Consider the following 144179-nt stretch of genomic DNA (forward strand, 5'->3'; position numbering starts at 1 on the left):
TTTTTAGTGGTTCAAATGGACAGATTCTAATGTGACAAGAAAATTAAAGGTCTTTTTTCATATAAAAACTGATTTTTTTTCAAAAAGTATCTAAAGCAGACAGTTTTTATTATAATATTTATACCAATAAACTATTTTTCTTGCATCATAGCTATCTGTTTTAAAGAAAAAGTCCTTTTCCTGTCATTTTGAGGTCCATTTGTATCTGCCTTGGGTTCCAAAATGGCATAATATCTGTATTTTCTGCATATGGAAAGCTATATTTTTTTAAAACTATGATATTGGTATAATTTTTTTTTTGGATTTATTATAATTGAAATGACCATATCTATAGTTTAAAACAGTTGGTTGTGCCGGTCATTATACTTTACTTTAAACAAGAGGCTCCCTTGAGTTAAAGACAAAAAAGGAGGTTTGGATATTAATATTTCCATATATGGAACTCACAAGGGGGGATTAAATAATGATTTGGAACTCATAGTACAGCTCATGTATCTACCATGTCAGAATAAACCACAAATTTGCTTAGTTTGACTAATGCAGCAGCTTTTTATCAAAAGTAATATTTTCTGGCTAACATTGAGATATTAGTCTCATGCCTGGAATAGGGTACCTATATAAAAATTTTAATAGAAAACTCATGTTTATAGCAGGGCAATGATATTCTGAATTTTCAGTATGAAAATGAATACTCTAGCAGAAAAACAACAACTTTTATGATTATATTGAAATGTTTATTAGTAGTAAGCCAGTTTTTCAAGTAAAGTTGGATATTCAGCAAGTGGTCTTTACCAGCTGAAAAAGTAGTACCCCAATGCAGGTAACACTTTTAAGATGAATTAGCCAACTTTTGAACCTGATTTTTGATGGTAGCTCTGGATTTTTGCATTTATGGTTAATCTTTACCAAATTTGGAAATGCATTTTGTTTTCATGAATTTGTATAATATCAGTTCAATAAAATTATTATCTTGACTGTTTATGACGAGCATATCTATATTCATGTAACCTAAAGCAAGTAATACTCCTGCATAAAGGATAGTTTTCAAGTTACAACACATTTTAAGTATGTGGTTAGGACTTGAAAATAGTCATTTTCCATACATTGCCTCTTATATATGAAAAAATAAATATTTTTTTAATTTTTTGTTTTTCTTTCAAATAAATAGCTCAAATGAGTTGCCATATAACTGTGTGGTTGATTTAAACACAGAAATATCACAAAAGTCAACAACAATTTTTTAGTGGACTTTTTTTAGTGGTTCAAATGGACAGATTCTAATGCGGCAAGAAAATTAAAGGTCTTTTTTCATATAAAAACTGATTTTTTTCAAAAAGTATCTAAAGCAGACAGTTTTTATTATAATATTTATACCAATAAACTATTTTTCTTGCATCATAGCTATCTGTTTTAAAGAAAAAGTCCTTTTCCTGTCATTTTGAGGTCCATTTGTATCTGCCTGGGGTACCAAAATGGCTTAAAATCTGTATTTTCTGCATATGAAAAGCTATATTTTTTTAAAACTATGATATTGGTATAATTTTTTTTTGGATTTATTATAATTGAAATGACTATATCTATAGTTTAAAACAGTTGGTTGTACCGGTCATTATACTTTACTTTAAACAAGAGGCTCCCTTGAGTTAAAGACAAAAAAGGAGGTTTGGATATTAATATTTCCATATATGGAACTCACATGGGGAATTAAATAATGATTTGGAACTCAAAGTACAGCTCATGTATCTACCATGTCAGAATAAACCACAAATTTGCTTAGTTTGACTAATGCAGCAGCTTTTTATCAAAAGTAATATTTTCTGGCTAACATTGAGATATTAGTCTCATGCCTGGAATAGGGTACCTATATAAAAATTTTAATAGAAAACTCATGTTTATAGCAGGGCAATGATATTCTGAATTTTCAGTATGAAAATGAATACTCTAGCAGAAAAACAACAACTTTTATGATTATATTGAAATGTTTATTAGTAGTAAGCCAGTTTTTCAAGTAAAGTTGGATATTCAGCAAGTGGTCTTTACCAGCTGAAAAAGTAGTACCCCAATGCAGGTAACACTTTTAAGATGAATTAGCCAACTTTTGAACCTGATTTTTGATGGTAGCTCTGGTTTTTTGCATTTATGGTTATCTTTACCAAATTTGGAAATGCATTTTGTTTTCATGAATTTGTATAATATCAGTTCAATAAAATTATTATCTTGACTGTTTATGATGAGCATATCTATATTCATGTAACCTAAAGCAAGTAATACTCCTGCATAAAGGATAGTTTTCAAGTTACAACACATTTTAAGTATGTGGTTAGGACTTGAAAATAGTCATTTTCCATACATTGCCTCTTATATATGAAAAAATAAATATTTTTTTTATTTTTTGTTTTTCTTTCAAATAAATAGCTCAAATGAGTTGCCATATAACTGTGTGGTTGATTTAAACATAGAAATATCACAAAAGTCAACAGCCAATTTTTTAGTGGACTTTTTTTAGTGGTTCAAATGGACAGATTCTAATGCGGCAAGAAAAATAAAGGCGTTTTTTTCATATAAAAACTGATTTTTTTCAAAAAGTATCTAAAGCAGACAGTTTTTATTATAATATTAATACCAATAAACTATTTTTCTTGCATCATAGCTATCTGTTTTAAAGAAAAAGTCCTTTTCCTGTCATTTTGAGGTCCATTTGTATCTGCCTGGGGTACCAAAATGGCTTAAAATCTGTATTTTCTGCATATGAAAAGCTATATTTTTTTAAAACTATGATATTGGTATAATTTTTTTTGGATTTATTATAATTGAAATGACCATATCTATAGTTTAAAACAGTTGGTTGTGCCGGTCATTATACTTTACTTTAAACAAGAGGCTCCCTTGAGTTAAAGACAAAAAAGGAGGTTTGGATATTAATATTTCCATATATGGAACTCACAAGGGGGAATTAAATAATGATTTGGAACTCAAAGTACAGCTCATGTATCTACCATGTCAGAATAAACCACAAATTTGCTTAGTTTGACTAATGCAGCAGCTTTTTATCAAAAGTAATATTTTCTGGCTAACATTGAGATATTAGTCTCATGCCTGGAATAGGGTACCTATATAAAAATTTTAATAGAAAACTCATGTTTATAGCAGGGCAATGATATTCTGAATTTTCAGTATGAAAATGAATACTCTAGCAGAAAAACAACAACTTTTATGATTATATTGAAATGTTTATTAGTAGTAAGCCAGTTTTTCAAGTAAAGTTGGATATTCAGCAAGTGGTCTTTACCAGCTGAAAAAGTAGTACCCCAATGCAGGTAACACTTTTAAGATGAATTAGCCAACTTTTGAACCTGATTTTTGATGGTAGCTCTGGTTTTTTGCATTTATGGTTATCTTTACCAAATTTGGAAATGCATTTTGTTTTCATGAATTTGTATAATATCAGTTCAATAAAATTATTATCTTGACTGTTTATGATGAGCATATCTATATTCATGTAACCTAAAGCAAGTAATACTCCTGCATAAAGGATAGTTTTCAAGTTACAACACATTTTAAGTATGTGGTTAGGACTTGAAAATAGTCATTTTCCATACATTGCCTCTTATATATGAAAAAATAAATATTTTTTTTATTTTTTGTTTTTCTTTCAAATAAATAGCTCAAATGAGTTGCCATATAACTGTGTGGTTGATTTAAACATAGAAATATCACAAAAGTCAACAGCCAATTTTTTAGTGGACTTTTTTTAGTGGTTCAAATGGACAGATTCTAATGCGGCAAGAAAAATAAAGGCGTTTTTTTCATATAAAAACTGATTTTTTTCAAAAAGTATCTAAAGCAGACAGTTTTTATTATAATATTAATACCAATAAACTATTTTTCTTGCATCATAGCTATCTGTTTTAAAGAAAAAGTCCTTTTCCTGTCATTTTGAGGTCCATTTGTATCTGCCTGGGGTACCAAAATGGCTTAAAATCTGTATTTTCTGCATATGAAAAGCTATATTTTTTTAAAACTATGATATTGGTATAATTTTTTTTGGATTTATTATAATTGAAATGACCATATCTATAGTTTAAAACAGTTGGTTGTGCCGGTCATTATACTTTACTTTAAACAAGAGGCTCCCTTGAGTTAAAGACAAAAAAGGAGGTTTGGATATTAATATTTCCATATATGGAACTCACAAGGGGGAATTAAATAATGATTTGGAACTCAAAGTACAGCTCATGTATCTACCATGTCAGAATAAACCACAAATTTGCTTAGTTTGACTAATGCAGCAGCTTTTTATCAAAAGTAATATTTTCTGGCTAACATTGAGATATTAGTCTCATGCCTGGAATAGGGTACCTATATAAAAATTTTAATAGAAAACTCATGTTTATAGCAGGGCAATGATATTCTGAATTTTCAGTATGAAAATGAATACTCTAGCAGAAAAACAACAACTTTTATGATTATATTGAAATGTTTATTAGTAGTAAGCCAGTTTTTCAAGTAAAGTTGGATATTCAGCAAGTGGTCTTTACCAGCTGAAAAAGTAGTACCCCAATGCAGGTAACACTTTTAAGATGAATTAGCCAACTTTTGAACCTGATTTTTGATGGTAGCTCTGGTTTTTTGCATTTATGGTTAATCTTTACCAAATTTGGAAATGCATTTTGTTTTCATGAATTTGTATAATATCAGTTCAATAAAATTATTATCTTGACTGTTTATGATGAGCATATCTATATTCATGTAACCTAAAGCAAGTAATACTCCTGCATAAAGGATAGTTTTCAAGTTACAACACATTTTAAGTATGTGGTTAGGACTTGAAAATAGTCATTTTCCATACATTGCCTCTTATATATGAAAAAATAAATATTTTTTTTATTTTTTGTTTTTCTTTCAAATAAATAGCTCAAATGAGTTGCCATATAACTGTGTGGTTGATTTAAACATAGAAATATCACAAAAGTCAACAGCCAATTTTTTAGTGGACTTTTTTTAGTGGTTCAAATGGACAGATTCTAATGCGGCAAGAAAATTAAAGGTCTTTTTTTCATATAAAAACTGATTTTTTTCAAAAAGTATCTAAAGCAGACAGTTTTTATTATAATATTTATACCAATAAACTATTTTTCTTGCATCATAGCTATCTGTTTTAAAGAAAAAGTCCTTTTCCTGTCATTTTGAGGTCCATTTGTATCTGCCTGGGGTACCAAAATGGCTTAAAATCTGTATTTTCTGCATATGAAAAGCTATATTTTTTTAAAACTATGATATTGGTATAATTTTTTTTTGGATTTATTATAATTGAAATGACCATATCTATAGTTTAAAACAGTTGGTTGTGCCGGTCATTATACTTTACTTTAAACAAGAGGCTCCCTTGAGTTAAAGACAAAAAAGGAGGTTTGGATATTAATATTTCCATATATGGAACTCACAAGGGGGGATTAAATAATGATTTGGAACTCATAGTACAGCTCATGTATCTACCATGTCAGAATAAACCACAAATTTGCTTAGTTTGACTAATGCAGCAGCTTTTTATCAAAAGTAATATTTTCTGGCTAACATTGAGATATTAGTCTCATGCCTGGAATAGGGTACCTATATAAAAATTTTAATAGAAAACTCATGTTTATAGCAGGGCAATGATATTCTGAATTTTCAGTATGAAAATGAATACTCTAGCAGAAAAACAACAACTTTTATGATTATATTGAAATGTTTATTAGTAGTAAGCCAGTTTTTCAAGTAAAGTTGGATATTCAGCAAGTGGTCTTTACCAGCTGAAAAAGTAGTACCCCAATGCAGGTAACACTTTTAAGATGAATTAGCCAACTTTTGAACCTGATTTTTGATGGTAGCTCTGGTTTTTTGCATTTATGGTTAATCTTTACCAAATTTGGAAATGCATTTTGTTTTCATGAATTTGTATAATATCAGTTCAATAAAATTATTATCTTGACTGTTTATGACGAGCATATCTATATTCATGTAACCTAAAGCAAGTAATACTCCTGCATAAAGGATAGTTTTCAAGTTACAACACATTTTAAGTATGTGGTTAGGACTTGAAAATAGTCATTTTCCATACATTGCCTCTTATATATGAAAAAATAAATATTTTTTTAATTTTTTGTTTTTCTTTCAAATAAATAGCTCAAATGAGTTGCCATATAACTGTGTGGTTGATTTAAACACAGAAATATCACAAAAGTCAACAACAATTTTTTAGTGGACTTTTTTTAGTGGTTCAAATGGACAGATTCTAATGCGGCAAGAAAATTAAAGGTCTTTTTTCATATAAAAACTGATTTTTTTCAAAAAGTATCTAAAGCAGACAGTTTTTATTATAATATTTATACCAATAAACTATTTTTCTTGCATCATAGCTATCTGTTTTAAAGAAAAAGTCCTTTTCCTGTCATTTTGAGGTCCATTTGTATCTGCCTGGGGTACCAAAATGGCTTAAAATCTGTATTTTCTGCATATGAAAAGCTATATTTTTTTAAAACTATGATATTGGTATAATTTTTTTTTGGATTTATTATAATTGAAATGACTATATCTATAGTTTAAAACAGTTGGTTGTACCGGTCATTATACTTTACTTTAAACAAGAGGCTCCCTTGAGTTAAAGACAAAAAAGGAGGTTTGGATATTAATATTTCCATATATGGAACTCACATGGGGAATTAAATAATGATTTGGAACTCAAAGTACAGCTCATGTATCTACCATGTCAGAATAAACCACAAATTTGCTTAGTTTGACTAATGCAGCAGCTTTTTATCAAAAGTAATATTTTCTGGCTAACATTGAGATATTAGTCTCATGCCTGGAATAGGGTACCTATATAAAAATTTTAATAGAAAACTCATGTTTATAGCAGGGCAATGATATTCTGAATTTTCAGTATGAAAATGAATACTCTAGCAGAAAAACAACAACTTTTATGATTATATTGAAATGTTTATTAGTAGTAAGCCAGTTTTTCAAGTAAAGTTGGATATTCAGCAAGTGGTCTTTACCAGCTGAAAAAGTAGTACCCCAATGCAGGTAACACTTTTAAGATGAATTAGCCAACTTTTGAACCTGATTTTTGATGGTAGCTCTGGTTTTTTGCATTTATGGTTATCTTTACCAAATTTGGAAATGCATTTTGTTTTCATGAATTTGTATAATATCAGTTCAATAAAATTATTATCTTGACTGTTTATGATGAGCATATCTATATTCATGTAACCTAAAGCAAGTAATACTCCTGCATAAAGGATAGTTTTCAAGTTACAACACATTTTAAGTATGTGGTTAGGACTTGAAAATAGTCATTTTCCATACATTGCCTCTTATATATGAAAAAATAAATATTTTTTTTATTTTTTGTTTTTCTTTCAAATAAATAGCTCAAATGAGTTGCCATATAACTGTGTGGTTGATTTAAACATAGAAATATCACAAAAGTCAACAGCCAATTTTTTAGTGGACTTTTTTTAGTGGTTCAAATGGACAGATTCTAATGCGGCAAGAAAAATAAAGGCGTTTTTTTCATATAAAAACTGATTTTTTTCAAAAAGTATCTAAAGCAGACAGTTTTTATTATAATATTAATACCAATAAACTATTTTTCTTGCATCATAGCTATCTGTTTTAAAGAAAAAGTCCTTTTCCTGTCATTTTGAGGTCCATTTGTATCTGCCTGGGGTACCAAAATGGCTTAAAATCTGTATTTTCTGCATATGAAAAGCTATATTTTTTTAAAACTATGATATTGGTATAATTTTTTTTGGATTTATTATAATTGAAATGACCATATCTATAGTTTAAAACAGTTGGTTGTGCCGGTCATTATACTTTACTTTAAACAAGAGGCTCCCTTGAGTTAAAGACAAAAAAGGAGGTTTGGATATTAATATTTCCATATATGGAACTCACAAGGGGGAATTAAATAATGATTTGGAACTCAAAGTACAGCTCATGTATCTACCATGTCAGAATAAACCACAAATTTGCTTAGTTTGACTAATGCAGCAGCTTTTTATCAAAAGTAATATTTTCTGGCTAACATTGAGATATTAGTCTCATGCCTGGAATAGGGTACCTATATAAAAATTTTAATAGAAAACTCATGTTTATAGCAGGGCAATGATATTCTGAATTTTCAGTATGAAAATGAATACTCTAGCAGAAAAACAACAACTTTTATGATTATATTGAAATGTTTATTAGTAGTAAGCCAGTTTTTCAAGTAAAGTTGGATATTCAGCAAGTGGTCTTTACCAGCTGAAAAAGTAGTACCCCAATGCAGGTAACACTTTTAAGATGAATTAGCCAACTTTTGAACCTGATTTTTGATGGTAGCTCTGGTTTTTTGCATTTATGGTTATCTTTACCAAATTTGGAAATGCATTTTGTTTTCATGAATTTGTATAATATCAGTTCAATAAAATTATTATCTTGACTGTTTATGATGAGCATATCTATATTCATGTAACCTAAAGCAAGTAATACTCCTGCATAAAGGATAGTTTTCAAGTTACAACACATTTTAAGTATGTGGTTAGGACTTGAAAATAGTCATTTTCCATACATTGCCTCTTATATATGAAAAAATAAATATTTTTTTTATTTTTTGTTTTTCTTTCAAATAAATAGCTCAAATGAGTTGCCATATAACTGTGTGGTTGATTTAAACATAGAAATATCACAAAAGTCAACAGCCAATTTTTTAGTGGACTTTTTTTAGTGGTTCAAATGGACAGATTCTAATGCGGCAAGAAAAATAAAGGCGTTTTTTTCATATAAAAACTGATTTTTTTCAAAAAGTATCTAAAGCAGACAGTTTTTATTATAATATTAATACCAATAAACTATTTTTCTTGCATCATAGCTATCTGTTTTAAAGAAAAAGTCCTTTTCCTGTCATTTTGAGGTCCATTTGTATCTGCCTGGGGTACCAAAATGGCTTAAAATCTGTATTTTCTGCATATGAAAAGCTATATTTTTTTAAAACTATGATATTGGTATAATTTTTTTTGGATTTATTATAATTGAAATGACCATATCTATAGTTTAAAACAGTTGGTTGTGCCGGTCATTATACTTTACTTTAAACAAGAGGCTCCCTTGAGTTAAAGACAAAAAAGGAGGTTTGGATATTAATATTTCCATATATGGAACTCACAAGGGGGAATTAAATAATGATTTGGAACTCAAAGTACAGCTCATGTATCTACCATGTCAGAATAAACCACAAATTTGCTTAGTTTGACTAATGCAGCAGCTTTTTATCAAAAGTAATATTTTCTGGCTAACATTGAGATATTAGTCTCATGCCTGGAATAGGGTACCTATATAAAAATTTTAATAGAAAACTCATGTTTATAGCAGGGCAATGATATTCTGAATTTTCAGTATGAAAATGAATACTCTAGCAGAAAAACAACAACTTTTATGATTATATTGAAATGTTTATTAGTAGTAAGCCAGTTTTTCAAGTAAAGTTGGATATTCAGCAAGTGGTCTTTACCAGCTGAAAAAGTAGTACCCCAATGCAGGTAACACTTTTAAGATGAATTAGCCAACTTTTGAACCTGATTTTTGATGGTAGCTCTGGTTTTTTGCATTTATGGTTAATCTTTACCAAATTTGGAAATGCATTTTGTTTTCATGAATTTGTATAATATCAGTTCAATAAAATTATTATCTTGACTGTTTATGATGAGCATATCTATATTCATGTAACCTAAAGCAAGTAATACTCCTGCATAAAGGATAGTTTTCAAGTTACAACACATTTTAAGTATGTGGTTAGGACTTGAAAATAGTCATTTTCCATACATTGCCTCTTATATATGAAAAAATAAATATTTTTTTTATTTTTTGTTTTTCTTTCAAATAAATAGCTCAAATGAGTTGCCATATAACTGTGTGGTTGATTTAAACATAGAAATATCACAAAAGTCAACAGCCAATTTTTTAGTGGACTTTTTTTAGTGGTTCAAATGGACAGATTCTAATGCGGCAAGAAAATTAAAGGTCTTTTTTTCATATAAAAACTGATTTTTTTCAAAAAGTATCTAAAGCAGACAGTTTTTATTATAATATTTATACCAATAAACTATTTTTCTTGCATCATAGCTATCTGTTTTAAAGAAAAAGTCCTTTTCCTGTCATTTTGAGGTCCATTTGTATCTGCCTGGGGTACCAAAATGGCTTAAAATCTGTATTTTCTGCATATGAAAAGCTATATTTTTTTAAAACTATGATATTGGTATAATTTTTTTTTGGATTTATTATAATTGAAATGACCATATCTATAGTTTAAAACAGTTGGTTGTGCCGGTCATTATACTTTACTTTAAACAAGAGGCTCCCTTGAGTTAAAGACAAAAAAGGAGGTTTGGATATTAATATTTCCATATATGGAACTCACAAGGGGGGATTAAATAATGATTTGGAACTCATAGTACAGCTCATGTATCTACCATGTCAGAATAAACCACAAATTTGCTTAGTTTGACTAATGCAGCAGCTTTTTATCAAAAGTAATATTTTCTGGCTAACATTGAGATATTAGTCTCATGCCTGGAATAGGGTACCTATATAAAAATTTTAATAGAAAACTCATGTTTATAGCAGGGCAATGATATTCTGAATTTTCAGTATGAAAATGAATACTCTAGCAGAAAAACAACAACTTTTATGATTATATTGAAATGTTTATTAGTAATAGGTATCAGTATCGTATTGCATATCCCTGAGCAGGTGTACGTGAAAACATGGATGCTATAAAAATATAGTGCATTTTCTTTTTGCCTCTCTACAAACTAATATTTTGTCAAAAGATATGAACAATGACTTATAAAATAGAGCAAACATCACACTGTAAGATGAAGAACTTTTTTAAAAGAAAATCTAACATGATATCATAAAAATGTTCCACTGAAAAGGTTGGTTTGGTGAGTGCAAAACGAAAGTGAAAGTAGGGAAAATGGGTATTTATAGTTCGAGACTACTTTTCTGTCCAATCTTCGTGGACTCACCGTATTTTCTTTGCGGGAAATTATTTTTTCATATGTCTTTAGAAATGCTACATAAGTGAAAGTTTTATTGAATCAATTTACATATTTTTTAAAAATTCCTAAAAATATGCACTTCACTATAGAAGTCTATGGGAAAATTAATATGATACTGAGACCTAGTAATCCAGTTTTTAAAGTAAAGTTGGATATTCAGCAAGTGGTCTTTACCAGCTGAAAAAGTAGTACCCCAATGCAGGTAACACTTTTAAGATGAATTAGCCAACTTTTGAACCTGATTTTTGATGGTAGCTCTGGTTTTTTGCATTTATGGTTAATCTTTACCAAATTTGGAAATGCATTTTGTTTTCATGAATTTGTATAATATCAGTTCAATAAAATTATTATCTTGACTGTTTATGACGAGCATATCTATATTCATGTAACCTAAAGCAAGTAATACTCCTGCATAAAGGATAGTTTTCAAGTTACAACACATTTTAAGTATGTGGTTAGGACTTGAAAATAGTCATTTTCCATACATTGCCTCTTATATATGAAAAAATAAATATTTTTTTTTATTTTTTGTTTTTCTTTCAAATAAATAGCTCAAATGAGTTGCCATATAACTGTGTGGTTGATTTAAACACAGAAATATCACAAAAGTCAACAGCCAATTTTTTAGTGGACTTTTTTAGTGGTTCAAATGGACAGATTCTAATGCGGGAAGAAAATTAAAGGTGTTTTTTCATATAAAAACTGATTTTTTTCAAAAAGTATCTAAAGCAGACAGTTTTTATTATAATATTTATACCAATAAACTATTTTTCTTGCATCATAACTATCTGTTTTAAAGAAAAAGTCCTTTTCCTGTCATTTTGAGGTCCATTTGTATCTGCCTGGGGTACCAAAATGGCTTAAAATCTGTATTTTCTGCATATGAAAAGCTATATTTTTTTAAAACTATGATATTGGTATAATTTTTTTTTGGATTTATTATAATTGAAATGACCATATCTATAGTTTAAAACAGTTGGTTGTACCGGTCATTATACTTTACTTTAAACAAGAGGCTCCCTTGAGTTAAAGACAAAAAAGGAGGTTTGGATATTAATATTTCCATATATGGAACTCACATGGGGAATTAAATAATGATTTGGAACTCAAAGTACAGCTCATGTATCTACCATGTCAGAATAAACCACAAATTTGCTTAGTTTGACTAATGCAGCAGCTTTTTATCAAAAGTAATATTTTCTGGCTAACATTGAGATATTAGTCTCATGCCTGGAATAGGGTACCTATATAAAAATTTTAATAGAAAACTCATGTTTATAGCAGGGCAATGATATTCTGAATTTTCAGTATGAAAATGAATACTCTAGCAGAAAAACAACAACTTTTATGATTATATTGAAATGTTTATTAGTAGTAAGCCAGTTTTTCAAATAAAGTTGGATATTCAGCAAGTGGTCTTTACCAGCTGAAAAAGTAGTACCCCAATGCAGGTAACACTTTTAAGATGAATTAGCCAACTTTTGAACCTGATTTTTGATGGTAGCTCTGGTTTTTTGCATTTATGGTTAATCTTTACCAAATTTGGAAATGCATTTTGTTTTCATGAATTTGTATAATATCAGTTCAATAAAATTATTATCTTGACTGTTTATGATGAGCATATCTATATTCATGTAACCTAAAGCAAGTAATACTCCTGCATAAAGGATAGTTTTCAAGTTACAACACATTTTAAGTATGTGGTTAGGACTTGAAAATAGTCATTTTCCATACATTGCCTCTTATATATGAAAAAATAAATATTTTTTTTATTTTTTGTTTTTCTTTCAAATAAATAGCTCAAATGAGTTGCCATATAACTGTGTGGTTGATTTAAACATAGAAATATCACAAAAGTCAACAGCCAATTTTTTAGTGGACTTTTTTTAGTGGTTCAAATGGACAGATTCTAATGCGGCAAGAAAAATAAAGGCGTTTTTTTCATATAAAAACTGATTTTTTTCAAAAAGTATCTAAAGCAGACAGTTTTTATTATAATATTAATACCAATAAACTATTTTTCTTGCATCATAGCTATCTGTTTTAAAGAAAAAGTCCTTTTCCTGTCATTTTGAGGTCCATTTGTATCTGCCTGGGGTACCAAAATGGCTTAAAATCTGTATTTTCTGCATATGAAAAGCTATATTTTTTTAAAACTATGATATTGGTATAATTTTTTTTGGATTTATTATAATTGAAATGACCATATCTATAGTTTAAAACAGTTGGTTGTGCCGGTCATTATACTTTACTTTAAACAAGAGGCTCCCTTGAGTTAAAGACAAAAAAGGAGGTTTGGATATTAATATTTCCATATATGGAACTCACAAGGGGGGATTAAATAATGATTTGGAACTCATAGTACAGCTCATGTATCTACCATGTCAGAATAAACCACAAATTTGCTTAGTTTGACTAATGCAGCAGCTTTTTATCAAAAGTAATATTTTCTGGCTAACATTGAGATATTAGTCTCATGCCTGGAATAGGGTACCTATATAAAAATTTTAATAGAAAACTCATGTTTATAGCAGGGCAATGATATTCTGAATTTTCAGTATGAAAATGAATACTCTAGCAGAAAAACAACAACTTTTATGATTATATTGAAATGTTTATTAGTAGTAAGCCAGTTTTTCAAGTAAAGTTGGATATTCAGCAAGTGGTCTTTACCAGCTGAAAAAGTAGTACCCCAATGCAGGTAACACTTTTAAGATGAATTAGCCAACTTTTGAACCTGATTTTTGATGGTAGCTCTGGTTTTTTGCATTTATGGTTAATCTTTACCAAATTTGGAAATGCATTTTGTTTTCATGAATTTGTATAATATCAGTTCAATAAAATTATTATCTTGACTGTTTATGATGAGCATATCTATATTCATGTAACCTAAAGCAAGTAATACTCCTGCATAAAGGATAGTTTTCAAGTTACAACACATTTTAAGTATGTGGTTAGGACTTGAAAATAGTCATTTTCCATACATTGCCTCTTATATATGAAAAAATAAATATTTTTTTTATTTTTTGTTTTTCTTTCAAATAAATAGCTCAAATGAGTTGCCATATAACTGTGTGGTTGATTTAAACACAGAAATATCACAAAAGTCAACAGCCAATTTTTTAGTGGACTTTTTTTAGTGGTTCAAATGGACAGATTCTAATGCGGCAAGAAAATTAAAGGTGTTTTTTTCATATAAAAACTGATTTTTTTCAAAAAGTATCTAAAGCAGACAGTTTTTATTATAATATTTATACCAATAAACTATTTTTCTTGCATCATAGCTATCTGTTTTAAAGAAAAAGTCCTTTTCCTGTCATTTTGAGGTCCATTTGTATCTGCCTGGGGTACCAAAATGGCTTAAAATCTGTATTTTCTGCATATGAAAAGCTATATTTTTTTAAAACTATGATATTGGTATAATTTTTTTTGGATTTATTATAATTGAAATGACCATATCTATAGTTTAAAACAGTTGGTTGTGCCGGTCATTATACTTTACTTTAAACAAGAGGCTCCCTTGAGTTAAAGACAAAAAAGGAGGTTTGGATATTAATATTTCCATATATGGAACTCACAAGGGGGGATTAAATAATGATTTGGAACTCATAGTACAGCTCATGTATCTACCATGTCAGAATAAACCACAAATTTGCTTAGTTTGACTAATGCAGCAGCTTTTTATCAAAAGTAATATTTTCTGGCTAACATTGAGATATTAGTCTCATGCCTGGAATAGGGTACCTATATAAAAATTTTAATAGAAAACTCATGTTTATAGCAGGGCAATGATATTCTGAATTTTCAGTATGAAAATGAATACTCTAGCAGAAAAACAACAACTTTTATGATTATATTGAAATGTTTATTAGTAATAGGTATCAGTATCGTATTGCATATCCCTGAGCAGGTGTACGTGAAAACATGGATGCTATAAAAATATAGTGCATTTTCTTTTTGCCTCTCTACAAACTAATATTTTGTCAAAAGATATGAACAATGACTTATAAAATAGAGCAAACATCACACTGTAAGATGAAGAACTTTTTTAAAAGAAAATCTAACATGATATCATAAAAATGTTCCACTGAAAAGGTTGGTTTGGTGAGTGCAAAACGAAAGTGAAAGTAGGGAAAATGGGTATTTATAGTTCGAGACTACTTTTCTGTCCAGTCTTCGTGGACTCACCGTATTTTCTTTGCGGGAAATTATTTTTTCATATGTCTTTAGAAATGCTACATAAGTGAAAGTTTTATTGAATCAATTTACATATTTTTTAAAAATTCCTAAAAATATGCACTTCACTATAGAAGTCTATGGGAAAATTAATATGATACTGAGACCTAGTAATCCAGTTTTTAAAGTAAAGTTGGATATTCAGCAAGTGGTCTTTACCAGCTGAAAAAGTAGTACCCCAATGCAGGTAACACTTTTAAGATGAATTAGCCAACTTTTGAACCTGATTTTTGATGGTAGCTCTGGTTTTTTGCATTTATGGTTAATCTTTACCAAATTTGGAAATGCATTTTGTTTTCATGAATTTGTATAATATCAGTTCAATAAAATTATTATCTTGACCGTTTATGATGAGCATATCTATATTCATGTAACCTAAAGCAAGTAATACTCCTGCATAAAGGATAGTTTTCAAGTTACAACACATTTTAAGTATGTGGTTAGGACTTGAAAATAGTCATTTTCCATACATTGCCTCTTATATATGAAAAAATAAATATTTTTTTTATTTTTTGTTTTTCTTTCAAATAAATAGCTCAAATGAGTTGCCATATAACTGTGTGGTTGATTTAAACACAGAAATATCACAAAAGTCAACAGCCAATTTTTTAGTGGACATTTTTTAGTGGTTCAAATGGACAGATTCTAATGCGGGAAGAAAATTAAAGGTGTTTTTTCATATAAAAACTGATTTTTTTCAAAAAGTATCTAAAGCAGACAGTTTTTATTATAATATTTATACCAATAAACTATTTTTCTTGCATCATAACTATCTGTTTTAAAGAAAAAGTCCTTTTCCTGTCATTTTGAGGTCCATTTGTATCTGCCTGGGGTACCAAAATGGCTTAAAATCTGTATTTTCTGCATATGAAAAGCTATATTTTTTTAAAACTATGATATTGGTATAATTTTTTTTTGGATTTATTATAATTGAAATGACTATATCTATAGTTTAAAACAGTTGGTTGTACCGGTCATTATACTTTACTTTAAACAAGAGGCTCCCTTGAGTTAAAGACAAAAAAGGAGGTTTGGATATTAATATTTCCATATATGGAACTCACATGGGGAATTAAATAATGATTTGGAACTCAAAGTACAGCTCATGTATCTACCATGTCAGAATAAACCACAAATTTGCTTAGTTTGACTAATGCAGCAGCTTTTTATCAAAAGTAATATTTTCTGGCTAACATTGAGATATTAGTCTCATGCCTGGAATAGGGTACCTATATAAAAATTTTAATAGAAAACTCATGTTTATAGCAGGGCAATGATATTCTGAATTTTCAGTATGAAAATGAATACTCTAGCAGAAAAACAACAACTTTTATGATTATATTGAAATGTTTATTAGTAATAGGTATCAGTATCGTATTGCATATCCCTGAGCAGGTGTACGTGAAAACATGGATGCTATAAAAATATAGTGCATTTTCTTTTTGCCTCTCTACAAACTAATATTTTGTCAAAAGATATGAACAATGACTTATAAAATAGAGCAAACATCACACTGTAAGATGAAGAACTTTTTTAAAAGAAAATCTAACATGATATCATAAAAATGTTCCACTGAAAAGGTTGGTTTGGTGAGTACAAAACGAAAGTGAAAGTAGGGAAAATGGGTATTTATAGTTCGAGACTACTTTTCTGTCCAATCTTCGTGGACTCACCGTATTTTCTTTGCGGGAAATTATTTTTTCACATGTCTTTAGAAATGCTACATAAGTGAAAGTTTTATTGAATCAATTTACATATTTTTTAAAAATTCCTAAAAATATGCACTTCACTATAGAAGTCTATGGGAAAATTAATATGATACTGAGACCTAGTAATCCAATTTTTAAAGTAAAGTTGGATATTCAGCAAGTGGTCTTTACCAGCTGAAAAAGTAGTACCCCAATGCAGGTAACACTTTTAAGATGAATTAGCCAACTTTTGAACCTGATTTTTGATGGTAGCTCTGGTTTTTTGCATTTATGGTTAATCTTTACCAAATTTGGAAATGCATTTTGTTTTCATGAATTTGTATAATATCAGTTCAATAAAATTATTATCTTGACTGTTTATGATGAGCATATCTATATTCATGTAACCTAAAGCAAGTAATACTCCTGCATAAAGGATAGTTTTCAAGTTACAACACATTTTAAGTATGTGGTTAGGACTTGAAAATAGTCATTTTCCATACATTGCCTCTTATATATGAAAAAATAAATATTTTTTTTATTTTTTGTTTTTCTTTCAAATAAATAGCTCAAATGAGTTGCCATATAACTGTGTGGTTGATTTAAACACAGAAATATCACAAAAGTCAACAGCCAATTTTTTAGTGGACATTTTTTAGTGGTTCAAATGGACAGATTCTAATGCGGGAAGAAAATTAAAGGTGTTTTTTCATATAAAAACTGATTTTTTTCAAAAAGTATCTAAAGCAGACAGTTTTTATTATAATATTTATACCAATAAACTATTTTTCTTGCATCATAGCTATCTGTTTTAAAGAAAAAGTCCTTTTCCTGTCATTTTGAGGTCCATTTGTATCTGCCTGGGGTACCAAAATGGCTTAAAATCTGTATTTTCTGCATATGAAAAGCTATATTTTTTTGAAACTATGATATTGGTATGATTTTTTTTGGATTTATTATAATTGAAATGACCATATCTATAGTTTAAAACAGTTGGTTGTACCGGTCATTATACTTTACTTTAAACAAGAGGCTCCCTTGAGTTAAAGACAAAAAAGGAGGTTTGGATATTAATATTTCCATATATGGAACTCACAAGGGGGATTAAATAATGATTTGGAACTCATAGTACAGCTCATGTATCTACCATGTCAGAATAAACCACAAATTTGCTTAGTTTGACTAATGCAGCAGCTTTTTATCAAAAGTAATATTTTCTGGCTAACATTGAGATATTAGTCTCATGCCTGGAATAGGGTACCTATATAAAAATTTTAATAGAAAACTCATGTTTATAGCAGGGCAATGATATTCTGAATTTTCAGTATGAAAATGAATACTCTAGCAGAAAAACAACAACTTTTATGATTATATTGAAATGTTTATTAGTAGTAAGCCAGTTTTTCAAATAAAGTTGGATATTCAGCAAGTGGTCTTTACCAGCTGAAAAAGTAGTACCCCAATGCAGGTAACACTTTTAAGATGAAGTAGCCAATTTTTGAACCTGATTTTTGATGGTAGCTCTGGTTTTTTGCATTTATGGTTAATCTTTACCAAATTTGGAAATGCATTTTGTTTTCATGAATTTGTATAATATCAGTTCAATAAAATTATTATCTTGACTGTTTATGATGAGCATATCTATATTCATGTAACCTAAAGCAAGTAATACTCCTGCATAAAGGATAGTTTTCAAGTTACAACACATTTTAAGTATGTGGTTAGGACTTGAAAATAGTCATTTTCCATACATTGCCTCTTATATATGAAAAAATAAATATTTTTTTTATTTTTTGTTTTTCTTTCAAATAAATAGCTCAAATGAGTTGCCATATAACTGTGTGGTTGATTTAAACACAGAAATATCACAAAAGTCAACAGCCAATTTTTTAGTGGACTTTTTTTTTAGTGGTTCAAATGGACAGATTCTAATGCGGCAAGAAAAATAAAGGTGTTTTTTCATATAAAAACTGATTTTTTTCAAAAAGTATCTAAAGCAGACAGTTTTTATTATAATATTTATACCAATAAACTATTTTTCTTGCATCATAGCTATCTGTTTTAAAGAAAAAGTCCTTTTCCTGTCATTTTGAGGTCCATTTGTATCTGCCTGGGGTACCAAAATGGCTTAAAATCTGTATTTTCTGCATATGAAAAGCTATATTTTTTTGAAACTATGATATTGGTATAATTTTTTTTGGATTTATTATAATTGAAATGACCATATCTATAGTTTAAAACAGTTGGTTGTACCGGTCATTATACTTTACTTTAAACAAGAGGCTCCCTTGAGTTAAAGACAAAAAAGGAGGTTTGGATATTAATATTTCCATATATGGAACTCACATGGGGAATTAAATAATGATTTGGAACTCAAAGTACAGCTCATGTATCTACCATGTCAGAATAAACCACAAATTTGCTTAGTTTGACTAATGCAGCAGCTTTTTATCAAAAGTAATATTTTCTGGCTAACATTGAGATATTAGTCTCATGCCTGGAATAGGGTACCTATATAAAAATTTTAATAGAAAACTCATGTTCATAGCAGGGCAATGATATTCTGAATTTTCAATATGAAAATGAATACTCTAGCAGAAAAACAATAACTTTTATGATTATATTGAAATGTTTATTAGTAATAGGTACCAGTATCGTATTGCATATCCCTGAGCAGGTGTACGTGAAAACATGGATGCTATAAAAATATAGTGCAATTTCTTTTTGCCTCTCTACAAACTAATATTTTGTCAAAAGATATGAACAATGACTTATAAAATAGAGCAAACATCACACTGTAAGATGAAGAACTTTTTTAAAAGAAAATCTAACATGATATCATAAAAATGTTCCACTGAAAAGGTTGGTTTGGTGAGTGCAAAACGAAAGTGAAAGTAGGGAAAATGGGTATTTATAGTTCGAGACTACTTTTCTGTCCAATCTTCGTGGACTCACCGTATTTTCTTTGCGGGAAATTATTTTATCACATGTCTTTAAAAATGCTACATAAGTGAAAGTTTTATTGAATCAATTTACATATTTTTTAAAAAATTCCTAAAAATATGCACTTCACTATAGAAGTCTATGGAAAAATTAATATGATACTGAGACCTGTATATGGATTCTGAGGTCTGACTTATGGTACGAGAACACAATTAATTCCCCTTGGTTTCCCCGAATATAGTTCCAACTTTGGTAGTAGGTACCTTCCACATTTTTTCATATTTTTACTGGAAACCTATTTGCTGAATTACAAGGGATTTTTTTTTTCATTAATCAATTCTGACTAAAAGTTGTGATTTGGTTCAGTGGAAGAAGGTTAAAATTTAGGACTTCTAACTCAGTTCATTTGTCATGTTTACCCCATCTCCGAATTATATGTATTGATTTCAGAAAATGATGGTAAAATTTTCTACAATTTATATATAAAATCCTGTTTGTACATATCTTTAGGCCAGAGAAGTTTTATTCAGTTTGCACCGGTGGAATTTTTTTAATCTACTCCAATGTGTATATTGAAATGCACTTGAAAATTAATTGCGGTCTCGTGCCTAATAAGGGGGTTGCCTGGGTATCAGAAGTTGGCCTTTTATTCTCTATTTTCTGAAATCAAAATAAAAAATATGGTTTCTATGGGATTTTCCATTGAAATTGCACTTTTGCTAAGGTGCTAGGTATGAAATATAGACCAGTGGGGAAAATATTGTACAGCTTTAAGTTTTTCTCCTCTAACTATACACTAGGAACATCAAATTAACAAAAAACATACTTTATGAACAAGGTTTAGGCAGAAATCTGACAATTTAGTGTAATTTTTATGAACCCAGTCAATGAAATATGGCAAAATCAGGCGTTTTCACAGCCTTGTCTTAGGATCTATAAAATCACAGATATGTGTTTTATTGTTCCGAATCTTTTGTATTTGCCAGTAAATAATATAAATAATGTGAAAAAAAACCTAATATATTCATTCTATTGATATTCATGCATCTAATGTAAGTCACTACATGCATATACCTTGTGATGTCTCAAAAACACCTACGGGTAATTTTAGAGTTCCGCATACACTATAAGGTTTCAAAAATGAAATTTTTTGTAGAAAAACTGGAAAAATACAGCTGACTGTCTGCTTATGTACCTGATAAGCTTAGAACCTTACATTATTTTACATTTGTTTCAGATCTTTCATCATTCAAAACCCAAATAAAGGCTAACTTTTAATATTGGACACAATCGCACTTGAACAAGCTCTGTACAGGTCTGGTTTAAATTGATCTGGAGTGACAGTTTTAGCTTTGAAACCACTTCTTATTGTTTTCAATGTACATTTGATATGTGTAGACCACTTTATGTTTGAAGTTGATCAATTTAAGTCATTGTCAGCATCATAAAATGAGTTTTCATATGTGTACCCCTATACATGGTCTAAAAGTGCATTGACCATGGCCGCATGTATAAAAACCCAATTTTTGGCCTTAAAGCAGCTGGAACTTGAGTAAACTGAACTTCATTGCATCAAATACACATAATATGATGCAACCAATGTAAAAATTCACAAAAATATTGCATTTAAAAAAAAAAAATGTACATTTTAGAGGGGCCTTATTTCCTTTGACCATTGGACATGCGAGTCATGCAATGTACCACTGATACTAAATTTGCTACAACTTACATATTTTTCAACTAATCATGATGAAACTTTGTACTTGAAGTCAAAAAAGGTTCATCTTGACATGAGTGCAGTTTTTATTCAAATTGGGCACATTTATTGATCTAATAGGTACGAGAACACAATTAATGCCCCTTGGTTTTCCTTGTATACGAATATAGTTCCAACTTTGGTAGTAGGTACCTTCCACATTTTTTCATATTTTTACTGGAAACTTATTTGCTGAAGTTTTGCCTCTAATTGGTAGAAAATAGGTTAAAATTACATGGGATTTTTTTTCATTAATCAATTCTGACTAAAAGTTGTGATTTGGTTCAGTGGAAGAAGGTTAAAATTTAGGACTTCTAACTCAGTTCATTTGTCATGTTTACCCCATCTCCGAATTATATGTATTGATTTCAGAAAATGATGGTAAAATTTTCTACAATTTATATATAAAATCCTGTTTGTACATATCTTTAGGCCAGAGAAGTTTTATTCAGTTTGCACCGGTGGAATTTTTTTAATCTACTCCAATGTGTATATTGAAATGCACTTGAAAATTAATTGCGGTTTCGTGCCTAATAAGGGGGTTGCTTGGGTATCAGAAATTGTATTTGCTAGTATTTGCTGGGGGTAATTTGGTGTTTATTTTCAAGAATTCAGTAAATCTACATGAAATAATAAGATTTTGGCCCTTTATTCTCTATTTTCTGAAATTAAAATAAAAAATATGGTTTCTATGGGATTTTCCATTGAAATTGCACTTTTGCTAAGGTGCTAGGTATGAAATATAGACCAGTGGGGAAAATATTGTACAGCTTTAAGTTTTTCTCCTCTAACTATACACTAGGAACATCAAATTAACAAAAAACATACTTTATGAACAAGGTGTAGGCAGAAATCTGACAATTTAGTGTAATTTTTATGAACCAAGTCAATGAAATATGGCAAAATCAGGCGTTTTCACAGCCTTGTCTTAGGATCTATAAAATCACAGATATGTGTTTTATTGGTCCGAATCTTTTGTATTTGCTAGTAAATAATATAAATAATGTGAAAAAAACCTAATATATTCATTCCATTGATATTCATGCATCTAATGTAAGTCACTACATGTATATACCTTGTGATGTCTCAAAAACACCTACCGGTAATTTTAGAGTTCCGCATACACTATAAGGTTTCAAAAATGAAATTTTTTGTAGAAAAACTGGAAAAATACAGCTGACTGTCTGCTGATGTACCTGATAAGCTTAGAACCTTACATTATTTTACATTTGTTTCAGATCTTTCATCATTCAAAACCCAAATAAAGGCTAACTTTTAATACATGTATCGGACACAATCGCACTTGAACAAGCTCTGTACAGGTCTGGTTTAAATTGATCTGGAGTGAGTTTTAGCTTTGAAACCACTTTTTATTGTTTTCAATGTACATTTGATATGTGTAGACCACTTTATGTTTGAAGTTGATCAATTTAAGTCATTGTCAGCATCATAAAATGAGTTTTCATATGTGTACCCCTATACATGGTCTAAAAGTGCATTGACCATGGCCGCATGTATAAAAACCCAATGTTTGTCCTTAAAGCAGCTGGAACTTGAGTAAACTGAACTTCATTGCATTAAATACACATAATATGATGCAACCAATGTAAAAAATCACAAAAATATTGCATTTAAAAAAAAAATGTACATTTTAGAGGGGCCTTATTTCCTTCGACCATTGGACATGCGAGTCATGCAATGTACCACTGATACTAAATTTGCTACAACTTACATATTTTTCAACTAATCATGATGAAACTTTGTACTTGAAGTCAAAAAAGGTTCATCTTGACATGAGTGCAGTTTTTATTCAAATTGAGCACATTTATTGATCTAATAAGGGGGTTGCTTGGGTATCAGAAATTGTATTTGCTAGTATTTGCTGGGGGTAATTTGGTGTTTATTTTCAAGAATTCAGTAAATCTACATGAAATAATAAGATTTTGGCCCTTTATTCTCTATTTTCTGAAATTAAAATAAAAAATATGGTTTCTATGGGATTTTTCATTGAAATTGCACTTTTGCTAAGGTGCTAGGTATGAAATATAGACCAGTGGGGAAAATATTGTACAGCTTTGAGTTTTTCTCCTCTAACTATACACTAGGAACATCAAATAAACAAAAAACATACTTTATGAACAAAGTTTAGGCAGAAATCTGACAATTTAGTGTAATTTTTATGAACCCAGTCAATGAAATATGGCAAAATCAGGCGTTTTCACAGCCTTGTCTTAGGATCTATAAAATCACAGATATGTGTTTTATTGGTCCGAATCTTTTGTATTTGCTAGTAAATAATATAAATAATGTGAAAAAAACCTAATATATTCATTCCATTGATATTCATGCATCTAATGTAAGTCACTACATGTATATACCTTGTGATGTCTCAAAAACACCTACCGGTAATTTTAGAGTTCCGCATACACTATAAGGTTTCAAAAATGAAATTTTTTGTAGAAAAACTGGAAAAATACAGCTGACTGTCTGCTTATGTACCTGATAAGCTTAGAACCTTACATTATTTTACATTTGTTTCAGATCTTTCATCATTCAAAACCCAAATAAAGGCTAACTTTTAATATCGGACACAATCGCACTTGAACTAGCTCTGTACAGGTCTGGTTTAAATAGATCTGGAGTGACAGTTTTAGCTTTGAAACCACTTTTTATTGTTTTCAATGTACATTTGATATGTGTAGACCACTTTATGTTTGAAGTTGATCAATTTAAGTCATTGTCAGCATCATAAAATGAGTTTTCATATGTGTACCCCTATACATGGTCTAAAAGTGCATTGACCATGGCCGCATGTATAAAAACCCAATTTTTGGCCTTAAAGCAGCTGGAACTTGAGTAAACTCAACTTCATTGCATCAAATACACATAATATGATGCAACCAATGTTAAAAATCACAAAAATATTTCATTTAAAAAAAAAAATGTACATTTTAGAGGGGCCTTATTTCCTTCGACCATTGGACATGCGAGTCATGCAATGTACCACTGATACTAAATTTGCTACAACTTACATATTTTTCAACTAATCATGATGAAACTTTGTACGTGAAGTCAAAAAAGGTTCATCTTGACATGAGTGCAGTTTTTATTCAAATTGAGCACATTTATTGATCTAATAAGGGGGTTGCCTGGGTATCAGAAATTGTATTTGCTAGTGTTTGCTGGGGGTAATTTGGTGTTTATTTTCAAGAATTCAGTAAATCTACATGAAATAATAAGATTTTGGCCCTTTATTCTCTATTTTCTGAAATTAAAATAAAAAATATGGTTTCTATGGGATTTTCCATTGAAATTGCACTTTTGCTAAGGTGCTAGGTATGAAATATAGACCAGTGGGGAAAATATTGTACAGCTTTGAGTTTTTCTCCTCTAACTATACACTAGGAACATCAAATTAACAAAAAGCATACTTTATGAACAAGGTTTAGGCAGAAATCTGACAATTTAGTGTAATTTTTATGAACCCAGTCAATGAAATATGGCAAAATCAGGCGTTTTCACAGCCTTGTCTTAGGATCTATAAAATCACAGATATGTGTTTTATTGGTCCGAATCTTTTGTATTTGCTAGTAAATAATATAAATAATGTGAAAAAAAACCTAATATATTCATTCCATTGATATTCATGCATCTAATGTAAGTCACTACATGTATATACCTTGTGATGTCTCAAAAACACCTACCGGTAATTTTAGAGTTCCGCATACACTATAAGGTTTCAAAAATGAAATTTTTTGTAGAAAAACTGGAAAAATACAGCTGACTGTCTGCTGATGTACCTGATAAGCTTAGAACCTTACATTATTTTACATTTGTTTCAGATCTTTCATCATTCAAAACCCAAATAAAGGCTAACTTTTAATACATGTATCGGACACAATCGCACTTGAACTAGCTCTGTACAGGTCTGGTTTAAATAGATCTAGAGTGACAGTTTTAGCTTTGAAACCACTTCTTATTGTTTTCAATGTACATTTGATATGTGTAGACCACTTTATGTTTGAAGTTGATCAATTTAAGTCATTGTCAGCATCATAAAATGAGTTTTCATATGTGTACCCCTATACATGGTCTAAAAGTGCATTGACCATGGCCGCATGTATAAAAACCCAATTTTTGGCCTTAAAGCAGCTGGAACTTGAGTAAACTGAACTTCATTGCATCAAATACACATAATATGATGCAACCAATGTAAAAATTCACAAAAATATTGCATTTAAAAAAAAAAATGTACATTTTAGAGGGGCCTTATTTCCTTCGACCATTGGACATGCGAGTCATGCAATGTACCACTGATACTAAATTTGCTACAACTTACATATTTTTCAACTAATCATGATGAAACTTTGTACTTGAAGTCAAAAAAGGTTCATCTTGACATGAGTGCAGTTTTTATTCAAATTGAGCACATTTATTGATCTAATAAGGGGGTTGCTTGGGTATCAGAAATTGTATTTGCTAGTATTTGCTGGGGGTAATTTGGTGTTTATTTTCAAGAATTCAGTAAATCTACATGAAATAATAAGATTTTGGCCCTTTATTCTCTATTTTCTGAAATTAAAATAAAAAATATGGTTTCTATGGGATTTTCCATTGAAATTGCACTTTTGCTAAGGTGCTAGGTATGAAATATAGACCAGTGGGGAAAATATTGTACAGCTTTGAGTTTTTCTCCTCTAACTATACACTAGGAACATCAAATAAACAAAAAACATACTTTATGAACAAAGTTTAGGCAGAAATCTGACAATTTAGTGTAATTTTTATGAACCCAGTCAATGAAATATGGCAAAATCAGGCGTTTTCACAGCCTTGTCTTAGGATCTATAAAATCACAGATATGTGTTTTATTGGTCCGAATCTTTTGTATTTGCTAGTAAATAATATAAATAATGTGAAAAAAAAACCTAATATATTCATTCCATTGATATTCATGCATCTAATGTAAGTCACTACATGTATATACCTTGTGATGTCTCAAAAACACCTACCGGTAATTTTAGAGTTCCGCATACACTATAAGGTTTCAAAAATGAAATTTTTTGTAGAAAAACTGGAAAAATACAGCTGACTGTCTGCTGATGTACCTGATAAGCTTAGAACCTTACATTATTTTACATTTGTTTCAGATCTTTCATCATTCAAAACCCAAATAAAGGCTAACTTTTAATACATGTATCGGACACAATCGCACTTGAACTAGCTCTGTACAGGTCTGGTTTAAATAGATCTAGAGTGACAGTTTTAGCTTTGAAACCACTTCTTATTGTTTTCAATGTACATTTGATATGTGTAGACCACTTTATGTTTGAAGTTGATCAATTTAAGTCATTGTCAGCATCATAAAATGAGTTTTCATATGTGTACCCCTATACATGGTCTAAAAGTGCATTGACCATGGCCGCATGTATAAAAACCCAATTTTTGGCCTTAAAGCAGCTGGAACTTGAGTAAACTCAACTTCATTGCATCAAATACACATAATATGATGCAACCAATGTAAAAATTCACAAAAATATTGCATTTAAAAAAAAAAAATGTACATTTTAGAGGGGCCTTATTTCCTTCGACCATTGGACATGCGAGTCATGCAATGTACCACTGATACTAAATTTGCTACAACTTACATATTTTTCAACTAATCATGATGAAACTTTGTACTTGAAGTCAAAAAAGGTTCATCTTGACATGAGTGCAGTTTTTATTCAAATTGGGCACATTTATTGATCTAATAGGTACGAGAACACAATTAATGCCCCTTGGTTTTCCTTGTATACGAATATAGTTCCAACTTTGGTAGTAGGTACCTTCCACATTTTTTCATATTTTTACTGGAAACTTATTTGCTGAAGTTTTGCCTCTAATTGGTAGAAAATAGGTTAAAATTACATGGGATTTTTTTTCATTAATCAATTCTGACTAAAAGTTGTGATTTGGTTCAGTGGAAGAAGGTTAAAATTTAGGACTTCTAACTCAGTTCATTTGTCATGTTTACCCCATCTCCGAATTATATGTATTGATTTCAGAAAATGATGGTAAAATTTTCTACAATTTATATATAAAATCCTGTTTGTACATATCTTTAGGCCAGAGAAGTTTTATTCAGTTTGCACCGGTGGAATTTTTTTAATCTACTCCAATGTGTATATTGAAATGCACTTGAAAATTAATTGCGGTCTCGTGCCTAATAAGGGGGTTGCCTGGGTATCAGAAATTGTATTTGCTAGTATTTGCTGGGGGTAATTTGGTGTTTATTTTCAAGAATTCAGTAAATCTACATGAAATAATAAGATTTTGGCCCTTTATTCTCTATTTTCTGAAATTAAAATAAAAATATGGTTTCTATGGGATTTTCCATTGAAATTGCACTTTTGCTAAGGTGCTAGGTATGAAATATAGACCAGTGGGGAAAATATTGTACAGCTTTGAGTTTTTCTCCTCTAACTATACACTAGGAACATCAAATTAACAAAAAACATACTTTATGAACAAGGTTTAGGCAGAAATCTGACAATTTAGTGTAATTTTTATGAACCCAGTCAATGAAATATGGCAAAATCAGGCGTTTTCACAGCCTTGTCTTAGGATCTATAAAATCACAGATATGTGTTTTATTGGTCCAAATCTTTTGTATTTGCTAGTAAATAATATAAATAATGTGAAAAAAACCTAATATATTCATTCCATTGATATTCATGCATCTAATGTAAGTCACTACATGTATATACCTTGTGATGTCTCAAAAACACCTACCGGTAATTTTAGAGTTCCGCATACACTATAAGGTTTCAAAAATGAAATTTTTTGTAGAAAAACTGGAAAAATACAGCTGACTGTCTGCTGATGTACCTGATAAGCTTAGAACCTTACATTATTTTACATTTGTTTCAGATCTTTCATCATTCAAAACCCAAATAAAGGCTAACTTTTAATACATGTATCGGACACAATCGCACTTGAACTAGCTCTGTACAGGTCTGGTTTAAATAGATCTAGAGTGACAGTTTTAGCTTTGAAACCACTTCTTATTGTTTTCAATGTACATTTGATATGTGTAGACCACTTTATGTTTGAAGTTGATCAATTTAAGTCATTGTCAGCATCATAAAATGAGTTTTCATATGTGTACCCCTATACATGGTCTAAAAGTGCATTGACCATGGCCGCATGTATAAAAACCCAATTTTTGGCCTTAAAGCAGCTGGAACTTGAGTAAACTGAACTTCATTGCATCAAATACACATAATATGATGCAACCAATGTTAAAAATCACAAAAATATTTCATTTAAAAAAAAAAATGTACATTTTAGAGGGGCCTTATTTCCTTCGACCATTGGACATGCTAGTCATGCAATGTACCACTGATACTAAATTTGCTACAACTTACATATTTTTCAACTAATCATAATGAAACTTTGTACTTGAAGTCAAAAAAGGTTCATCTTGACATGAGTGCAGTTTTTATTCAAATTGAGCACATTTATTGATCTAATAAGGGGGTTGCTTGGGTATCAGAAATTGTATTTGCTAGTATTTGCTGGGGGTAATTTGGTGTTTATTTTCAAGAATTCAGTAAATCTACATGAAATAATAAGATTTTGGCCCTTTATTCTCTATTTTCTGAAATTAAAATAAAAAATATGGTTTCTATGGGATTTTCCATTGAAATTGCACTTTTGCTAAGGTGCTAGGTATGAAATATAGACCAGTGGGGAAAATATTGTACAGCTTTGAGTTTTTCTCCTCTAACTATACACTAGGAACATCAAATTAACAAAAAACATACTTTATGAACAAAGTTTAGGCAGAAATCTGACAATTTAGTGTAATTTTTATGAACCCAGTCAATGAAATATGGCAAAATCAGGCGTTTTCACAGCCTTGTCTTAGGATCTATAAAATCACAGATATGTGTTTTATTGGTCCGAATCTTTTGTATTTGCTAGTAAATAATATAAATAATGTGAAAAAAACCTAATATATTCATTCCATTGATATTCATGCATCTAATGTAAGTCACTACATGTATATACCTTGTGATGTCTCAAAAACACCTACCGGTAATTTTAGAGTTCCGCATACACTATAAGGTTTCAAAAATGAAATTTTTTGTAGAAAAACTGGAAAAATACAGCTGACTGTCTGCTGATGTACCTGATAAGCTTAGAACCTTACATTATTTTACATTTGTTTCAGATCTTTCATCATTCAAAACCCAAATAAAGGCTAACTTTTAATATTGGACACAATCGCACTTGAACAAGCTCTGTACAGGTCTGGTTTAAATTGATCTGGAGTGACAGTTTTAGCTTTGAAACCACTTCTTATTGTTTTCAATGTACATTTGATATGTGTAGACCACTTTATGTTTGAAGTTGATCAATTTAAGTCATTGTCAGCATCATAAAATGAGTTTTCATATGTGTACCCCTATACATGGTCTAAAAGTGCATTGACCATGGCCGCATGTATAAAAACCCAATTTTTGGCCTTAAAGCAGCTGGAACTTGAGTAAACTCAACTTCATTGCATCAAATACACATAATATGATGCAACCAATGTAAAAATTCACAAAAATATTGCATTTAAAAAAGAAAATGTACATTTTAGAGGGGCCTTATTTCCTTCGACCATTGGACATGCGAGTCATGCAATGTACCACTGATACTAAATTTGCTACAACTTACATATTTTTCAACTAATCATGATGAAACTTTGTACTTGAAGTCAAAAAAGGTTCATCTTGACATGAGTGCAGTTTTTATTCAAATTGGGCACATTTATTGATCTAATAGGTACGAGAACACAATTAATGCCCCTTGGTTTTCCTTGTATACGAATATAGTTCCAACTTTGGTAGTAGGTACCTTCCACATTTTTTCATATTTTTACTGGAAACTTATTTGCTGTAGTTTTGCCTCTAATTGGTAGAAAATAGGTTAAAATTACATGGGATTTTTTTTCATTAATCAATTCTGACTAAAAGTTGTGATTTGGTTCAGTGGAAGAAGGTTAAAATTTAGGACTTCTAACTCAGTTCATTTGTCATGTTTACCCCATCTCCGAATTATATGTATTGATTTCAGAAAATGATGGTAAAATTTTCTACAATTTATATATAAAATCCTGTTTGTACATATCTTTAGGCCAGAGAAGTTTTATTCAGTTTGCACCGGTGGAATTTTTTTAATCTACTCCAATGTGTATATTGAAATGCACTTGAAAATTAATTGCGGTCTCGTGCCTAATAAGGGGGTTGCCTGGGTATCAGAAATTGTATTTGCTAGTATTTGCTGGGGGTAATTTGGTGTTTATTTTCAAGAATTCAGTAAATCTACATGAAATAATAAGATTTTGGCCCTTTATTCTCTATTTTCTGAAATTAAAATAAAAATATGGTTTCTATGGGATTTTCCATTGAAATTGCACTTTTGCTAAGGTGCTAGGTATGAAATATAGACCAGTGGGGAAAATATTGTACAGCTTTGAGTTTTTCTCCTCTAACTATACACTAGGAACATCAAATTAACAAAAAACATACTTTATGAACAAGGTTTAGGCAGAAATCTGACAATTTAGTGTAATTTTTATGAACCCAGTCAATGAAATATGGCAAAATCAGGCGTTTTCACAGCCTTGTCTTAGGATCTATAAAATCACAGATATGTGTTTTATTGGTCCGAATCTTTTGTATTTGCTAGTAAATAATATAAATAATGTGAAAAAAACCTAATATATTCATTCCATTGATATTCATGCATCTAATGTAAGTCACTACATGTATATACCTTGTGATGTCTCAAAAACACCTACCAGTAATTTTAGAGTTCCGCATACACTATAAGGTTTCAAAAATGAAATTTTTTGTAGAAAAACTGGAAAAATACAGCTGACTGTCTGCTGATGTACCTGATAAGCTTAGAACCTTACATTATTTTACATTTGTTTCAGATCTTTCATCATTCAAAACCCAAATAAAGGCTAACTTTTAATACATGTATCGGACACAATCGCACTTGAACTAGCTCTGTACAGGTCTGGTTTAAATAGATCTAGAGTGACAGTTTTAGCTTTGAAACCACTTCTTATTGTTTTCAATGTACATTTGATATGTGTAGACCACTTTATGTTTGAAGTTGATCAATTTAAGTCATTGTCAGCATCATAAAATGAGTTTTCATATGTGTACCCCTATACATGGTCTAAAAGTGCATTGACCATGGCCGCATGTATAAAAACCCAATTTTTGGCCTTAAAGCAGCTGGAACTTGAGTAAACTGAACTTCATTGCATCAAATACACATAATATGATGCAACCAATGTTAAAAATCACAAAAATATTTCATTTAAAAAAAAAAAATGTACATTTTAGAGGGGCCTTATTTCCTTCGACCATTGGACATGCGAGTCATGCAATGTACCACTGATACTAAATTTGCTACAACTTACATATTTTTCAACTAATCATAATGAAACTTTGTACTTGAAGTCAAAAAAGGTTCATCTTGACATGAGTGCAGTTTTTATTCAAATTGAGCACATTTATTGATCTAATAAGGGGGTTGCTTGGGTATCAGAAATTGTATTTGCTAGTATTTGCTGGGGGTAATTTGGTGTTTATTTTCAAGAATTCAGTAAATCTACATGAAATAATAAGATTTTGGCCCTTTATTCTCTATTTTCTGAAATTAAAATAAAAATATGGTTTCTATGGGATTTTCCATTGAAATTGCACTTTTGCTAAGGTGCTAGGTATGAAATATAGACCAGTGGGGAAAATATTGTACAGCTTTGAGTTTTTCTCCTCTAACTATACACTAGGAACATCAAATTAACAAAAAACATACTTTATGAACAAGGTTTAGGCAGAAATCTGACAATTTAGTGTAATTTTTATGAACCCAGTCAATGAAATATGGCAAAATCAGGCGTTTTCACAGCCTTGTCTTAGGATCTATAAAATCACAGATATGTGTTTTATTGGTCCGAATCTTTTGTATTTGCTAGTAAATAATATAAATAATGTGAAAAAAACCTAATATATTCATTCCATTGATATTCATGCATCTAATGTAAGTCACTACATGTATATACCTTGTGATGTCTCAAAAACACCTACCGGTAATTTTAGAGTTCCGCATACACTATAAGGTTTCAAAAATGAAATTTTTTGTAGAAAAACTGGAAAAATACAGCTGACTGTCTGCTTATGTACCTGATAAGCTTAGAACCTTACATTATTTTACATTTGTTTCAGATCTTTCATCATTCAAAACCCAAATAAAGGCTAACTTTTAATATCGGACACAATCGCACTTGAACTAGCTCTGTACAGGTCTGGTTTAAATAGATCTGGAGTGACAGTTTTAGCTTTGAAACCACTTCTTATTGTTTTCAATGTACATTTGATATGTGTAGACCACTTTATGTTTGAAGTTGATCAATTTAAGTCATTGTCAGCATCATAAAATGAGTTTTCATATGTGTACCCCTATACATGGTCTAAAAGTGCATTGACCATGGCCGCATGTATAAAAACCCAATTTTTGGCCTTAAAGCAGCTGGAACTTGAGTAAACTCAACTTCATTGCATCAAATACACATAATATGATGCAAGCAATGTAAAAAATCACAAAAATATTGCATTTAAAAAAAAAATGGACATTTTAGAGGGGCCTTATTTCCTTCGACCATTGGACATGCGAGTCATGCAATGTACCACTGATACTAAATTTGCTACAACTTACATATTTTTCAACTAATCATAATGAAACTTTGTACTTGAAGTCAAAAAAGGTTCATCTTGACATGAGTGCAGTTTTTATTCAAATTGAGCACATTTATTGATCTAATAGGTACAAGAACACAATTAATTCCCCTTGGTTTTCCTTGTATACGAATATAGTTCCAACTTTGGTAGTAGGTACCTTCCACATTTTTTCATATTTTTACTGGAAACTTATTTGCTGAAGTTTTGCCTCTAATTGGTAGAAAATAGGTTAAAATTACATGGGACTTTTTTTCATTAATCAATTCTGACTAAAAGTTGTGATTTGGTTCAGTGGAAGAAGGTTAAAATTTAGGACTTCTAACTCAGTTCATTTGTCATGTTTACCCCATCTCCAAATTATATGTATTGATTTCAGAAAATGATGGTAAAATTTTCTACAATTTATATATAAAATCCTGTTTGTACATATCTTTAGGCCAGAGAAGTTTTATTCAGTTTGCACCGGTGGAATTTTTTTAATCTACTCCAATGTGTATATTGAAATGCACTTGAAAATTAATTGCAGTCTCGTGCCTAATAAGGGGGTTGCTTGGGTATCAGAAATTGTATTTGCTAGTATTTGCTGGGGGTAATTTGGTGTTTATTTTCAAGAATTCAGTAAATCTACATGAAATAATAAGATTTTGGCCTTTTATTCTCTATTTTCTGAAATTAAAATAAAAAATATGGTTTCTATGGGATTTTCCATTGAAATTGCACTTTTGCTAAGGTGCTAGGTATGAAATATAGACCAGTGGGAAAAATATTGTACAGCTTTGAGTTTTTCTCCTCTAACTATACACTAGGAACATCAAATTAACAAAAAACATACTTTATGAACAAGGTTTAGGCAGAAATCTGACAATTTAGTGTAATTTTTATGAACCCAGTCAATGAAATATGGCAAAATCAGGGGTTTTCACAGCCTTGTCTTAGGATCTATAAAATCACAGATATGTGTTTTATTGGTCCGAATCTTTTGCTTAAAGAATAAAAAAGTGATAGGTGTGTAAAAAAAGTGGATTTTGGTATCCATGAAATTTTCACATTTTTCGTTGCCATGGTGGTAACTTACAACATATCGATTCATTTTTAGGAACATTGAGTTCTACCACCATACCAAATTGCAAGTTTCTAGCCACCCAGGTTTCCGAGATATTGCAATGTCCTAGATTATGAACTTTTCACGTGTCCACTGAAACTAGCAATCATTTTCGCCAAAAGTTCTGGTGCACCCCTTCTCAATATCATCTACCCCCATACCAAGTTTCATTTCATTTCTTTCAGTGATGCTCTCTAAAAACTTTGGACAAAAATCATTAGAATAATAATAATAATAATAATAATAATAATAATAAGAAGAAGAAGAAGAAGAAGAAGAAACAGTACAATAACAACATGTCGCCCAGACGTTCGTCTGGGGCGACATGATAATAATAAGAATAATGCAATAGCGAATGTCGCCCCGGCAACTTCTTAAGTTCCCAATTTTAATATTGTTTTGTTATGCCCATTCAACTCCTTTCAGAGACCTATTTACAAATTTGTAGCTATTCATGTTATTGAGATAATGCTAAGTCATTTTGAAAATGGCGACTTTTTGTCAGAATTTTTGCTTGGATACCGAGGTCTGACTGATACGCATTATATTACTAAGTTTCATTAAATTTGTTCAATGAATAAAAAAAACTTGCGGCCGTGTGAAAAAAAGTAGATTTTTGGATCCATCAAATTTTCAGTTTTTCGTTGCCATGGCAACAGACAGCATATCGATTCACTTTTTTTTGCTGAATTTTATTAGACTTATTCAATGTACCACCATACCATATTTCAAGTTTCAAGCCACCTAGATTTCCGAGATATTGCAATGTCCTAGATTATAAACTTTGGTAGCCATTTTGACAATGGCGGCATATCGGCGAAAATTTTTTATGCGAATTCCGGCATATTAATGAAACGCAGCATACAAGAAAGTTTCATTAAAATTGCCTACTAAATAAAAAAGTTATAGGTGTGAGAAAAAAGTGAATTTTGGTATCCCTGAAAATTCCAGTTTTTTCGTTGCCATGGTAACTGACAACATATTGATTCACTTCTTTTTGCTGAATTTTATTAGATTTATTCAATGTACCACCATACCATATTCCAAGTTTCTAGCCACCTAGGTTTCCGAGATATTGCAATGTCCTAGATTATGAACTTTATTCATTTTGAAAATGGCGGCATATCGGCTGAAATTTTTATGCAAATTCCGAGACGCAGCATACAAGAAAAAACCCATTAAAATTGCCTAATGAATAAAAAATTTACCTCCATACCAAGTTCCAATTCATTCCCTTCAGTGATGCTCTCTAAAAACTCCGGACAAAAATTATTAGAATAATAATAATAATAATAATGATAAGAAACAGAACAATAACAACATGTCGCCCAGACATTCGTCTGGGACGAAATAATAATAATAATAATAATAAGAAACAGTACAATAGCAACATGTCGCCGTGACATTCGTCTGGGGCGGGATAATTAAAATTTACGTTTCTACGAAAATTGTAGAAGTCAGTCCCGTTTCCTGATCAGCCTTTTTTAGCAACATATCGTCAATGGAACTGTTTATGATTAATCGAGGCAAGTTAAGGAACCTGAATATCAAATTTCGTCGAAATCGAATGACTGTCAAATTTTCATCGCAGTGATGGCCATTCTGAAAATGGCGGTCGATTGAGCTGCAGATTCTTAATCGGGGCGTCTTAAAGAACCTACATATCAACTTTTTATCAAAATCTGACAACTTTGAATTTTCGAGCGTAGAGGCAGCCATTTTGAAAATGGCGGCCGACCCCTTGCTTAAATTGCAAATTGAGCCTCAGATTAAGAATCGGGACGACTCAAAGGACCTAGATATCAATTTTCATCGAGATCGGACAAATTTTAATTTTCGACCGTGTTGGCGGCGATTTTGAAAATGGCGGCCCAGACACACGCGATTTTTTTTTCGTGATTTTGTTTGGACTATTTAGCTTAATTTATACACCAAGTTTTGTCAAATTTGGATCAGCGGTTTTCGAGATATATGATGTTCCAATTTCCGGTGTAAAAAATGGGTTCCTTTAGTCTGGCGGCCATTTTGAAAAAAATGGCGGCAGCTGGATATTTTTTTAGGTTCTGCATCCTTCGAAGAGTAGTTCTAACATCTACAAAAGTTTCATCTCAAGAAAATTTTGAGAAAAATGGCGGACACTCTCAACAATTTTTATGACAGGAGAATTGAAATAATAGTAATAATAATAAACACAGTAAAAACAATAGGTCACCGCCACTTCGTACACTCAGTACAATAACATTATGTCGCCCCGACATTCGTCTGGGGCGACATAATAATAAGAAGAAATAGAGCAAAATCAATAAGTCGCAAAACTTCGTTTTGGCGACTTAATAACAGTTATTGTCTACGTATAAAAAATACTGTCTTTACTATATGACTAATATATTTGTTCAACCAATTTTATTAAGTTTATTTTGTTATGTTAAACTCATTATGGCATCTGAAAGAAAAATATAAAAACATAATCTGATTTTGAATTTATTCTCGAATAAACTAAATTATGAACATACAAAAGAGTTATTCCCCATTATCTGAAAGTTTGTAATGCTTTACATATTACCATTTCAGTAATTTACAATACCATTACTCCTTTTTTGTTGTTGTCATTTCCAACTTATGACCATTGTTTGGAAACAAAACTTTGCATATGCTATCCTCTGGTTTGTCTATGCACGGTCTCCTTGAGGTTACAATGTAAATTTGTGAAAAAAAAAAATGAAGTAAGTCCCTACATATTTTGTCATTATCATTATTTAGCAATTCACATCAAAACGCAGAGGTAATAATTGTCATGATAATGATGTATTGTATAAGGATTAAAAAAAAATGCTTCTTTCATCTCATAGATTAATGAACTAGCAGACACTGGATGGAGGCATGTGTGGTGTGGGTTGATATTCAAGACCAGGTCATTGAAATGGGCACACCAAAGATGTGCAATTTCTTAAAGACAAATCAAGATGTAATACAGAAAGTCTATTTGCACTTTACAAATGGTATATGTATGACATGTATATTAATACAATATCATAAAGGAATAAAAATAACATGTTTCCCAGAGTGCACTTAGGGCAAGTACATGTATGGCTCAAGTCATAATCCCAAAGAACAATCCCAGTCTTCCTTTGGTGGTAGGGCACCTTTTATTAAAAACAATTTGAGATCCATTCACATTTTCTCAAATTATCATTCAAGTATAAGGAAAATGCTTGTCTCATCCCCCTTTTTGGCCCCAATTCTTGACTTATTAGCAACTCAACAGGTATTTCTAGAAAAGCAGAGGACTCTTACACAACCCTGCTGGTGCACCTGGTTCATGTTACCAGTTTTTAGTGTAGTCCAAGTTGCTCATATTACTTTTGTTACATTTTATTTATTATTTTGGTTATTTTATTTTTGTTGTTTTTGTGTTTTTTCCATGTCTGGTCTTTATCCCAGGATTACATTCTTATTATTTCTGCTAGAACCTTGGTTCCCTTAAATACTATTAAAACACTCAAGTTTTAACCAACATAATTAATGCAAGACTTCCATTAGTATGGTATGAACTTGGAATACAATTTGGAAGAGATCCATTCACTAACAGTCAAGTTATTGTTAGAACATGAGGGATATGCATGTTTCTGACCACCCACTTTGGTCCAAATTTTTTGTGGTTATATATATAAATAAGAAAAATACCAATAGTGTTTCTGAGTCATTTCAAAATGCATTAAAAAAGAATAAAAAACAATTAAGAGTATTAATAGTCATCTGTAATTTGTCTCACAAACTAGGAATACTGTGATCAAGCTCACAACAGAAAATACCTCCTGCTTCAAATAGACTTGTTGGATTATCTCCCTTTAGGACTCATTGAGCCGCAAATATATTATTTTGTGCAATTAGATCTACAAATTACGCACCATCCTTCCTATTAAGTTTTACCAAAATCGCTTAAGCAGTTTGGGGAGGAAATGCACTTGCAAGGTTTTAATATGTAAAATTCTTAATGCAAATTATCTCCCACGGAAATCCTCCTACAATAATTAAGTTCCTTTATGCACATCTACATATAATACTAAACCTTCCTATAAAGTTTCATCAAAATCAATTGACCGGTTTAGGAGGAATTTTAACATGTGAAAAACCTTAATTTGGATTATCTCCCTTTGGGTTCCTCCTACATTAGATCTACGTATGATGCCCAACCTTCCTAAATATTTTTCCAAAACTCCCATCAGCTGTTTAGGAGGAGTAGCTTTTGTAAGGTTTTTACATGTAAAACCCTGAATTAGGATTATCCCCATTGTAGTCCTCCTGCAGTAATAATATTCCTTCATGCACATCTTCATATGATAACCTTCCTTAAAAATTTCATTTAAATCCCTTGAGTGGCTTACGAGGAGTTGTGCTTACAAGAAATGTGGACATACAAACTGACAGACGAAAGGACAAACATAATGATTCCTATATACCACCCCAAACTTTGTTGGGGGGAATAATAAGATGAAAATGCTTTAGTCAAAATTCATTACATTTTTAAAATCATAACTTATTATTTTATTATTGTTAGTTACATACTTGCATAGCATAGGGTCTGTAAGTCTCATTCTAGTTTAATTTTCCTTACAACACGAGACAAGTTAAATTTGCAAAACAATGAATTGCAAATCTTGCGCTGCTTTTTCTTCAACCCACCATGTCATGTGAGTAATCATTGGATGCAGATTCGCGTGGGATTTAATGCATTTTATTTTACAATTTTTGATAAAATAAACTTATAGTTTCAATTTAAAAATCATGAGATTTTTTTGTGTCCCATGGGATTTTTTTTCTCCCATGGGATTTTTTTCTCCCATGGGATTTTTTTGTCCTATGGGATTATTTTTGTCCCATAGGATTTTTTGTTTGTAAATCAATACAGTTATAAACATATAAAAATGGGTACATGTGTATGAAGAGGTATTATGATAAGATACCAGAAACTACAAATGTATGTGTAGATTGAATGAAGCTATAGAATTTAAATAATTTTACATTCTATTATTTATAAGCAAGTAATAACCAATGCGTTCTCACATTTAGTAAGTATATTTATTACTTCATTAAATTTTATAAGGAATATGCATGTTTTTATGTATTAAATTATTCAACTTAAAAAAGAATTGAAGCTAAATTATCTTGATAAGTGTTATTTCCTGAACATGCTTTATAACAAAATATAGTTCATTTTTTTTGCATTGCAAAAGTACTGATATTGTTGACAAACTACAAAAAGGTTAGTCTTTCATAACATTTCATAACCATATCCACATTCAACACAAAAGTGTCTGTATTTTTTGGCATTTTATGTCCATTCTTAAACAAAAAGTGTTAAAATGTAAAATCAACTTTATTTAATACATCCCCCTTTTGTGTAAAAATTGGGTTGATTTTGTGCAAAATTTTGGCAAAAATGAGCAAATTAAAGCCTAAACCTTCTTTCATAATTTCTAAGGATATGAAATACATGCCCATGCAATTTGACAGGAATTAAATGTCTGAATCAAAGTCTAACTTATCATTTTGAACGTTATATCATGGGCAAGAACCACAGTTCATATAAACTATTCCAATCTGGCTAACATAGACATAATAAAAACACCTAATGTCTTCTGATGAATAAACGTGTAACTACATTCCTATTTCAAAATTTACATGTTTGTTGCTTATGTCTAAACCCTATAGTTTCCTCCAGTTTTACCCTTCTGTGAATGAGGCTGATACATCTAAACTATTCCTTGAATGTCAACACTTTTGCTTCATTGGGAATAATATTAGCAGTCACAAGTACATGTATGTACATATATATCATATTTAGGTAGCAATGATGATTTCTTTACAACTGTACTCCAGTATCACCAAAAGAAGATTCTCAATTTCTCATTTGATGGTAATAATAGTAAAAGCTCTTTTTATATACTGCACACTTTGTAGTGATGATCTGATCATGATACATGTAGTGTTGCTCTTAAATATAATGTGAAAATCCTGCTAAAATTTTGCAGGAATTTCTTGCTGTATACCAGTAGCTATTCTGATCATACAATCCCAACCAATAATGATACCTAAAAAATAGTTAAGAACTAAAAATGTCATAGTATTGGGTCGATTTTTAATAAAAAAAAAATGCAAACAAATCACAAAAATGTGATGTGAAGGTCAATGGTAATTAACCCTAGAGCATGTAGAACGCTATGCATCTTAAAAATGCTTAAGAACATGCCAATTATCAAAAACCTACCTTGAAAGATAATAAAGTAACAACCTAGTGCAAACATGATTTGTGTTACTGGCTGTCTAATTAATATGAAGGTGATTGGTCAGTTTCAGCAGGCAACAACCACCCCCTCACTTTTCAAAGCCATGCAAAGCATAATCTGTAGGTCTTCCACTCTTAAAGGTTTCTTACAAATATTTATAACTTATTAATGTATTCTGATTTATATGGAACTCATTCATGTATAAAGACAGAACCTAATGTGCTAAGTTGAAAAACTAACTACAAGTAATATGCTTCTTGTGCTCAATTAACTAACAGATTGCACAACATTAATAACAATTTGAAGTAAACTGATTACCTAAAAAAACACCAAAATCATGTACAAGTAATGCTTTACGATGCATATATAGGAATACCTGTAATTACAATTTATCACATGTTGCTCTCACTACAGGATCCAAAACCCAATCAGGTTGTTCAATGTATTAATAGTCATCTGGTATTATCAGGTTGTCCCTCCAATATACAAAGCTAAAAGTACTGCATTGAATCTCTACTGATGCATTTCTTCACATAATTTTTTTTAAAACACCTTGAGTGGTTTTGGAGGAGCTGTGCTAACAAGGTTTTCACATTAAAAACCAATCAGTTAAATTATCTCCCTTTATGGGTCTAGCGCGTATATTATATCTTTACATAAAGCCTAACTTTCCAATTTTAATAATATAAAAAATCAGATGACTTTTCAATCATTCAAACAGTATGCGTGAAAGTTTCTGATAGTCTGTGAAACGAAAAACAAAATCAAACATCTCCACTACTATTTTGCGAGTTTAAGTGTGCTTTCTATTAAAATGTTCGTCATGAAAGCTTCCTGTGTATTCAAAGCAAAACTGTTTCAGCCTATTGACAATGTCATCAAGATTATTTAAAAAAATGCATACCTGTGGATGAAAAAAAAAATGTTTAATTATTTAATAATCACTGAGTATTGCATGTATAAGTACTTACTGCTACAGTAAATGTGTAAAACGGAATATCGAGCTGTTAAGGTTACAGACCACCAATTCAACCAATGAGCATTTGGAATGTACGCAAAAATAGTCCTACGCAGAAATTACCCCTGTTCCTCATAGTGCTGTGAAAAAAGTTCTCATCTTATTTAAAAAATTTAAACAGTTTCTGAAAGGAAAAACATTTCTGTACATTTTATAGGTGCATTTTGCTTCTTGTGATGTGAAGCCTAATCTCCATAATGATTTTTAAATATACCCCTATCTTGTGAAAACACTGGGATTTCCCATGCTATTTATAGACCCGTCACTTCCGGTGACCAGTACTGCACTGCAAGTCTGCTAACCCCACATGCCATTCTGAGGATTGTGAGCTGACATATGTAGAATCATGCTGATATATAGTCCTCTGCAGGTTAAAGTTAAGGTAAAGTCCAGAGAAGCCATTGAATATTGTGAAATTAGCATAGAAGCCTATGGGAAGTGGAATTAGTGGTTTTTAGCCTTAAGCTGAAGCCATGGCTAAATGAAAAATTTCTTGAAATAGCTTTAAACTACTTGAAGATCTTGTTAACTTTGCCATGAGAGGAATACACTACAAAAATCCTTCAAAATATGCATTTTTTTAAGTTATAGGTCCAAATTATGGAAAATTGGTCTTTGTGGCTGATTTTTATGTCCTATCTTGTAAAAAGTGTAGAAAATTTAGTAAAAATATCAAATATTAAACTTTGAGGGCTATATTTACCTAAATATGGTGGTAATAAGTACTTGAAATCAAGTTTTGTGTAGATTTGAGCAAAAATTAGGTTAGAAATGAGGAAAAACTCACTTTCATTACTGCGGTTAAGGCCATATAAGCATTCCCCTATGGCAACATGGAAAATCCATTATTGAGTACTTTTTTTGCTTTAGGTGCCCTTTACTGGTCATGTTTTAATGTGAAAACACTGTATTTACAAATTTAAAGCCAAATATATCACCTTTTGTGAAAATTTAAAGATTTAGGATTTTTGACATGTGATCAAGAAAAAGGGGGAGGCATGTCAGAAATAAATTTTTAAAAATAGACCAATTTCTCAGAAAATGATTACTTTTAAAACTATTTCTTCATTAATATTGTTAAAAAACAAGTTGTGATTGATATTTTTTATTTGAAAAGTCAGAAAAGGTTCTTTGCAAATATTTAATGCATTTAAGTATGGTAGAATATTGTCACTTTTTTGCTCGCACAACTTGGTTACCCTATATTTAAAAATCAAATATTTAAAAAAAGTGCTTGTCACATTTCACTGAAACTTTGCAAATGCATTCAGTATGTGTGTAGGAAGATACCTGTATAGTTATTTATTTTTTCTAAGACAAAAAGTGACTCTTCAGGTTACAGACCACCAATTCAACCAATGAGCATTTGGAACGTACGCAAAAATAGTCCTACGCAGAAATTACCCCTGTTCCTCATAGTGCTGTGAAAAAAGTTCTCATCTTATTTAAAAAATTTAAACAGTTTCTGAAAGGAAAAACATTTCTGTACATTTTATAGGTGCATTTTGCTTCTTGTGATGTGAAGCCTAATCTCCATAATGATTTTTAAATATACCCCTATCTTGTGAAAACACTGGGATTTCCCATGCTATTTATAGACCCGTCACTTCCGGTGACCAGTACTGCACTGCAAGTCTGCTAACCCCACATGCCATTCTGAGGATTGTGAGCTGACATATGTAGAATCATGCTGATATATAGTCCTCTGCAGGTTAAAGTTAAGGTAAAGTCCAGAGAAGCCATTGAATATTGTGAAATTAGCATAGAAGCCTATGGGAAGTGGAATTAGTGGTTTTTAGCCTTAATACCTGTAGTCATTTTCTCGTAATAAACGAAAATTTGAGTTTTACATATACATGTTGACTGCAGATTTTGATTTTTTTAAATTCATTGTAAAGATCAATTCAAATCAATTTCTGTATAAGTTAAGTAAGGCAATCATGCTCACCAGTACAATGTTACAACAAACAACAGTACATATCCCAGTATTCTAACAACTGAACATAAGATAATACACGTTACAATTGCAAATACACAATCATAATTAAAGTAATTAAGTTAAGACTGTAAATGCATGGAAAAGGAACCTATATAAATTCCGCATCACCTTGAAATTTCCAGTGATTTTGAAATATATGCATGTACTATATTTTGAAAGAGGAGGGGCTTCTAAAATAATAAGGCTAGACATACTGGCGTCACAACTCGATACAAAATGAAATTCATCCTCGACACTTTTCATTGTGCTCAAAGCACACTATATATTTGACATCTCTATACCATAGTAACGCCCAGTTTCAACAAACAAGGAATGTGATGATTATCTTAGTTTACATCTACTAAAAGGCATTTTTTTGTAATAAGTCCGTTTTGTTAAATATTTTTGCAGACTTGGTACAAATTCAACAACAAATTTGTACAAATAATACTTAGGAGAGCCCTGAAAGGTTCCGTTTAGGTCAAATGTTAAGTACCAGTCAACATAAAATTCAGACACTGCTAATGGAGAAGTGATTCATGTTGGATAAAAAAGTAATTCACGGTGAAGAAAAACCTACCAAACAAACGATGCTTCTGTGCAAATTTCATTTACAATCTACATTTTTGTACATATTTTTTTCTCTATTTAGCGCAACAAACAAATAAAAAACTAAGACTGGTTATGTCATCAGTAACTGTTTCTAAACAAGAAATAAAATTAAATTGGGTTGGTTTTTGACGTGCTGTCTGATTTTTAGAAAGCCTGATAAAAAATGTACTTACAATTAAAATACTAGGAGTGTGAAATGTGGTGCACGATAGAACGTCTCCATGTGTTTTTACCTTTTGGTCCGTGGTCAAATCAAAACTTGTCACATTACACCATAATTCGTTTCTTTCCCCTGTATTTCCAAACTCACTGAGAAACCCTTCGCATGAGAATAAGCACGCGAGAACTTTCACTGCTTTCAAAATCTTGGATGCAATTAATATTTTAAACTCGTTCTTTCTAAAATAGAAACAGGTTAGTATAATTCATTCCCGAGTATTCGATATTGTCGTTTACTAAACGGAAATAAACGCTAGTTGAAGGATCACTCAGTCATAACCATTTTACTACTACAAGTACAAGTGGGGCTGCATGTACTGGACAACAAGAGCAGGTCTCACTTCCAGATAATGTTTACTAAAACCGTGTAAACATGATGGCTTTTCAAAGGGTATGGTCTGGATTAGACCCCCTTTTTTGTTGGAATTTTTTTTTCAATATTTTGCCATTTTTTGGGCAAATGTGGCAGAGTCAAACTTTATAGTTTGCATATTTTAAGCAAAGATTTTTATTTATGTACTGCAATGGTAATTCTTCTAAAAGTGATGGAATAAATATCGAGTGAAAAATGTGACTAAAAGTAAAACAGTATAAGCAATGACCATTTTTGAATGCTGGAATAATACATTTTGTATATGTTCCATAAGTTTATCTGTGCACGCAGTAAGACAAACTAGATGGAGGTAGGTACTTTCTCACATAAGATACAGTACAAATGTTGTTTTTTTTGTTAAAATGTAGATATTGATAGTTATGAGTACAAATGTAACTTGTCTATGTTGTTAATCTTCTGTATTAACAATGCAGAAATTTGAAATAAACAATATAGATATGATCATTTGAAACCATAATAGATTCAGTGCTTCTATACCCAAATGTAGTACAGAATTTTGATTTTAGCATTTTAAATATAAAAATACCAGTTTAGTTTTTCAACCTATCCATCACACACTGAAGATTAGATGCAAGTTTTCATTAGTGGGAATTGGGGTGTAAGATTTCTTGTGTTTGAAGAGAAATTGTGTTACGATTTGGAAATTGTATATAATATATGGCATATAAGTTGTACTGATTTCATTTTTTCTTCTCAATTTTGGTAGCCAGTACAGCCCCTGTTTCAGTTACATGTTTATGACTCCATTTTACTGCCTATATACAGAATCTGAAAGTTATCTAATTTTGAAATAATGCATAATAAGTATAATTTTGTTTTGAAGGTGCCCTATGTTGCTCAAGAGAAATTAGAGGATGCATGAAAGGATTCTTAGTAATGACTCGTAAAAGGTGAGTGACGTATAAAGAACTTGCAAAATTAAATATTAAACCAACTATGTCTGAGGAAAGATGAACAAGCTCTAGCTAGATGTTAAGTTCTGGTAAAAATCACTATTACTTACTATCAGGGGATATCTCTTTTTATATACTTTAGACTTCCATTAGAATTTTTATAATTTATTTAAATACTAAGATAAAAGTACTGCTCATACAGCATTCTAAGTTTATATTCTTAAAAAACATATTTATAGTCAGAGTGTCTTTGAATATTTTTTTCTATTTCGTTGTTTTACATTTGTGGTTGATAAGTGAATTTTCAAAGTGATTTCATTTCAAAGCTATAAAAAATTAAAAACTTCAAAAACATATGAATAGGTTGTATTGTAAGTTATTTTTAATTTAGTCTTAATGTAACCATTCTTATATGCATATTATTATACATGTTCATAACAGTTCTGTTGGATGGACAACCAAAATGTGCAATATTTTACCTTGTTAAGTATAACATCAGTTAAAACTTGAAGTTGCATGCATTATTGTGCTTGATATACCAATTCCCTTACTGGAAATTGATATTTAACATTAACCACCTTCCATGTATGACATATCTATACAAAGCCACAAACCAAATTTGAAATCTTTCCATCTAGTTGGAGTTAAGGTTTTGTGATAAAATTGTCATTCCATAAAAATGAAAAATGGGTCAATGACAGAAATGGCATCATTTTGTATAAAAAGAAGTAGACTAACTCTTTCTAATTTAAATTTGCAATTCTAGTTATTGCAAATCCCCAAATCAGCATTTTTAGGGTTAACATATTATATTATACACCAAACTGTGCGGAATAGATTTGGAAAAACAAATATAACAATTTCATTGTCAAGATAGTAAACATATTCTTTATATTTTGAAAAAAAGAAAAAAAATGGGAAAATTTATTCCAATAGGAAAACTTGATTTCCAATTGGAATATTGACTTTCCAATTGGAAAACCAGTTTTTCCATTGGAAATTCACTTTTTCCAATTGGAGAACAAAATTTCCAGTTGGAAACTTTCTTCCCATTGAAGAAAATAATTCCAGTTGGAAAATTAATTTTCCCTCTGGAAAAAATATTTCAATTGGAATGTTGATTTCCAATGGGAATTATTTATCAATTATATGCTCCAATGCGAAGAAAATTCTCCAATAGGAATTTTCTTTTCCAATTGGAAGTTTTAAAGGTAAATTGTACAAGGCAAATCAAATCAAATTAAAAATCAAAAACTTTAATTTTCGAAATCAGAGATCAAATGTGATACCAACAATTCACAGAAGTGGCTTAAAAGCATTTTTAAGTTATTTGTCCTTTATCAACTAAAATCCCCTTTGTAATGAATACATGTATAAGTCTAGAAGTCCTGAATTTCAAGTGATTAAATATAAAAGTGGAAAGGCAGCTTTAAGAATTTCACAAAACATAACCAATATAACTGACAACCTAGCCTTTTACCGATATATCAATGACAAAGGTACAAAAAACTGTATACCATTATACCCTCAGCTTCTGTTGTTTCTTTCAAAGTTAAACTCTGCTTATTGGTAATCATTATGAAACCTATGAATATACATCAATGCAATCAGATGGTTAAAATCTTAAATACCAGTATTAGATATTTATGTATATTTTTTTTATGATTTTGACAGTAAAAAAAGAAATTATTATAGTAAGTTTATATGAAAGCGTTATCAAACAGTACTTGTAGTGACTACATATACATGTATTCCACAGGAAGTATATCCCATCTTTCTAGACCATTTCCAACAGGACAACAAAGTTCATTTTAAATTAAGATTGCCATATTGAAACCTGTCTGACTTATTTGTTCATTTGTTTTACCTTATACATGTAAATATGCAGCTCCATGTATCTTAGAAGATATTGTTCCATAATTGGACACAGGTTTTCACTAAACTTACAAGAATTACGGTTGTTCTGTTTTTTCCTAATAGTGGGGCACTGATAAAAGGAATTTTTCAAATGATGTGAGATATATTTAAAAGTATGTGTTTATTTCGCTGGAATCTAATAAAAACTTTGGCTGGTCACAACAAAATGCATATCGATATATTATTATTTTTTTTTAAATTGTCCTTTATATTTATGTCAACATCCAGTGTCCACATTGTTTGTTGTGGTATTGGCAAAATATATATACTTGCTATGAATAGTTCATGATTTTAAAGTTTTATGAGTGAAACTTGTGTGTAAAGTATTGTCCTAACCTGTAAACCAGATTTTTCCAATAACTTAATTCCCTGTGAAATAGGTCCCTCTTGTCTGGTCTTGAGAATAAATATTCACCACATAAACAGGTAGGCTCCTACAAAAGAGAAATCTAAGTACAGAAGTTCTGAGTCAGTTAAAAAAAAAATCTGCATAAGATATATTCTATAGAACATTATGTACACATGCCAGTATACCTGAAATAATCTCAAGACAGTTACAATGATATACATCAGTATTTATGGCTTCTTTCCTAACTATTTGATTTATTAATGTATAACAGAAATTAAGATTTGTCGTTTAAGACAATGCAAATTTTGATTATGTCTTTAAAAAGTTCCTATATTGATGTGTACTGCATGTAGAATGATTTTATTGATCAGATATTGATTAATTGATTATGGATTAACATTCTATGGCAGATATTCCAAGCATTTCATTGCTGATCAAACAAACTCTGCTTTGTACTAGTTTGACACGCCTAGGCGGATCTTCATTTGGTAGCTCACAGAAGCAACAGCTGTAGGTAAGCAGGTCACCGGACTTTGACACACAAGTTTGACTGTACAAACCGTCTGTCACTCTATCCCCTGAAATACTGTATGCTTCACGTAGAGGCAGTGACTGGTGTGATTCCGCCAGGGATCATACTCATACCTCCATTCCTTTTAATGAGCAAATTTTCCTGAGACCACCAAGGCGGTTTATAAAATACATGTACATGTAGTAATATTATGTTAAATTTATTTGTGGTTAAATATAAGTGTTCAGTGGCAGTACTCTATTTTTGCTGTTCAGATGTGCATCATCAAAATGTTTAATTTGAGTCAAATGAATTCTAACTGATTTTAGCAGGAAAATTCATATGGGGTAAATTAAATATCATAATTTTCCTACATGCACATCTGCATATGATACCCAATTTCCCTATAAGATTTTATTAAAATCCCTAGAGCAGTTTATGAAGAGTAAGGATTACAAGAAATATTGACTGAGAGTGATTTCCTATATTCTCCCAATATTTGAGGGGGTAAAACAACCTACAAATACAAAATGTTCAGAAATCTTCAAATACAGCCTATTATGGACAATTCATAACATCAAAGTAGTGCCTAATAGGTCTTAAATACAATCAAACTATATTGAACCCATACCTAATGCTGGATACTAAATATTAAGAGGTTGGGATTAGTAAGTGGGTGAGGAAAGTGGTACACAAACATTCACTATGATACATCCCAATTTTCACTTTGTGGAATTCGGCCAAAAAGGGGAAGCACCATGAAACAGGAAGTTAACATCAAACAACAATCGAAACTGTTTTCAAGGAATGCCCAATCTATATGAAGCCACATACCTACCGTCAATTTGAAATCAATCTGTCCGGTTCAAGCCAATATTTTCCTGATGAATTTTTTTTACAGAAGGACGAAATGTTTTAAGTTTACCACACCCTGGTTTAGTAGGATTATAATATTCTTCATTGAAACTAGCCACATTATAAATTCTTAAACTTTAAAAGTGTTTGAAATTCCATTCCATATGGGAATTTACATGTACATTATATGTTTATATCTTTGTATAATAGACTAACACACAATGGCTTTTGTTATTGGGTTTGATAAGAAGGACATTTACTAAAACTTTGCTTTCATAAACCATCAGGTAGCACATTACCTATGCGCTATGCAATGACTCTTACAAATTTTTTGCCAATAAGTTTCAGCAATTATATTTTTAAAAGCACCGATATTTACATCTTCGTAAATAATAATTACAGTCATGGCAAGCACAAAAATGGAATATCCTTAGAAAACAGAAAAAATGAAACAATTATCGACTATTTTCTGGAATATAATACATGTACATGATGTAGTACCCACACTTCTTCTTTTTCTAACTGAGATTTTTTTTTTAAATCATCATATGTGGAGTCTGCTGAGAACACAGAATAACCGACTTCATTTGAATTCAAAAATCGAAAATTGCAGAACCGTAATCACAGAGATGATTTCATTTAAATTAACATGCTAAAGTCATTCAGAGTTTCAAAATTCAAAACATTTATTGATTATAATTGCTTATAAATATGGATTTCCTGTGCTTTAAAATAGTAAACCATATGTTTATCAATCAATTTTACATTCTTCTGTTAACATCCCTAAAGAAAAGCATACCCTTTACATCAACAGCATAAATAAAGCTGAAATATGTCAGGTCACAATTGTAGTCTTTTCTTGTCAGCTCATTGACCAACTGTATTGGTACATACATAGATTCCTATAAAAAGAAAACTTAAGTATTAATTTGGTTATGATCATAACATTGGATTGAGACCAATAGATAATTTAAGAGGGTGTTCATGCAAAAACAGACAGTGTGTGGCATAAGAAAATTTCTGTTTTCAAAAAAAGTTCCAACCATTCAAAATCACATGTGCATCCTTTCTTGAAGTTGAATTAACGTCAATGATCAAAGAGAAATAAATTACAAGGAAAGCATTGAAATTTATTGATTAAATATCAGTCCTTGTAATACTCAGGCAGTAGGTGAAACACGGTATGAAAAAACCCATCATTTTGATAGTATAATTTGACTATATGCACCATCAGAATCAAGGAAAACAGACAAGATTTTCCATATGCAGGACCATTGAGTTACAGTTTCCTTATAAATGCACTAAAAATGAACATTTCAAGGGCAGATAACACTGTCAGAAACCTCATTTTTTCTAAGATTCTGTTGAAAAATTTTTGAGCAAGGCCAGTGATGCAGAGATAAAAAAATGCTAAACACTAAAAATATTTCTATGAGAAGCAAAGTACATTTTACTGCAACTCTGACTGGTTTTATTATATCATATATTTTTTGATAAAGGATTGACTTCATTCAATGGAAACATCCAATAATTTTACTATTCTCTAACAACCAATATCCCCAGTTTTTGAGCGCTAAACCTTTTGTTATCTTAAACTTCTTTATTGACTTTCTTCAAAGTACTTTCTAATGCTTTGAATGCACTTTTCAAGTGTTCACGAATATGTTGCTTGAATTTTACACTTTCCTCTCTTTTCGATTATGGTTTAATAATGCACAGATTTTTTCTCCTCCTGCATTGAAGTTGAAGAAATTCTACTAATGTTTTCTTTGTTGCAAGATTCAGCTCACTTTATCTTGATTCTTTCATAAGTAGATGTATTTTCAAGCTCAATCATATGTATTTCACAATGAATATGATGCTCATATGATGAAAATTAACTGAAGGATTTTGCACAATCTTCCTTTGTGCATCGAAATAGCTTAGATGATTGGTTTTGAAATGTTATCTGAATGTTAAATTCTGCCAGACAAATATTTTGGAGTTTGGAAATCTTTCACAATGATCAGTTTAGTTTCATCTTGCATACAGATTACTAATGCAGGTATATGTGTGATAAGTCTCCCATCACCTTGAGAGTAGGCCTTACGAAATTGGAGATTATTCTCTTAAATAGCAAAATTTGACATTAATATAACATATCTTGCAGTTTCTGTGTATATAACTTTTGGTTTTCATCAGAAGTTCGAACCACAGCAACCTGGCAGCCAATTACCCCTCCATTACTATCCAGTGCATCTTACTCCTTAACTGGTAAGCTTATGCCATTTCCCGTAGATACATATCCTCTAATCTTCCTTCTCAAATGTGCAATTTTCGCATCACAGTAGTGCTTTCCTGACTGAACATCACTAAATTGGAAGTCTTTAATTACTACACCAGGAAAAATGAATAACAATATATCATAGAATGAATTTTACGCAGTGCAGATCAAAGGGTGTCCTGGAGAAAGAGTCCTCCTAACATGAAAATAATGTCAATTTTCGTGCATGATTTGGGCAAGAAGAGGCCAATAATTGTCTGGAACCCGCCTCCTTTCAACATAATTGGATCTACTGTTGATATAGTTTCATAAAATATGTCAGAGCCCAAAGGTTGAGGTACATATACGGGCAAAATTGGTCCCCTTATTTTACTGAAAATTGATGTTTGAGCCAGAGGAAAATTTAACTTGGCGAACAAATGTTTTAAATCTAAAATTTTATTGTCTTTATTTATACCTTATCTGTTCTGCTCAGTTAAGTAAAAATGATTAGTCAAAGTAGCTGGTTGTCTTAGATTTTAGAAAATTGGGAGAAACTTACACATTACAAATTACAAGTTTCTGCGCCAAGGTAGTCTCATGTAATATTTTGATATTCGGAAGCATTTTGTCTATTTCATCAGAATTCCTGAAGATTTGGCGGGTCTACTGTGGAACAGGCATAATAATTTTGACAAAAATGATAAATTTTGTATCAACTCAAAATCCGTTTCGGGACATAATTTGAAATTTGGTGATTGTGATCTAAAAAATGGTGCTTTTTAATTTGATGATTTTTCCAATTTTTTTCCTTGAAAATGCTTGGAATGATCGATTTCCACCGTGCAAACATGTTTAAATTTTCGAAATGTTGACTGAAAAATATAAATTGTGAAATTATGTAAAAAAATTAAATTCTCCTATGGATGGAAAACTTTTTTCCGGTCGAAAACCATCAATTTGTTGTATGGATGCCCTTTCGGGACATAATTTGAAATTTGGCGATTATGACCTAAAAAATGGTGCTTTTTTAATTGATGATTTTTCCAATTTTTTTCATTCAAAATGCTAAGAATGATCGATTTCCACCGTGGAAACATGTTTTAATTTTCGAAATGTTGACTGAAAGATAGAAATTTTGAAACTATGTAAAAAAATTAAATTCTCCTATGGATGGAAAACTTTTTTCCGGTCGAAAACCATCAATTTGTTGTATGGATGCCCTTTCGGGACATAATTTGAAATTTGGTAATTATGACCTCAAAATTGCGTTTTTTTATTTGATGATTTTTCCTATTTTTATCATTCAAAATGCTAAGAATGATCGATTTCCACCGTGCAAACATGTTTTAATTTTCGAAATGTTGACTGAAAGATAGAAATTTTGAAACTATGTAAAAAAATTAAATTCTCCTATGGATGGAAAACTTTTTTCCGGTCGAAAACCATCAATTTGTTGTATGGATGCCCTTTCCGGAGATAATTTGAAATTTGGTGATTATGACCTAAAAAATTATGCTTTTTTTGATTTGATGATTTTTCCAATTTTTTCATTCAAAATGCTAAGAATGATCGATTTCCACCGTGCAAACATGTTTTAATTTTCGAAATGTTGACTGAAAAATAGGAAATTGTGAAATTATGTAAAAAAATTAAATTCTCCTATGGATGGAAAACTTTTTTCCGGTCGAAAACCATCAATTTGTTGTATGGATGCCCTTTCCGGAGATAATTTGAAATTTGGTGATTATGACCTCAAAAATTGCGCTTTTTTATTTGATAATTTTTCCTATTTTTATCATTCAAAATGCTAAGAATGATCGATTTCCACCGTGCAAACATGTTTTAATTTTCGAAATGTTGACTGAAAAATAGAAATTTTGAAACTATGTAAAAAAATTAAATTCTCCTATGGATGGAAAACTTTTTTCCGGTCGAAAACCATCAATTTGTTGTATGGATGCCCTTTCGGGACATAATTTGAAATTTGGTGATTATGACCTAAAAAATTATGCTTTTTTTGATTTGATGATTTTTCCAATTTTTTTCCTTGAAAATACTTTGAATGATCGATTTCCACCGTGGAAACATGTTTTAATTTTCGAAATGTTGACTGAAAAATAGAAATTGTGAAATTATGTAAAAAAATTAAATTCTCCTATGAATGGAAAACTTTTTTCCTGTCGACAACCATAAATTTATCTTATGGATGCCCTTTCGGGACATAATTTGAAATTTGGTGATTATGACCTAAAAAATTATGCTTTTTTTGATTTGATGATTTTTCCAATTTTTTCATTCAAAATGTTTGGAATGATCGATTTCCACCGTGGAAACATGTTTTAATTTTCGAAATGTTGACTGAAAAATAGGAAATTTTGACATTATGTAAAAAAATTAAATTCTCCAATGGATGGAAAACTTTTTTCCGGTCGAAAACCATCAATTTGTTGTATGGATGCCCTTTCGGGACATAATTTGAAATTTGGTGATTATGACCTAAAAATGGTGCTTTTTTAATTGATGATTTTTTCCAATTTTTTTCATTCAAAATGCTTAGAATGATCGATTTCCACCGTGCAAACATGTTTTAATTTTCGAAATGTTGACTGAAAAATAGAAATTTTGACATTATGTAAAAAAATTAAATTATCCTATGAATGGAAAATTTTTTTCCGGTCAAAAACCATCAATTTGTCGTATGGATGCCCTTTCGGGATATAATTTGAAATTTGGTAATTATGACCTCAAAATTGCGTTTTTTTATTTGATGATTTTTCCTATTTTTATCATTCAAAATGCTAAGAATGATCGATTTCCACCGTGCAAACATGTTTTAATTTTCGAAATGTTGACTGAAAAATAGAAATTTTGAAACTATGTAAAAAAATTAAATTCTCCTATGGATGGAAAACTTTTTTCCGGTCGAAAACCATCAATTTGTTGTATGGATGCCCTTTCGGGACATAATTTGAAATTTGGTGATTATGACCTAAAAAATTATGCTTTTTTTGATTTGATGATTTTTCCAATTTTTTCATTCAAAATGCTAAGAATGATCGATTTCCACCGTGGAAACATGTTTTAATTTTCGAAATGTTGACTGAAAAATAGGAAATTTTGACATTATGTAAAAAAATTAAATTCTCCAATGGATGGAAAACTTTTTTCCGGTCGAAAACCATCAATTTGTTGTATGGATGCCCTTTCCGGACATAATTTGAAATTTGGTGATTATGATCTAAAAAATGGTGCTTTTTAATTTGATGATTTTTCCAATTTTTTTCCTTGAAAATGTTTGGAATGATCGATTTCCACCGTGCAAACATGTTTAAATTTTCGAAATGTTGACTGAAAAATAGAAATTTTGAAACTATGTAAAAAAATTAAATTCTCCTATGGATGGAAAACTTTTTTCCGGTCGAAAACCATCAATTTGTTGTATGGATGCCCTTTCGGGACATAATTTGAAATTTGGTGATTATGACCTAAAAAATTATGCTTTTTTTGATTTGATGATTTTTCCAATTTTTTTCCTTGAAAATACTTTGAATGATCGATTTCCACCGTGGAAACATGTTTTAATTTTCGAAATGTTGACTGAAAAATAGAAATTGTGAAATTATGTAAAAAAATTAAATTCTCCTATGAATGGAAAACTTTTTTCCTGTCGACAACCATGAATTTATCTTATAGATGCCCTTTCGGGACATAATTTGAAATTTGGTGATTATGACCTAAAAAATTATGCTTTTTTTGATTTGATGATTTTTCCAATTTTTTCATTCAAAATGCTAAGAATGATCGATTTCCACCGTGGAAACATGTTTTAATTTTCGAAATGTTGACTGAAAAATAGGAAATTTTGACATTATGTAAAAAAATTAAATTCTCCAATGGAATGGAAAACTTTTTTCCGGTCGAAAACCATCAATTTGTTGTATGGATGCCCTTTCGGGATATAATTTGAAATTTGGTAATTATGACCTCAAAATTGCGCTTTTTAATTTGATGATTTTTCCAATTTTTTTCCTTGAAAATGTTTGGAATGATCGATTTCCACCGTGCAAACATGTTTTAATTTTCGAAATGTTGACTGAAAAATAGAAATTGTGAAATTATGTAAAAAAATTAAATTCTCCTATGGATGGAAAACTTTTTTCCGGTCGAAAACCATCAATTTGTTGTATGGATGCCCTTTCGGGACATAATTTGAAATTTGGTGATTATGACCTAAAAATTGCGCTTTTTTATTTGATGATTTTTCCTATTTTTATCATTCAAAATGCTAAGAATGATCGATTTCCACCGTGCAAACATGTTTTAATTTTCGAAATGTTGACTGAAAGATAGAAATTTTGAAACTATGTAAAAAAATTAAATTCTCCTATGGATGGAAAACTTTTTACCGGTCGAAAACCATCAATTTGTTGTATGGATGCCCTTTCGGGACATAATTTGAAATTTGGTGATTATGACCTAAAAAATTATGCTTTTTTTGATTTGATGATTTTTCCAATTTTTTTCCTTGAAAATACTTTGAATGATCGATTTCCACCGTGGAAACATGTTTTAATTTTCGAAATGTTGACTGAAAAATAGAAATTGTGAAATTATGTAAAAAAATTAAATTCTCCTATGAATGGAAAACTTTTTTCCTGTCGACAACCATCAATTTATCTTATGGATGCCCTTTCGGGACATAATTTGAAATTTGGTGATTATGACCTAAAAAATTATGCTTTTTTTGATTTGATGATTTTTCCAATTTTTTCATTCAAAATGCTAAGAATGATCGATTTCCACCGTGGAAACATGTTTTAATTTTCGAAATGTTGACTGAAAAATAGGAAATTTTGACATTATGTAAAAAAATTAAATTCTCCAATGGAATGGAAAACTTTTTTCCGGTCGAAAACCATCAATTTGTTGTATGGATGCCCTTTCCGGACATAATTTGAAATTTGGTGATTATGATCTAAAAAATGGTGCTTTTTAATTTGATGATTTTTCCAATTTTTTTCCTTCAAAATGTTTGGAATGATCGATTTCCACCGTGCAAACATGTTTAAATTTTCGAAATGTTGACTGAAAAATAGAAATTGTGAAATTATGTAAAAAAATTAAATTCTCCTATGGATGGAAAACTTTTTTCCGGTCGAAAACCATCAATTTATCTTATGGATGCCCTTTCCGGACATAATTTGAAATTTGGTGATTATGACCTAAAAAATGGTGCTTTTTTAATTGATGATTTTTCCAATTTTTTTCCTTGAAAATGTTTGGAATGATCGATTTCCACCGTGCAAACATGTTTGAATTTTCGAAATGTTGACTGAAAAATAGAAATTTTGAAACTATGTAAAAAAATTAAATTCTCCTATGGATGGAAAACTTTTTTCCGGTCGAAAACCATCAATTTGTTGTATGGATGCCCTTTCGGGACATAATTTGAAATTTGGTGATTATGACCTAAAAAATTATGCTTTTTTTGATTTGATGATTTTTCCAATTTTTTCATTCAAAATGTTTGGAATGATCGATTTCCACCGTGGAAACATGTTTTAATTTTCGAAATGTTGACTGAAAAATAGGAAATTTTGACATTATGTAAAAAAATTAAATTCTCCTATGAATGGAAAACTTTTTTCCGGTCGAAAACCATCAATTTGTTGTATGGATGCCCTTTCGGGACATAATTTGAAATTTGGCGATTATGACCTAAAAAATGGTGCTTTTTAATTTGATGATTTTTCCAATTTTTTTCCTTGAAAATACTTTGAATGATCGATTTCCACCGTGGAAACATGTTTTAATTTTCGAAATGTTCACAAAAAAATAGAAATTGTGAAATTATGTAAAAAAATTAAATTCTCCTATGAATGGAAAACTTTTTTCCTGTCGACAACCATGAATTTATCTTATAGATGCCCTTTCGGGACATAATTTGAAATTTGGTGATTATGACCTAAAAAATTATGCTTTTTTTGATTTGATGATTTTTCCAATTTTTTCATTCAAAATGCTAAGAATGATCGATTTCCACCGTGGAAACATGTTTTAATTTTCGAAATGTTGACTGAAAAATAGGAAATTTTGACATTATGTAAAAAAATTAAATTCTCCAATGGAATGGAAAACTTTTTTCCGGTCGAAAACCATCAATTTGTTGTATGGATGCCCTTTCGGGATATAATTTGAAATTTGGTAATTATGACCTCAAAATTGCGCTTGTTAATTTGATGATTTTTCCAATTTTTTTCCTTGAAAATGTTTGGAATGATCGATTTCCACCGTGCAAACATGTTTAAATTTTCGAAATGTTGACTGAAAAATAGAAATTTTGACATTATGTAAAAAAATTAAATTACCCTTTGAATGGAAAATTTTTTTCCGGTCGAAAACCATCAATTTGTCGTATGGATGCCCTTTCGGGATATAATTTGAAATTTGGTAATTATGACCTAAAAATTGCGCTTTTTTATTTGATGATTTTTCCTATTTTTATCATTCAAAATGCTAAGAATGATCGATTTCCACCGTGCAAACATGTTTTAATTTTCGAAATGTTGACTGAAAGATAGAAATTTTGAAACTATGTAAAAAAATTAAATTCTCCTATGGATGGAAAACTTTTTTCCGGTCGAAAACCATCAATTTGTTGTATGGATGCCCTTTCGGGACATAATTTGAAATTTGGTGATTATGACCTAAAAAATTATGGTTTTTTTGATTTGATGATTTTTCCCATTTTTTTCCTTGAAAATACTTTGAATGATCGATTTCCACCGTGGAAACATGTTTTAATTTTCGAAATGTTGACTGAAAAATAGAAATTGTGAAATTATGTAAAAAAATTAAATTCTCCTATGGATGGAAAACTTTTTTCCGGTCGAAAACCATCAATTTGTTGTATGGATGCCCTTTCGGGACATAATTTGAAATTTGGTGATTATGACCTAAAAAATTATGCTTTTTTTGATTTGATGATTTTTCCAATTTTTTCATTCAAAATGCTAAGAATGATCGATTTCCACCGTGGAAACATGTTTTAATTTTCGAAATGTTGACTGAAAAATAGGAAATTTTGACATTATGTAAAAATATTAAATTCTCCAATGGATGGAAAACTTTTTTCCGGTCGAAAACCATCAATTTGTTGTATGGATGCCCTTTCCGGACATAATTTGAAATTTGGTGATTATGATCTAAAAAATGGTGCTTTTTAATTTGATGATTTTTCCAATTTTTTTCCTTCAAAATGTTTGGAATGATCGATTTCCACCGTGCAAACATGTTTAAATTTTCGAAATGTTGACTGAAAAATAGAAATTGTGAAATTATGTAAAAAAATTAAATTCTCCTATGGATGGAAAACTTTTTTCCGGTCGAAAACCATCAATTTATCTTATGGATGCCCTTTCCGGACATAATTTGAAATTTGGTGATTATGACCTAAAAAATGGTGCTTTTTTAATTGATGATTTTTCCAATTTTTTTCCTTGAAAATACTTTGAATGATCAATTTCCACCGTGGAAACATGTTTTAATTTTCGAAATGTTCACAAAAAAATAGAAATTGTGAAATTATGTAAAAAAATTAAATTCTCCTATGAATGGAAAACTTTTTTCCTGTCGACAACCATGAATTTATCTTATGGATGCCCTTTCGGGACATAATTTGAAATTTGGTGATTATGACCTAAAAAATTATGCTTTTTTTGATTTGATGATTTTTCCAATTTTTTCATTCAAAATGCTAAGAATGATCGATTTCCACCGTGGAAACATGTTTTAATTTTCGAAATGTTGACTGAAAAATAGGAAATTTTGACATTATGTAAAAATATTAAATTCTCCAATGGATGGAAAACTTTTTTCCGGTCGAAAACCATCAATTTGTTGTATGGATGCCCTTTCCGGACATAATTTGAAATTTGGTGATTATGATCTAAAAAATGGTGCTTTTTAATTTGATGATTTTTCCAATTTTTTTCCTTCAAAATGTTTGGAATGATCGATTTCCACCGTGCAAACATGTTTAAATTTTCGAAATGTTGACTGAAAAATAGAAATTGTGAAATTATGTAAAAAAATTAAATTCTCCTATGAATGGAAAACTTTTTTCCTGTCGACAACCATCAATTTATCTTATGGATGCCCTTTCGGGACATAATTTGAAATTTGGCGATTATGACCTAAAAAATGGTGCTTTTTTAATTGATGATTTTTCCAATTTTTTTCCTTGAAAATGTTTGGAATGATCGATTTCCACCGTGCAAACATGTTTTAATTTTCGAAATGTTGACTGAAAGATAGAAATTTTGAAACTATGTAAAAAAATTAAATTCTCCTATGGATGGAAAACTTTTTTCCGGTCGAAAACCATCAATTTGTTGTATGGATGCCCTTTCGGGACATAATTTGAAATTTGGTGATTATGACCTAAAAAATTATGCTTTTTTTGATTTGATGATTTTTCCAATTTTTTCATTCAAAATGTTTGGAATGATCGATTTCCACCGTGGAAACATGTTTTAATTTTCGAAATGTTGACTGAAAAATAGGAAATTTTGACATTATGTAAAAAAATTAAATTCTCCTATGAATGGAAAACTTTTTTCCGGTCGAAAACCATCAATTTGTTGTATGGATGCCCTTTCCGGACATAATTTGAAATTTGGTGATTATGATCTAAAAAATGGTGCTTTTTAATTTGATGATTTTTCCAATTTTTTTCCTTGAAAATGTTTGGAATGATCGATTTCCACCGTGCAAACATGTTTAAATTTTCGAAATGTTGACTGAAAAATAGAAATTTTGAAACTATGTAAAAAAATTAAATTCTCCTATGGATGGAAAACTTTTTTCCGGTCGAAAACCATCAATTTGTTGTATGGATGCCCTTTCGGGACATAATTTGAAATTTGGTGATTATGACCTAAAAAATTATGCTTTTTTTGATTTGATGATTTTTCCAATTTTTTTCCTTGAAAATACTTTGAATGATCGATTTCCACCGTGGAAACATGTTTTAATTTTCGAAATGTTGACTGAAAAATAGAAATTGTGAAATTATGTAAAAAAATTAAATTCTCCTATGAATGGAAAACTTTTTTCCTGTCGACAACCATGAATTTATCTTATAGATGCCCTTTCGGGACATAATTTGAAATTTGGTGATTATGACCTAAAAAATTATGCTTTTTTTGATTTGATGATTTTTCCAATTTTTTCATTCAAAATGCTAAGAATGATCGATTTCCACCGTGGAAACATGTTTTAATTTTCGAAATGTTGACTGAAAAATAGGAAATTTTGACATTATGTAAAAAAATTAAATTCTCCAATGGAATGGAAAACTTTTTTCCGGTCGAAAACCATCAATTTGTTGTATGGATGCCCTTTCGGGATATAATTTGAAATTTGGTAATTATGACCTCAAAATTGCGCTTGTTAATTTGATGATTTTTCCAATTTTTTTCCTTGAAAATGTTTGGAATGATCGATTTCCACCGTGCAAACATGTTTAAATTTTCGAAATGTTGACTGAAAAATAGAAATTTTGACATTATGTAAAAAAATTAAATTATCCTATGAATGGAAAACTTTTTTCCGGTCGAAAACCATCAATTTGTTGTATGGATGCCCTTTCGGGACATAATTTGAAATTTGGTGATTATGACCTAAAAATTGCGCTTTTTTATTTGATGATTTTTCCTATTTTTATCATTCAAAATGCTAAGAATGATCGATTTCCACCGTGCAAACATGTTTTAATTTTCGAAATGTTGACTGAAAGATAGAAATTTTGAAACTATGTAAAAAAATTAAATTCTCCTATGGATGGAAAACTTTTTTCCGGTCGAAAACCATCAATTTGTTGTATGGATGCCCTTTCGGGACATAATTTGAAATTTGGTGATTATGACCTAAAAAATTATGCTTTTTTTGATTTGATGATTTTTCCAATTTTTTTCCTTGAAAATACTTTGAATGATCGATTTCCACCGTGGAAACATGTTTTAATTTTCGAAATGTTCACAAAAAAATAGAAATTGTGAAATTATGTAAAAAAATTAAATTCTCCTATGAATGGAAAACTTTTTTCCTGTCGACAACCATGAATTTATCTTATGGATGCCCTTTCGGGACATAATTTGAAATTTGGTGATTATGACCTAAAAAATTATGCTTTTTTTGATTTGATGATTTTTCCAATTTTTTCATTCAAAATGCTAAGAATGATCGATTTCCACCGTGGAAACATGTTTTAATTTTCGAAATGTTGACTGAAAAATAGGAAATTTTGACATTATGTAAAAATATTAAATTCTCCAATGGATGGAAAACTTTTTTCCGGTCGAAAACCATCAATTTGTTGTATGGATGCCCTTTCGGGACATAATTTGAAATTTGGTGATTATGATCTAAAAAATGGTGCTTTTTAATTTGATGATTTTTCCAATTTTTTTCCTTCAAAATGTTTGGAATGATCGATTTCCACCGTGCAAACATGTTTAAATTTTCGAAATGTTGACTGAAAAATAGAAATTGTGAAATTATGTAAAAAAATTAAATTCTCCTATGGATGGAAAACTTTTTTCCGGTCGAAAACCATCAATTTATCTTATGGATGCCCTTTCCGGACATAATTTGAAATTTGGTGATTATGACCTAAAAAATGGTGCTTTTTTAATTGATGATTTTTCCAATTTTTTTCCTTGGAAATACTTTGAATGATCGATTTCCACCGTGGAAACATGTTTTAATTTTCGAAATGTTCACAAAAAAATAGAAATTGTGAAATTATGTAAAAAAATTAAATTCTCCTATGAATGGAAAACTTTTTTCCTGTCGACAACCATGAATTTATCTTATGGATGCCCTTTCGGGACATAATTTGAAATTTGGTGATTATGACCTAAAAAATTATGCTTTTTTTGATTTGATGATTTTTCCAATTTTTTCATTCAAAATGCTAAGAATGATCGATTTCCACCGTGCAAACATGTTTTAATTTTCGAAATGTTGACTGAAAAATAGGAAATTGTGAAATTATGTAAAAAAATTAAATTCTCCTATGGATGGAAAACTTTTTTCCGGTCGAAAACCATCAATTTGTTGTATGGATGCCCTTTCCGGACATAATTTGAAATTTGGTGATTATGATCTAAAAAATGGTGCTTTTTAATTTGATGATTTTTCCAATTTTTTTCCTTGAAAATGTTTGGAATGATCGATTTCCACCGTGCAAACATGTTTAAATTTTCGAAATGTTGACTGAAAAATAGAAATTTTGAAACTATGTAAAAAAATTAAATTCTCCTATGGATGGAAAACTTTTTTCCGGTCGAAAACCATCAATTTGTTGTATGGATGCCCTTTCGGGACATAATTTGAAATTTGGTGATTATGACCTAAAAAATTATGGTTTTTTTGATTTGATGATTTTTCCCATTTTTTTCCTTGAAAATACTTTGAATGATCGATTTCCACCGTGGAAACATGTTTTAATTTTCGAAATGTTGACTGAAATCTAGGAAATTTTGACATTATGTAAAAAAATTAAATTCTCCAATGGATGGAAAACTTTTTTCCGGTCGAAAACCATCAATTTGTTGTATGGATGCCCTTTCCGGACATAATTTGAAATTTGGTGATTATGATCTAAAAACTGGTGCTTTTTAATTTGATGATTTTTCCAATTTTTTTCCTTGAAAATGTTTGGAATGATCGATTTCCACCGTGCAAACATGTTTAAATTTTCGAAATGTTGACTGAAAAATAGAAATCACATTCCAAGCATTTTCAAGGAAAAAAGTTGGAAAAATCATCTTATTAAAAAGCACAATTTTTTAGATCATAATCAACAAATTTCAAATTATGTCCCGAAAGGGCATTCATACAACAAATTCATGGTTTTTGACCTGAAAAAAGTTTTCCATCCATCGGAGAATTTAATTTTTTTACATAATTTCAAATTTTCTATTTTTCAGTCAACATTTCGAAAATTTAAACATGTTTGCACGGTGGAAATCCATCATTCTTAGCATTTTGAATGAAAAAAATTGGGAAAATCATCAAATAAAAAAGCACAATTTTTTAGATCATAATCACCAAATTTCAAATTATGTCCCGAAAGGGCATCCATACAACAAATTGATGGTTTTCGACCGGAAAAAAGTTTTCCATCCATAGGAGAATTTAATTTTTTTACAGTTTCAAAATTTCTATCTTTCAGTCAACATTTCGAAAATTAAAACATGTTTGCACGGTGGAAATCGATCATTCTTAGCATTTTGAATGGAAAAAATTGGAAAAATCATCAAATTAAAAAGCACCATTTTTTAGATCATAATCACCAAATTTCAAATTATGTCCGGAAAGGGCATCCATACAACAAATTGATGGTTTTCGACCGGAAAAAAGTTTTCCATCCATAGGAGAATTTAATTTTTTTACATAATTTCAAATTTTCTATTTTTCAGTCAACATTTCGAAAATTAAAACATGTTTGCACGGTGGAAATCCATCATTCTTAGCATTTTGAATGAAAAAAAATTGGGAAAATCATCAAATTAAAAAGCACAATTTTTTAGATCATAATCACCAAATTTCAAATTATGTCCCGAAAGGGCATCCATACAACAAATTGATGGTTTTCGACCGGAAAAAAGTTTTCCATCCATAGGAGAATTTAATTTTTTTACATAATTTCAAATTTTCTATTTTTCAGTCAACATTTCGAAAATTAAAACATGTTTGCACGGTGGAAATCGATCATTCCAAGCATTTTCAAGGAAAAAAAATTGGAAAAATCATCAAATAAAAAAGCACAATTTTTTAGATCATAATCACCAAATTTCAAATTATGTCCCGAAAGGGCATCCATACAACAAATTGATGGTTTTCGACCGGAAAAAAGTTTTCCATCCGTAGGATAATTTAATTTTTTACATAATTTCACAATTTATATTTTTCAGTCAACATTTCGAAAATTTAAACATCTTTCCACGGTGGAAATCGATCATTCCAAGCATTTTCTAGGAAAAAAATTGGAAAAATCATCTTATTAAAAAGCACAATTTTTTAGATCATAATCACCAAATTTCAAATTATGTCCCGAAAGGGCATCCATACAACAAATTGATGGTTTTTGACCGGAAAAAAGTTTTCCATCCATCGGAGAATTTAATTTTTTTACATAATTTCAAATTTTCTATTTTTCAGTCAACATTTCGAAAATTAAAACATGTTTGCACGGTGGAAATCCATCATTCTTAGCATTTTGAATGAAAAAAATTGGGAAAATCATCAAATTAAAAAGCACAATTTTTTAGATCATAATCACCAAATTTCAAATTATGTCCCGAAAGGGCATCCATACAACAAATTGATGGTTTTCGACCGGAAAAAAGTTTTCCATCCATAGGAGAATTTAATTTTTTTACATAATTTCAAATTTTCTATTTTTCAGTCAACATTTCGAAAATTAAAACATGTTTGCACGGTGGAAATCGATCATTCCAAGCATTTTCAAGGAAAAAAAATTGGAAAAATCATCAAATAAAAAAGCACAATTTTTTAGATCATAATCACCAAATTTCAAATTATGTCCCGAAAGGGCATCCATACAACAAATTGATGGTTTTCGACCGGAAAAAAGTTTTCCATCCATAGCAGAATTTAATTTTTTTACATAATTTCAAATTTTCTATTTTTCAGTCAACATTTCGAAAATTTAAACATCTTTGCACGGTGGAAATCGATCATTCCAAGCATTTTGAATGAAAAAAATTGGGAAAATCATCAAATAAAAAAGCACAATTTTTTAGATCATAATCACCAAATTTCAAATTATGTCCCGAAAGGGCATCCATACAACAAATTGATGGTTTTCGACTGGAAAAAAGTTTTCCATCCATAGCAGAATTTAATTTTTTTACATAATGTCAAAATTTCTATTTTTTAGTCAACATTTCGAAAATTTAAACATGTTTGCACGGTGGAAATCGATCATTCTAAGGATTTTGAATAAAAAAAATTGGAAAAATCATCAATTTAAAATCCACCATTTTTTCGGTCATAATCACCAAATTTCAAATTATGTCCCGAAAGGGCATCCATACAACAAATTGATGGTTTTCGACTGGAAAAAAGTTTTCCATCCATAGAAGAATTTAATTTTTTTACATAATGTCAAAATTTCTATTTTTTGTGAAGATTTCGAAAATTTAAACATGTTTGCACGGTGGAAATCGATCATTCCAAGCATTTTCAAGGAAAAAAATTGGGAAAATCATCAAATAAAAAAGCACAATTTTTTAGATCATAATCACCAAATTTCAAATTATGTCCCGAAAGGGCATCCATACAACAAATTGATGGTTTTCGACTGGAAAAAAGTTTTCCATCCATAGAAGAATTTAATTTTTTTACATAATGTCAAAATTTCTATTTTTCAGTCAACATTTCGAAAATTAAAACATGTTTGCACGGTGGAAATCGATCATTCCAAGCATTTTCAAGGAAAAAAATTGGGAAAATCATCAAATAAAAAAGCACAATTTTTTAGATCATAATCACCAAATTTCAAATTTTCTCCCGAAAGGGCATCCATACAACAAATTGATGGTTTTCGACCGGAAAAAAGTTTTCCATCCATTGGAGAATTTAATTTTTTTACATAATTTCAAATTTCCTATTTTTCAGTCAACATTTCGAAAATTAAAACATATTTGCACGGTGGAAATCGATCATTCTTAGCATTTTGAATGAAAAAAATTGGGAAAATCATCAAATAAAAAAGCACAATTTTTTAGATCATAATCACCAAATTTCAAATTATGTCCCGAAAGGGCATCCATACAACAAATTGATGGTTTTCGACTGGAAAAAAGTTTTCCATCCATAGGAGAATTTAATTTTTTTTACATAATGTCAAAATTTCTATTTTTCAGTCAACATTTCGAAAATTAAAACATGTTTGCACGTTGGAAATCGATTATTCCAAGCATTTTCAAGGAAAAAAATTGGGAAAATCATCAAATAAAAAAGCACCATTTTTTAGATCATAATCACCAAATTTCAAATTATGTCCCGAAAGGGCATCCATACAACAAATTGATGGTTTTCGACCGGAAAAAAGTTTTCCATCCATAGCAGAATTTAATTTTTTACATAATTTCACAATTTATATTTTTCAGTCAACATTTCGAAAATTTAAACATCTTTGCACGGTGGAAATCGATCATTCCAAGCATTTTCAAGGAAAAAAATTGGAAAAATCATCAAATTAAAAAGCACAATTTTTTAGATCATAATCAACAAATTTCAAATTATGTCCCGAAAGGGCATCCATACAACAAATTGATGGTTTTTGACCGGAAAAAAGTTTTCTATCCATAGGAGAATTTAATTTTTTTACTTAATTTCACAATTTATATTTTTCAGTCAACATTTCGAAAATTAAAACATCTTTGCACAGTATATAAATTGTGAAATTATGTAAAAAAATTACATAGTTTCAAAATTTCTATTTTTCAGTCAACATTTCGAAAATTAAAACATGTTTGCACAGTATATAAATTTTGAAATTATGTAAAAAAAATTAAATTCTCCTATGGATGGAGAACTTTTTTCCGGTCGAAAACACAAGAGGATATTTCTGTCGCTTAACGGAGACCAGCGGTTTCCTGCGTTATCACGACCTCTTTAAATGAGCCAAATATAGTTCGGTGCAAATGAATATGAAAGTAGGGAAAAACATAAATATAACAGTGTTTACATTATACATTATACAATTATAGCAATAACAACAAAATATGCAGATTATAAGAAAGTAAAACAATATTTACAGAAGCTGCGCTTGTGCACTTATTTTTCAACAATATTCTGTAAAACTTTGCAGTTAGACTCATAACACTGGGTTGCCAATAGACCCTATGGGAACATACATATATATACATATATATAAGATAAAACACTGGTTTACCAATGGTCCCCTATATACAGAACATACATATAGATATAACACTGGGTTACCCATGGTCCCCTATAGGAACATTAATATACATGTAGATATAGCACGGTTACCCATGGTCTCCTATAGGAAGAATCATATAGATAGTACACGGAGTTACCCATGGTCCCCTGTAGGAAAATACATACAGACGTAACACTGGGTTATCCATAGTGTCAGTGTTATATCTGTATGTTTGTTCCTATAGGGTACCATCAGTAACCCAATGTTACCTCTATATGTATGTTCCTATAGGGGACCATGGGTAACCCAGTGTTATATCTGTATGTATCTTCCTATAAAGGACCATGGGCAACACAGTGTTTGTTCGCAGTCTAACTGCAAAGTTTCACAGAAATATGTTGAAAAATAAATGATTTATGGCAAATTTTATATCAATGGTATATGTTTGGACTTCAACTTTTTGCAGATTGGGTGAAGAAGTGTCCTCTAAATAGCCAAAATTCAAATATTTGACAGATTTTCTCATTTTTTGCAAGGGAGTATTCCAAGATGTTGAGACAATTGACTAACACTGCAATTTTGCCAAATGACCTTTTACGCAGGTTAAAAACAGATTCTAAATGTTAATTTTTTACCTTTACCCTGTCCACTGCTTATGAATAGTTTTTATTTGCTGTTATTATGACACTGTGTGTGCAAAAAACTCAAATGAGACAATGTTTAGCTCATTTGCCCATTTTTTCATGATTCCTTAAGCAATTACGAGTTTTACATTGAAAATCCCATAGAAACCTATTTTTGGACTAAAATGAAAAAAAATGAGAAAAGAAATAGAGATTTTTTGCCAAATTTCATGTTTTGCATGAACTCTGAGAAATAAACTCCCAAACATATAAAAATAGCACATTTTACATCTGACCTCTTATATATTAGATTGGCTTATTTTGAAACTGAAATAAAGGCTTCATCTGTGGAAAACTTATTTATTTCTGAGTCTAACTGCAAAGTTTCACAGAAATATGTTGAAAAATAAATGAGTTGTGGCAAATTTTATATCAATGGTATATGTTTGGACTTCAACTTTTTGCAGATTGGGTGAAGAAGTGTCCTCTAAATAGCCAAAATTCAAATATTTGACAGATTTTCTCATTTTTTGCAAGGGAGTATTCCAAGATGTTGAGACAATTGACTTAACACTGCAATTTTGCCAAATGACCTTTTACGCAGGTTAAAAACAGATTCTAAATGTTAATTTTTTACCTTTACCCTGTCCACTGCTTATGAATAGTTTTTATTTGCTGTTATTATGACACTGTGTGTGCAAAAAACTCAAATGAGACAATGTTTAGCTCATTTGCCCATTTTTTCATGATTCCTTAAGCAATTACGAGTTTTACATTGAAAATCCCATAGAAACCTATTTTTGGACTAAAATGAAAAAAAATGAGAAAAGAAATAGAGATTTTTTGCCAAATTTCATGTTTTGCATGAACTCTGAGAAATAAACTCCCAAACATATAAAAATAGCACATTTTACATCTGACCTCTTATATATTAGATTGGCTTATTTTGAAACTGAAATAAAGGCTTCATCTGTGGAAAACTTATTTATTTCTGAGTCTAACTGCAGAGTTTTACAGAAATTTGTTGAAAAATAAATGAGTTGTGGCAAATTTCATATCAATGGTATATGTCACGACTTCAACTTTTTGCTGATTGAGTGAAGAAGTTTCCTCCAAATAGCCTTAATTCAAATATTTGACAGATTTTCTCTTTTATTCTTTATTTCAGTGTGGTAAACCACCACTTGCCAGCTCGCCAAATACGACTACATGTGTAATTTGGCGAGTTATCATTAGCTTACACTTGTCAATTTGGTGTTTGTCATTCGATTGGCCAGTTCCAAGGAAAGTTAACCAGCCAACCGGTTATTTAGTAACACATCCATTAGGTCTCAGTATCGTATTAATTTTCCCATAGACTTCTATAGTGAAGTGCATATTTTTAGGATTTTTTAAAAAATATGTAAATTGATTCAATAAAACTTTCACTTATGTAGCATTTCTAAGGACATGTGAAAAAATAATTTCCCGCAAAGAAAATAGGGTGAGTCCACGAAGATCGGACAGAAATGTAGTCTCGAACTATAAATAGCCATTTTCCCTACTTTCACTTTCGTTTTGCTCTCACCAAACCAACCTTTTCAGTGGAACATTTTTATGATATTATGTTAGATTTTCTTTTAAAAAAGTTCTTCATCTTACAGTGTGATGTTTGCTCTACTTTATAAGTCATTGTTCATATCTTTTGACAAAATATTAGTTTGTAGAGAGGCAAAAAGAAAATGCACTATATTTTTATAGCATCCATGTTTTGACGTACACCTGCTCAGGGATATGCAATACGATACTGGTACCTATTACTAATAAACATTTCAATATAATCATAAAAGTTGTTGTTTTTCTGCTAGAGTATTCATTTTCATACTGAAAATTCAGAACATCATTGCCCTGCTATAAACATGAGTTTTCTATTAAATTTTTTATATAGGTACCCTATTCCAGGCATGAGACTAATATCTCAGTGTTAGCCAGAAAATATTACTTTCGATAAAAAGCTGCTGCATTAGTCAAGCTAAGCAAATTTGTGGTTTATTCTGACATGGTAGATGCATGAGCTGTACTATGAGTTCCAAATCATTATTTAATCCCCACTTGTGACTTCCATATATGGAAATATTAATATTCGAACCTCCTTTTTTGTCTTTAACTCAAGGGAGCCTCTTGTTTAAAGTAAAGTATAATGACTGGTACAACCAACTGTTTTAAACTATAGATATGGTCATTCCAATTATAATAAATCCATGTCTTTTGACAAAATATTAGTTTGTAGAGAGGCAAAAAGAAAATGCACTATATTTTTATAGCATCCATGTTTTGACGTACACCTGCTCAGGGATATGCAATACGATACTGGTACCATTAACATCATAGTATTACATTAAAAATATGTTCCCTACATTTGAAGAAGTTTAGCTTGAATATGTTAAGTGAATTTTGGCATGATATGCACAATTTTATTGACTTGTAAAGCATTGTTATAGATTCTTTAGGTGACCGCCTGAATTTTATAGTTAAGAATGATTGAGTTTAAGCGTTATTTTTTTGCAATTCACACAAATTTGTCATTTTTACAATTATACGTGATACTAGTTATCTCCCTTTCATAAAGTCTTGTTTATATAATACACATAATTCAACTTATATAAATTGCAATATAAAATATATATATTCGTCCTGAATATTCAATACAAACATTTTACTGTTTGTGTGTTAGTATTTTATGTAGATTTTCAAACTCCAATTTCATCATGAAAGAAGGGGGTGGTAACCAAAGCTAAGTTTTAATTATCAGTCCATCCCATATGAAAGTTTGTGGATTATGCAAAACACCATTACAATAAATGCCAATTACCAATGTGACCAAGCTCAGGAAGATAATTTTCCAAATAATTTGCCAAAAAAAAAATAATAAAAAGCAATTACTGAATGCACATAAAAGTAAATTATTAGAAAAAAATAAGCAATTTATTCTGGATGTTGTCTTCCCCCTAAAATGTGAACTAAGATACTATTTTACAATACAAACCTATACCATGTTCATGTAATACACATTTCATTAATGATTTATCTTTTGCTGTATATTTGTACTTTCTGTTTGAAAGAACAGTTAGACCTACCTGCTGCATACGAATACAAAGTTAACCTTTTCATCTCATTTAATGGTATGTATGGTAGTTTCTATTTAATATATTTTGACATTAGCATGGGGCGGATCTATACAATTTGAAAATGTTGGAAGCAAGCTCTGGTTCATTAGAAAAAGGGTTGATGCTAGGATATGATTTAATTTGTATAGTAAAAAAGAGGGGTACTAACCCCTTGCACACCCCCAGGTCCGCCACTGAATTAGTCAACTCTATTAAATGATTTGGATTGATATATATTTAGATGCATATTGAAAGCAAAATCTTATTTGGATGCTTGTTAAGATGTACTTTGTTGTAGTAACCTAACTATAAGGAAAGGGTTGTATTTTATTAATTCAGCAGGATCGTAAGAATGAAACATTCATATTCTGTGATTTTACAGAAAATGGCTAGAAGTGGTCTTATTAAAAGATTTTGGATGGAATTTCCAAAAGGTGATGATGCTAATGCAGCATTAATGTACATAATTATCTTTGGTGAATATTTTGGAGTTCTCCAAGATAAAAATATCACTGAGGAACTTCACGATGCCTGCAAACATCCAGGAGACTGTAATTGCCGTACATGTGGGGAAAGGGCAAGCATAATTGCTGCTGTTGATGATGGTGATTTTTTTTATTTAGATTTTGTAAGAAATAAGATTGATGACTCTGAATTTTAACAAAATAGGTCCAAAGGTAGCTACTTGGACTGTGTGGTTGTAGTGTTGTGCATTTAGGTTATTTGCTTCTTTATTACATACATTTATTATAAAAAAAAAATATCAGCTTGGTTGTTGTGCTTTAAAATTGCCTTTATTTTCATACTGTTTACTAATATTATCTCTTTATGTCTGTGTTGCTTTTTAACACAGAATTGCTTATGCTTTGTTGTCTTGTGATGTAAATGTTATATGCTTTTAATGCTTTTTATGCATCTAATGATTATTTCATATTTTCCTGTTGTTGTGGTACAATTATATTTGATGTTACTTGCTTTGAAAATGTTATGCTACCAAAACATTTAATCATTTTATCAATTTCAGGTTGTCTACTGGAATACCGCAAAAAATGAAAAAGAACATAGCAAATAAGAAAAATACAATATGACTATTGGAGAGTTGAAGGAAGATTTGGAAGAAGGAACATTAAAATTACAGTAAGTATTAGTTTGTTAATTAATTTATAATTGATTAGTGTGTTTGCTGTAAATCAGAATAGAAAATGTTTATCTTACTTGGCTGCATGTAGGGTACATATTTGAATATTTGTTTATATTTTTTATTTGATGTAGATATATTTTTATGGCAAAATTATAGAACAAAAATAGAAATTATTGCAAAAAGATAAATAAATGCAATCACACACACACATATATATATGTATGTGTTATATCTTATCATAAGGGAAAAATGTTAAGTCAGATGTAACTTGTATGTAAATTGTAATTTGTGTCAGGAGTTAAATACAGACTACAAAACCCTTGTTGAATACTGTATTAATATGCTCATTAATTTATAAAAGTTCACTTACATTTCCATTTAATATTTTTTGTGTATTTTAAGAGCCTGAATTTGAAATGGACTATAATTTGCTGAACTGTATTTTAAGTTGAATTTTAAACTGGAGTTATGCCTCTTTGACAATATTTCCAAGTTGACATTTCTGAATTCACTGCTGTGGACCTATATTTAGCCATTTGAGTTTCTATTTATTTATACTGTCCAATGGTTACCTGTGCAGGAGAAGTTGTAAGTGAAGGTCATGTAAATTGAATTAAACAGAGAAAGACGATTTCAGAGTAGAATGATATTTTTTCCTGAGCCAGCACTCCACAGTTTAGTTTAGTTTCACACTTTTGGCTAGGGACGAAAAATGACATTAATGGAAACCGGTGGTTGCTATAGCGATTAAAAATGAAGAATCTATTGTTGATAAAACATTTTCTGAAAAAGGGGACTTTTTTACCATTCTAAATTTGATAAGTGGATTACAAAGTGAAATAGCTCAAAATCTTACTGGCGATGCCCATATGAGGATGGGGTTTTCGAAGGAAAAAGTTTGGACATTTTCAGGGGATGAAATAAAAATTTAAGATAATTTGCGGGAAATTTGATATTTTTAAATCTGATTTTATGAATTTTTTTTGCAAATTTTCGCATATTTATGCATGTTTTCTATGGTAACCTTATTTGCCATGGGTAATTTTTTTTTCAGAAAATTTTTACTGCATCCTGAAGGCCTTGGCTAGAGCTATTTCTAGATATATAGATTTACAGATGCTTGACAATTTTTTAAAGTGATAAATGTTATAAAGCATCAGATTACAAGACCAAAATTAAGCAGTTCTACAATACTGTGGAGTGCTGGCTGAAGTCCCTAACTGTTTACGATCTGCCATTTTAATTTCCGGCAAACGGGATGTGCCAAAACCAACGCGACGGTTCCAATCTCGTATTAGTATTCAACGAAATTATCTTGGTAATTTAAGATATGTTACCTGGCAAATTAGTTTTTTATTGTCAAAATAAAAATATAAAAGAAGCAAATGATAAAAATTTTCTTGTTTCATAATGATGAATCTGTTGATATATACATTTTGTAATTTTATTTTTTAAATATGAGTTCTTAAATGAGTACTTATTCTGTTACTGTTAAGTACATGAAAAACTTCAATGGGAGAGAATATTCAAAAATGGACAAGTTTTTGATAAATTTAAAAACAAATGAAAAGATAGTTGAAGAAAGAAAAGGAAAGGCAGAAGATAGTCATATCCAAGAAAAAACAGATGGTAGTACAGAAAAAAACAAAAAATGTGAAGAGCGTAGACATTTTTTGAATGAATGGAAATAATTTGGCTAGTTGAATTTATATTTGGCTAGCAAGATCAATATTCTACTAGTCAGAATGGAAAGTTGGGAAAAAAAATTGTTTCCCACACTGTTTTTTCCATTGCATTGCATGTTATGAAGTAGAAAACATCAGCTAGTCAGGTTTCCATCTGATTTAAGACAGAAATATGTGTTTTGATACATGACACTGCAGTATTAGAGGTAACAGACCACCAATTCAACCAATGAGCATTTGGAACGTACGCAAAAATAGTCCTACGCAGAAATTACCCCTGTTCCTCATAGTGCTGTGAAAAAAGCTCTCATCTCATTTAAAAAATTTAAACAGTTTCTGAAAGGAAAAACATTTCTGTACATTTTATAGGTGATTTTGCTTCTTGTGATGTGAAGCCTAATCTCCATAATGATTTCTAAATATACCCCTATCTTGTGAAAACGCTGGGATTTCCCATGCTATTTATAGACACTTCACTTCCGGTGACCAGTACTGCACTGCAAGTCTGCTAACCCCACATGCCATTCTGAGGATTGTGAGCTGACATATGTAGAATCATGCTGATATATAGTCCTCTGCAGGTTAAAGTTAAGGTAAAGTCCAGAGAAGCCATTGAATATTGTGAAATTAGCATAGAAGCGTATGGGAAGTGGAATTAGGGGTTTTTAGCCTTAAGCTTAGGCCATGGCAAAATGAAAAGTTTCTTGGAATAGCTTTAAACTACTTGAAGATCTTGTAAACTTTGCTATGAGAGGAATACACTACAAAAATCCTTCAAAATATGCATTTTTTTAAGTTATAGGTCCAAATTATGGAAAATTAGTCTTTTTGGCTGAATGTTATGTCCTATCTTGTGAAAAGTGTAGAAAATTTAGTAAAAATATCAAATATTTAACTTTGAGGGCTATATTTACCTTAACATGGTGGTAATCAGCACTTGAAATCAAGTTTTGTGTAAATTTGAGCAAAAATTTGATTAGAAATGAGGAAAAACTCACTTTCATTACTGCGGTTAAGGACATATAAGCATTTCCCTATGGCAACATGGAAAATCCATTTTTGAGTACTTTCTTTGCTTTAGGTGCCCTTTACTTGTCATGTTTTATTGTGAAAACACTGTATTTACAAATGTAAAGCCAAAGATATCACCTTTTGCGAAAATTTAAAGATTTAGGGTTTTTGACATGTGATCAAGAAAAAGGGGGAGGCATGTCAGACATAAATTTTTAAAAATAGACCAATTTTTCAGAAAATGACTACTTTTAAAGGCTATCTCTTTATTAATATTGTTAAAAAAACAAGTTGTGATTGATTTTTTTTATTTGAAAAGTCAGAAAAAGTTCTTTGCAAATATTTAATGCATTTAAGTATGGTAGAATATTGTCACTTTTTTGCTCGCGCAACTTGGTTACCCTATATTTAAAAATCAAATATTTAAAAAAGTGCTTGTCACATTTCACTGAAACTGTAAATGCATTCAGTATGTGTATAGGAAGATACTTGTATAGTTATTAATTTTTTCTAAGACAGAAAGTGACTCTTTAGGTTACAGACCACCAATTCAACCAATGAGCATTTGGAACGTACGCAAAAATAGTCCTACGCAGAAATTACCCGTTCCTCATAGTGCTGTGAAAAAAGCTCTCATCTCATTTAAAAAATTTAAACAGTTTCTGAAAGGAAAAACATTTCTGTACATTTTATAGGTGATTTTGCTTCTTGTGATGTGAAGCCTAATCTCCATAATGATTTCTAAATATACCCCTATCTTGTGAAAACGCTGGGATTTCCCATGCTATTTATAGACACTTCACTTCCGGTGACCAGTACTGCACTGCAAGTCTGCTAACCCCACATGCCATTCTGAGGATTGTGAGCTGACATATGTAGAATCATGCTGATATATAGTCCTCTGTAGGTTAAAGTTAAGGTAAAGTCCAGAGAAGCCATTGAATATTGTGAAATTAGCATAGAAGCGTATGGGAAGTGGAATTAGGGGTTTTTAGCCTTAAGCTTAGGCCATGGCAAAATGAAAAGTTTCTTGGAATAGCTTTAAACTACTTGAAGATCTTGTAAACTTTGCTATGAGAGGAATACACTACAAAAATCCTTCAAAATATGCATTTTTTTAAGTTATAGGTCCAAATTATGGAAAATTAGTCTTTTTGGCTGAATGTTATGTCCTATCTTGTGAAAAGTGTAGAAAATTTAGTAAAAATATCAAGTATTTAACTTTGAGGGCTATATTTACCTTAACATGGTGGTAATCAGCACTTGAAATCAAGTTTTGTGTAAATTTGAGCAAAAATTTGATTAGAAATGAGGAAAAACTCACTTTCATTACTGCGGTTAAGGACATATAAGCATTTCCCTATGGCAACATGGAAAATCCATTTTTGAGTACTTTGTTTGCTTTAGGTGCCCTTTACTTGTCATGTTTTATTGTGAAAACACTGTATTTACAAATGTAAAGCCAAAGATATCACCTTTTGCGAAAATTTAAAGATTTAGGGTTTTTGACATGTGATCAAGAAAAAGGGGGAGGCATGTCAGACATAAATTTTTAAAAATAGACCAATTTTTCAGAAAATGACTACTTTTAAAGGCTATCTCTTTATTAATATTGTTAAAAAACAAGTTGTGATTGATTTTTTTTATTTGAAAAGTCAGAAAAAGTTCTTTGCAAATATTTAATGCATTTAAGTATGGTAGAATATTGTCACTTTTTTGCTCGCGCAACTTGGTTACCCTATATTTAAAAATCAAATATTTAAAAAAGTGCTTGTCACATTTCACTGAAACTGTAAATGCATTCAGTATGTGTATAGGAAGATACTTGTATAGTTATTAATTTTTTCTAAGACAGAAAGTGACTCTTTAGGTTACAGACCACCAATTCAACCAATGAGCATTTGGAACGTACGCAAAAATAGTCCTACGCAGAAATTACCCCTGTTCCTCATAGTGCTGTGAAAAAAGCTCTCATCTCATTTAAAAAATTTAAACAGTTTCTGAAAGGAAAAACATTTCTGTACATTTTATAGGTGATTTTGCTTCTTGTGATGTGAAGCCTAATCTCCATAATGATTTCTAAATATACCCCTATCTTGTGAAAACGCTGGGATTTCCCATGCTATTTATAGACACTTCACTTCCGGTGACCAGTACTGCACTGCAAGTCTGCTAACCCCACATGCCATTCTGAGGATTGTGAGCTGACATATGTAGAATCATGCTGATATATAGTCCTCTGCAGGTTAAAGTTAAGGTAAAGTCCAGAGAAGCCATTGAATATTGTGAAATTAGCATAGAAGCGTATGGGAAGTGGAATTAGTGGTTTTTAGCCTTAATAGAGCATTATCGCCTAGTGCAGGGGTACTTTTATAAAAACTAATTTTTAGAAGCTAAGAAAGAATAAATCAACCCAAACTTACTTCTAAAGTGCTCTAGACACATTAAATGTACTTTAAAAACAACCAGAGGCAGTGTTTTAGAGTAAACTGTCTGATGGGGTAATTAAAATCAAGTCACGACCAGGATTGTAAAACTGGGTGTTTTGGTAAATATGCCATTTACACTAAGATTTCACCCCTACAGCCACAAAATAGTGAAAAGATATTTTGAAATGCATGTTTTGATGCTTATGTGGTACATATGAACTCAACTGGATGTTTCTTTTTCATATCAAGTCAGGTTATTTTCTGCTTTGAGGCTTTTAAGTGAGTGTTTTTCATCAACTCTGTAGGGGTTTAAGTGGCACATGTATTCAAAATATATGCAAAAGAATGGGAAATCATGGTTGTTTTTACATTTCAAAGACATTTCTCTCTCATAATCCAGAATTTCATACCAATGCAGTGCAAGGGAGTATTCCAAGATGTTGAGACAATTGACTAACACTGCAATTTTGCCAAATGACCTTTAACGCAGGTTAAAAACAGATTCTAAATGTTAAAATTTTTACCTTTACCCTGTCCACTGCTTATGAATAGTTTTTATTTGCTGTTATTATGACACTGTGTGTGCAAAAAACTCAAAATGAGACAATGTTTAGCTCATTTGCCCATTTTTTTCATGATGCCTTAAGCAATTATAAGTTTTACATTGAAAATCCCATAGAAACCTATTCTGGACTAAAATGCCAAAAAAAAATGAGAAAAGAAATAGTGTTTTTTGCCGAATTTCTGGTTTATTCCATGAATTCTGAGATAAACCCTCAAAACATAAAAATATCATGTTTTACAAAAAATGACCTCTCTGATAGGTACGAGGGTACAATAAATTTCGTAGTGCATTTCAACAGACCAATCTCGACGTATAAAAATGTTCCACCACCAAGGAGGCCAATCACTTACGGTAAGTACCTAAATTATGTCTAATATAAGCATAATCGTCCTGTTTCCGTAAGGTCAAATTCTAGAATGACCTTTTATTATCTGCAAACTTAAAAACTACTTTCACCTTCATGGCAGGTCTGATTTTTGTTTGATTCTGTATGAGCTTATTAAAAAAGAGGTTACTCTCATTAGTTGGAATATGTTTCCATAACATTTCTATCAAACGATGAATATGTAATAAGGTAAATTCTCCTCACGTTTGATTGCGATCCATTCGAAATTTTTTTGACTTTATTAACTTTCCTATCTTATCGGAAGTCTCTGCATTTTACCTTGCTTTTTCCTATTGGTTGGGAGAATTTGCACACATTGCATTCAATTTTACTTCATATATTGTGCTGAATTTATTTGAAACTCACATGTTTAAGCATAAACCTTCTTTGTGTTTATTTTAACTGTTTCATTTATTCAAAATTATCATATGTACAAAAATTCAACCTTAAATTACTTCTTCAAATGATACACAACTTTTTTTGTGATTTTCATTTTATCTTAATATCAGAGTTAATATGTATTAATTATGTCTTTCATTAGAAAAATTATCATGTAGCCCTGTTTGTACTGGTTTATTCTGGCTATCCCAAATTTATAGGTAAAAATTATAAAATCCATGTAGGAATAGCCAGAACGGTTGTATAAACAAGGGATTAAGTTTGTGTATACTGTAAAAACAAAACTTTAATTGGAATTCTAAATATGTTGGAGTTACCTGTCATATTTTTGCTGTATGTATGAAATTTTATTTGGGATCTGTAAAGGTTCATGTGAAAATTCTTATGAATTTTAGACTTGCAAGTGTTTAGGTGTCATTTAAAGTTTTCTTTTTTAACAAATAAAAAAAATAAGATTTTTTTTCACAATTTTATTAAATGTTCAATATTCATGATGACAATAAGTCATTAATAATACACACTTTATAAGTACAAAATATTCAAGCACTGATAACATTGTAAATAAATGAAAAAGCAGTAAATAAAGTTAAAGTACACATGATTTGTTTAAAAGAATCATACAATAAATGCATAAATAAAACATACAAAGCACAACAGCTCAAGCACTAATCAAAAGTTCACAAGTCTACTCTAGATGCAAAAGATGAGAAGCAGCGTAAGCAAACGACTGATGTGAGTTCCTGGTTCTGTAGACGAATCTTTAGTGTTGTAAGTCTGGAGTCGATCTCTCGGTATTTGCGTTTTCTTGGGACACGTTTACCATCGGCTTGGTACTGGAGCAAGGTGCAGGCATGGACGGCTTCTTCGTTTGTGTATTAATTAACTGAATTTAATTTTCAGTCTCTATCTTCTTTCCAATATTTCAACATTTTAAGTCTATATTTTATATGTTTATTACCATGAAAAAGTTATAAATTTGGCAAAAATAGCCCCACATTTCTCTAAAACACATTATAATTTTGCTAATAAAATGTTTAAATCCAATGTTGAATCCCAAATTTACCTGCAAAATTAATTAGGCAATAATTACTAAAACAACAAAACCTACTAAAACAACATTCATTGTTCTCTTCATGTAGGAATATCCAGAATATATATTTTTAAAATGTTGGAATAGCTAGAAGACACCCTTGTACTTTACTTGATACATAGAACTCATTTGATGTGACTTAAATATGTGGTAATTGTGTATTTTACATATGACATATGCACTTCTTAAGTTATTTTACATATTCATATTGTACAATTTTTTAACAGCTAACTTACATATTCATTTTTTACAGGATTGTTGATGCTCTACTTATTTAATATTCATATACATGTACAATTGCTTGGAAAAGGTTTAAAATCCTAGTAATATACATTATTTATCATTAAATTCTAATTAATTATGGTTTAATATTTTTTTTTTGCTCTTTTAGGATCACATTGATAGTCTCCAAATATCAATCTTTTGTAGTATGTATATGAAATATACTTGTACTATGTTTTTTCTTCTAATTATTGACCCGTGCAGGTCCGGGTGTCAGAAGAATAGGCATACAGCAGCACTAAGCTTGTCGTAAAAGGCGACTAAATAGTGCTCAGAACCTTAGCCGGGGCCTAGGGCACTCTGCCCACAGAGCAACTGGGTTGTGTTACATGCTGGGGTTGTCAGGCTATAATACGGAAAATATGACCGCAAACCATAGTGGTGCACTGTGTTGGGAAAGATGCCACGTTCCTCGCACGTGAAAAAACCCTACTGTGGTTTTCTCCCGGAGTAGGAACCATGGGGCTCTGCCACTGGAGGCCAAATTGCCCGACCCTACCCACCTCTCCCTATATCCAGTGGCAATCAAAATTTGTAGACCCCAATATCCTTGTGTCCCATCCTATTTTTCATTTCATCGTCATTTCATGTTCATTTTATTATCCATTTCATGTTCATCGCCTGAATATAGCTGAAATATTGCTGCTCGGGCGTTAAACCCCAACAGACAAACAAACAAACAAATCTTCTAATTATTGATTTATTTCAGAAGAAAGTATTAGTAAGCAGGCTGCCTAAATATTTATTTTATCTTGTCATATAAAAATTTATTATGATTTAGTTTTATTTTCCCTTTGTTTTTCATCATTTTTCATACTTTGATTTGGTTTAGTAGCTTTATTTATTTTAATAGTAAAACTTTTGAGTCTTTTAATTATGGTAACAAATAAGCATTTACATTTGAATCATATATTAATTACAAGAACAGTCGATTAGTTTTGTGTTTATACTCTTCTATAAAACTGCTTCACAGTACATTTTCATTGAGTTCCACTACTTGTTTATTTCAGATGGCCTGAGGAGCATAGTGGACTATGCTATGAGAAGAATAGGGGCTGAGTCTGAGGTAGGACCATGTGGGGATGGAATGGTTGGAAGCTCTCAGCCCAGGGTAAGTATGGTAGGTATGGCTGATGTTTGCCAGATCCAGACTAGGGCGAGTAAGTTGGTTAGTATGATAGATAGGGAAGCCTGCTTTCCCATCTATCAACTTCTGAGTGCTCAGCTGGACAGAGTAGGTCCTTCTTCAAGTACACAGGTATGTATGCCGCTCTATCCAGACACAGGTCCCGAGGAGAATTGGAGTACTTGCCAGAATGCAGACAGATAGGACTGACAGAAGCTGACCTATTGGACACTGGTGCCACAAGAAGACTTCCCTCAGGACAGGTGTAACTAGGACTCGTGATGGAGATCCACAGGTATGTTGATAAGTATTGTGTTGGTTCTAAAGTAGATGATTTTTATGAAATAATTAATTCTTTATTCCAGGTAACGAAGATGACTGATACAGAAAAGAACACCTTGCATGTGAAAGTGAAGAGAGAAGTGGACAGGATGAAGAAGATGGCCAAACAGATGAGTCAGATAGAGATGATGAAGAAAGAAGTGTTCGACATGCCAAGAAGTGGAAATGCCTTTGTTGACAGGTTGAATTCACTCAATCTGAAGGTAGGTCAGGTAAGTATACCCTTAGAGTTAAGAGGATTAGTTGAGCCTTTAGCTAATTCCTTTTCCTCTATACAGGAAGAGCAGGAAACAGAGGAGATGAAGTCCGACTTGATGAGAAGAGCAGGCAACTGAAGGCAGCCAGGCGACTGAAGGACCACTAGAAGGAAATGGCTGAAAAGGCAAGATCGAAGACAGGTATAAACTATATAATATATAGTTATATCATTGTAATATACTTAAATAGATTCATTTCAGTCTGCAAAGAAATAAACCTTACATTTTATATGGGATTAATATCTAAAATGTCTTTCCCTTTGTGATTTGATTTAGAAAAAAGACAATTTGAAACAAACTATATAAGATAAAACTTAACACATTAACACCATAACAAACAAGCCACAGTGATACAATCACACAAACTATATCAAAACCCTATATACTTAACACTTGTCTTTAGTTTAATAGTGAAAATATCTAGCCTTCCAAAAACAAAATAACCAAATCTAAGAGATGACAAATAAAAAGATGATACTATTTAATATATTTATTTACAAGATGTGTATATACCAGTCTGCTAGGCAGTACCACTGTACTAAAACAAACCACGTGGAAGCTGTACAAGATTCATGCACTTAAAAATATGAAGAATGAAATTTTGAATGTTTAGCAGCATACAACATATCTAATAATAAATATAACTAAACTTTTTTTATATTGTAGAAAAAATACAACAGCAGCAGGAGTTAGGTCGAGGTATGGAGGAGAGAATGGAGGAGATAGCCAGCACTACCACAGAACTTCAGCGGGAAAAGGTGAACCTCAAGTCACAGGCAAGGTATTATAAAGGTATTGAGAGTAAGAGACCAGAAAATGATGCATTTTCCAGACGAATAGATGAGTTGAAGGAGGAGGTGGCATTTTGGCAAGGTCAGTATTTGGAGTGTCAGGAGCAGATGGAAGCCTTTTTGAACCAGCGAGAAGTAGTTACCTTCCATGGTGGTAAGTATACAGATATCATCAGAGAAGTCTACATGGAGCTGATGTGTATGAGAGTTGGAGCCAAGAATGTCCCACGGATCATCAAGACTGTAATGGAGAAGATGACTGGTATGACCCCTCAACGACTACCTGGATCACCATTTGAAAAGTATATGCTGTTGGAGGCTAGGAGTGTAGCTCTTACTCACCTGAAGGATGAGATACACTCCTCAAAAGGTAATTTAACTGTAGGGCCTGATGTATGGAACGCCTAAACTGTCTGATGAGATACACATTTGTTTATGTGTTGTCAATTTTATATTACTTGCTGTGGTTTTATAATTACATGTGATCATTTTGTATTTACGTTATGTAGGAACATCTTTACATTATGTCGTTGTCTTTACGTTCTGCCATTTCGTCTTTACGTTCTGTCATTTCGTCTTTACGTTCTGCAATTTCGTCTTTACGTTCTGTGGTTTTAATGATTACGTTATGTCAACATACATTTACGTTATGTTAAGTAGCAGTCCGCCTAAGAATCATGCAATTTTCACTGAAAGCGATTTATTGATGTCAGATATTTTATCCAAATTGACTTTAAATCAGTTGGATATATAAGAAAAACCATGAATAAAATGAAAAAATGAAAAATGTTTTCACCGTTACCATAGCAACAACCACTCCTTAGCAACCACTAATTTAGGGCCTAATAATCACAAAAACATCACAATTTGAATGTATTTTTTTTTATATCTAATGGTGGAAATATACCAAACTAAATAATTATATTAATGAAGTGTGTCTTATGGAAAACAATTTACAATAAAGTACAAAGCAATCTGATTGGTTAAGATCTGGTCACCATAGCCACCAAAATTCTTAATTTTTGACAATTTGAAATATACGAAAATAGGCTATCTTCAGACCCGTTTTGCTAACAAGAGCAAGAAGATATTATCCAAATATTTGCATGGATGTGTAGTAGATGCTCTCCACTGAAACATATCAAAAATCAAAATATGTAGCATATCTTTGTTTTCTGCTCATTTGGACCTTAAATCACCCCCATAAAGACTTTTCTTCCTCTTAACTCTTTTCATACAAACTTTATCCAGATCATGACTTTTTTGTCTTTTGACCTAGACTTCTAATATTTGATATGTTGGTATATCCTCTCGGGGCGGAGTGTCGAATACCAGAGTGAGTGACCTTTGACCTTGACCTTTAAACTCAAGGTTAAATAACATACAAATTTTGGCAAAATACGATACACAATTTTGTCTGTGCCATTATTTTTGGTCTTCGTACTTAGATATCTGACATGTTTGACATTTAAGTAAATCACATCAAGTTAGAGTGAAATGTTCTAGATTGGATGTCTTTTGACCTTGGCCTTTGACTGCAAGGTCAAATGAAATAAACAAAAATTGGCCAAATATCATACAAAATTTTGGCCGGACCATAATTTTCATTTGTCTTTTTACTTAGACATCTAATATTTGGTATGGGGTTATGTTTTCTCAAGGCGCCTCGTACTAGATTGGTTGACATTTGAACTTGACCTTTGACCTCATGGTCAAATAACATATCAACTTTTGACTTGATGAGTGTTAATGAGGACAGATGTCATGTGACTGATACTAAATTGTTTTTATTAATTTCTGTATTTTGAGAGAATTCCATCAGACTCAAGAATAATATTTTCTTGTTTTTGTTGATCAACTCTTGACAATATATACCATTTCCATTTTTTAACTACTGTTTTACTGAAATGCACATCTTATCAAAATGTCCCAGGATTACATTCTTTTGATTTCTGCTAGAATCTTGGTTTCCATGATTACTCTTGTAAACATGAACATGTAGGTTCTTGTTTACAGAATATTTCAAAATGTTTTATAATTTTGTTGTTTAAACATAATGTTACAATACTGTGACTTACTCAACGTGGAATTTTGTGCCAGAAATTTAGATAAGAACAATTGGAAAATCAACATGTATCATATATTATAGAAACATTATAAATGGATAACTAGAGGCTTAAAAGAGCCTGAATCGTTCACCTGGTTTACCATTTGTTTATCAGAAAAAATGGCAATGAGACAGGCTAAGTTAAAATTAACTGAATAGTCAAATGCAGGAAATGCTTTTCATAGCATTTTATGACCTGAACCAGAATTTTGCTGAAGGCAGCAGTTTTTGAATTATTTAAAAAAAAAAAAAAACTCTTCTGACCCCTATGTTCCATTTTTAGTATAGGCAGCCATATACATTTTAATGGATTAAAAAAACACAAGTCATTTCGAGCACAATACACTAAAGAATTAATATTCTTTATTTCCATTCACTGATCTTAACTGGTTTTAGAGAAGAAGATTTTCAAAATTGCACATGTACATGTGGAAAAATTAAGAATTGTTTCAGGAGCCATAACTCCTACATTAGTAGACGAATCGTTTAGAAAATTTCGGTATTGGTCAATGAAGATTGGGGTTTTTACGGTCTTGACTATCCTTACGGATCTCGCACGACGGATTCTGTTAGTAAATGTCTGTTAGTAGTTGGAGGTAGCGGAGCCCAACCTTCGGGATACCCGACCGGAGAACTCCGTCAGAGTATGTCTTACTAGCGGCCAGCTGCTCTGTTGAAGCTCTGGCCTGCTCCCGGACCCCACGTGAGTCTGACAGCGTTTCCCCAGTCTGTTTGGAAGTACGTCAATGTGAAGAGTGAAATGTTGGTCAATCTTATAATGCTGAACTATATAACCCTCCAAAAAGGGCAATAACCTTTAAAAATTGCCTTTTGACCCCTATGTTCTATTTTTAATAACAGGGCTTATGTTTTTGTCATTGATCAAGAATCCCAACATTTATTTTGTGTGGAATACCTCACAGAACAAGTGTTTTTGAGGAGAACATTTTCAAAAGTGTACATACGAGGAATGCCGAAAAAACTTTTATAGGGGTCATAACTCCTACATCAGTTGTAAGTATCGTTTGCAGAATTTCGGCATAGGTTTTCTCTTAATCCTGGACAATATTATCCCCTGCCAGAATTTCGCTAAAGGCAACGGTTTTTTTAGTTATTTTTAAAAAAATGCCTTTAGACACCAATGTTCTGTTTCTAGTAACGGCGGCTATGTTTTTTTTCACGGATCATAAATCCCAACGGTCATTTTGTGCACCATTATCTAGAGGAGGAGAATTTCGAAAATTTGTCGATGACGAGGGACGCCAAGTGATGGCATAAGCTTACTCGGCCTTTGGCAAGGAAAGCTAAAAATAACAAATGTTTGTTTACTGGCCTGTTACCCTACATCTATTACATGTAGCTGTCTAGAAACTATGTGAGAACCAAACATGAGTAACCTAAAATTATACATTTCATTTTGTCGTGGCATTTAAGAATAAATTGTAAAATGCGAACTACTTTAATTTATAGTCAACAAGTTTACATTATCTTCCTACTTATTATTGCCCATACATGAGATCAGAAGTAAACTTTAATACAGTCTATGAAATGTATAATATAGGTTGCAGACTTCGTTTGGATGCTGATTCAATATCCCTGATGCATCCGTATATGACTTCTGTTATATAATTCTGCCTTTTATATATAATGAGGTATGATACCGAAAGTACTAATCGTGATGTTTTCACAAAAAAATTTTTTTTTGTCTTCTTTGGCATATTCCTTTATATATCTTTCCATATATTCAACTATGTTGGAACACAGACATAAACATGTAGGTAGATTTATAGAGAAATACATTTAGAAGGACCTAGGAATTAGTGTTAAATCAGGTATAGAAAAGATTGCCACAAAATAAAATTTTTAAAAATTTTTTGAAAACGTCAACAATGACAACAGACAACTACAACAAACAGAAAGTGATGGCTATAGCTCACACTGACCTTCGTCCCAGATGAGCTTAAAAATACGATGAGGAAACCAACCTCTTCTAACTAAATTCTGTTACTCAGAATGTCAGTTGAAAACGCCAGACTTTGATTAATTTAAGTTTTAAATAATCTAAATTAAATATCATCGTATTGGGAAAAAATGTAAACTTGATCTGCAACTTATCATTGTGAACTTACCATGTCATTATCTGCAAGCGTTTAGGAAAAAAGACATTAAAACGATTAGTTCTGTAAATTTTGCTAAGTTGAAGGCCCGTAATTTCAGTAAAATCAACGAAGCGAAACCATACAAACTTGTATTGTAATTTATCACGGTTAATTTATAATAAAAATCATGTCAATATGTAAAGATGTTCAGAAAAAAAATGTCAGGAAAACGGTTATTTCTGTGAATTTTGATAAGTACAAAGCCCGTAATTTCGGTAAAAATTATCGAAAAGTAAACTTGACTTTTTAACTTATCATGGTGAACTTATCAATCAAAAAAATATTTCAATATCTGCAAGTGTCTGGAAAACTTAAGATGGACTGATGGACTGACGGTCAGACGGACGGGTCAAACACATTATACCCTGCGCAACTGCATTGCGTGGGGTATAATTATTTAAGCTCAGAGTTCTTCTCCTTTAAAATTAAGAGAACACATATTCCATAACAGATGTCACAGGTTAGTACTATTACTGGAGTTAAGCACAATCAGGTGATAAAGGGCAAGTGATTCTTTACATTTACTACATACTGTGAGGTGAAATATTGCTTGAAATCAGTCATTAACTCAAGCCAAAATTGTGTATGTCATTTGACCTTAAGGTCAAAGGTCATGTTCAAAAGTCACACACCTTGGTACATGACACTCAACCTTAGCGTGAAATACCGAAATACAAAATATCAGGCAAAACTTTGGGTGGTATTTTGCCAAAATGTGTATCTTATTTGACCATAAGGTTGACAGGTTAAGGTTTGTTCGTTTGTTTGTTGGGGTTTAATGTCCGAGCAGCAATATTTCAGCTATATTCAGGCGATGAACATGAAATGGATGATAAAATGAACATGAAATGATGATGAAATGAAAAAAGGATGGGACACAAGGATAATAGGGTCGACAAATTTTGATTGTCACTAGAATAAGGGGGGATGGGTAAGGTCGGGCAATTTAGCCTCCTGTGGCGGAGCGCGAAGGTCCCTACTCCTATCGAATACACAGCAGAGTTCTTTAACATGCAATGAACGTGGCATCTTTCCCAACACGGTGCACCACTATGGTTTGCGGTCAGGTTTTCCGTATTATAGCCTGACAACCCAAGCATGTAACACGCCAGGGGTACCCCATTCCACCACCTGGGGCACACATCCCAGTTACTCTGTGGGCAGAGCGTCTAGCCCCCGGCTAGGTTTCTGAGCACTATTTAGTCGCCTTTTACGACAAGCTTAGCGCTGCTGCAGGCCTATTCTTTTAACACCCGGACCTGCATGGGGCGACAGGTTAAGGTAAAATTTCATCTATTCTGGTACGCAACACTCCACCTTGAGAGTATATACCAACATACTAAATATTTGAAGTCTAGGTAAAAAGACAAAAAGCGTTATGGTATGGACAAATTTTGTATGAATGGCATCAAACCTTGGTGTGTAATTTGAGCATGAGGTCAAAAGTCAAGTTCAAATTTCAACCATCCTAGTATGTGATGCCTGGCCTTCAGGTTTTATAATCCTATCCAAATATCGGATGTCTAAGTGAAAAAACAAAATAATTTCAGCTCAGACAAAATTTTGTATGGTATTTGGCCAAAATTTTGTATGTCATTTGACCTTGGAGTCAAAGGTGAAGGTAAAAAGTTATCCTATCTTCAACATTACACTATACCTTAATGTGATTTACTTACATACCAAAAATCAGATACCTTGGTAGAAAAACAAAAAAATATGGCCAAGACAAAGTTTTTTATGGTATTTTGCCAAAGGTCACCTACCTAAAACATTACTCCTTGCCTTGGTGTGATATACTTAAAAGCCAAAGATCAGATATCTAAGTAAAAAGACCAAAAAATAATAGTACAGACAAAATTATGTATCGTATTTTGCCAAAATTTGTTTGTTATTAGACTTGAGGTTAAAGGTCAAAGTCAAAAGTCTCCAACTCTGGTATGCGACTATATATCCTGAGAGGATATACCAACATACCAAATATTAGAAGTCTAGATTAAAAGACAAAAAAGTTATGGTCTGGACAAAGTTTGTATGAAAAACATTATGAAAAGTCCTTACAGGAGGTGATTTTGGGTCCAGATGAGCAAAAAAACAAAGATATGCTACATATTTTTATTTTTGATATGTTTCAGTGGAGAGCACCTACTACACATCCATGCATACATTTAATTTATATTGTATATATTTATATTCTTGCTCTTGTTAGCAAAACGGGTCTGTACATAGCATATTTTCGTACATTTTAAATTGTCAAAAATTAAGAATTTTGGTTGCTATGGTAACCAGACCTAAACAAATCAGATTGCTTTGTACTTTATGGTAAAGTATTTCTCCTAAGACATACTTCATTAATATAATTATGTAGTTTGACAAATTTCCACCATTAAATATAAAAAAAATACATTCAAATTGTGATGTTTTTGTGTTTTTAGGCCCAAAAATTGGGGGTTGTTAAGGAATGGTCGATGCTATGGTTACAGTGAAAACATTTTTCATTTTTTATATTAATTCTTGTTTTTCCATTAAATTCTACATATTGCAAGTCAATTCGGTTCAAATGTCTGACATCGATATATCACCCACTGCATGATTCTTAGGTGGACTGATATTAAAATATGTCCATTCTTTTTCTAAGGGCATGTTTAAAATATTCGTGTCGGTGCCTCATTCACTTTATTTTGGTTGTAATATTTTTTTGTTTGTCTCCTCTTTTCCATTTTCTTTAATTCCCATTGTTTTATTCTTTCTGCTGTTGAAAGTTTTCCTGGGGAGGAAACACAAAATATATTGATAGTATTGTCTTCTTAATCATTTTGACCTTCATCAAGACAAGAGCGTTTAATATATTTTTTTTTATCTGAAAATAAGTAACATTAAATGAATCTTAGTGTTGTTGCCATGGTTGATGCGCTGTGTATTTATAATATTTTCCCATATCCTTTCTTTCTCTTGATAGTTTTTTTTACCTAACATGTGTATTAATATTATCACTAAGAAAACAGTGCTGGTAAAAAAAAGGTTTTTATAGGCCTACATATACAGGCGCGTAGCTGCCGTTAGGCAAGAAAGCTTTTGCCTGCACTTAATTTTGCCCATTATTATTATTATTTTTTTTTTTGAGATAAAATACATCCTGGAGAGGCATAAATGATGCTCTAAAACGCTATCTCCGCAGAGCCTTAAGCGGCCCCCAGACCCCCTGCCGTAATTTTGCCTACACTTCAATTTGGCCTCAGCTACGCGCCTGATATAGATGCGACTGCGATATATGCGAATATTTTTTATGATCAAAAACTTTCAGCAACAGACATGTATATTTAATTTAATGATTAATGTAGCCTTGTCTTTTACAATAAGAGTTACATTTTAAAACACGCTGGTGTGTGGTTTTTTTTTTCTGAAAAAAAACGACGATATTGCATAATTATTGTTGTTTTCAATAAAATTCTAACTTGATATTATGCGAATTGTTGCTGTTCAGTGTAAACTCATACGGTAAAAATTGCCAACCACACTTACGAAACGTCGCTTTTACCGTATTTTGATAGAAAACGTGATTTTTATGGCGTTGTGACAATCCGTAAGATTTGCAAAATATGCTATTGTAAGAGTAACAAGAATCATAAATTAAAAGTCTAGGACTTAATAAAAAGCTGAGAAAAATAACATTGAGAAAACAGTCTTTATTGGAAAACGGAATGTGCCAATAATATAAAAATAAGCCGTGAACTTTGCATAAATTGTCGTAATGCGAAAAAAAGAGGTGTGTGACATTTTGTAAGACTCAATAAAAGTTGACGTATTTCGTAAAAAACTGTTTTTCTTTTAAAATATGTTGAAATTTACGATTTTGAGTAAAATAATATTACTTAAATGTAAAAAGAATGAACCTCTGTCTATATTTGTTTGATTTGGTGTACTACTTCTATTGTGTTCTGTGGGACAGTTTTGTTCTTTGTCTTTCTGGACAATTGCTGGAGAATGACGTCTTCGTGACGTCAAAATTAAACAATGTAAAAAAAAGTGGAATTTGCCAATTTTTTTTTCCTAATTTTTTTTCGCTTATTACAAAAAAGCAAATTTTCTATGTCGTTTTAAAGTTTTACATGCGACTAAATATGTTACCAGGGAAAGCTGAAAACCACGGTTTTCAACATATTTAGGAATGTATATATATGACAAAGGCGCTTTATTCTGACATTTATCCAGCTAATTATATTGCTACACCCGTATTCTTTAAGAATAATTCAATACATTACTACTGGTAATTCGTTTTATCGAATTTTTAATGGTTGATTACGCCGCTATTTCGAAACAGGTACGAACAGCGCCCGTAAAGTCTGAATGATTCGATAGAAATTAAATTTCCTGAATTAATAAACCACCATTAACTGATTTTCAAGAAAGATTTTTTCAAATCTTTAAAAATTTAACCCCTTCCCCGAGAAAACTGATTTCAGTATCAAACATAAGTCTCATTCACAGCATACTGACACTGTGAAACTCATATTTTAGGCATTCATAATTTAAAAGATAATGATTTAACCAAAATATCTGAACAATTCAGGTATGTGATTTTTTTATAGGGTTACAAATTACTATCAAATCGTAAAAAGTGGAATTTACAGAATTTCAGAATTTCAGAACCCGTTATTTTGCTAATTTCAGGAGCGTAGGCGACAATAATGTGTTCTTTCATAAAAATGGAAAATTCCGGAATCTTTTTTCTTCTATTGCACCGTTAATTGGAGTATTTTTATTCAAATACCGTAATTCAAAAGAGTTTTTGTATATTAAAATACTATATAGTGTAGTAGCTTTGTAATGAGTCCAAGGTATGTAAGTACTTGAACTTTTCCTAGTCAAGTTAGAGCAAAAATTGCCCCTACCCATGATTAAAAATACCTTAATACGGCCCATCGCCTATGCTTATTAGAAAGCTAAGATGCTATATAAATATATTTAGATATGCAAAGACATGTTTGAAGTACGGTACTTAAAAAAATTGCACATACCAGGTTTTAAAATGTAAGAAAATATGAAATTAAAAAAAAAAAATCCCTCTTTACCATGAAAAACACAATATTTTTCACATTGAAACTGGAAACAATACGCCCCTGAAATGAGTAGATATGTTGAATACGTCAATAATTAAACACTAGTAACCAGCATGTCTTGTTAACATCGATTATATGCTAAATATAACATTTTGGTTCATGTTGAGGTTTTTTTTCATGGGTAGGGATGGTAATTTCTCACCTTATTTGACTTGGAAAAGTTTATAATTTAATTACTTGGGCTCATTTGAAAGTTTAGGCACTATTTAGTCACTATATACATGTACTACATCACACAAACGCTTGTTTAAACTACGGTATTCTGAAGAAAGATAATAACGGGTGATAAAGAAATTCTGTAAATTCCCCTTTTCTTGATTTTATATGGTAAATGTAATCCTATAAAGAAATTCAAACGCCTGAATTGATCAGATATGTTGAGTAAATCATTATCTTAATTATGAATGTCTAAAATATGAGTTTCACACTGTCGGTATGCTGTGAATGAGAATTTTGTTTGTAACTGATACCAGTTTTCTAGGGGTAGGGGTAATATTTTTAACATTTTTTGAAAAATTCTTTCTTGAAAATTAGTTTCGGTAGTTTATTAATGTACAAAATTAAATTTAGTTACTTGTAGAGTCGAATTTATGCAAATTTTCGCGGGAGTCGAAATTCCCATGTTTTTGGAATTAAAAAAAATATATTCTGACTACGAAAATCGCCACAAGTCATCAACAGAGTCCCAGGTGTATCAATTGTGATAATATTAAACGTAAATAACAAATAAGCTATTTTTTACTATAGAATAAATACTCTAGGGTGATTGGATAGAGTACCCAGGTGTATTTCGTTCAGCATTTTTCTAATTGTGTTGTGGGGTCTATTTTGCCTTTTATGGACTGATTTGAAGTTTACACGATCAAAAAGTTCCGGGGTCACACGTCATCATGAAATTTTTGTCCACATCACGTAAAGAAGAACCACATCGCGTAAAGAAGAAATCACTGCACGTAAAGAAAAGAAAATGTACATAAAATATTTAGAAATCGACATAACGTAAAGATGAAACGACCTCACGTTATAAGAAATCCACTGCACGTAAAGATAAATTCACGTAACGTAAATATATGTTGACATAACGTAATCATAAATCGACAGAACGTAAAGACAAAATTACAGAACGTAAAGACGAAATGGCAGAACGTAAAGACAAAACGACATAATATAAAGATAATCCTACATAACGTAAATACAAAACGACCACATGTAATTATAAAACCACAGCAAATAATATAAAATTGACAACACATAAACAAATGTGTATCTCATCAGAAAGTTTAGGCGTTCCATAGTGATGGCGCAACTAAATTTGGACATCATTACGGTGCAATTTCTATTTCTCTTTCAGGTAAAACCATGTGCACGGGGCTGCGTGATATGGCATGTGGAGACGCTGAGGCATACCAGAAGTTACTAGAGGGCATTGTAACAGAGATGACAGGTGATGACAACGACCAGGTAAGACAGGTAGCAGCAAAGATCAAGAATACGGTAAGTGACCAGGCCAGTGTCAACAAGAAGTTCGTGACCTTGCTGTCTGAATGGAGGGAGAGAGCCTTGCCACATGTGATTGAGAACTGGGACACCCTTAATGCAGTACAGAGAGAGAGGTATGTTACTATTAATTATTTCTTTTGTGGCCTTCATTTTTAGTAGGTCTGTCCGAGCAGGCAAACAAGACTCTTTCTTTGTGGAAAGGAGGATACAGTAAGCCAAGTGAAGCCGGTACAACACGATTGGTAAGGACGGTATGTAAGGCAGTGCAGGATCGTGGTTGTGAGAAAGCAGGCAAACCAGTGCAGTTCAGAGACTACTTACAGACCCAGGGAGAGGTAAAGGAAGTTCCCCTTGCTTCCTTTAAAGGTAATAGATTTAACATTTTGTTTCATAATGCTGCAGGAGTGTATTATCTGCTTAATGATCTTCTGTCCTTTGCAGAAGACCATAAAACAGATAATAAACTCTTTGCAGCAGTTAATGCTGATCTTGGTATATTTTGTCTTTTAAAGCCGGGGCTAGAGCATTAGGTATTGTATCGAAGATGGTAACAGGGCCAATGTGGAGATTCATGGAGGAGAATGGGTATGTGAGTGAGTTGACACCAGTGTACCAGCAGCTGTATGAGGCCTTCAAGAGACTCTCTACTGATACGTCATCCCGGATGAAAGGAAGAGAGTTCATCTTTGGTGAGGAGACGGTACAGAAGGATAAGGTGTATGATAGACTGGTAAGTCCTTCCCCACAGTTAGATGACCTTACACGACAGATCTTAGAGCTTCTGTTTTCATCTTTTAAGGTTGTTTGTAGCAGACAGTTGAAAGACCATATTGAGGGAGGTAAGTATACCACTGATTGGTCAGCAGAACTTTTAGAAAAGTCATTATCAGTTCCCAGGACGAATGTTGAACCAGAGAGGATCTTTGCTCAGTTGGACATCCTCATCAGAGCAATGCCCCGAGCCACCACCAACGCCATGGAAGGAATTACTATATGGACCCAGAACCATACAGCCAGCTGGTTAGATAATTTGGATGAAGCACAACGTGAACAAGTATGTATATTATTTATATGAAGTATTTCAATAATTCAAAAGTACATGCACATTGTCTTACTACTCTGCAATGTTGGGACTTGCCAGTATTTGAACTCTGCAGCAAAAATTAAATGGTTTAGAAGAAAAAAATAATTGAAGAAAAACTAAAAGTACTCATATAATATCACATTTATAGCAACTTCTGAATGAAACAAATATCAAACTAAACTTTAAACAAAAACTGCGAGCCTACCGTAAATACAAAACACAGTTCATGTAAATAATGAACCAAAAGGGAAACATTGTCCAGGTGTACAATTAGAGTAAGTGACCTCTCCCTTTCTTGATATTGAATAATATATGTAATATATGTGCGGTTCATAAGGACCACTGTACGTAGCATGGTAGTAGATTTAGAACGAAGAAAGCCAGAGTGACAAGTATTAAAGTGGAAGGTAAACAATTTAAACTTATATGATTGAATACAAGGAGATCATGCTTGGAAAGTGGAATAGGATATTCATAATCAAGAGACAAAGACGAGACAGCCAAGACAAAAGTTGACAGAGAGAATCTAATGATTTATCTATATAATTAATTGCTTTAATTACCTGTACAATAGCATATGAGCAATAAAACTCATTGATACATGTGTAGTCAAATATTTCAATTAACATTATCAAAGTTCTGTAAACTTAACAACTACATAATAAATTAATACCAGTACTTAAAATAGATGAATTGAAAATACAACTATACTATACTTACAGTGCAGAAGTACTTGTAGTACATTGTACTTTCATATAATACCATAATTCAGTAGTGAAGCTACAGTACACCAATTTTCAAAAAAAGAAACTCAGTAAAGTTGGAATACTAGTATATTTGAATTTTTCTAATGCTGTGATCATTTCCTATGCAGAAAACATACTTTTAACATACTATGTTTGTTTATATATTATCATGTATTATATAGTTATGTGTTTATGTTACAAAAGGTTCTCCGCAATGCCAGGGAAGACGACAGGGAACAACGACAGATGTATATGGAGAGGTTAGCAGACATTTGCCAGCAACGACAGGAAGCACTTGCCATGAAGAGGGAAAAGAAAGAGGCCAAGCAACAACGTGATCGAGCTAAGAAGGAGGAACTGACCCAGAAACTACAGGAAGTTGGAGGTTTGTGGAAGACACCAGACGAGGTTGACCAACAGGTACGCTCCATACCATAGCTATTTTTCCACTGAAAATAGCTCTAAAATTTACCCTAAAATGTAAATTTTCTATCTCCAAAAATTTTTTAGAGCTGAAAAACATGATTTTTCAAGTCAAGCAACTTTATTTCCACACAAAACAAGTGACAGGAAAAATTAGATATTTTTTTTTTGAATTCTTAGTAAGTAAAAATGTATTTTTTGTTGAAAAAAACGCATTTAAAAATAATTGGGTCTGCTTTAATCCACGATGCTGTTGACACTTAGCTAAAAAAACTAAGTCCAAAGTGTTTTTCTGCCAATTTAAAAAAAAGTAATTTTCTTTGTATCTAAGATACAAGTTTCCTGAATGGCAAAAAATCAAAGAATGAAATGGCTTTATTTAAATGATTAGGCCACAATGTATGGATTTCTTTACCTGTTTGGCTTATTTGGGCCCCAAAAGTGCCCAAAATGTGACTTTTTTGCCTTCGCAAGAAAAATGACCAAAATTTTGAACTTTAAATAGTATTAACTTTTGAACCCCTTGACCGATTTAAAAAAAAATTGCACCATTAAATTCCATTTCTTGGGCTCTTTCAAACTAATATAAATTTGTACACTTTCTATATACTTCATATTTGGACTGACCTCTCTCCCTACTATAAACTCAATAAAATATCACAAATGTGGAAACATGTATCAAAGCAGATTTCTGTAAGAGTGCCAGAAAAATTCACCATCATTTTTTATTTTTTGCGAGCTCTACAGTTATTACGTGTACTTTTTGAATTTCTCTTAAGGTTCCCAAATATACTAAAGAAGAAAAAGTCATGTCCCGGAAGTAACAAAAAGTGATTGTCCTTACGGAGAAAACTCGTCATTTCCTTCAATCAAACAAATGAAAAAAATATAGGATTAGACTACGTTTAAGTGAAAATATATTTATCTTTTCTGATAGTTTCCAAGTCTTTTTCTACTTTGTTTTTACTCATTTAAAGAAGTGAATGTTATGTTTTTATAAACTTCGGGAAACACGTGGATGTGTACGTAAACAGGTGTAATTTAAATGAAAAATGGTATCCAGAACGTTTGCTATTTTTTGGGGTATGAAAACCAATGATGAGATAAAAACATCAAATTAATACCTTTTCAGTGCCCATAGTGTGAAAAAAATCTGTGTCTTAATGTGTTTTCTCATTTTTGCCATGTATACAGCCTTTTTCATTATATGAATGCATGTAGCAGAACACAAGGCAGAATTATCCCCAATCTGGGGGAGAAAACCAAGTATTAGATTTGCTATAGAATCAATATCCTATGTTCAATTTTAATGAGTCTGGTATTATTTAATTCCATACAAATAGAGCTTTCGAAAAATCACAAGACACACACAACTTTAAAAGTTCCCTTCTCCTTAAGGGTGCACTATACAGTTACATTAAGGCGCACTGTTTCGCACATCAAGTTACCCCAGACAAATTTTGTAAAACTTAAAATTAAAAGTTGAAATTTGGTGGATATATTGTTTAAATGTAGATAAGCATTTATACATAGACAGATGTAATATATGTTATGGTAAACAGGTGTAATTTAAATGAAAAATGGTATCCGGAACATTTCAGTCCCCTGCAGTATTCGGTTCTCTCCTCAGCTTTATTTCAACAAAATGATGAAATGACCTAACTGTATAGTACGACCTTACGTCACATGATATGTGTAAAATATTCCCACCATCCGTGGAGAACTGTAATATTCCCGGTATCTGTACAGATTGATCTGACAGGCCGAAACTGAAATGGGTATTGCTAGAAAATATTGCGAAGTGCTATGTAGTTATTGACCATTTTGAGAGCGAGGGGAAAGGGGGTATGGGGTTGGAATTTTGGGGAAATATTGTTCAAGTTATTCATTTATTGAAACCCACCCCACCCCCATTAATTAACAAGACAGATTTTCAAATAGAATTATTGATGTTGCTTGCTGCTTAAATATAAATAAAGATATTGCACTTGCGAAGCAAAGTTTTTCATCAGGGTTGACCCCCCACCCCCCACCCATAATGTCCTTTATTATGTTTACGAGTCTCGCACAGGTGGTGCACATATGGTAGAGCTAACGGTGCTCGCTGATTTAGGCAATGCCTACCCCATATTAGCAACTTTGCTTCGGAGACTCCGTAGACCACTGCCAAATATCCTAAATTTTGACCTTCTTTCATATGACCAAATCACAACTTCCACATTAAATTACCAAATGAAAAATATCTCTTGTAAATTTGATCCTTGTCCTACATTTCTGCAGTAAATACTACGCAATAAAGTTTAAGACAGCAAAGACAAAAATCAGGAAGAAACACACTAAAAAAGGAACTATATTCTTATACAACGAAAAGTCAAGGGGAATTAATTGTGATCTCGAACCTACTGATGTTCAATAGCAATTAACTATAGCTTATCTGAACTGATGACATAGACATGTTGTTCATATCTCGATTAATATGATATGTCTATAAATTCATGGATTTGAGCACGTTACCGTAATTCCCGCTCAAGATGCATTGCGCAATGTAAAAACGTTCAAAACTGGTGTTTTTGGCATGGGTATTTTGTAAAGTGTTGTAGATATGCATACCTTTGTAGAGAATACTCCGCGAATGACTTCTTTGGTACTGAATTAACGAAGGAAGAATATCACCCGAGACAAAGTCTGATTGTGGTGATCTAGTGCATGAGTAATCAAGGGAACTAAAGTTATAGCATGTATATACCACCTTTTTACTGCAGTCAATATGTATTATATTATACTGAATATCATTAAGTTAGTGTTCGGACAATTTCTCAAGAATTTGTCAGAATGTATTTTCGAAAATTACATTTTATATCGCTCTCTCTCTTCTTTGTTGGTGTCACCAAGGGAAAATAACTTCAGTCGTTACATGTTCGGCGAAAAGTATATATGATCTGCACATGTATTTGGTTATTTCAGTGGAGCGAAAATGGCCGGTGATTTTCATTTTCAATGAAGATCTTATAGTAAGTCGTTACATTTTGGGCAAAAAGTATATATGAGCTGCACTTGTATATGGTTATTTTAGTAGAGCGAAAATGGCCGAAGATTTCCATTTGCAATAAAGATCTCATAGTTAGGAATAATTTAAAATAACAATAACATTGAAAGAGGAACAAATAGTACAATCTTCAGCTGTGATGAGCGTGAACTACTTGACCAACTACGAACAAAAATAAATCAACAAAACGAAAGAAACATAATTAGTAGCATAAATTGGATGTAGAACTCGTGAAAAATCAAGATTTCATGCCTATAAAATTATTTTTGCCAATTTTTTGGGAATGTGGCGTTCACCCGGTACGACTGTCCTTTGATCCGCGCCTGAATGCATCACCTAACACCCTACATGTTTAGACGCTTTAATCTGCATGCATATATATATTCAGACATGATACTCATATTAACTTTATTTTACACTTAAGTACTAGTATTCAAAAGGAGATATGCGTGATAAAATTAAGCGTATTTTTAATTTAGTTACTTGTATGCGGACACTTAGTATTTAGAAAGATCACAACTCATACGTTATGCCAGAGCTTTCCGAAAATACGCAGACTTTTTGTATCGCGCTAGAACTCTAACAAATAGGCTTCTGGAACAGGGTTATGTTGCTACAAGATTGAAGTCATCAATACACAAGTTTTATGGTCGTCATCATGAACTCGTGGATCGTTATGGTGTATCCATCAGCACCATGAAAGCTGGTTTATTCAACGGATGACTTGAACCTCTAGTTTTCCTTTCCTCGTTTGTCTACCCCGGACTTGACTTTTTATGGGCAACTCGGCGGGTGTTTCTAGAAAAGCAGAGGACGCTTACCCTACCGGTGCACCTGGTCCATGCTCCCAGTTTTTAGTTGAGTCCGAGTTGCTCATTTACATTTGTTACTTTGTATGTATGATTTTAGTTACTTTATGTTCTTTGTTGTGTATGTCTGTTTTCCATGTCTGGTCTTTGTCCCTGGATTACATTCTTTTGATTACCGAGGCTGACTTCTCAGTGTCTGTAGTATCATTTATCTCAAGTTCTTTTGGGTAGATGCGATGTATCAAATCCCTTAAATTAGGATTGTTTAAAGATAATACATCATCTATATAGCGGAAACTGAGATTGAAGGATCTAGCCAAACGATATTCTTTCTTTCTGATCAGATCAGCTATAAAGTCAGCCTCATAAGAGTGAAGGAATAGGTCAGCAAGTAAAGGAGCACAATTTGTTCCCATTGGATTTAAAATATTTGAAAATTGGAATGCCGACCATTTGTTGAAGAACACGTCCACCACACTGGACAAATATGTTGTCGATTAAAAATTCCAGTGTATCAATCTGCACCATGAAAACTGATTTATTCAAAGGTTCATAGTTTTCCTTCCCTCGTTTGTCTACCCCGGACTTGACTTTTTATGAGCAACTCGGCGGGTGTTTCTAGAAAATCAGAGAACGCTTACCCTACCGGTGCACCTGGTCCATGCTCCCAGTTTTTAGTGGAGTCCGATTTGCTCATTTGCTTTTGTTACTTTGTATGTATGATTTTTGTTACTTTATGTTCTTTATTGTGTTATGTCTGTTTTCCATGTCTGGTCTTTGTCCCTGGATTGCATTCTTTTGATTACCGCTATAACCTTGGTTCCCTTGATTACTCTTTGAAAACAAAAAATTATTTTGAATTATTTTCAGACAAACATGTAATGTAGCTTAGAATTTAGACTAACAAACGTGTACATGTCGTATTTATAAGAAAGTAGGAACTGTCAATGAAACAAAACTCTTAGGAGAAAATAGTGTAACAAGAAGCGTCGTCAAATCAAATATTAAAACATAGAATAGTTTTTACTTTTAACACGTCATTGAACATTCGATCATTTGATTTTAGGGAGAGCAAGCTAGTTGCGCGTTTACTTTGTCGTACTTCAAATTGTAATTTTGTGTTGTTTTTACATGCAGGAACAGTATAAATACCATAATTCCAATCTTCTTGTGAAAGTGGATTATAAATACTACTTTATAGACACACATTTATGTTCAATACTATATCTCAAATCTCGAGATATGATGTGGGGCGATTGCCTGGCCATTGGACGTTTAAAAAGTGACATCACCAGTAAATTGACTTTTAGCGGCATTTTAGAATTTGCATATGGTCATTGAAAGGAACAAAATATCCTGTGCTTCATAAAAATATGCTTTATTCCATACAACATAACCAATTAACTCTTTCAAAATATGGCACTTATCCTAAACTTTGAAGTTTAAATAAATTATGTGAATATTAAATGCACTCAACTAAGCCTGTATGCATTTGAACGATATTCGGGTTGATAAATGACTAATTATAAGACTATAACTAAATATCTATGACTTAAAATGTCCGGGGTATGGAAACCCTTTATTACTGGAAAAGTTTGCTTTATGCATAATTAGGACAAAACAACCTATTTGTAGCCTTGTATCCCGCTTTTTCTCCCGTCCACCCTCCCTTTTTTAATCACTGGAACGCCCCTGCTGTCGCATTTATCTACTTATCGGAAGAAGTGCTCAGAATATGATATTTAATATTGTTGATCTATAACAAAGTTATGAATTCCGAAATAGATATGAATGGTTCCACGATAATTTTCATCTGCAGTGATTAAAAATAATGAGTTCTAATCTTACGTAGTACAATAAAGGTAATTTCTGAAAATTTGTTCTCATTTTTTACTTAAAAGTGGTTAGAATAGCACATATCGCAAGAAGACACAAGAATCTTCTATGACGTCACATTTGAAATGATGAAACTTCAGAAAATTTGGTTGCTAAGGACTTATTTGTGCTAAACAATTAAACTTCTTGACACAAACTACATTTTCTTACTCAGTACACCTTAACCTACACAAGAAATTGTGGTTTCTATGGTGAAAATCCTATTTTTTCAGATGTAGGGTTCTCAAAAACTTGCCATTAGGTAGTACAATACAGTTAGGTCATTTCTAAAAATTTGGTCTCATTTTGTTGAAATAAAGCTGTTTTGAGGCAGTTCGCACAGAAATTTCTAGTGTTTTGTCATTAAAAAGTGCATATTTTTTAAATCCTTGGTGTGTGGAGGTTCAAGTCATTTATAAGTAATTTAGTGATTATTGTTATAAAATCCAGTGGCCATGGTAACATACTGAAAAAAATATTACTGAGTTTTAGTACAAATCAGGGGTGCCTTTCCAAAACTGAAAGCCAAATACTATGCTTTATAAAATATCAGGCACTTAGACACTACCACAGGATGAAAGTATGCAAGGAGTAGGTGGAAAAAGGGTAAAAATAATAAGACCCTTTTTGATTCATTCTCTTACAATTTTAGTTCCAAAAGTTCGTGCGAAATAAGGTATTTTGAAAATCAGTCATCTGATGCTGAGGAAGGAACCGAATACGGCAGGGGACTGAAACTTTCCGGGTACCATTATTCATTTAAATTACAACTGTTTACCATTACATATATTACATCTCTCTAGGTATAAATGCTTAACTACATTTAAAAAATGTATCCACCAAATTTCAACTTTTAAGTTTTACAATATTTGACCGGGGAAACTTGGTGCGCAAAACAGTGCGCTTTCATATAACTGTATAGTGCACCCTTAGTATTTTTTGGGGGGAGCCGGGTAGAGCACCCAATACGCATACGCATGACGTCACATCCGGTGTCCGTGGACTAGAAGTGGAACTTGGGTGACCGGAAGTGGATTTTGGTGGGACACCCAGGACCAATAAAGGGAACAGGGGGACCTTTTGATGTAGAAAGTGGGGGTGGGGCTTACAGGTTAGGAGGGAGGAAATGACCTCCATAGGAATCATCATTAATTGTCCTTATTAGTGTCATTATATAGTATACTATAAACAAGTAAGTATAAAAAGGGGGTTATTATGACTAGAGTTATCTTTATTTATTTTTCTTTTTAATTCTACATTTTCATTTACGTTCATTGTTTTTTCATTATTTTTTGTAAATTATTTGTTTTTGATTTGTTTTTTGTTGTTTTAATTATTTTTGTTTAATTATGTTCAATAATTTTTTTGGTATAATACGGTATATCGCTATTTTAGATAAACCAATTTAATGAAAGCTAACATTACGGAAATTCGTTCCTCTTCCGGATTGAATCAAAACCCCAAAATTTATTCGTCACAAAGCGTGACGTCATTTAGCGTTTTGCCATAGCTAACGCCTGTTCATTGAAAATCGAAAATTCGTCGACAATCTGAAGTTTGGCGAAACATCCACATCATGAAACCTCAGAAAAAAAGGAACCCCCCCTTCAACTGCAGAACCACAACAGAAGGCCCGTAGACGGCAAACGACAGCTTCATTAAATTCACAGTGATAGAAGAATCAGCAACGCTCCAACTCGGACAAACAGTTGCCCCACAGCAGTCACCTCCCATCGTTGGACCAACTACAAACAAGGATGTAAATGCTGACTGCTCGACACTCCCGAAACCATCCAGGACAGGATCTTTGGCGACAGCGGAACCAGCCCTTGCACATGATGTTGGCCACAGCCCGCCACCGACGAACCACCAGTACCCCTCGCCCAGCTCCAAAGGGATAGCTTCCCAACAAAACAATGGTACGTTTACCCCTAATTTTGACACATACAAGACTCCCCAATCAAATGACATGGGGGTCATACCCAAACTATTAACAATTCAAATCATATGCCAATCCCGATTAGAAGCGTTTTTGATCCGATCTCATCTCATATCCCATTGAAATAAAAGAAAAGGCTTAGAGCGGAGCATATATTGATCTAAGTCTTCTCCCTAAGTCCAACAAAGAGATCCCAAGTGGGAACGATTTCGATGGTGATCTTACAATTCGGGGCGGTATGTTGTTCGTGACTAAAAAGTCATCTCAGCCCATTAAAAATATCCATGTCTGGTCTTCAGCATTTATGATATATGCTAGTATTGTGCTGGGAAAATGGCCTAATAAAGGATCAGAGTTATTTAAATACATGGACACAGTGAGATTCGCAGCAGCTAGGGGTGTTAACATAGGTTGGGTCCAATATGACCAGCAATTTAGATTGCGAAAAGAACGCAATCCATCTTCATGGGGTGTGGTAGATATTTAGTTGTGGATGCTATGTGTATGTACACCAAATGTTACATCTACTCAAAACTTTGGGCACCAGAGACAAAATATTTAAACTCAAACTCATCTAATCACACACTTCATTCACGCATCGATGGCCAATTAAACGATCGTCAATTTCAGAACATACCATGAAAAAAATTACAACAAAGGTAAAAAAACGTGAATACGGGAGAGCATGCTAATTGGCACGCAAATGTGGCAAATGTAATGGACCTCACGCTTACATAAATTGTAGATTCAAATAGATACGAGTGAACAAAATGAACAAAAGCAAGTCACAACAATTCAGTACATATAGGGTTTATTTTTTAAATGTTTTCAAATATGTTTATGTTTTTGTTTAATATGCACTATTTGTAAATAATAACTGAATTTGTTTCAGGAAATGGCTGATTATATGCCTTGGGTATTACTCCAATCAAGGTCGCCCCGTGCAGGTCCGGGTGTTAAAAGAATAGGCCTGCAGCAGCGCTAAGCTTGTCGTAAAAGGCGACTAAATAGTGCATCGTGTTGGGAAAGACATCACGTTCCTCGCACGTTAAAGAACCCTGCTGTAGTATTCGATAGGAGTAGGAACCTTTCCGCTCTGCCACAGGAGACTAAATTGCCCGACCTTACCCATCCCTCCCTTTTTCTAGTGGCAATCAAAATTTTTCGACCCTATTACCCTTGTGTCCCATCCCTTTGTTTCATCTCATGATCATTTCATGCATGTTCATTTTATCACCCATTTCATGTTCATTGTCTGAATATAGCAGAAATATTGCTGCTCGGACATTAAACCCCAACAATAAATCAACCAATCAAGGTCTCCCAGGTTAAAAGGGCACTTGTTAATTATCTTGACCCCGAAAAGGCTATAAAACTAAATAACGGATTAGATCATGGATTCAAGTTTAATTACTCGGGCCCCTGTCTTCCTATGGATATTTGAACTTACCAGATTAAAGGAGATTTGGCCATTATTGTACGAAAAAAAATAAAAAAGAAATCGAATTGAATAGAATTGCCGGCCCATTCGCTCCAACCCCCCCCTTATTTCCGACATTATGAATATCGCAAATTTCACTTAGGCCAAAAACGTCGAGTTCGGATTATAGGCTAATTCACAACCTTTCCTACCCTCCCAACCATTCGGTAAACGATTTCATCGCCCGATTTTTTTGTTCAGTAAAGTATTTTTGCACAGACAATGCCATTCATATGATACAGAACCTAGGTTTTGTATCATATGAATTTGCAAAATGCGACATCAAATCAGCATTCAGACTTCTTAGATTAGCCCCAAGTGGTCCGTCGTAGACCAGAAAGTCTTTCCAATAGAATAAGTTTGAACTCATAAACAATATATTGCAACTTCAACAGGAACTGAGAACAAAATGACAAGGCGTCATAATGTTAGAACTCAAAAAACAACAAAAATTGCACTTCTCGAAATATATAAAATATATATGATCTTTGCATTAAAATATATATTCATAGAAACAGCATATTGATTAGTTCTGCAATCAATAAAACGTTCGTGGACATACACGGGGGAAGATATGGCAAGGCGTGTATAGACACGCCCTCGTGGCGAAATCTGGCAAGGTATGGGGTCACGATTTCCAGTATTGTACGTCGGATCAATTCAAAAATTTGTACTTTCTTGCGTTACCGCAAGAAATCGGGGTAGACCATCTCATGCCAACCATGAGTGCTCGGTTCTTTTCTGTTACCAGTGTGGGCTTCTCTTAATATTTATATATAAATAGCCATTGTGCTATAAAAAAATTGCTATGAATTTGCTAACATTAATTTTGCTGCACTCCTTTGATTACTGCACCGGAGGGTGATGGGATGCAACCAGGCGTAAGTGGATCTCGTGACCTTCATTTCTCTCTTGCCGTTTTGCCTACCAAGAGGAAACATAACATCCATTGATACCAATGGTGCCCAGACTTGCCCTACGTTGCATCGGTATTTCTGAATATCTTGACAGGCTCCGTCAAATCAACATTATACTGCGACCATTTCTTTCATCATTCAGCCTCTATTAGTTGCCCATATTGAACGAGGTCTTTAATTAATACGGTTTATCTCTATTTTAGATAAACCAATTTAATGAAAGCTAACGTTACGGAAATTGGTTTCTCTTCCGGATTGATTCCAAACCCCTAAATTTATACGTCACAAAGCGTGACGTCATTTAGCGTTTCGCCATAGCAAACGCCTGTTCATTGATTCAAATCACATAAAAAAACCCTTCCCAACACCCAAACTACTTACCCGGGTACAATTTACTTGAATCTTTTCGGCTGCTGTTTCATGGGTTTTTTTTGTCAGGCATTCCTCGCTGAGAAGGGGGAATTCCAGGGACCCATGGACGCATACCGGCGATGAATATAAGCACTATGCAACTCGAGACATTTGTGGCTCGGAGTGAACAATTTGTGGATTTTATATTTAAACCTGGAGATCGAAAAACTGAACAATGTTGACCTAACGCCTGCGGATGTTCCGGACAATTGATCAGCTGTAATTTAGATGTTTACGAATTGATGATTTAACAAAACTGTATATTAGTTAACAAGGAGAGACGGATTAACAGTTATTTCCAATTTACTAACTTCAAAAGTCTTAAAATCTTTTTGTATATATTGTTGTTTTCTCATTACAATCAAACACGATTTCCAGTATTGTACGTCGGATCAATTCAAACATTTGTACTTTCTTGCGTTACCGCAAGAAATCATGGTAGACCATCTCATGCCAACCATGAGTGCTCGGTTCTTTTCTGTTACCAGTGTGGGCTTCCCTTAATATTTATATATAAATAGCCATTGTGCTATAAAAAAAAATTGCTATGAATTTGCGAACATTAATTTTGCTGCACTCCTTTGATTACTGCACCAGAGGGTGATGGGATGCCACCTGGCATAAGTGGATCTCGTGACCTTTATTTCTCACTTGCCGTTTTGCCTACCTAGAGGAAACATGGCATCCATTGATACCAATCGTGCTCAGACTTGCTCAACGTTGCATCGGTATTTCTGAATATCTTGACAGGTTCCGTCAAATCCACATTATACTGCGACCATTTCTTCCATCATTCAGTCTTTATGAGTTGTCCATATTGAACGAGGTCTTTAATTAATTCAGTTTGGATAATTAATGTTGCTATTTTGACTAACCACTAAAATTTATCCTGACAATTGTTAGGTTTACAACTGATGTTTACAATTGGAACGTTATTAGTTTTTGAATGGTGTATTTTTTATAGTCGACTATTTATTTCATAAACTATTACAGAACCACTCTACCTTTTCATTTTAAATGGGGCTCTATCCGGTAAACCGATTTTTTTACATGTCGCGTGTCCTTGATTTGACCCGTTATGGGGTTCTATTGGATAAACCATTGATTTGCGGATTTCTCTCTCTCTCTCTCTCTCTCTCTCTCTCTCTCTCTCTCCATATTTTCATTCGTAGTTTGTTTCCTACACCTTTTTTGTTTAAGTTTGAGACTTGTGTGCTTGTTGAATGTTTTTCTTTTGTTATTATCAGGAGATTGAACTTTTTACTGCTATAGTATTTTCGATATTTGCATGTCGCGTACACCCAAACTTGCTTTGAACGTTTTATCGGGCTCTATCGGGTAAACCGATTTCTTTTTCATACTTCCAATGTTTACATGTCGCGTGTACTAGATTTGACCCGTTATGGGGGAAAACCATTTAACTACGGAATTTGATTTTCCCCTCCATATGTTCATTCGTGGTTTGTTTCCTTCGCCCCCTTTTTTGTTTAAGTATTGTATGATAGTTGTTTTTTAATAAGGAGATTGAACTTTTTTTGTAACTACTTTAGTCTAATATTTTTGATATTTGTATGTCGCGTACACTCAAAGTTTGCCCGCGTTAGGATGCTCCAATAAGCGAACGCTTGTAAATGTTTCTGTTTGATATGCTGTCGCTCACGATTTAAATAGGTGTTAACGGTTTTGAGCTAAACCCCCACCCTTTTGGCACTTGTACCGACCGTTTACATTAAAACACATTGTTTCTTATTTCTAAATTTTTCAGTGGGTTCTTTTAGGGATCTTCACTCACTCTTAACTTAAACTGTCCTCGACGTAAGAACAGTAAAACTTATTTATATAGACACAATGATATATCTATTCTCTATACTCAGAACTAATCTAACTAAATCAAAATCAACTCAAGAGGTTTTATCTAAACATTGAATAGAAACTTCTTACTGAGTATGTTTAGTTACTCACTAGAACATTTATTGAAACAAAATGAGAAAACTATCATATGTTATTCTATTTTTATTTTATCTTTATGAAACACGATTAACTTAATGGTATCTATCTAATGGTATGTCTATCGCTTATCGCGAGACTCTCGCCAAAAGATTACTAAATACTTAATACTACTTCTCTTTAGAAGTATCCTTAATATAACACAATAAACTTATATCGCAATTTAGACGATGTCGATCGCTATGCGAGACTTTCGTCTAAGCTCTGTGACCACCAGATATAAAAGAGACAGAATAACAGATTGCAGACACGAGACCGCAATTAATTTTCAAGTGCATTTCAATACACACATTTGAGCAGATTAAAAAAATTCCACCGGCGCAAACCGAAGAAAACGTCTCTGGCCTAACGATATGTACAAACAGGATTTTATATATAAATTGTAGAAAATTTTACCATCATTTTCTGAAATTAATACATATAATTCGGAGATGGGGTAAACATGACAAATGAACTGAGTTAAAAGTCCTAAATTTTAACCTTCTTCCACTGAACCAAATCACAAATTTTAGTCAGAATTGATTAATGAAAAAATCCCATGTAATTTTAACCTATTTTTTACCAATTAGAGGCAAAACTTCAGCAAATAAGTTTCCAGTGAAAATATGAAAAAAAGTGGAAGGTACCTACTAACAACTATAAACAACAAAAACCAAAGGGAATTAATTGTGTTCTCGTACCTGCAACGGCTTTTACATGCCCAGGTCACATAATTTAACCATATGACTGGTTCAGTCAATTAAAGCCAAAGGGCTGTTTACAAATTATCGACCATACCAATGTATTGAAAATGATGAGTTTATCCCCGTCAAATAAACTAGTCTAAATTATCGTATGCAAACAATATAACTAAATACCAATTGAAATTGCTAAATACAAACTTACATGGTTTAACAATGACATCGAATCAACCATGTACATCATAATGTATCAGTGGACTTACCCCAAAATCGTGCACTATTCATCACTATAACGATATAAAGAATGAACCACAAAATGTATATTTAAATCTCTCGTGATGGTCAGGGTAATTGTTTACTGAACAGATTAAAGCGATTCAACTGATGTATTTTGCTGATAATAGCGCCATATAATTTTATAATTTGTCTACCTTTGAACACAATTGATAACAGTATAATTGACAGCTGACCATATATCAATTTCATTACATAACACATGCCTCGATTTTCATGCGTCCGGTATGAGTCATAATAGAATAAACAAAGCAAGATATTACGGTTACTCTCATTTAATGTGAAGAAAAAAACTGGTTACATATTCTAACTTAGTCTCAACATTTGCATTGCCTCCTTTATCTCTACAATCCTGATCTCTCTCTCTCTCTCTCTCTCTCTCTCTCTCTCTCTCTCTCTCTCTCTCTCTCTCTAGTTCAACATCGACCTGTCAAAGGTCTGGGTGCCAACATCTACAACGGCCACAGTGTTGGATCTTAACCTAGTACCTACCTTCAACTCTTTTCTTGACGCCTACGATTGTGGTTGTGTCCTCTTTCGTACCACATTTCCTTGAATTGATCGGTCAAGATTATTCTTGGTTTTTAAAGATGACACCGTTGTATTTTCAACCAACACCTTAGACATAACTTCACCCTCTTACTTAGCTTGTTCTACTGTTTTATTTTCCTTTACAGTAAGATTATCACATTTCCCTTTCTTCACTGTAGTTGCTGCTCTCAACTCTCTTATTGTTGTACCAGAATCAACCATTTTCGGTTCAGAGTACACATTATCAATCTCACAGGTACATCATCTTTTACATTTGCAAATGTCCTTGCTATCAAAGTTGAGTCTGTTCGCCTAGAGTTTTCATCACCGCTAACAATTGATTTTAACCCTGGTAGTCTCTGAGCTTTGGAATGACAAACCTTTCCTTGTATAATGATCTCACTTTCTCGGGGAATACTTACAGTTTCAGTGGAAACACTTTGGTAACAACCCAAAAAGCCCTTGCAATACAATAGTATAGTTTCATTTTGAATCATCAAAATTTCCTTTACAACATCTAAGCTACATTCATAAGACTTCAAGAAGTCTAATCCTATTATACCATCGACCTTCAAGTAAGTAACTACAACCTCAATGTCATAAATGTAATTACCTAAAGCAATCGCAAAAGAACTGCAGCATCAAACTCGTACCACAAACGAATTGTATATTTTGGTTATTTTCTCAATTTTGGCTTACCTTCTTGTACCATTTTGTCATATAGCGTCGTTGAAACTAGTGTCAGGGTGGCTCCTGTGTCAACAAAAAAGTTTGCCTTCTCACCCTGTACCACAACTTCTACATACATTGCGGCATCTTCCAAGGAAGGTATTCTTAAACCCCTATTTTTGTTATTATTCCCCTTAATTCCTTTTATTGCCGTCATATTTTGATTCTTTGCTGTATCAAAGTTCTGACTTTCTTGACATTTCGAAGCAATATGTCCAACTTTCTTACATTTGAAACATTTCTGTGGACAACGACTGTAATATCCAGACGTACCACAAATTTTACACTTTACCCGACATTCATTTGCAAAGGGAATTGGTCTCCCACATTTGTAACATACCTGTTTTGATGTTGTTGGCCTAACGGCTTCAGAGTTAGTGTCTGGAGCCAGTCTGAGCTGTTTTAGCTCATTCGTCAAACTCTCTATGTTACTTTCCATCTGTTTCATCCATCTCTTTAGCTCAATTTCTTTCTTTCTTTTCGTATCTTTCTCAGTCCATGTTTGTCTTAACGATCATAAATATTTCCCTCCACCCTATCATATGCCTCAAGCTCCACTGCCAACCTTATCCCTTCATTCAAAGACTGTGGCCTGGATTTGTTTACCCTCAATCTCATTTCAGATCTTATAAGAGCGTCTAAACACAGCTCTTTAGCTAAAGTTTCTCTCACATGCAACGGAGCAGTTGGATATGCCAAATTTGCTAATCTGCGTATCGACTGTCCAAGTTCAGGTAGAGATTCAGACGCTTTCTGTCTCCCCTCTCTCATTGAACTCGGTACAGCTTAGTCTGACTAGCTGGTAAAAACGGTCCTCTAACGCTTTCACTAACACATCATAATTCTTGTTCATGTCTAACGGCAAATCGCCGAGTACCGATTGAGCCAAGCCGCTCAGGGAAACAGTTAGATGTAATCCCTGCTGCTCAGGCTCCCACTTATTCATGATTGCACACATCTCAAAATGTGATTTGTAATCTAACTATGACGTTGTAACGTCACTTCTTGATGGTTTAAACACTACAGCCTTAGAACTACTCTTTGAATTATTTCTCACTGAACTATCAGACACTCTTGATTCATTTGAATCCTCCCTTATCTTCTCTTTCATAACGCTTGGATCAGTCAGCCTTTCTCTCACTTTCTGCCGAGACTTCATATTTTCTCTCATTACATCACTGTCGACAACTCCCGTATCCTTCCATTATTTTCAATGGGGGTTTTCTTTCTAATTTGTGGAACCCTACTCTGTTGTTCAGAATACATTCCCGAGTCCCTACATATACTCAAACTTTTACTATCTTTCGGCGTTGACTGTAAAACCTTATTACTCTCAGCCAACTTATTATATAACATACTAATTTCCTGCTCAATAGCCTCAATATCTAATACGAATGACATATTTTTAGTATAAAATTCGAACTAAAATACTAATCTATTTTTTTAAATCAAAACTAATCTTAAACTTAATGGTTACACTCTCAGCGTAATGAAGATCCCATCGCTGCCACCAAATGTTTGTCACGTATACCGACCGTTTACATTAAACATCAATTCTAAATTTCTCAATGGGTTCTTTTAGGGATCTTCATTCACTCTTACCAGTAAAACTTATTTATATTAAACACAATGATATACTATTCTCTACCTAAACCCTTAACAGAAATTTCTCACTGAGTATGCTCAGTAAATTACTCAATAGAACATTTATTGACACAAAATGAGCAAACTCTCATATGTAATTCTATTTTTTCTTTATCCTTATTAAACACGATTAACTTAATGGTATCTAAACGAGGTGTATCGCTTAGCGCGAGACTCTCGCCAAAAGAGTACTAAATACTTAATACTACTTCTCCTTAGAAATATCCTTAATATAACTCAATAAACTTATAACGCAATTTAGACGATGTCGATCGCTATGCCAGACCTTCGTCTAAGCTGACTGACCACCAGACCTTAAAGAGACAAAATTCCGGGGTAAACAAACGTTCAATAAATCAGTTCTCATGGTGCTGATGGATACACCATAACGATCCACGAGTTCATGATAACGGTCATAAAACTTCTGTAGTGATGACTTCAATCTTGTAACAATATAACCTTGTTCCAGAAGCCTATTTGTTAGAAATCTAGCGCGATACAAAAAGTCTGCGTAGTTTCGGCAAGCTCTGACATAACGTATGAGTTGTGATATGAACATTCCATACGCAAGAGCCGAAGGGATGTTGCCACAGATGTAAGGAAAGTTGACAATTCTGAATGAAAAGTCATCACGTTTGTCGTAAAGTTTGGTCAATAGTTTTCCTTTACCATCGATTTCTAAGTGTAGGTCAAGATATGAGGCTGACTTCACAGTGTCTGTAGTATCCTTTATCTCAAGTTCTTTTGGGTAGATGCGATGTATCAAATCCCTGAAATTAGGATTGTTTAAAGATAATACGTCATCTATATAGCGGAAACTGAGATTGAAGGATCTAGCCAAACGATATTCTTTCTTTCTGATCAGATCAGCTATAAAGTCAGCCTTATAAGAGTGAAGGAATAGGTCAGCAAGTAAAGGAGCACAATTTGTTCCCATTGGAATGCCGACCATTTGTTGAAAAACACGTCCACCACACTGGACAAATATGTTGTCGATTAAAAATTTCAGCATTTTGTTAACATCTTCCTCTGTATATTTGGAAGATGATTTGAAAAAATATGAGGAATCTCTACCAAGAACTATATATTTGTATCTAGGTGTACCATCTTTGTTGGAAAAACAACGATGTATAATGTTTTTTAGTCGGGATTTTAACTGAGTGTTGGGAATAGAAGTATACAGTTTTGAAAAATCATAGATTTTAATGCTATTATATTCAGATAATAGTCTTGAACTGATTGTCTCCAAAAGTTCTTTCGAATTTTTCAGGATCCACATTGAATTAATACCACTACGGGAGTAACAAGTATTGTGGTAGGACTGTAGACCCTCTTTGACAGTTGTGAGTATGGAAGTTAAAAGTATTGAAAGAGGATTGGTGGTACATTTTGCAGATCCAGCTATGGAACGTTGTTTGGATGGATTCTTGTGAAGTTTAGGAATCCAGTACATAGACGGTAAATCACAATCATCGTCCTTGGTAGCACAGATTTATGGTTTTCCACAATCTCTTTTTTGGAGAGAGTGGTAGCAGTGTAGGTCTTATCACTGCTATTATTTTCTACGTCTACCTCTGATAATAAACATTGAATTTGATTAAAGTTATACCTAGAGTTACTTATGGGGTAAGGGTAAGATACATGTACTTGTTTCGGCTTTGGGTCATATTTAGACCTAAGGTTAGGGTCTGAATTTCAGATGAGGTCTAATATCAAGAACGTTGGTAGACTCAACCGTCAGATCATGCCTATGGTAAAGATTATGTTTATAGTTATTTGTAGATTTAGGCTTAGGGTTATATTTAAGGTTGGGATCAGATGTTGCTGTTTGTCTAAGGTTATGGTTAAGTCTAGAATTAGGTCTATGCCAGGTCTTAGACTTTATGAATGTTACACAAAGTTTGTTATGGGGATTGGGGTCAGGTCTCGATCGTTACTTGTTCGGGTTCGGGGTTATGACTTGGGTCAGTGTTAGATTTAGATAGTTAGCGTGCGGGTCAAACAACTAGGGTTAGAGTTTCTGATAATGTCCAGTGTCAAGAAATTTGTTAGAGTTAAACGTTAGATCTAGGTTCGGGTAAGGATTTGCGGTGTAGTTAAGTAAAGAGTTAGGCTTAGGTTTATGGTTAGGAATGGGGTCCAGCCATGTTATTTGTCTAGGGTTAGGTTTAGGGCTACGGCCAATAAATGTGATAAATGGTTTATTGATTAAGTTACGGTTTGAGAAAGAGGTACACTTTGAGGTCGAATAAAGTTAGTTGAAAGAAAATGGTTAAGGATAGAGTTAGGGTTAAATCTTCAGAATTGCACAGGGAATGATATTGCTAAAGAAATAACCATCTAGTGTTAAACCTCATATCAGGTTAAAAGTTTAGAGTTAAAGATAGAAATAGTTAAGGTTAGGAGGAGTGATGGGAAAATTGTAGGTAATTAGAATCAGCAGAGTAGAGACAAGAGTCGTTAGAGTCGGGGGTTAGAGTCAAGAATCGTTAGAGTTGGGAGTAAGAGTCAAGAGTCATTAGAGTCGGAGTACGAGACAAAAACCGGAGTAAGGAGTCGGAGTCGGAGTCAAGAATCGGAGTAAAGAGTCAATATAAAAGAAAGAATGGGAAGAGTAAAGAGGTAAAGAGCCAAACATAGCCTCAAAAGTGGGTGTTACAGTATGGAAGGAATATTAGAGAGAAGACTTGCATAAAACAAGTAAAAACATGAATTGTTATCATTTTGTTCTCAGTTGTCGAAGAAGAATGTCGTCGTTTACAAGATGTCAACGACCTGTCCAGAATGAAGATGATCTTTACAAGAAGGTATAATATGAAACGTCATTTTAGGAAAACTCATGGATACCAAGCTTCAATTAATCTAGCCCATCGGAATAAAGCCAGGTGTTCTCCTTATTCTGGACTATCGCAATGATCATTGAGTCTCTCACGCTACGAGAACCATGCAAACAGACCAATACAGTCCAGATACGCAACTTGTCGAGCAAAAGACAACCTTAGAAAGACAGAATTGATGCAAATTGGTTTATCGGGCTACGATACTTTGATGACAGAACTACACCAATATGCTTTGAGAAAAGAAAAAATCCAAGATACTTTGATGAATGGACTACGCCACAACCCTTATACTCCGATGAAAGGGCTACCCCAATTGATCCAGGATGAAACTCAAGAAAACTTACCCAAAGACCCGACTGACGAAAACTTTTTCATACACCCAACAGATGACCCCTTTGCTTTCGACGTACCCATGGACGCCTATTTAATGCCGTTGGCCCATCCCTTTACCAGCGTTATAGCAGGACCCATCGGAATTTGAAAAACGATGTTTGTATGCCGATTCGTGCAAATCGTCAAACACATGATGATGCCTAAACCCCAATAAATCAAGAAAGTTACAAAAGTTCAACTACGTTTTTTTTACAAGGATGCACGATAATCCGCTCTGGTTTCCACTTGTATTTGATATTCCGACGTTGTACGTTTTACGTTCTTAATACAACCGTACGATCTTTGTTCCGAAGTCCTCTCTATACGGTTCCATTTATAGGTGTCACATATGTTTTCTGGTCAGCTTTTTTCTTTCTCCAGCTGGTCTACCACGAGATCTTTAGGGCCTCACTTTCTTTTGTCAGTTCATTCTTTGGTTTGCATTGTGTCCTTTCTGTCGTCCATTGCACGTGTATGACATCACTACTGGTGACCTCTTCTAAATGAATCCCTCGACAGGGAACTATCTTGTAAATCTTTATTGCTCAAGGTGCCTCCATCTCCTTTGCAAGTCAACCAAGAAGTGACCACATATCTTTTTTCATCTCTATTTATACTTTTCCTCATCCAAGAACACATCCTGAGTTTCCTATGGGAAAATGTTGCTCCTCAATCTCAAGTTGTCAGGAGTGCCCTGTTTCATATCGATCAATAAATATCCGTGGCATACTCGTACGATTTCATAAAGTAGTTTGTCTTTTTGGGAAACATTTGTTGGACCATGCCCATGTCCTGTGATATGATATATGTGATATCAGACTGATGGTTCTGTGATACTTGTTTTTTTTTTAAAGATTCTGAACCAGCAACATGACATTTATAACTTTCTGATGAGAATATTTCGTGAAGGGATGCGAGATTCAGTGACTTTTTTTTATACAGTTTTTCCATTTTTGCAGTTTAAATTGGCAAATTTTGCTGCTTTTTCGTCTACAATTCTTTGTTTTTTTTTCACCAAAATATTATTTATTTTGCCTTTTCTTTAGCTCAATTTTTTTTTCTATTTCAAGAGCTTAATTTTGCTATTTTATCGGTAAAAATGCTTTAATTTTTCGTAACTTTTTTTGTCTAAACTGTGATATTTTGTTCTACTAAATTTTGTTATTTTTCTCCTTTTTTACCTAAAATGTACTATTTTCTTATTATTTTTTAGACTTAAATTGACTATTTTTTGCCATTTTGGATGCTAAAGTTGGCTATTATTTCGGTCAATCTGTTATATTTTGTGATTTTTTTTGTCTTAATAATGTTTTTTTTTCGTCTCCATTTTATTATTGTTTGCTATTTTTACGTTAAAATTTGCTACTTTTTCCTTTTTTGTTGCATAATTTTTTTCCGGCAAATTTTGGTTTTTTTTTCTTCTCAAAAATTTGTCATTTTTTTGCCAATTTTTTAGCCAAAATTTTCCATTTTTTGCCATTTTCGGGCTTAAATTGGCAAGTTTATTTGTTAAATTTGTTCTTTTTTAAGCTTGACTTGCAATTTGCTTTTAAGAGCTACAATTTGCCATTTTAAGAGGAAAATCGGCTTCTTTTATCAGTTATATTTTTCTTGTAAAGTCTTAGTCTAAATTTTGTTATTTTTTCGCCAAAATATGTTTTTTTGCCACTTTTTGGAGTTAAAATTTGCGCTTTTCTATTTTTGTGGCTACATTTTTGGTCAAATTTTGTTATTTTTGTGCCATTTTCAAGTTAAATTTCTGCTACTTTTTGTCATTTTGGGGCTTAAATATTTTTTTTCAGTAAAAGTTAGCTATTTTTATCGTCTAAATTTTGTTATATGTTTCTATATTTTTAGCCGAAGGCTAAAGTTTGCAATGTTTAGGTCAAATGTTGTTATGCCATCTTAACTTTGATATTTTCTGAGCTAAAATTGCTTTTTTGTCATTTTTTGGGGCTTATAAATTTGCTATTTTCGTCAGTCAAATTTTGATATTTTTTTATATTTTTTAATTTGTCATTTATTTGCCCAATTTTGTTTTTGTTTTTGTTTTTTTTATCCATTTTTGAGTCGTAAAGTGGCTTTTTTGTAAAATTCTGTTATTTTTTTGTAATGTTTTTATTAATTGTTTTTTTTCATCTAAATTTTACAAAATTTTTTTTTTCATTTTCTCAGTTAAAATTTGATATTTTTGTCATTTTTCGAGCTAATATTGTCTGATTTTTATGTCAAATTTGGTTCCTTTTGTTTTATCATTTTTTTACTTTTTCGCCTAAATTTTGTCATTTTTTGGTCATTGTTTTCCCTTCAATTTAATCATTTTTGTTATTTTTTGGGACCGAATTAGCTACCTTTTGCCATTTTTGTAGCTAAACATGCATTTTTAACCAGTTTTTGGGGAATAAGGTAGTAGACTTGGGGTAAGGGAAATAATCCTAACTGAAAAAGTATTGATCGGTAGAACATTTGAATTAATCCGATTAATCAAGCTTCAAAGTGATACTGATGTGGAACACTGTTTTCATTAGATATCATGGCAGGCGATGTTTAAATAGGGACAAATCCGGTAAATGGCAAAATGTTTTGTATCAGATGTAATATCCTACTTCATCTGAAAGAAACAATTGGAGAAATTACAGGTGGCTTTGGAAGCCCCAATTCTTTTTGTGAAACTGTGACGGATATTCCCAAAAGAAAATGAATAACAGTAGTGCTTATGACATAGCAGACAAGATTCTCATTGGTAATATACAAATGTATATATAATATATAATACCTCAATAGGGCTTGTAAGTCTTGTCCGGCCAACAAATAATAATCTTGTTTCCTGTTACCATCAAGGAAATATGTCAGGTAGTAGGAAAATTATTTATTTTTTCGAAATCATTTTACAAGCAGTGAAAATAAAGCTTTCAAAATGTATTCATATAATTATTTTGATACATGTGTTGTGTCAATTGCCATAAAATGAAATAATGATACCTACATATTGTCCATAGTATACCTTTAGTAATGACATATAGAAAATTCTGAAAAATACATATTTACAAATTGCAACAAATTTGCAGATCAAATATAAACTGAGAATGAGACTTACCCCGAATCCAGAGGCAAAGACCAGACATGGAAAACAGATATACACAACAAAGAACATAAAGAAACTAAAATCATACATACAAAGTAACAAAAGCAAACGAGCAACTCGGACTCCACAAAAAAACTGGGAGCAGGTGCACCGATAGGGTAAGCCTTCCCTGCTTTTCTAGAAACACCCGCAGAGTTGCTCATAAAAAGTCAGGTCCGGGGTAGATAAACGAGGAAACTTATAAAAAATCTTAATTGAGATAATCGGATTACTAACTTAACGAACGGACGTGACGTGAAAAGTGATAAAAATACATCCCAGTTATCTTTCTTACAGAAACAGAGAAGACCAAAAAAAAAATATGTGTGTTTACGGTCACCCGACCGACCCTAACTTTTTTATCTTATCAATTTTCTGAAATTCCGGATATTCCTGCTTTTTTCGTCACTGGTACTGGTATTTATCGTATTAAACAACAATGGCGGCCAAAGTTATAATAAATTCAAATTAAAATTATTTATTGTTCAAACACATTTTCATTAAATGGTCATGACACAATAATAACATAATGCACATACATTTGTATACACAAAACATTGCTATCATTTACATGTATAATGTTGTGGACGATGGTGACCAACCAGAAAATTATAACGTTATACTTTGAATGAAAGCTTGGCAGTTCTTGATACAATCATTTTTGCCATGAGTATTGGGAGTGAGTTAGATTTAAAAATCAAACTTATGTTGTTTCCTGTTAGTGAGTTGAAGTGGTTTATATATTTTTTTTTAATTTTAGTTATTAAATCATTTCTATAGTTAATGTAGGCGGGACAGTGTATGAAGAAATGGGTTTAATCTTCAATTTGATTTAATGGACATGATTTGCAAATGCGTTTATTAGCTGGAATGTTTTTGTATCGTTCTCTCTTTATTGAAAGAGAATGGGTACTAATTCGGTATTTGCAAATTATAGATCTGTCCGATTTGTATTTACATGTATCAACATAAGATGGTTATTGTTAACCTTATAGATTTTATTAAAACAAATAAGTTTCTTATTATCTAGTTTTTTGAATAGTTTGTTTGGATATACTCCTGATCGGAACTTCTTATGCCTTTTCTTTCATTTCAGCAAATTAATACGGAATATCTCGGGAATCAATCTGTGTTACTTGCCCTGGAAATTCTAAGAAACTTCCGGGCACGGAAACATTTTCTATGCATTCGATTTTAAACTATTTCTGACTATAAAGACACTGTCGTGCCGAAATAAGTATTGTGCAAGAAGGAAAATACGATGAGAAATGAACGATTCGTCGATACCGACTGGCAAATGAAAAAAAAAAACATTCTAAGAGAAAAACGAAGCGGAGTTACCGTTGGGTAAAAAATGCTTTATTTTTGGAATTTATACAGTTTCTAGCCTTGTTAGAGAAGTATATAGATGAAAACTAAGCATAGTATAAACAGTAATAAATAGCAAGCGGGCATGTCAGTGAACAAGCTAATAACTTAAATATGGAAACAAAATGATTTAATGATATTTTTGAGGATTAATTAAAAAAAATCCTGGTCCCAAGTGCCTGTGATGATTTGCAGTGGTAAGGGTTTGGGATTGATTTTAAAAGAAATTGGTCAAATTGTAAATGTACCTTAATTGGGGAGGGGTTGGGAGAGTTTTAAAAAAACTAGAAGCCATGACGACATGAAAATTTTTTTTCAAATTTCTAAACCAATTTCTACATTCGCTTGGACCGAAAGTGAAACTACTGCGACCTTTTACATCGCTAGACAGACAATATAATTTTTGATATTAAATGATTTTTTAATATCAAAAAGTGTTTTGTGATTCCCGACTTGCGGACCAACATTTTGTCAACATTTATCTTCCTTTGGAGCAGGTGTCTATTCAAAATACGTGAGGTTTTCCATGCGATATCGACGATACTTCAGAAAATCTCGAAAGTCAAATTAAAGGGAATTTCTCGGTCTACTGACCCTGCCATAATTTTTCTTTACCCGGGATACAACTGAAAATCATCCTTATGTAATCTACCAACAAATTGAAACGCCCTGTAAATTTTAGAAACGCAGTTGCGTTTGTCTCCTCGGGATTCCATTTTCATTCGAGTTACCTCTTTTTTCTGCACCCGAATCCGAACATCGATTAGAGAGACTTCGAAATTACACCTGCTATTACGGGAGGTAACTCTGCAAAAACAGGATAAAATATGGCTGCATCCCGAGCTCCGCAAGTAGGGAATATAAGAAATCTAATTTGTACTATTAGAAAATCAATAATAAAAAGTATTAATAAAAATCCTTTTTTGATATTAGAAAACACTCATTTTTGTCCACTTTGGCTTGCCATACAGTTACAATCAAACCCGACATATTAAAAAAAAATTAAAGTTACACTGTATACAAAAAAAAAAGACTAGAGCGAACATATAGTAGGGATTAAAATTTGAAATTTAAATATCACTCGGTAACATGTACATGTTCAATTTCGTCAACCACAGGGACTTGCTCCCACTATTAAATATGCAGCCCCACTAGTATATAACTTATATGAGGATGAATCCAGTTTCGGGGTGCCTCGATTCAACTCATTTAAAAAAAATGAAATCGAATATATCACTATGTACTGCTCAGCAATCACTTAGCAGATGATGAATCTAATTAGACTGAAAGTGAAATTAGTGCGACCTTGACATCGCTAGACGAATGCTTTAGTACCATTCTGTGTAAGAAATAGGCAACGAGTGGTACATCATTATTCTCAACTTGGTCTTTTTAAACTTACATATATTCAATACATCTAATCACAAAGCAGCTGTTACTTAGATTGTTCGCTTGTTTATTAGGAAAATATGTGGGTAAACTTTCATTACACTTTTCCACCATGGCGCATTTCAACTAAATTGGCCTATAAATATCTTATATAGGCAAACTTTACACTTCTGGAGGTTATGAAGTAAAACTATCTCTGTTTTTGTTTTCTTCATGTGCCACAATTTATTCACATTTCGCATTTCACATAAGAATTATGCACGTGAATATAGTCTTGAAGACAACTGTTTGTATTGCTTATTATACTCTGTAGATCCAGACCGATTTTCGTATTCAGCATGTTAATGATATTCTATTTGCAAAGGGAGATACTTTTAACCAGAAAAAAAAATGGAATTGTTATCAGTACAATAGTTCTTCCCAATCTTCTTAAAACATGTAAATGCGATTAGAAAATAAACCATTAAAGATTATCTATCGAAGTACAGTCGAAAACTACATTGAAACCTATAATATACCAACAAAATTGGACAACCTTGTGAAAAAGTAAAAGAAAAGCATAATCGGAATCAAACAGTTTTCTTGTCCTGTGTACATACTGTATTGTGAAAAGCGAGTATGTGCCGTATACCTATAAATAGGGGATAAAAAAAATAACCACTGAGCAACAAGTGTGCATATTGAAAAAACAAATCTTTTTACATAAATATGTCAAAGAATAGTTTTAACCCGTGCTACTTGTAACTCAAATCACAGTTTATAGATTTCGCAATTACACGAACAAATTTGAATATAGTTTTGATTACAAACACTTGTCTTTTTTATGAATTTGATAAAATTGTCTGTCCTGAGCATTTTTTGTTTACTATCCCGATACATTCTTTCAGTCTAAATTATATCTACATTTATTTAAATGTTTGGTCAGCTGTACATTTCGTAAAATAACCTAAGACTTAAATTTTGAAAATAAACTGTAAATCCATTATAAACTATAAAACCATTTTTTTCATGGCCATCAAAAGATCATGCTTATAATTAAGAATAAGCCAAACAAGTGGTAAGTCCAGAGGTTTACACAAAAGAAGATACTTTCCTTGGGCCGAAAATACGCATAGAATTCATGTTTGCAATTCAATGGTAAACCACAAATTGTTTATTTTCTTTTTTAAACTTAAAGTATTCCTTATTTGAATATTCTTATTTGAATCTTTACTGTTACAGTGTTGCAGACCCTAAATATCGGATATCGGCTTGCTGTCGAGTGTTGCCTTAGCCAAGTTTCAATACACCTATATATTGCGCACTTGAAACATTTCCAGTTCAGTGGATCTTTTTCACGTCCCAATGACACGAAGTCTGATGTTAAATTGCGACGTTTACCAAAGTTTGGGCCTGGTGAGCAGTTGCAGACCCTTAATATCGATTATCGGTTAAGGGGACCTGTGGACGTCCTAAAAATTCGAAATCGAATGTCAAATAGCGACTTTTATCAAAGATTGAGCCCCGGTGACCAGTTCCAGACCCTCAACATCGGATATCGGTTTGCTGTCGAGATTGAGCCCCGGTGAGCAATTCCAGAGCCTCAACATCGGATACCGGTTTGCTGTCGATTGTTGCCAAGCCATGTACTGATACACCTGTATATTGCACACTTGAATCATTTCTAGATAAGGAGACCTTTTCACGTCCCAATAATACGAAATAAAATGTCATATGGCGACTTCTAGCTATGTTTGGGTCCCGTTAAACAGTTTTAGGCTCTTGATATCGGATATAAGTTTTCTTTCCAGTGTTATCCTAGCCATGTACTAATACCACTGTATATTGTGCACCTGAAACATTTCATGCTGTCAGGTGATTAACTAGCCATGTACTAATACCACTGTATATTGCGCACCTGAAACATTCGGCTTGTTTCCATTTCGCCTTAGCTCTGAATTCTTATACTAAAAAATATTCCCATTTCGCCTTAGTACAATTTTGTATAAACTAAGGCGAAATGGGAACCTATGTAAACATCTAATCAAGAGTAATTAGTGTTTATACGACTATATAAACATAGATTTAATTTGTTAATTTGTTGTTTAATACAAATGTAATTGTATATTTTTGTGTAATGTTTATATGTTTTTTAAGTGTTCAAGATTTTATTTATATCACCATATCTTATTCAACTTCATATAGGCACAAAATGACTAAAGTAACAATTTCTATGCTTTATTGGCATGTAATTAATGTGATAGATAGCATAACAAAATCCATTCAAAAGCATACATCATTCTCATACTCATTCATAATCATAATTGAACACAAACAAAATTACATCAAAACTTGTCATTGGAAAACATTAAGCTAAATAAATAAGCAAAATGGAATATTTTCACAAACAGTGACGAAAGAAAGCACAATAGTTCATTACTAAAATTAGCACAATATTAGTTTTTAAATAGCACAATAGTGTTTACTATTTTATAGTGCATTAATAAGCATGAAATGTTCATCTGAATAAAACAATATCACAATATGATCACAAAACTCATAAGGTTCATAGCACTAAATTGTCACTAAACTGTTATCTAATCAAGCTTCGTGTCTCTGTAACGTAGTCGGTGAGTTTGGTGCATTCTCTAGTGCGTGTAACCAGTAGTCTTCAACCTTGTCGAGTGGTAATAGTGGGAGAGCTGCTGCACGACGGACTAGTCTGTTAACATCTGGTTTGTCTTTGTAGTCTCTCTGTAGACCACAATCCTGAGTTTTCTTCCATATGGCTTTTGAGTAGTGGAACAAACAACCCTTGAGTTCTGCTGCTGGGAAAGTCTCTGTTGTTGCGTTGCGTGATGCACATTCAAAGTCTAGGCTGACTGCAGTTGGAGAGAAGTTCAAGTTGTGGCGCTGGCATACCTCCTTCAGTAGTGTGAAGAGTCTGATGTAGGTGGCTGTGTCCCTCTTGGGTAGTAGTGAGTAAACTGGTGGAAACATCGCTGTTCCGACGAAGGCATGAATGGTGAATATGCTGTCAAACATCGGTGGTGCTGTGTAAAATGTCCCGTTACAGAAGATTCTGTCTGCATTGCTGAGATGAGTAATGTTGTCTGCAGTGGCGAAGATAAGTATCTTGTTGACATCTCCGTCTTCAGCTTGTAGGAAGGGCTCTCCACTGGTAGTTTGTCGAAACTTGTCCTCTAAGTTGATGTTAGCCCTTGTAGTTGGGTTTGGTGGTAATGTCTTCTGTCGAGATCTGTAAAGCGATGACTTTGACGAGTGAAAAGTTGGTAGGTTTGCAGCAATAGCTCTGGTCTGGGCATCCCATGGTGCGTCTCTGAATTTGGTTATCTCCTCGTCATAAATTGATGGTAGCGGTGTGAGTTCTTCTTTGGCCCTGGATCGTATAGAGCTGAGTATTCGTCTTCCTGTGAGCAAAATAAAAAAATGTTTCATATTGAATTATGTAAAATAAAAAAAATATGAATATGATTGATTTTTTTTCCAATTTTGCAGAAAAATATGCAAAAAATGTATAAAATCACATTAAAATATACAAAAAAGTAAAGAAAAATTAAATGTTTTCTTAATTATGTTTATTTAGTTACCAAAACATGCCATAAATTAATAACTGTGTTTTTATAATGGATTTATTGTAAATTTCCATTTCGCCTTAGTTCGTTTTTTACCTGAAATTCACAGCTAAGGCGAAATGGGAACACAGCAAACATTCCATGCTGTCAGGTGATTAACTAGCCATGTACTAATACTCCTGTATATTGCGCACTTGAAACATTTCCAGTTAAGGGGACATTTTCACGTACCAAAATGTACAAATGGTGTTACATTTTTTCTGTTGGTAGTAAGGGACAGTCTATATCAATGTGGTGTGCTGCTGATTGTTTGTCAGCCATTGTTAGGCTAGAGTAATGATTTCGTTAATACATGCCTATTTACTTTCCACCGAATCATCCTCTACATTATTAGAATTATTCGAACAAACTTTGGCATTTATATCTCCAATTGCAATTGTCATTTTTCTACTCTTCTATCCTTCATATCTGTTTGTAGAATGATGTAAAATTCCTCTTTCTTGTCATCATCTGCATTGTTGGTAGGGGTATAGCAGTTCAGCACATGTAGGTTTATGCTATTTTTTGATATTCCGAAATTGTTTTATACCTCCAATGCCAACATCCTTTGATCTACCTACAATTTACCTGTAAAATTTTGTTGGCATTCAAGTAGGTGCCAGTGGTTATCACAACAAAGTTGAATGCTGATCAAAACATTCATACTAATTAACAGCTAGATAAATTACAGGTGACTCATTATGTAGGAATACTAGTGCTAGAATAGTTACTAAATATGAGGTTTTTGTTCAGTTTAATAAAATATTTGTAATTTCTATAAATTGTAAAAGATACGTTTTTGCTGTAAGTAGTTTATAGTTTTCTTTTTGGTATATGTAATAATATCATACTATAATTTGATATCACATGAGGCATAAAAAGTAGAAAATATCAGAATATATTATATATTTGCACACAGAGCACACTAAAAACAATACATAAAACAGAAGCAAACATTTAGCGATTTGTCAAAAACCACTTCATGTTATGTGATCTGATAACAATTGATGAATACTTCATACACAACAATTCGCATTTAACAGTTTATTGCAAGTGTAAAAAAAAATATGATGCTGAGTCTGTCAACTGTAAAGTTGTCATCTCATGGTTAGCATGTCTTTGTATACATATCAATTATTAGTTTGTTTAATCCTGGTTTAATCACACCAATTATCAATTCGTTAAATAAACAAACAAAAAAAGACAAAGGGTTTACTGACCGTAAGATTGTGTAGTCTGTTCCAAATATATAGGTGTCATATTTGTATGTTTCAGTGTATATAGAAGATTTCGTTTTCACTGTGTAGTTTCTTTTTAATATATAAATGTTAAAATAAGATGAATAATATATCTTTATATACTTTACTAATACGTCACTGAAGTCAATAACAATTAAATTGAACAATAAATAAGTAATTTACTATTATATCACACAATCATAACAGTATAGTAGGAGTTCTAGTCTAGTGCAAGGTGCACCCCAATGCGCATGCCGTCACATCCAGTGGTCGTGGACCGGAAGTGGACTTAGATGGGGGACCAATAAGGGGAACATGGGGACTCTCTGATGCAGGAAGGGGGGTCTAAAAGGTTGGATGGAAGGAAACGATCTCCATATGTTTCCTCATTAAGTATCCTAATTAGTGTCATTATATAGTATGGTGTAGACAGATAAGTATTTCAAAAAAGGGGGTGCATTATGACAAGAGTTATCTTTCTTTGTTTATATTGCTTTTTATCAATGTAGATCGAAGATCAGAATTGATATAGGTGTCGCAAGAGCCTTTAGATTTGTAAAGCCTGGTGGCATCTGTAATTATCTTACACTACCGCAGAAAAATATTCCCATTAGCGTACTTCATTAAGGTTCACATGCAGATAGTTAGGTGCACTTTGTAGGTATTTCTAATTTGTTAATTTCAATTCTGTGTTATTGACGCCAATAAACAAACCCAATAAACAACTTTTACTGCGAACTAATTCTGCTGTTTAATTTGTAATATAATTTATAATTAAAAACAGATGACCTCTTATCAGTACCTGTTTGTTTCTTTGCATTTACCCGATTAAACAAGTCATTCAGTGTCGATATATTCAAGTTGTTTATTCATTTTTAAACGCATAATAAACCATTTAATGTTTAGCTAGAAATACACACCCTACAAGACTATAAATAGTCTTCTATCATAGAACTGGAATATAAAGAGGAATGATGAGTACCAAATGAAAGAACTATCTCCAGATATCTCATGCAGGTCTGACGGATAAAAGGGGCAGTGGTTCCGATCAAGAAACTGTATAAAGAAAGGGGTTTCAGGCTATTATTTGCAGCTCATCTTTTGGCCGTTTTGTTACAAAAGGATAGAATAACCCCCGAAACCATCCTGACGTATCTTTCACTGTATCGTGTATTTTATTACAGTTACCGCTTCGTGACATCGGAAGCCCGGAGATGGCACATACAATGAAACTTTGCATAGACGATGGCATATAAATTTCGATGATGCATTTCTCGGGAATTGTGTTTTTGATCTGGTGTTATTGCTTTTCACAATAATCATTCTATTCGACTGTTTTGGCCATGTGTATGTTATTAAAATAGAGCTGTAGATGCTCCGGGGCCTTAAATGTGCATGGCTAATGTATTCTGCACCAGGCATGTTTGGTGAAATTATATCACGGGTGCTTGCCCCCACTATCAAATATGCAACCCGACAGTATATAATTAGAAGCATTTGGTGGTTATACCTGGGTTTATTCATTAGAGTTGGTTGCAGAGCAGTAAATAGTATTATGTTCGATTTTATTAGGGTGAAATGAGTTGAAGAGAGTTACCCCCCCAAATCTGGGATCCCCCTCTTCGTGTTATATACTAGTCGGGCTGGATATGTGATAGTGGGAGCAAGCCCCTGAGATTATATATAAGATTTTATTATTTTTGGTAATGTACGTGTCTCTGGACTAGGTAGCCAGAAACTAAGCGCTTTCCATAGGTGTTTATTGAATAACTTGTAGCATTTGAGATATAAAGGTTATCAACTGAGAAATGTAGCTGGTTGAGAGGAACATGTTTCTTAAGATATGATTTATTTCAATGACTGTGTCTTAAGTTTGGGTGATTTAACAGACAGTTTTGACCTGAATATCGATAAATTGAATTTCGACCTGAAAATTTAAAAACTGGGAATGGCCAATTAGTAGTTTGTAACTCAATTATGCACTATGTCGGAGAGTTTTGTGTACATTCATCTAGGTGTTCCATGTAAACCGATATCGAACCTGAATATTACGTAAAATGGCGCACTGCTACGATGCATTATGAATTTTGGTGTGTGTGTTTTAAAATGTCCTTCGTAATCAAGTGGTGAATTAAAAAATAAAACAAAGAGTTCTATACTACATAACCATTTATAATAATAAGCTTATGTAAAGATACGTTTGAATTCGATTACTTTACTTTCCTTTTATTCCATATTTTTGCAATATGACGATTATTGGAGGCGTAAAAACTCTGATGATCAATATAAATTGATTCGGTACATGAGTACTTTGATTTAATTCTACATTTTATTAACGCTAATTGTTTTGTTTTTTTAATTGTTTTTTTTTTTTTGGTAAATTATTTGTTTGTAATTTCATTGTCTTTGTGTAATAATGTCAAATTGAATGGACACTTTGAATAGATTTTAAATTTTTATTTGATTTTCTTTGTGTTCAATGGATTGTGTAATTTAAATACATGTCTCATGAATAGACAGATGTTTGAAACTTCTAATTTTACTCGTGATTTCAATAGCCCATGTATTGATTTTCAACCGTTTTTATTAGGCTTTATGAATACATTACAGGTGTAAGGACGTGTTGTGCAATGTTTACCTCTCGGACAATAATTTTTATCGTTGTTTAATTATTGTTGTTTAATTAAACAGACAGAGAGACGGAAAGACAGACAGACAGACAAATATTTTATTTAAGTCTCACCTCTCATATACATATATACAATAAAATATAGAACACAAATTAAAAATAATAAAATTTCTACCATTCGAGAGCCACCCTTAAAAGAGTTACGAGAGACTATAATATATATATAACAAATTAAAATATTTCGCTATTTATATAAAACATTCTTTCTATGAATTAAAATATCAATGCAGATTTTGGCAGTGTTAAAACATATATCTTCATTCCTAAATAAAAACAAAAATTTTTCATCTTCGGACATATTCATAAAATTATCATTAATATCACACGCTCTGTTACATAACTCGTTGTCTATAAAATTGTTCATAACACATTCATCATAAAAATATATTCTATCTTCGATTGATAAACCTTCGTGTCTTCCAGTTTCATTTTTTATGGGTGTCACACCACATCTCAATTTAGCGTATGCACTTCGATATCTACTTGGCATATTTATGCCTACATATTTCTCTTTACCATATTCATTTTTAAATAATCTATAAGTTCTAAGTTTGCTATGGTCATTTGCCATTAATTCGTTACACCACTTTTGTTTATACATAATAAATGATTTGTTTTCAATATGTCTTACAACATTTTTATTAAAAATATATTCTGTATTACACAAATATGACATATTAAGATCTCTAAATTTACAGTGAACTCTAAAATTCCAGTTCTTTATCTTGTTATTACAACATCAATTAGACCATAAAAATACCTTTATATTTATTCTGCTATTACACATTTTTGTATGTCTTGACCATGTTCTTAGAATACAAGACCATTGTTTTATAATACATGGCATCCAGCCCATATCTCCATAAAATGACAAATTTGGAGTATATTTTCCAACACCCATAAAAAATCTCATGGCTTTGTTCTTTACTGCATTTATATATGTGAACGCTTTTGCACCCGAAATGGGTGCACCATATTCTATTACTGACATAACCAGTGTATCAAATAAATTAGTAAATACAGAATATTCAAAACCACCATTAGCTTTACATTTTGCAGTTAACAAGCCAAGTGAACAACTTGCAGATTTTGCTACAGCTTTGGCGGTCTCATTATAATAAAAAATAATCATTAAGTACTAATCCTAAGTAAGTATATCTATCAACTATATTTAAGTTATTGCCATTAAACGTAAAATTGAAGGAAGATCTATTAAATGATCGAGGTCTAAAATGTACAATCTTAGATTTATCTAAATTTACCACAAGATCATTATTAGTACACCATGTATTCAAAATGTCTTATAAAGTTTGCAGATCTTTTTCATTTCCTGCTAAAAATACAACAACGCCTGCATATAAAAGTATAGATACAATATCATCAATTTTTATCCCAACGTTCAAACGTTTAATTTCATCAACAAGGCTATTAATAATGATTGTACATTATTATAGATAGAATACCGAGCGTTTAACCTTTTAATGCTGATACCAATAGATTCAATCTTAGAGAACATGTTTCTATTAACCCTGTTATAAGCTTTCCTAAAGTCTATAAAAGCAACATATGTTGAAAGCTTCTTTAACTTTTTTATCTCTATAATAGAAGTCAAAGTTGACAAATGGTCTATGGTATTGTGCTTTTTTCTAAAGCCATTCTATTCATCTTTTATAAAGTCACTCAAGTTAATCAGTTAATCTAGTGTTCAACACACCACAATACAGTTTATATGACGTAGGGGCCAATGTTATTACACGATACGACGATGGGTCTCTAGGATCAGAAAACGATGACTTTGGTATTGGCGTGATAACCCCTTTCTTATCATAACAGATGTTGAATATACGAGTCAAATCGTCAAGTGCAGTGGGGTTTTTGTACAGTTCTATTTGAATATCATTTATACTGAGAGATTTACCGTTCTTAGAATTCTTTAGTACATTAAATACCTCCTATGATGTTATTTCACAGTCTAGAAACTCATCGTAAACTCTATTATTACAATTTATATTAATATTACTATGATTTTTGTTTAACATATTGCAAAAATCATTTTTCCATTTACTTAAAACACTGTTCTTATCACTTGATATTGACCCATCACTCAATTTAACTGCCATTGGAATTTTAATTCGACGTTCACTGCCTACACCTATCTTTCCTATTTTTCGCCAAAATTCCATCCGATTTTCAGACGAATTCACAAGTTCCTCTTTCCTGTATACCAATGTTGTCGCTTTGCCTTGTTAACATGTTTATCGAAATCCTTCCTGATTGCTACATATACTTGCCGTAGTCTTTTTGCAGTTACCAGCCTTACATTTTGTCCACTCATTTTCTGAATGGCACAAATTGTTCCAAAGCATAGTTAACGTTTCATTCCACCATAGTTTTAAACATTTTCTTGATTTGATGATTATTCCGTCCACTAAGATCGTTTTACTCGGTAGTTTTTGTGACATTTCGGTTTTCACTATTGATACAAAATTATTATACATATCGTCAATTTCACTTTGAGTACAGTCTGCTTGCTCGACAGCATATATTACGTTGTTAAAATCTGTAACTACACTCTCACCTGTGAGCCAATCATTAGGCAAGTTTCTAATGTCATGTTTCGTTGTTGGTGTTGGCTTGTTATAGATATTTGACTCGTCATTCATAAACTAAAGTTTATATTCATTGCCCATGTTAAAAACGAATGGTCCGGCACTATCCAGCGCAGATTAAACTTATCTGCAACTCCAATGCGTTGGACAAGATCAGTGCCTCTTGTAACGTTGAACTCAGTAAAAGAGTCCAGCATTTCATAGAGAGTAATGTAGTAGTCTACGACGCTACATCCTCGGGTGGAGACGAATGTATAGTCATTTTGTAACATGTTGGGACCGTTTAGAAAGCAGCAATTAACATCAATCAAGAAGTCACAGAAAATAGTTCCATATGAGTTAAGTTGGAAATCTACAATATTTCGCTCTTGAAGCGTATCGACTCCTTCAATGTAATCCGGAAGGTCCGAACAACGGCTATTCCAGTCACCACGTAAATATAACGTACTTCCGCCTGGAATAGTATAGATTTGTGTTATTATGGTATTAAAGAAGTCATGAACATTAATATCTCTAGCAGAATTTTCTGGCGGTAAGTATACGACGCAAACATAGAATACGTTGGGCACGCACTGTTTGTCTTCAAATTGAATCCATAAAATTCCATCTGTGCTGTCATCAGCAATACGTACAATATAATCCGCACATAACTTGTTTCGGTCAACAACGCCAACGCCTCCACATTTAGCTCGTATGTGAATGTTTCTTCTATTATGCCCGTACCAATTATATCCACTCACATCTATAACATTCGAGTTGATTAAATGCGTTTCTGCTATGCCGAATATATTATATCCAAATTGCTTTGATTAATACAAGAAACTAAAATGTTAAATTTATCGCTATGTACATCACTATTCCAGCCATTTATGTTCCAAAATCCGCATCGAACCTAACTGCGGCCTGGACCTCGATTATTGCCAATAAATCCACCGTCACGATAACCGTTTCCTCGATTGCCATATCTACGATTTCCCCTGCCTGTATTTCGATACGTTCCCCGCCATCACTTGAAATTTCGTTGTTCACTGGATCGGATTGTATTTCAGGTTCATTAGGTGATTTGTCAGTGTTGTTCTTTCTGTTTTTCTTGATTTCAGATGTACACGGTTTCCTTTAAAGTCTAGTTAGTCACTTCTGATAGCATTCACAATATGACGCATATTCGCACTGATAATCCGCTGAGCTTTCGGAATGGAATTTTCGATAAATATATCCTTAAAGTGTCTATAGTCCTTCAGATTTCTTTTTCCGTCTAGCACTTGACGTTTATCGCCCGAAGTTGACATCGACGCGATGTAAATGTGATTTTTCTATGTTTTCAACTCATTTCACAACAGATTGCAAATCATCTTGAAATTGTTTTGTAACTTTTTTCATTTGTGTTGAAACTCTCTTATCATTTTCAAAGACGTCCATGCATCCGTGTCGTAATCATATCAAAAAAGCTGCCCATTGTTTTCGTTAAGTCAACCACTAATTTTTTCAATTCTCCGATCTCGCCTTGACCGCTATCATTGCTGATCACTTGATCAGAACCTAGTTTTGACGGATTTATTTGTGAACTCTCCTTGATAGTATCTTTATCAATAGAATTGCTGTTCAATGGAGCGTGACAAATTTTATCAAATATACCGGTATCACTTTTTAACTTTTTTAATACCATCTTTATTATTATCATCAGATCTTGTGCGTTTTATACCACTTTTAGGTGCATTTCTGGGTGAACCTCGACTGGAACACTCACTGAATAATTTGCCATAACCTCTTGTACATAAATGTCCGCGGACTGTTCACTCATAGGATCCGACGCAGAATCGTTCATTCTGAGTTGATTTTCCTAATAAAATTACGTGTTACGGATTGTTCTCAATAAGTCAATATACTGCACCAGTATGATGATGTTCATAATCCGGAGAATTCTGTTTATAATTATTTTTATTCAGTTTGAAATTTTGACTAACCATTAATGATTATCCTGACAAGTGTAAGGTTTACATTTGGAAAGTTAATAGCTTTTGAATGTTGTATTGCCTTTCATTTTTATTATAATTAGATTTTTATAGTCGACCATTTCATCACCTGTTACAGACACACTCAACCTTTTCATCGATTTTATCCGTGTTAAGGGGCTCTATCGGGTAAACCGATTTCTTTTTTCTACATATATTTTCAATGTTTACATGTCCCGTGTACTTGATTTGACCCGTTATGGGGTTCTATAGGGTAAATCATTGATTTGTTGATTTTTTTTCTCTCCATATTCAAGTATATAAACAGCATGGCGAGTTATCATTTAATGTCACATTATTCTTTTCTACATGACATTACATGTAAATACCTTGTGCTCGTTTAGAAATTTTTACTTTTTTCAGAATTATTTTACCAGTGAGAACTAAATGTTTCTTTTGAACAGTCTGTGGATATCAACTGTCAACTACATTGTACCTGAATTTGAACACAGTACTCCGAGAGTGCAGAAGAAGAGCAATATTGACATTACAATAATGACTTTTTATCAGTACAAACTTAAATGTGATTAAATATGGAGTAAAAAACGACAACCTATTTTACTTGTTACTTCATAGCTTTCATGCTCCATGCTCCCAGTTTTTAGTGGAGTCCGAGTTTGCTTTAATTTGTTACTTTGTATGCATGATTTTAGTTACTTCATGTTCTTTGTTGTGTATGTCCCTGGATTACATTCTTTTGAATACCGCCATAACCTTGGTTCCCTTGATTACTCTTTCTTAATACAAATGTACATCAAGAAGAAATTCAGTTGAAACATTTTTTTAAGAATGCTAGTTATCTGCTGGCCAATTAAAGATGTATTATACTGCAGATGCACAAGATTATATTTTACACTTTATGGTAACAAAGTTGTTCTGTTTCAAAAAAAAATTTAAAAAAATGTTTAACTGCAATATGTTTTCCTTTGTTGTAAGAGACCAATGTTCAGGAATAATTTCTATTTATCTTTAATTTGAAAATATTTTACTCAACTTTTCCAAGCTCATTTTGATTCAAAATCATTCGGAATTCTTGTTCATGTTCATATATCCGAATTATTTTGTACTTCCGAATCTCATTCGGAATTCCATACAATTTTCCGAATGATAATTTCGAGCTAGTTCGGAGTATTCGGACTCTTCCCAATGAATTTTCCGAGCTTATTCGGATTTCCGTTCAAATATTCCGAATGAGGCTTGAATTCCAAATTATTTTTCCAAATAGACAGTAGATTTCCGAATATTTCATAAAATTCTGTTTGGAATTTTCATCCAAACTTTTGATTTTGGGCCTAAAATATTTGTTTAATGTCGGAAAAGTCCGAATACCCCGAACTCAATTTCCGACCTAAAAGTTCGGAATTTCCTGCTACGGGTATTGACTGGAATGCTATTTTTTCAATATAACTATCATATGGGTGACTGCAACACACAAACTTGAGTCAAAATTCTTTTAAAGCGTCATGCTTTCGCAAAATGTATGCGTGCCAGCACTTTTATCGCAATAATGATCTAAATTATTCCATATGTAACTATCATGCCAATTGCTGCGACACATAAAGTTGAGTCAAAATTCTTTAAAAATGTAACATTCTTGCAAAGTGTATGAATGCCAGCACTTTCAAATTCCATTTGGATCTTAAATTAATGACCAAAATGCGATTTCTTTTCTATATAACTATAGTGTGAGTGGCTGCAACACATAAACTTGAGTCATATAAGTTGTCATATAAAGTACAGTGTATCATACTTGTGACTGCGACACATAAATTTCAGTCAAATTCTTTAAAGTCATGATGCGTAGCACGTGATACGGCAGGTAAGGCTACCTAGGGTTGTACCAATACTTTTTGTTGGTACTACATGCCGTCCATAAAAGTCTTGTCAAGAAATTAAAAAAAATCAAAAATAGCAAGGCTTCCTTCGCGTCCTACGAATCGGAATTCGGGTGCTACGCCTTTTTTTTCTGAATCATGACTGTACATATACAGTACGTAATACAGTCAGAGAAGTATTTTCTAGCTAGTGACTGTCAAAATCTGTCAGGATCTACGGGTACTGTTCTAATCCACGTCACAGTAACTGTTTTATCTAGAACAGTTGCTGACAGGAGTGTCACGACCCAAGACAGCTAGATTCTGACAGAGCTTCTCCTAAGCCCTGACAGATCCTGACAAGGTGTGTCACGAGTCAGAACACTTTCTGTAAGTTCAGATGTGTTTAATCACAGCCAACTCTGACAGAATCAAAGAGACTGCACAAGGACTGAGTAACATACAATATCAGATGTTAAATAAAAAAAAATAACATACCATTTAACCTTTTGTATGTTCAAAAGACTGAGATTTAGCATAACGACATTATTCAAAAATAAAAAGAATAATTTTGCTATATATCCAAGTACAATATACAAAGATGAGACAAAAATATGAAATCTATGATAATCTCATTAATATATTAAGGCTTTCTAATAATAGTTTGAGTAATGCTGTATGCACCCCCTTTTTAAAAAAAAAAAAAAGAAAACTACATTTAAAACAATGTTTTGGCACATTATTTTGATTTTTCACAATTTCTATCCACCATAATTTCTTGCCTTGTTTCAGCCAGCCTGTAGTTGATAGCTAGCGAACAATTGCTAGCGAACAATTATATGATCATATCCGATAAACAAAAGATCACCTGGACCCAATTTTAAGGGCCTTATTTGAAGTAGTGCCAGGGGATCGTGGGGTATAGCATTATAGAGGAGACCCGTACAAACCATTCTACGTCGGAAAAAGTAGGGGTCAAGTTCGATTTAGTGAAATGCCAGTCAATGGAAAATTTTCCAACTATAAAACAGGGGACCTCACTTGGACCCAATTTTAAGGACCTTATTTTAAATAGTGCCAGGGAGTCATGTGGAGTAACGTTGTAGAGGGGACCCGTACTCACCATTCTACGTCGGAAAAGTAGGGATCAAATTCGATTTAGTGAAGTGCCAGTCGATGGACAATTTTCCAACTATATAACAGGGGACCATACTTGGACCCAATTTTAAGGGCCTTATTTGAAATAGTGCCAGGGAGGCATGGGGTATAACGTTGTAGAGGAGACCTGTACCCACCATTCTACGTTGTGGGGGTGGGGACTTGTATGTGACTTGCTTGCAAGCACAACTTAAAACTTATTATTTTAATTCTCCTGTCATAAAAATTGTTGAAAGTGTCCGCACCTTTTCTCAAAAGTGGCCGGTCAGATTGAGATCAAACTTTTCAAGAAGTCAGAACTCATCTTCGAAGGGTGCAGAACTTGAATAAAAAATTTCCAGCCGCCGCCTTTTTTTTCAAGATGGCCGCCGGATTAAAGGTACCTTTTTTTCACAGGAAATTGGAAATCAAATATCGCAAAAACTGCATATCAGAATTTGACCAAACTTGATATACATATTCAGCTCAATTGACCAAACAAACTATTGAAAAAAAAATCGCGTTCGTCTTGGTCGCCATTTTCAAAATGGCCGCCAACGCGGTTGAAAATTCAAATTTGTCCGATTTTGATGAAAATTTATATCTTTGTTCTTTGAGTTGTCCTGATTAATATGTTGCTCAATCGAAAATTTAAACTACGTATCTACTGCCATTTTGAAAATTGTCACCGCCGCACTCGAAAATTCAATTTTGTTCGATTTTAATGAAAATTAATATCTAGGTTCTTAGATTACGAATCTGCAGCTCAATCGATGATTCGAACTACATTTCAACCGCCATTTTTAAAATGGCCGCCACTGCTATCGAAAATTTTAACTTGTTCGATTTTGATGAAAATTGATATCTAGGTTTTTTAAGTCGCTCCTATTAAGAATCTGCGGCTCAATCGATAATTTGATTACGTATCGTACGCCATTTTGAAAAATGCTGCCACCGCGGTCGAAAATTTTAATTGTCCGATTTTGATTAAATCATCTAGGTTCTTTAAGTTACCCCGATTATGAAATCGATGATCTGAAGTACGTATCGTACGCCATTTTCTAAATGGCCATCACCGCGGTAAAAAATTCAAAGTTGTTCGGTTTCGTTGAAATCCAAATTCTTTACGCTACTTCGATTAATAATAAAAAGATCAACTAACGTTATGTTTCTCAAAAGACAGACAAGGAAAGAGGAGACGACTTCTACACGTTTCGTAGAAACGTAAATTTTAATTATTATTTTAATTCTCCTGTCATAAAACTTCCTGAAAATGTCCACCGTTTTTCTCCAAAGTGCCCTATCCGATTAAGATGGAATTTTTCAGGAAGTAAGAACTAATGTTCGAAGGATTCCGAACTTAAAAAAAATGTCCAGTTGCTGCATTTTTTTTTTCAAAATGACCGCCGGACTGAAAGTTACCATTTTTGTACACCGAAAATTTTGAACTCTTATACTGAAAACGGCTGGTTAGAGTTCGACCAAACCTGTTATATTAATTAAGCTTAGGGTGCATTATACAGTTAAATTTAGGCACACTGTTTTGCACACTAAGTTGACGCTGTCAAATTTTGTATAACTTAAAATTAAAAGTTGAAATTTTGTGGATATATTATTTAAATGTAGTTCAGCATTCATTTATACTTAGACAGATGCAATTTATGTAATGGTAAACAGGTGTAATTTAAAGGAAGTTTGGTATCCGGAACGTATCAGTCCCCTACCGTATTAGGTTCTCTCCTCAGCATCAGGTAGTACAATACAGTTAGGTCATTTCTGAAAATTTGGTCTCATCTTGTTGAAATAAAGCTGTTTTGAGGCAGTCCGCACAGAAATTTCTAGTGTTTTGTCATCAAAAAGTGCATATTTTTTTTTAATCCTTGGTGTGTGGATGTTCAAGTCATTTATAAGTTACCCTTTTCCGCCTCCACCATGCATGCTTTTATCCTGTGCTAGTGTCTGAGTGCCTGTTATTTATAAAACAGTATTTGGCTGTTATCCTTGGAAAGGCACCCCTGAGGTACTAAAACTCAGTAATATTTTTATCAGTATGTTACCAATGCTATTGGATTTTATAACAATAATCATCTAAATTACTTATAAATTACTTGAACCTCCATTCACCAAGGATTAGAGAAATATGTACTTTTTACTGACAAAACACTTGAAATTTCTATGTCGACTGCCTCATAACAGGTTTATTTCAACAGGCAAAATGAGGCCAAATTTTCACAATTGACCTAATCGTATTGTACTGCCTTAATTGTCGAAACAATATCCCGAAAAAAATCCCGTGCGTCTCCGCCGCCATTTTCAAAATGGTCACCAATGCTGTCAAAAACTCAAAATTGTCCGATTTAGATACAAGTTAAAAACCAGGTTCTTCAAGTCGTCCTAATTAATAATCAGCAGCTCAATTGTCAATTTGAGTTACATATCGACTGCCATTTTCAAAATGGTCGCCAACGCGGTCAAATTTCAAAGCTAGCATTCCACAATTTCATTTAGTTTCGGAAATTTGGCTAGGGATGAAAAAATAAATAATTGAAAATTGATGGTTGCTATGGTGATTATAAATAAACATATTATTTTTTTTTCTCTGAAAAAGTAAACAAGGGCAAGTGTTTTGCTATGTTACATTAATTTTCATTGTTGTAAGGAAATATTTTCAATGGCTGCCTGTCCAACATGTGAATAAGAAAGTAAGTGAAATTTTTACCCTGTACAAATTGGTGAGTAGAATTGGAGGTAAAATAGCTTAAAATCTAACAGGCAATGCCCATAGGAAATGTGATTATTCAAAAAGCTCACCGTCCAAAGCAAGAAAATCAGAAAAAAAATGTTTGTATTTTTCGCAGGAAATCTGTCATTTTGAAGCTTAAAGTGGGTGTGTTTTTGTCAGTTTTTATGCATTTTTACATGATTTCTGTGTGGTTTCCATGATGACATTTATTCTTGTGTTTGTATTTTTTTCTCTAATAAGTTCATGCATTGAAAAGTCCTTTTCATTAGCTTTCATTTGATATATACATGTATGCACGGCTCTTAATTTTTTTACCAGTGAATCGCCATATGCAAAACACACACACAACAAAATATGGCATAAGTTACAAAACTATGGAGTGCTTACAAAGTTGTCCGATTTTGATGATAATTGAAAATTAGAAAATTGAAAATTATTTAGGCCGCCCCGATTAAGAATACAGCCCAACTGATAATTTGAATTAAGTATCGGCCGCTTTTTTAAATGGCCACCATGGCGGTCAAAAATTCAAAGTTGTTCGATTTCGATGACATTTGAATTTCAAGTTCTTTACTCTGTCCCGATTGAACATGCAGTTCAATGTACGATATATTTCTCAAAATAAGATACGAAAACACGAGGCAACTTTTACGTTTCTTGGAAACGTAAATTTTCAATTTTCATTAATTTTATCCACGTGCTTGTCCGCACGTTTTCTTGCAAGTGCTTTGGAGATTTAAACGAAACTTTCACGAAAGTTTGATCTCATCACATACTTGTAAATGTATTTCCCTCAAAAATTAAAAGGAGGGCCGATTTGACCGAAGGGGGGATAGGTGAAATAAAGTACATTTCGTTATCTCGAAAACCTAAGTAGCTAGAAACTTGAAAATTTGTATGGTGGTAGAGTTCAACATGTTCAATAAGCTCTATAATATCATGCAAAAAAGTTAATCGATATTTTATGTGTTACCATAGTAACGAAAAACAAGAAATTTTGACCGATTTTTCACATATTTTCTATAGTTTTTCCAAATGTTAAGATAAAGGACTTGGAACATCTTTACTTAATTTAACAGTTATATAGACCCCTCTTAATATGATTGAACACCAGTTTTTGAGTATCCGAGATAGCCGCCATCCAAATTTATGTAGCCTGATTGAAAATAGTTTTAAAATTATAGAATATTGTTACAGAATAAATGTTTGAGTCTTCTGTTTTTCTTGTTTAATCTGTTAGAATAGAGCATTGTGATCACAATGGTATATAGAAAGTGTATGTTTTGGCGTCCTGGTTCACTCTGCGGAAAAAAACAGCGTGCCCATACCCAATACAAACTCTATGGTAAATTGAAACTGAAACTTCATATCATCTGTTATCTCTAATAGGCAAATATATTGTGTTTAACTCTTAAATATGGGTTCAGCTATAAAAAAAAGCAACTCAAAAGTATCAATCATATGCAAAGATAGCAAAATCAATACCAGATAAGTGTAAAAACTCAGAAATCTGTCCGAAAATTAGCATGCCCTCCCCCCTTGTGTTTAACTCTTAAATATGGGTTCAGCTATAAAAAAAGCAACTCAAAAGTATCAATCATATGCAAAGATAGCAAAATCAATACCAGATAAGTGTAAAAAAACTAAGAAATCTGTCCGAAAATTAGCATGCGCTCCCCCCTTTTTTGACAAAAATACAAAAATCAGAATTATAGGTAGTGGTGGGTAAATCTTTTGGTATTTAGCTTATATGTCATGAAATTTGTAAATAAAATGATAAATAAGGATGCTTTAATGGTGTTTTAGATTAGAAATCTGACAAAAATATCAAATTTTTCATCGTCTGAATATAGCTGAAATATTGCTGCTCGGACGTTAAACCCTAACAAACAAACAAATTTTACAGTTTGACACTGTACAGACTTTAACCGCATTCTTTCCACGACAGCAAATTTTCAATATTTTAAGCAGTATCTCCATCAAAATGGTCATTTTGGTTAACATAAACACTCAACATGTACAGTACAGCACTATTTGCTAAGAAATAGCCTGAATAAATGAAAAAAAGTGAAATTTATACCTGCCATGAGGCAAAAATTAAAGGTAAAATTTGAAAAATTGACTTACACACCAACTAAAACTAAAAACTTGACATTTTATTAGAAACAGGCCCTCCTACAGCTGCATTTTAAGTAAATTATACTATTACAAAGGATATTAATGCAAAGATAAGTCCTAACTATCAAGAATTGGGACTAAAAACTTCAATTTCATAAGAGGGTACTGGCTGTCAAATTGCACTCTAAATCATTATGGGAACAAAGTTGTTTAGCTCACCAGGAGTTAAAAAACAGGCTTAGGATGCACAATGACTAATAAATCTACATATTGCAAACTTGCAAAGCGATTTTAGGCAGAAAATGACACATTAAAACCTAAACTTGAGAAAAATACCCAAAAATTTGAAATATAACTCCAAATTTATGAAATTTCAACAGTCTTCACCTCCTGTTTCTGACCCCACCTCATCATTATACAGACTTGTTGCCATCATTTTGGATATTGGTTTCCACAGACTCTTTAAACCAGTTTGTGTGAAAAGTCAAGATGAAGAAAAACGACCATTTCTTCCACTACCGTTTGTCAACAAAGGTATAGATGCAATTAATTTGGCTAGCATCCTCCATCACAAAAACGTTACCAACAAAATTCCACTATATTTCAAAGACAAATCCATACCAATTATTTTATATTCCTATACTTCACAAATTGTATCCAAAATTTTCAATAATAAAAGGCTATTGCAGAGCCTCGAGATTGAGGCCCTCAAAGCTAAACCACCTGAATGTTCTTGCAAAAACTCTCAATTCAAATATGATCCTTCTGGTCACGTCGTTACGGGAGATTTAACCATTATCGAAAACGAAATGGTGTAATATCCTATCTAAAGGTCCAAAGTACTGTGAACCACGCTCCATAAACTGGAATTATAACTTTAAAGTTTTTATGGATGCCGTCGAAGACTATGCAAGAAAATGAGTAAAACGAGAACAAGAAGACATTGATACTCTGTCAAAATTCCGACTCAAAAACATTATACATCGTTGATTTTTTTTCCAAAAAAGATGGTACACCTAGATACAAATATATAGTTCTTGGTAGAGATTCCTCATACTCTGTCAGAAATAATTCCAAATCATCTTCCAAATATACAGGGGAAGATGTTTACCAAATGCTGGAATTTCTAATCGACAACATATTTGTCCAGTGTGGTAGACGTGTTTTTCAACAAGCGGTCGGTATTCCAATGGGAAGAAATTGTGCTCCTTTACTTGCTGACCTTTTCCTTCACTCTTATGAAGCTTACTTTATAGTTGATCTGATCCGAAAGAAAGAATATCGTTTAGCTAGATCATTTAATCTTAGTTTCCGCTATATAGATAACGTATTATCTTTAAACAATCCTAAATTCAGGGATTTGATACATCGCATCTACCCCCAAAGAACTTGAGATAAAGGATACTACAGACACTGTGAAGTCAGCCTCATATCTTGACCTACACAAAGAAATCAATGGTAAAGGAAAATTATTGACCAAACTTTACGACAAACAAATAGGCTTATGGAATAGGGTTATGTTGCTACATGATTGAATTCATCACTACAGAAGTTTTATGGTCGTCATCATGAACTCGTGGATCGTTATGGTGTATCCATCTGCACCATGAAAACTGATTTATTCAAGAGGTCATAGTTTTCCTTTCCTCGTTTGTCTACCCCGGACTTGACTCTTTATGAGCAACTCCGCGGGAGTTTCTAGAAAAAATGAGGACGCTTACCCTACCGGTGCACCTGGTCAATGCTCCAAGTTTTTTAGTGGAGTCCGAGTTGCTCATTTGCTTTTGTTACGTTGTATGTAAGATTTTAGTTACTTTATGTTCTTTGTTGTGTATGTCTGTTTTCCATGTCTGGTCTTTGTCCCTGGATTACATTCTTTTGATAACCGCTACAACCTTGGTTCCCTTGATTACCCTTGCATAACATAAGGCTGCTAACCAGAAAAAAAGAAGAAAAGAATGGTCTGTTTAGTATTCCTTAGGTGTCAAACTCTTAAACTGTCCCCAAAAAGATGAAAATTGAGTACTTTTATTTTTGTGTCATATTCCTTAATAGGTGTAATACCACTATTTCTGGTACTTTCTATTTTAAATTCAGCTTTTTATAAGGCTCAATTTTTTTTACGTCAGTAGAGATGGTGCTAGAGGGGTATCATTATGATGGTCTCCCTTTACTTTAACTCTCATAAAAATATTAACATACCTTATGCGCCTTTTAAGAAAGAACGGTAAAGTGATAGTAGACAGGTGCAGAAATCACTACTTCCGTTTTGAAATTTAGCCATATCAAGGGGCCTAGAGTTTTTGTCAAGAATTGTTTTACCCTACACTGAATAAAGAAAATGAAATTTTTAGAGTATTACTGATTCATTCAGCTTTCAGATGACACCAAGCTTGTATACCTCTACTAAACAAGGAGAATGATAAGGTGCAATATTGGGACAACTTCGTGTCATTACGAACTACTTTCTTGTATGTG

General features: G+C 32.3%; 1 protein-coding gene, 1 long non-coding RNA gene and 2 pseudogenes across 6 annotated transcripts; 2 read left to right on the forward strand and 2 right to left on the reverse strand.

Moving 5' to 3' along the window:
- Positions 1–37124: 37124 nt before the first annotated feature.
- LOC148620292 (uncharacterized) lies at positions 37125–109803 on the reverse strand. 4 transcript variants are annotated; one of them, XR_015921770.1, is made up of 8 exons: positions 109700–109803; positions 50434–50536; positions 48256–48353; positions 47520–47587; positions 44730–44895; positions 41860–41986; positions 41265–41460; positions 37125–40693 (listed from the first exon to the last, which is right to left on the reverse strand). It is a non-coding gene; the product is annotated as an uncharacterized LOC148620292 (long non-coding RNA). The 4 variants fall into 4 exon arrangements; XR_015921769.1 differs by lacking the exon at positions 109700–109803 and having other exon boundaries at positions 41265–41364; positions 50434–52000; XR_015921768.1 differs by lacking the exon at positions 109700–109803 and having other exon boundaries at positions 50434–52000.
- LOC148620293 (uncharacterized) lies at positions 72718–82423 on the forward strand (annotated as a pseudogene).
- LOC148620294 (uncharacterized) lies at positions 82356–96404 on the forward strand (annotated as a pseudogene). Its single transcript, XR_015921767.1, has 4 exons — positions 82356–82486; positions 83012–83529; positions 93804–95073; positions 96054–96404. The product of XR_015921767.1 is annotated as an uncharacterized LOC148620294 (transcript).
- Positions 109804–124307: 14504 nt separating the features above from the next.
- Positions 124308–125745, reverse strand: LOC148620295 (uncharacterized). The gene is made up of 2 exons (XM_088577090.1): positions 125667–125745; positions 124308–125137 (listed from the first exon to the last, which is right to left on the reverse strand). The coding sequence occupies exons 1-2, from the start codon at positions 125743–125745 to the stop codon at positions 124308–124310; spliced, it is 909 nt and encodes a 302-aa protein (XP_088433216.1).
- Positions 125746–144179: the final 18434 nt, after the last annotated feature.

Source organism: Perna viridis, chromosome 4, assembly GCF_037379345.1.
Source record: "Perna viridis isolate PV_CMFRI_1.1 ecotype Kerala chromosome 4, ASM3737934v1, whole genome shotgun sequence".
Lineage (NCBI taxonomy): Eukaryota > Metazoa > Mollusca > Bivalvia > Mytilida > Mytilidae > Perna > Perna viridis.

Bases quoted from the DNA above. Each gene is read 5' to 3' on its own strand.
- LOC148620295 (XM_088577090.1), bottom strand. From the start codon at position 125,745: ATGACAATTGCAATTGGAGATATAAATGCCAAAGTTTGTTCGAATAAT. The intron at 125,138-125,666 runs GTAAATAGGCAT...TTTTGCTCACAG, and splicing joins AGAGGATGATTCGGTGGAAA to GAAGACGAATACTCAGCTCT.